Below are 138,461 nucleotides of genomic sequence, written 5' to 3' on the forward strand. Positions count from 1 at the left end.
CCATACACAAGTAATCTTTAAAATGCTTTCTAATGAAGTTAAAATGGGTTTACTAAGGGCTTGGTCGCTTGGCATTAGCGGCCTGGGGTTCGGTTCTGCACAATGTCGTCTCTGGTCAGGCTGCGAGCTATTTCTAGGGACTAAGTTAATTGCTCTACTCCGGGAGACACAAGACCAAGAACGCATGCGCGAAGATGAAACCACAGAGTCAGTCCTCTCGGGATAGAGAGACCGGAAGTTCTCCCGGAGCTACACGCCGTGTAGTGGAAGCCGGGCCGAGGCAGGAAAGGGGTTCGCTGGGTGCTTGGCTGGGTGAGTGAGCCAGAGGGTAGACGTTAGGAGCCTTGGTTCTGCACGATGGCGTCTCGGGCAGGCCCGCGAGCGGCCGGCACGGACGGCAGCGACTTTCAGCACCGGGAGCGCGTCGCTGTGCACTACCAGATGAGGTACGAGGTGAGCCAGGCGTACCGAGGCCTTTCCTGGCGGAGCCTGTAGGTCCTGGGAAGCGACGCCGGTGGTCCTCACGCTGTCGCTCCACCCCCGCCCCCAGTTGCCGTGCACCCGCCAGGTCCCTTGCTCCAGCGAACTCTGTTCTGTTTCCAGGCCGGGGAAGCCCCGTGGCCCGCTTTGGGCCACTTTGTGCTTTGAGGGGGATCCAGCCTGCCCAGGCACATGGTTCGGTGTTGGCCCCTCTGGGTGACGTTAGGAACGTCACTTTTCTTTTTCAAGTCGAGGTCCCACAGTAGAGTTCAGGCTGGCTTCGAACTCACAGCCTTCCCCTTAGCCTCCTGAGTGCTGCTGGGTTTTCAGGAATGCACTTGGCCCGAAAACTACTTAACATTTTTAAAGAAGATTTTTATTTTTAATTTCGTGCGCGCGCGCTTGCGTCTGTCTCTGTCTCTGTCTCTGTCTCTCTCTCTCTCTCTCTCTCTCTCTCTCTCTCTCTCTCTCTCTCTCTCCACATGAGAGCAACTGCTCACAGAATCCAGTAGAGGGTGTTGGAGCTGGAGTTACACATAGAATTTTGAGTCCACCAGATGTTGGTGCTGAGAACCAAACCCAGAAGGATGACAAGCCATCTTTCTAACCCAGCTCCGAAGTGAGTTTGTAAGCTAGAGTCTTGGTATGTGGTCCAAACCCGCCTTCACAGCAGCAAGTCCTCTTTAATCACCGAGCCTTCTCTTCAGCCCCCCACTCAGGTCACTGGAGTCTCAGTTTTCACATCTTCAGAGGGAGAAAATCTCATATCTTTTAGGTTTTGGTGAGGAATTAGCAAGTCATTTGTGTAAACGCACACCATGGAGATTACCACACGGTAGCTGCTAAACATTGGACTGTCTGAATGTGGATGGTAAGAGGTGGCCTTGGCCAACCTGAGGTTTAGGAATATGTCCATATAAGGAGGTTTTTCTACGTTCCTTTATATGTTTGATAAATCCTTATTGGCTATCTATCCATCCTGAGGCAAAAACAGACCTGATATTGGTTTCATGTTATACTTTCAATAAAGTTTTTTTTTTTAAAAAGAAAAAAAGCACTAGAAGAACCAGGAATGTTAGTCACACACATTGTCTCTTCAGAGGGAGAGATGTATAATCTGTTTCCTGGTAACTTTTGCACTGTGTGGAGCAGACCATACCAGATTCTCCCCTAGACCCTTATCGGGAGTTTGTCGATCTATAGACTCCTTCTTTCTTTCCCTCACCTTCCTCCCTCCCTCCTTCCTTCTTTTCTTTATTGGTTTTTCAAGATGGGGTTTCTCTTTGTAGCCCCTGGCTTTTTTGGAACTCAGTCTATAGACCAGGCTGGCATCAAACTCAGAGACATACCTGCCTCCGCCTCCTAAGTGATAGGATTAAAGTCATGTGACACCACTGCCTGTAGACCTCGTCTTTATGGAAGATGTCACATGAAGTTTATAGAGAGTTTCATGTAGTCATGTCTTATTTTGCACATGGGATTGAATTAACTGTCTGTTGAAGGCCAGCTCTGACAGTTGTGTTCAGTGATCCAAGGTGGGGACGTGGGGTTGGCAGTGATGCAGTGCAGGCCCACACACTCACACACTTGGTGGATGAAGCAATCTCCAACAACTTTACATATATACGTGCACATACATACATTTGGTAGATGAAGCAAAGCTCCAACAACTCTCACTCACAGCTATATATCCTTATATATCCCAGCAGATCTCTCAAGCAGCACAAGAGTCACAATATGGTTCCATTCTGTTTTTCTTTAAGTGAACGATTACAATGAGTATACATTTTTTTTTTTTTAAAAAGTTCCCCAATACTCTCACATGATCAAATCTTTTACATATTATGGGTGAAAAAAAACCCAAATTATTTCCAATAATCCATGTGTATTAGTAACTAAGCAATTTGTTATAGATTAACAAAAGTGCAAGCCAGCAATTTTCTCAGCCAGCTTCTCTTACTGGCAGGTGGCAGTTTGTGTTTACAAAGAAAGGATCAATTATTTTATTATTTATATTAAAAAATAATCTTATAAAAATCTTAAAAGAATCATAAATCTAAAATCTATATAGGAAACAATCAGTCATTTCTACTTTAAATCCTCAGAGTGTATATCTATTCATTAACAAATTTTTTATTAAATAATATCAGGAAGCTGAGGGCAAAAATGAGTATAAAAAATTAATCATCTTGATCACCAACCCAGCTTCAGCAGTAGAGGCAGGACAGCCAGAGCTGGCCAGGCTGTCATTGTTCTAGTTTCCTGACCTTAAAAAACAACCCTCGCTCAAGATTTAAAAGTGTAACTTTCTAAGTTATTCCCAGAGATTTTCTACATCACAGCCACTAACCTAACTGTCCTAACAATCTGTATCTCCACATTCTTTCTAAGGGTGGTGGACGTTACTCGCGTCTCCATCTCCTTTCTGAGGGTGGTGGATGGATCATTAATTTGCTCCAGTAGCAAATTAAAATGCCTGCTTGGAAAAGATCAGTCACTGTTTGTAAGAGCCAAGGACACTCACTGCCCAGTGGGGGGCTGGAACCTCCTTTGAGTTTCTAAACAATTTATACATTAGGGTGACATGGTGACTCTGAGGACAAGCAGAGAGATGCTCCATAACAGCATGAGGTCCTCAGGACACACAGTCCCAGGGCTCTTCCTCTCTGAGGCACACATCGTGGGTGTGCTCACCAGTGGGCCATATTCTGTTAGTTCTAAAGCCGTTTGCTGTTCATCTTTGCACAGGCCTCATAGTTATCACCAGGAACATTTTCACCAAATCATGCTGTGCCTAAATATGCCTAAAAGCCTGCTTAGGGTCAGACTCCTGAAGTTTGAGATACCACCAGATACTGAGTTGTTAGCTCATGAAGATTATTAACTGTACTGGGGGTGGGGATTGAAGAGATAACTCCCTCCCCTGCAATGGCTCAACTATAGGAGTAATTGCTGTTCTGTCAGAGGGCCTAAATTCAGTTCCTAGCACTCAGATCAGAAGGCTCACAATCACAAACATCTGTAACTCCGATTCCAGGGTTTCTGATGGCTCCTACTGACCTCCAACAGCATAGGCATGGATGTGGTGCACACATACACGTAAGATAAAATTTTTAAAAGAAAAAGCCAGACTGGATCCTACCTTGAAGGAGCTTGAATGCCAGAGTGATTTTTTATTTTTTTATCTTTTTGTCTTGCTTCCCACATTTCCTAAGATGAATTTATTTTTTCCTTAAATCCATTGAATTTTTCAGCTGGTTCTTCACCTCTCTGTACAGAAGGATGACAAGCTCTTTGGACCCTTCTCTCTCAACTTTAGGCCCCTTTCTACTTGGGACTTCGTAAGCCAAGGTCTCGTTTTCGTGCGTACCTAGAGGAGAAACCTTGCCCTTGAGACTGAAAAGGGTCCGATTGAGGCCTGAGGGAATTAAGACTAAGAGAGACATGCTTCCTTCACATGACAACTGTAGCTGGAGAAATATGGGGAGCCTTTGTTTCTGTGATGCAGAGCTATCATTTTACCCACAGCTCAGAATTCTTGTCATGGCTTGGTGAGATAGTGTCTTGTTTTGTGGTCCAGTCCAGCCTCGGCCTCCCAATTTGGACTCTCCAGCCTCGGCCTCCCAGGCGCTGCTCTTCAGTCTTGAAGAGTACTCAAATAGTGTTTGCCGTTACCGCCTCTCCCGTGTGTCTTGCCACTTGATTTCTTGATACACAAGTACATAAACCCTTATGCCTTTATGCCTGCATCTTTTTGCCTCTGCATAGAATGCTCACCTCCACTCATCTCGAACGTAGGCTGAAATAGCTTTCTCGTCTACACAGATAGCCTTCTCTGGTATTCCATCTTATGCTACATTGATTACTCCCTAGGATATCCTGGGCATATGTGTATTTACTTGAGCTTTACACTTCATTTTCTAATTACTTTCTTCTCCATCCCTTGTACCCCACCTGTCAGAGGCTGTGTCAGTCACATTGTATCCGTGTGTCCTATACTCATGCCTGGAATACAGTTGGTGGTCAGAGCACTTTGAATGAAAATTGCTTCTCCCTTTGCTCTGCCTTACAGTGTGACACTCAAGTATGAAATCAAGAAGCTGATCTACGTGCATCTTGTCATATGGCTGCTGTTGGTTGCCAAGATGAGCGTGGGGCACCTGAGGCTCTTGTCACATGATCAGGTGGCCATGCCCTATCAATGGGAATATCCATATTTGTTGAGCATTGTGCCCTCTGTCTTGGGCCTTCTCTCCTTCCCTCGAAACAACATTAGTTACCTGGTGCTCTCCATGATCAGCATGGGGCTCTTCTCCATTGCTCCCCTCATTTATGGCAGCATGGAGATGTTCCCCGCGGCACAGCAGCTCTACCGCCATGGCAAGGCCTATCGATTCCTGTTTGGTTTCTCTGCTGTCTCTGTCATGTACCTGGTGTTGATACTGGCAGTCCAAGTTCATGCCTGGCAACTGTACTACAGCAAGAAACTCTTAGACTCTTGGTTCACCAGCACACAGGAGAAGAAACGGAAATGAAGCCTGTTTGATGGACACTGAGCAGCATGAAGGGGCTGTTCAGAGTCTCCATTGACTATGGCATTTGTGATGTTGGCACCTAGTGCACACTAGGCTCAAAGTTTGGCCTAGAGTTCTCTGTTACCATCTGCTGAGGTGGCAAAGCTGTAGTATTTAATTTATTCTTGACTAGCTACAGCTTCGTGACCAATGGCTGTGACACACTTTACCTGGTTGAACTTGAGGCCCTCTAGAGTTTGGGTTTTCCAGACTGAGCCTTATCCTTGCCTTCTCTTGGTTGTACTCCCCACTTCCATCTGTCACCTCTTCACCACCAATACTAGAAAAGATCGGGAATAAATCAGTATGTGAAAGTCTACTTCAATCTTTGGGTCACAGGGCAGGCAACATTTGGGAAGTTGCTCCCCTATGGGCTGTTCTGTTTACTGCAAACCATTTTAAATCAAAAGAACCTCAATAAAGTTAATACTGTCCTGTGCCTTGTGTTGGAGATTTGATTGATTTTCAGAGTTGTATGGGACTGCCTGTGGAGAAGAGAGAAGGTAAGGATCTAAGTCAGCCCTCTAGCTTTTAGGTAAGAACTACCCTGGGTGAGGAGCACTGGAGGTATGGTTCAGGGGTTAAGAGCACTGGCTGCTCTTACAGAGGACCCAGGTTTGGTCCTCAACACCCAGATGGTGGCTCAAAACCATTTGTAACTACTATCTTTGATGCCCTCTTCCTGCCTCTGGAGATACTTGATGGACATGAACTATTAAGACAAACTTGCAGACAGAATGCTCATACACAGAAAATAAGGCAATTTAGCTCTGGCTGGCCTGGAACCCTCTAAGTAGAACAGATTGAGCATAAGCTCACAGACTCCTGCCTTTGCCTGCCTATTACAGGGATTGAAAGTTTAGTCCTTTATGTGTCTAAAACTGTATAGTAGTATCCAAAATGATTTTTAAGAATCTGCTTGTAGGGGCTATATTAGTTCCTACTAGCTGACAGATAACATGAGGCAAAGGGACTTGGGTTCTTTCTCTGTTAGCTTTCTGTTCATGGTTCATTGGCGTACTTGTTAGGGGCATGTGCACAAGAAGCTGCTTACCCTGTGGAAGCCAGAAAACAAAAGAGATGTGATCCCAATATCGCCACTAGGGGCATAACACCAGCGATAGAGCTTCCACTCAGCCCCGCCTCCAAAAATGCCACAGGCTGGCCACCAATATATGGGCTTTTGGGAAAAGGAGTTTCCAGTCTTGGGGGAATGTGCAGTGAACATAACAACCTAATTGTGTGAGAGATCTACAACTGAGATAAAAGTTAACAGCCACACCTAGAATTATAACAGTAAATAGTTAAGGCAGGAAAGCTGTATGTCCCTCTGCACTTAGATTTTGTTATGCCCAGATGATACATCTGTAACTGCAGAGATCTGGCCTCCACAGATGTAATTCCTTTGTTCTGGAAATGTGTTAGGTGTATGGTCTACAGAGCCTTCTCCAGATGTATATTTTGTGTGGGGGGGGGGGGGGGAGGGAGGCGGGGTGGATGTTCAAGATGGTTTCTTTGTAGCCCTGGCTGTCCTGGAACTCAGAGATCTGCTTGCCTCTGTCTCTCAAGTGTTATGACTATAGGCATGTGCCACCATGCTTGGATCCTACTGATCATTTCAAAGATAACTTCTGCCTCAAGCCTGCTGCTGGTCCTAAGTCCAGTATTAACAGGCACACAGCTCTGGATCATTCTCCACCCCTCAAGCTTTAAGTCCTTCCCATTTTTTCCTAAGGTTTCCGGAGGGGAGGCTTCTCAGTGGTACAGTGCTTGTCTAGCATGCACTTGGGCCCTAAGTTTGATTCCCAAGCACCAAGAAACAAAAACAAACCTCTACTCTTTAATTCCTTTATTCATCTTTAAGATACCATTTAGATGGAAATTCTGGACTCTCCCATTCCTCAGTTCCAACAACAGCTTCATTTGTCTGGCTGTTTTCACTCTACTCCTTTATTATGTTGTAAGGAGACAAGGACTGGCATGGCCCAGAATGGCCTTAAACTATACAGCTGAGGATGACTTTGAACCTCTGATCCTTTCCTTCCTAAGAGCTGGGATTACAGGCATGTCCACCACACCTGGCTTGTATTACTAGTTTGTATGTCTCCCATCCCCTTGCTCAGTACTCGGCACGTTAGTGTTCACACTGAGCTTAGTGAACAAATTCACTCGTCCTTTTATGGACCAAAGTCTGTGTGTCACAGAGAACACAGCTGGACTGAAGTAGGAAGCAGCACATGGAAGGCCATGGATGAGGGAGTTTGCCATGAACTCAGCCCAGGCATACACTGCTAGTTTTTAAACAACTGAGATGCTAAAACTGGGGTGCAAATTATTAGTCAAAGAGCTAAAAACTATTTTTGGTCATTAAAATGGTGTTTTATAGACAGTCCTTGAGTACCTTGAAAACTCATGATGAAACCTGTCAACAATTTAAAAGTAGGAGTCATGGAAACATCAGTTTATGTTAGTTTTGTGCCTAAAGTTATACTTTTCTAGCCTTTTTCTAGCAATCTTTTCCTGTCCCATGGTTGTGATGTTCACAAATGAGGCCTCCTCTTGATGTAGGAAAAAGAATGCTGTTTGGGTTAGAAAATTCATCTGGAGCTGGGCAGTGGTGGGGCACGCCTTTAATCCCAGCACTTGGGAGGCAGAGGCAGGCAGATTTCTGAGTTCGAGGCCAGCCTGGTCTACAGAGTGAGTTCCAGGACAGCCAGGGCTACACAGAGAAACCCTGTCTTGAAAAACCAAAAAAAGAAAAAAAAAAAAAAAAGAAAAAGAAAATTTATCTGGGCATGATGACACATGTCTGTAACCCCAACCTTTGAAAGGCTGAGGCAGGAGGAATACTGTAAGTTTGGAATTGAAACCTATCTCAAAAACTGGTTGGTTAAAGTATGAATTAAAATATCAGCCCCTGGGCTACAACCGGCCACCTGTCGCACAGGTTGCTCTAAAGCTCCATAGGCAAAGTATGAAGGCATTCTAAAAAGTTTTCAAATTTTTAAAATTTATTTTTCTATGCATAGGTGTTTTGCCAACATGTATGTTTTTGTACCACTTGGGTACCTGGTACCTGAAAAAGCCAGAAGAGGGCATTGAATTCCCCAAGGTTGGAGTTAGAGAACCACCATGTGGGTGCTGGAACTGAACCCATATCTTCTAGAAGGAAGCCAGTGCTCTTAGCCACTGCAGCATCCCTCCAGACCCTGTGAAGGCATTTTATGGACTCAGTAACACCATATGGCTGTCACAAGTGGTGGATGCCTGATCTTTACAAGCGAGACAGGAGAGTGAAGGAGTTAGAGAGACTCTTGAGAGATGGTCTAGACCCAAGGAAGGCTTGTGTGCCTCCAGGGATGATTATTAGGCTAAGATTCTAACTAGAGATTTTACAGTCTTTGTCGGGTTTTTTTTTTTTTTTTTTTCTTCAAGACAGGGTTTCTCTGTGTAGCCCTGGCTGTCCTGGAACTCACTCTGTAGACCAGGCTGGCCTCGAACTCAGAAATCTGCCTGCCTCTGCCTCCCAAGTGCTGGAATTAAAGGCGTGCTCTTTGTCGGTTTTATTATATTTTATTGCCATACTAGAAATCAAGTAGGGCCTCATACTCATGAGGCAAGTGCTCTATCAGCTGAGCCACAGCCTTACAGTCTACCCTCCCCTCCGTGTGACACACTGTAGCTCAGATTCTCCTTAAACTCAGCAGTCCTCCAGCTTCTGTAGTGTTGGGATTGTGGGTGTTTCCACTCCCAGCTGAGCCTGTTTTTGATGAGATGCGTGGGCATTGTGGACTTTCCCATGGCTGTGAGCTGAAAGAAGTGTGAATGAACTACCCAGGACGTAGAGGTTTACACATCAAGATGCCTTTCCTTGATGAACAGTGCTGTGCTTTCCTCTCAAATTGGGAGTGTCTACCTGTTTTAGGAGTGATTTCCCTTTCCTTCTTTCTTTCTCTTCCCTCTTTTTCCCTCCTTCCTTCTGGTGGTCTTTTTGTTGTTGTTGTTTTTTGTTTTTGTTTTTGTTTTGAGACAGGGTTTCTCTGTGTAGCCCTGGCTGTCCTGGAACTCACTGTGTAGACCAGGATGGCCTCGAACTCAGAAATCTGCCTGCCTCTGCCTCCCAAGTGCTGGGATTAAAGGCGTGCGTCACCACTGCCCGGCCTGATGGTCTTTTTATAGAATCCTCCTGCTTCTGTCTCTGAAATGCTGTTGTAGGTATTTATCACCATGTCCAGCTAAGAATGATTTCTCAGAATGCTGGAAGTTGATTCCTTCTAAAAGAACATAAGGGATACTTCACATTCTTGGTTCACATTATCCTAGCTGGTCCCTGACAGCGGGCACAGAGTCAGCAGACCTTAGGAAATGGCCAGTACCTGAAGATCCTGTAGCTGCTACCCGTCCCATCCAAGTCCATGCATAGGAAAGACTGACAAGAAAAATGGCTGCCAGATCCCCCTCCTCCCCAATAGTATACTCTCACCAAGCATGCATGCTTCAGGGCTTGCCAAAACTTCCCGAGCCCCTGGCTTGGTACCCAAATAAAGGTCATTAGAGCATAAAGTCTTGGCCAGCTGCTTCAGATACCTAAGAGCACAGGATTTTATGCTAACATCCCTGCTGCCTTCACCACTGTTGCCTCCTGTTCCAGCTACCTAAGTTCTAACTCTCCCTGCTGACAGTTGCCAATCTGTCCTAGAATTATGTCCACCCAATCACTCACTGTGATAAGATCCTTTTCCTTTTCTTTGTTCTTTCCTGGTCTGGCTGCTTGGCCCCCTCTCTTCTACCCCTCCCTTCCCATGGTCTTGTGAAAACCCAGGCTGGTCTCCAACTTACTGTGTAGCCAGGGACAACTCGAGCTCTTGACCCTCCTGCCTCCGTCTCCCGAATCCTGGGATTCCAAGCTTATGCCACCACACTCCGATTTCTGATTCCTTTCCTTACTGCCAACTGTATCACGTTGCTAAATCTGGAACTTTGTGCACCATGGGATCCAGAATCCCTCTGGATTCCCACAGTGGGTTCTGGCAGGAGAAACAGAAGACACTGTGGTGTGCTCTGCCTCTCCATTTCTTTGCTGTGTGTGTTTTGGGACGAGTCTTATATTCTTCCTGAGTGTTCCCTTTAGAAAACTGATCATTAGTCTGATCACAAGGTAAAGGGAGTAAGGGGCAGACGGAGATAGTTGAGCAGGAAAGGATCTCAGCCTTTCCCAGTTTGGAACAGGCTCCAACCACAGCAAATATGTAAACCAGCAAAACAATAAAATTCAGGCTTCCTTTTGCCACTTTTTTGCTACTTATTTATTAATTGATCGACTTAACAATGTCTTGCTATGTAGCCCTAGCTGTCCTGTGACTCTATGTAGACCAGACTGGCCTTAACGTCACACTCAGAGATCTGCCTGCTTCTGCCTCTGGAGTGCTAGGACTAAAGGCACATGTCACCACTCCTGGCCTCCCTAAGTCCTTCTCTGTGGACTTCTCTTCTTGACCTTTACTTCTTGCCCCCTCCCTCTCCCTTCCCTTCCCTTTGTCTTTATCTCTTTATTGTTTCCACTTCTTTTCTGCTTCTCCTAGCACACTATAGACACTACCAGGAAACAACTAATCAAATATTTTGATCTTGAAAGTCAGGTCAGGCTTCTGGACATATATACCCAAAGGACGCTCTATCCTTCCACAAGGACATATGCTGAACTATGTTCATAGAAGCTTGATTCATAATAACCAGAAACTGGAAACAACCTAGATGTCCCTCAACCAAAGAATGGATAAAGAAAATGTGGTAAATTTACACATTGGAGTACTACTGAGCTGTTAAAAAAGAATGGCCATGAAATTAGCAAGCAAATAGATGGAACTACAAAAGGCCATCCTGAGTGAGGTAGCCTAGACCCAGAAAGGCAAACATGGTATGGACTTACTTATAAATGGATGTTAGCTGTAAGGTAAAGGATAACCATGCTACAATCCACAGACCAGGGTGCTGAGTAACAAGGAAGGCTCAAGGGGGGAGGTGCATGGATCTCCCTGAGAGGGGGAAATAGAATATGTTTTGCCAGTGGACTGGGGGTGTGGGTGGGGATGGGAACAAGAGGAATCTGGCAGGGGGTAGAGATGGAGGGAGAGAACACTGGGAGAGATGCCTGGAATTGGGGGATATTTCGGGGGTGATGTGGAGCCTAGTGTAATAGAAATTCCCTGAAATCTACGAGAGTGACCCTAGCAAAGACTCCTAGTAATGGGAGCCTGACAATATCATCCTGAACTGACCATCTTTTATAACCAGGCAAAGCTTTACAGTAGTGGGACTGGGACATCAACCCAGCCACAAAACCTTGGACCTACAATCCGTCCTGCCTGCCAGGTGTGCTGGGGTAATGGTGGCACAGAACAAGTTGGTCCAATGACTGGTCTACCTTGAGGCCTATGCCATGAGAGGAAGTCCACACCTGACACTGCCTGGATGGCTATAAACCAGAGGCTGGGCAGCCCAGAGATCCAGGACTGGAAAAAAGTCAGTGAAATTATTCCTAATGATAGTCTACTACACTCATAGATCCATGTCTAGCCCAAGTGTCATTAGAGAGGTGTCACCCAGAAACTCATTGGTGCAGATGCAGAGACACTCAGCCAAACACTAGGTGGACCCAGGAGAACTCCACAGAAGAGGGGGAGGAAGGATCATGGGAGCCAGAGGGGTCGAGGACACCACAAGAATATGGTCCACATAATCAACTAAGCAGGGCTCATAGGGGGTCATAGAGACTGAAGTGACAGTCATGGACTCTGTGTGGGTCTTAGCTAGGTCCTCTGCATATACCTCATGGTTGTGTAGCTTGGTGTTCTTGTGGGATTCCTAACAGTGGGAGTAGAGGGTGTCTCTGACTCTTTTATCTGCTCTTGAGACCCTTTCCTTCCTGCTGGGTTGCCTTGTCCAGGCTTGATATGAGGTTTTGTACCTAGTCTTATATAACTTGTTATGCTGTAGAGGGAATCTTTTGTGCAATGTATCCTGTCAATAAAAGTGCTGCTGGCTTATTAGCTTAGGCAAGAAATAGGGAGGTGGAAGTTCTGGTACAGAGAGAATTGTGGGATAGAGAAAGGTTCAGGAGATTCGCCTCGGGACTCCAAGGAGGACAGTGCATGAAAGCTGAGCAGAGGTGACCAGCCACGTGGAAAAACTTAGATTAGAATAAACAGGATATTAAGTTATGAGCTAGTCAGAGAACAGGCAAAGTTTTGGTCTAGGCATTTGTAAATATATTTAAGTCTCAGAGTCCTTATTCCAGGAGCTTGAGGCTGGAAAGAAAAACACAGCTTATAGAAAACACCATACAAAATTATGCCATGTTGGTTTTTGAAGGGAAATGGCAGAGGAGTGAATTTGGGCAAGTGAGGAGGTGAGGGATGACTGGGAGGAGTAGAGGGAGGGGAAACTGTGGTCAGGTGTAATGTATGAGAGAAAACTAAAAAATAAATAAAGGAGCCAGGCAGTGGTGGTGCATGCCTTTAATCCCAGCCCTTGGGAGGCAGAGGCAGGCAGATTTCTGAGTTTGAGGCCAGCCTGGTCGACAGAGTGAGTTCTGGGACAGCCAGGGCTACACAGAGAAACCCTGTCTTGAAAAATCAAAAAAAAAAAAAAAAAAAAAAAAAACCCAAAAAACCACCCCCACCACCAAAAAAAAAAAAAAAACAAAAAAACAAAAACAAAAAATGAAGGCATGTACTTCTCAAACCAAAAAAGAAAGTCAGATCAGAAGCTATGGGGGTCAAGTAAGACAAGGGCTGTAGACTAGAGCTCACAGGGCAAGCGTTAGAAACCCATGGTAGGGCTGCAGAGATGGCCCAGTGCATAAGAGCATTTGTTTCTCTTGCAGAGGACCAGGGTTTGATTCCTAGCACCCACATGGTGGTTCATAACCATCTATAACTCCAGTTCCAGGCATTTTGATGTCTCTTTTTGATCTCTAAGGACACCAAACACGGACACGATGCACATACATACATGTAGGTAAAACATTCATATACATTTAAAAAAAAACAAAAAACAAAAAACAAAAAAACCCCTTGGAGCTGAAGAGATGGCTCAGCGGTTAAGAGCCCTGACTTGAAGAGGAATCACCCACATGGCAGTTCACAACTGCCTGTAACTCTGCTTCCAGAGGCTCTGATACCCTCACACAGACACATGTGCAGACAAAACACCAATGCACATGAAATAAAAATATTTTTTTTTAAAAAAATGAACCTTTAAAGTAAAAAAAAAAAGTTTCATGTTACAGGCACTTGTGTGAGGTGGGATTGGAGGGAAGCCCTTGGCACCATGCTTAGTTTGCAAGCCCCGCTTTTCTGCTCTCTAGCTCCCACTGACTGTAAGGCCACTCTGTCAGGAGACCCTGTTGGTTCAAAGAGGAAGGTGAGGCCTGGAGACTGCAGGCTGACAGTGGTTGGGAGGCCCCACACAAGTGCAGCTTCCTGGACTGCAGACTTTGACCGTGACCAAATTACTTTCCCTCCTGCTTCCTTATTTTCACCTTATGAAATTAAACAAATTATCCTCACTTATCAGCCTCACAGGTGTTCAGAGGGATCAAATACTGCTGTTTCTTTGTGAACTGGAAGCAGATAAGGGACTTATTTAAAATGTATCATAATTGATGTTCATTTAGCTGTGTCGCACCTACATCCTGACAGTCACTGCTAGGCACTGGGGAAGAACACATGAAAATCTCTCCTCTTATTTAAGCGTGAGGATTGACCCCAGGGCCTTGCATACACTAAGCAAGTGCTTTGCCACTGAGGTCATACCCAGCCCCTTTTTACTTCCTTTAAAAACTATTATTTTATAGTTGGGAGTAATGGCTCATACTTTTAATCCCAGCACTCGGGAAGCAGAAGCATGTAGATCTCTGTGAGTCTAAGGCCAGCCTGATCTACATAGTGAGTTCTAGAACAGCCAGACTGCATATGAAGACCTTGTCTTACAAAAACAAAAAAATACAAAATAATAATTTTTGAAATTATAATTGTCGTATCCTCTCCCACTTTCTTTTCTCTAACTCCTCCATTGCACCCCCTCACTTAAACTCATGGCCTCCTCGTTTGTTTGTTTGTTTGTTTGTTTGTTTGTTGAGATAGGATTTCTCTGTGTACCCCTGGCTGTCCTGAAACTCACACTATAGACCAGGCTGGCCTACAGAGTAAACTTAGAGATCTGCCTACTTTGGCCTCTCAAGTGTTGGGACTAAAAGCATGTGCTGCCGCCACCCATTTAATTGTCACACACACACACACACACACACACACACACACACACACACACTTACTTTGAGATAAGAGTCTCATTAAGTTGCCCAGACTGGTCTTGAACTCATTCTGGATCAGGCAAGCATTCAATATGTGATCCCTTTGCCTTAGCTTCTCAAGCACCTGGGATTACAGGCCAGAGTCATTGTCTGGAGAGTTGGACCTGTGGATAAGAGCATTCTTGCAATCAATTCAGGTTCTGTTCCAGCATCTACATGATGGCTTACAACGATCCATAAGTACAATGCCAATGGAGCTGACATCCTCTTCTGACCTCTGCAGGCACCAGACACACACAGCACCCATATGTATATGCAGATAAAATGCATGCATACACACACACACACACACACACACACACACACACACACACAATCTTTTTAATTAAATTGTTTAGTTAAAAACTCTGCTAGTCGTTAGCTATCCCTTCTTTTTTTATAGAGTTCCATGTATATAAGGCTAGTCTAATATGTTCTGTGTAGCTGAGAATGAACTTGAACTTCACCTCCCTGAAGAACAAATCAAGGACTCCAGTGCATGCTAGTCAAACGGCCTACCAGCTGGACCACATGCCCCAGCCCCTAGTAAATGCAATTTTAAAAATTATACTTATCTGTTTGCATGCCATGACATGCGTGTAGAGGTCAGAGGACAACTCATAGGAGTTAGTTCTCTCCTACCTTGTGAGTCCTGGGGCTCCAGCTCGGTATAAAGTGCTGCCATCTTATCTTTACGTGCCTTCTCATCTTGCTACCCTCCCCACAATCTTTACATTTCAGTGAATGCAAAAGCAAGAGGAGACTTTTAGGATAATAGGTAAACTGGAGACTGCAGATATGAGTCAATAGATTTAGGACTGCCTCTGCTGTCAGCCTCTGACCTACACATGAGCCTTCATGGACAAGCAACCTGCCCACCCATGCATAAAATACTACCCCCCCCCTCTCTCTCTCTCTCTCTCACACACACACACCTAATTTTTTTAAATTTTAATTTTAAAACAGAGACAAGCAGGGCAATGGTGGTGTGTGCCTTTAGACCTAACACTGCACTTGGGAGGCAGAGGTGGATCTCTGAGTTCAAGGCCAGCCTGGTCTATAGAGTTATAGTGAGTTCCAGAACAGAGAGAGAGAGAGAGAGAGAGAGAGAGAGAGAGAGAGAGAGAGAGAGAGACAGAGACAGAGACAGAGACAGAGAGACACACAGAGAGAGACAGAGAGAGAGAGAGACAGAGAGAGAGACAGAGAGAGAGAGAGAGAGAGAGAGAGAGAGAGAGAGAGAGAGAGAGAGAGAGAGACAGACCAGTGGACATGCCCTAAACTGAACTTTCCTTCCATCACGGGCATTGCCAAGGAGAGGGCTGATGCAGTTCAATTGCTCCATGAGTGAGAGGAAGCCGTAAGATGGGGAGGGTCCCCACAAAGCTTGGAGCCTTGTCAGCCTTTTTCCTGCACCGGAAACCACAGGAAACCAGGTCAGTGCGTGGGGCTGCTCCCTCTGCTCCAGAGCTCAGCTGTCAGCTCTGGGACTTCCTGAACAATCATTTAGTTGGTGCTTGAAGATAGAGACCAGTCTGACAGCTGGAAAGAGCTAGTGGGCACAGACAGAAAGCTGGGCTTTAGTGGAAAGTCAGCCTGGTGGGGAGCCCGAGTGCACGTGGGGGACGCAGGAGGCTTATTGTTTTATAACGTTTACTCATTTTTGACTTCAACAAGTGATACACTGATCACTTCTCTGTCTTCAGCATTCAGTGTAGACGAATGGAGAGTAGTTGTTCATTTCTCAGAGTGAAGGATGTGGAACTGTCTGTGGCAGAGTATACTAATATGTGTGTCAGATCTGCAGTATTGGGGTGTAGGAGGGGTTAAGAAATGGGTACACCTCCACAACAAGGTGCAGGTCCCTTTCCTGTTAACTGTGCCACACCAAGAGCCTCCTGTGACTCGAGGGCAGTAAGGCTTTCTACAGAACAAGCAAGTGTTCCTCAGTACCCTGGCTCAGGAGAAGGAATGTGACCAAGCCTGCTGGTTAGGATCAAGGAGGAGCTTTGGGGCAGGGTGGATCCAAGGCAGGGTCAGGTGAGAGCGCCTGCTGGTACAGTGTGTTCCTCACAGCTCCAGGGCCAGGCCCTGCTGCTCTCTTGCAGACAGGAAAGGCATGGTCTCTGTGTCCTGATCCTATAGAAGCTCATGGGGAGCCTCAGACTGGCAGCCTTGCTCCTGTCTCTCCCCCTACTGCTCAGCCTCGTTGTGTCTGCTCAGATTGCCTGCTCCTGCCTGCCACGTTGGACCAGCCACTGTCTACTGGCCTGCCGTGTGGTAAGGTCCTGGTGCTAAGTGAAGGGGCACTCGCTTGGCACAGACTAGAACCCTTCTTTCCTGCCCTTTCCTACCTCTGAAATCCTGTGCTCTAGTGGCAGCCTCCGTGTGTGTCCTCTATGTGGTCTTGAAAGGGTTGCTAAGGTTCTGGTGAACTGAGGTCCTTGGCAGGGTGGGACTGAGAGAAAAACAGCTGGCTGGACAGACTGTGAGCTGAGGGTCTCAGAACCGGATGATTTGATGCAGAGATCAGGGAGAATGCACCTTACTCGGCTCCCTTCTAATGATGCCTCTCTCCGTTCTTTTCCCTTCTGGGCCCCGTATCTTCAGGATAAACGTTATGCTGGTAAGTCTTATTTCCTGTCCTGTTCTTCCCGGACCCAGTGAGCCATCCTTGGCAGTTTTGGTTCACAACCCAGGGAGTAGTCTGATATCAGTGAGAAAGTACGGACTAGTCTAGATTCCTCAGATTCTATAAATGCGTAGGCAGAGTTCTCCACTCTTCCATCTTCTGACCTTGGCTTCTGAGCACCAGAGTGGAAGAGAAATGACTGGAGGATGAGGGCAGTGTTGCTTCCAGCCAATGGGGAGGATGAAATGAGCGACATGGCTAATCTCCAGGCACTCCACACAAGTGGCTCTTCCTATCACTGGCCTCCACTCTATTAGGAACTATATACTCTTTTATACTTTATGGTACATTCAACTCTGCCAAGCTTTCCCTGATGCATTCTATTGCTCAAGACAAACCCTCTTGATGGATGAGCAGTCTGGCACCTGGGTCTAATAACGTTCTCAAGATCATGCTTGAAAGACATGTCACAGCTCAGCCCTAAGTCCATTGGGAGGAGGTAGGAGGGACCTCCTTAGACCCTACTGTTTCTTTTTGGTTTTGTCTTGAGACAGGGTCTTACTATGTAATACCAAAGCCTCCATCCTTTAATCCTCCTGTCTCAGCTTCCTAAGCAGTGGGCTTACAACCATGTGTCTCTGTGCTGACTTTCCTTTCTCTGACACAGGATGTTCTGCTCAAAGCCCCTGCCCTACCGTCCTAGCCACAAAGCCTTGGCACTGGTCTTACTGTTTGTGGCTGTGTCTGGTGTCACGTTCTTCAGGTAGGAAAAGCAGCTTTGAGCCACTCAAAGTGGAGGTGTGGATTGGGGACAGTTGAAGGGTCAGTACATGGGCTGACACAGTGCCAGTTGTTATATTGGAACGGGTTTTTGTCTTGTTAACCTCAACAGGGACTTAGAACATCCTAAAACAGCACATCACAACAAGCACTTATGTGACAACTGTATCATTGTGGAGGTGCCATCTCCACAAAGGGTACCGATCCTAACAGTGTGTTCTATGGACCTGCTGTTGTTACTTTGCATCTGTAAAGTGGGATCATTTTACTCTGCTGTTCCATCGACTCACTTAGTACACACTGAACACACACTTTAAAAGTTGCAGTTATAAGGGGATAGAGAGATGGCTCAGTGATTAAGAAGACTTGATGTTCTTGCAGAAAACTTGAGTTCACTTCCCAGCACCCAGGCACACAGCTCCAGCTCCAGGGAACCTGATGTTTTTGACCTCTTGGTGCTCCTGTGTTCATTCGCACATACCTATACACAGGTACACAGGCACACACACATGTGCATAATTAAACATAGAATCACAAAATGTTTAGGGGTAACAAATTTTATCATTAGAAATGATGTTTCCATGCCTTTAATCCCAGCACTCAGGAGAGAGAGGTAAGCGAATTTGCATGAGTTTGAGGCTAGCCTAGTCTACAAAGTGAGTCCACAACAGCCAAGGCTGGTCACACTGAGAAACCGTGTCTCAAAAGAAAAAGGGGGGGGGGAGGGACAGAAATCATGCTACAGCTAGGCAATGGTGGCACAGGCCAGCACTTGGGATGCAGAGGCAGGAGGATATCTGTGTTCAATGTTAACCTGATCTATAGAGTTAGTTCCAGGACAGCCAAAGGTACACAGAGAAACTGTGTCTCAAAAAACCAAAAAACCAAAAAAACAAAACAAAGTTATGCTACAGTGAATACCTACCTTTGTGGAAGGTGTGTATATATATATTTTTCTCTACTTAAGAATTTTTAAATTGTTTTACTTATGTTTAAATGTCTTATTGGGGCTGGAGAGATGGCTCAATTGTTATAAACACTTGTGCTCTTCCAGAGGTTCTAGATTCAATTCCCTGCACCTACATGGTGGCTTATCTCTAACTCTGTTGTTCCAGGGAGTCCAATGTCTTCTTCTGATCTCAGGAGACACCAGGCATGCACATGGTACACATACATATGTGCAGACAAAACATACATACATGTAAAATAAAATAAATCAACCTAATTTTTTTTAAAGGTTTTTTCAAGACAGGGTTTCTCTGTGTAGCCCTGGCTATCCTGGAACTCACTCTATAGACCAGGCTGGCCTCGAACTCAGAAATCTGCCTGCCTCTGCCTCCCAAGTGCTGGGATTAAAGGCATGCACCACCACTGCCTGGCTATAAACCTAAATTTTAAAAAAGAAACAAAACACCTTTTACTTATTGTTTAGAAATATCATACATGCATACAACCTATCTTGATCAAACCCACCTACAATTCCTCCCTCCCACTTCCCCTGAATAACTCCCAAGCATCCCTGTCCCACACTCATATCTTTAAAAAGAAGCAGTTATATTTTGTGTAAGAATATTTTCCTGTGTGTGTGTATATATATATATATATATATATATATATATATATATATATATATATGTTACATGTAGTGCCCATGGAAGCATCAGATTCCCCTGGCACTGGAGTTATAGATAGTTGTGAGCCACCATGTGGGTGCTGGGAACCAATTCTGGATCCTCTAAGAACAGCAAGTGTTCTGACCTGCTCACTCATCTCTCCACACACACACGTATCCCTCCACTTTTTGAGACAGAGGCTTACTGTATAGTCCTGACTCACCTGGAACTTGCAAAGTAGACCAGGCTGGCCTCAAAGTCAAGAGCTCTGCCTGTCTCTGCTTCTTGATACAAGTATAAAATCATGCCTTGCTCTGTTGTTTCATAACTCACTGAGTCCAATCAGTGGGGCTGCCTACTGGGTATTGACTGATCTTGCTGGCTCAATCTTGCACAGATCTTGTGCACAAACGCCACTGCGTGTCTAGAAGACTTCAGAGTCCTCCTCCTCCTCTTCTGGTTCTTACATTCTTTCCACCCTTTCTTCTGTGTTCTCTGAGCCTTAATACTTTTTTACTGAATCATAATTTTTGCCACCAAAGAAGCTGGATATCATTGCTTTCCTTGATTTATAATGATCCAATATTGGATCAAGTCTCAGCAAGGACAGAGGCCATGAATACCCAGATAAGAAGTGTATCTCCCTCCTACAGGCCTTCAGTGGGGCTGGTTCCCTCTCTTGGTGAGGAAATCTAAAAGTCTTCATAAATTTGAAGTCTACTGGAGGCACAAGACACCAGCATCCTTCCAGGTACCCTGTAATTTATGGCTCTACCCTATGGTTCCAACCCCTTTCTTTTTTGCCCCTTACTTTGTTCTTCAGCTACAAAAGAGAGTTTGAAAATGTAAACATTACACAGCAAGGAAAACTGAGGCCAAAAGAACTTGAGCAATTTGCCTGTGGTCTCTCAAGTTCCAAGGCAGAACTAAAAGGCAGACTTCCTGACTCCTGGCTTAATACCACTTTGTTCTCTGCTTGCAGAGGAAGCTGCTAGACAGTTCTTCCCCCTCTCAGGAAAGCCACCACATTTCCATCCTCTTCCCAGCCATCTCCCACAGAGGCCTGCGCACCAAAAGGACCCAGCCTTCAGCTGCAAAAGGAATAGAACATCTCCCTGAAGCAGGGTCACAAAAGCATGGAGGTAGGCATGATGGGTGACCGGAGATGGTTTCAGCCTTACCTGAGCCAGGGTCAACAAGTCTTCCTTCTTCCTAGGACTTGAATTCTCCTTTGATTTGCTGCCCGAGGTACAGGCTATTCGGGTGACTATTCCTCCAGGCCCAGAGGCCAGTGTGCGCCTTTGTTACCAGTGGGCACTGGAATGTGAAGATATGAGTAGTCCTTTTGATACCCAGGTATGTAGTGCCTTGCCCTATAAAGAAACAGATCACACAATTCCTGAGCAAATGGAGGAGTCTAAGGCCTGGAGAGAGAAAGTAATTGCTCAAAACTTATAACATGAGGTATATAGTATTAAGACTTTAATTTGACTAGACAGAAAAGGTGTGGGCTATGTTATTTGAGAGGAGAGACCAGAAAGAAATGAGCATGGTATAAAGAGACCATGCATGATTGCTGGCATTGTACAAATGGAGTGGGAGGTAGAGGTAGGAGGATCAGGAGTTTAAGGTTAGGCTTGGAGATAAAGTGAGTCTGGGGTCAGCTTGGGATACATGAGCCCCTGTCTTAAGAAAAACAATAACAAAAGCTTTGTTATTTCCTCAAGAGGTGGTTCCCCTGGTAATCTGACAAAATGGTCATTTGTGTCTTGGCACTCTTCTCTCGTACCTTTTGTCTAGCCCTCAGAAAATTATGTCCCCTAATCTCCCAGGCCAGGTCCTAGCAGCCCACGTCAAACTCCAGTCATCACAGATGCCGCTGAGCATAACTGAGCATCACAAGCAAAGACTGAAACCATATTCTGGAGTCCTTCATTCTCTTCTTGTCCTCAGTGGCTATGCCTTCTAACTTCATGGTGATGCTAGCCTTTGGTAGAGCTGATGCTTCTACCACTCGACATGGCATATAACTGGAACTCAAGAGCTGTGTATTCCTTCCCCTACCCCCACTCCTCATAAAATACCTCAAGCAAATGGCCAGAGTATAGAATCAAGATCTTATGAGAAAAAGAAGTAAGTTTTATATAGTAGGAAAAATAAAGCATATTGTCCAAGGTCTTAGCTTCCTCCTACTTTGCCTACAATGCACATGCTTTGTCTTAGGCATCTCTTTCTCTCTTCCTTTGTGGTTTTATCAACAGAAAATTGTGTCTGGGGGCCACACTGTAGACCTGCCTTATGAATTCCTTCTTCCCTGTATGTGCATAGAGGTGAGAAAATGGGGATTTGGGCTAACCATGGCTCTTTGCTTAGCCACATCTTCAGTAAATCAATTTGTAAAGGACTAGAGATGGATGGAGAGATATCACAAGCCCTACAGCACTAAAGAGAAACTCCAAAAAGACCAGGGATGCTTAGGAAACTGCTGCTGGGCTGTGAGCCACAGACTCTCAGAGGTAGAAGGGTCCTAGGCAGTTCCACCTCAGCCCCGCCTGGATGTTCTTGAGAGCCAAGGTTGCATATTCCTCTCAAAGCCACGCTTTCTCTAGCCCTCCATTGTAATCCTCCATGTCTCCTTGTAAGTCTTAAGATAAAGATGTTTTGGGCACCATTAGGGGAAGAGGAGACCTGAAAGAAGGATAGAGACCCAGGGAGACAAGAAACTGCCAGAGATGACAGCAGGTAGACGCTCAGGGAGTCCAGGATGAGGAATAATAGGGCACTGGGTATGGTGGGAAAGCCCAGAATGTGGGTAGGGAAAGCCTAAAATTGCCAGGCAGTGGTGGCCTTTAATCCCAGTACTTGGGAGGCAGAGGCAGGTGGATTTCTGAGTTCCAGGCCAGCCTGGTCTACAGAGTGAGTTCCAGGACAGTCAGGGTTACACAGAGAAACCCTGTCTCAAAAAAAAAAAAAAACAAAAAGCAAAAAACAAAGCCTAAAATTGAGGAATGTGGTCTGCAAGAGTTCTTTGTTGCTGGGTACAGTTCTCTTTGGAGAGCAGAGGAGACTGCCTTATTCACTGCTCTCTCCTATGCTCTAGAGCCCTAACCCTTCCCCTTACTCCACAGGGCTCCCTGGCTATTGTCCTAAGGCTCAGGGTACATTACAGTTGTGAGCTAGAGCCAGAACTGACGATGTTCGAGAAGCCATTTCCTTGACGTTGTCTATGCTTCATCTCCCCAGGCCTTCTACCTGCAAGAGGACACTGTGAGGCACAAAAAGTGTCCCTTCCAGAGCTGGCCTGAAGCTTGTGAGTGTTGCATTAATCCGGATTCTCTTCTCTTCTCTTCTCTTCTCTCTCTCTCTCTCTCTCTCTCTCTCTCTCTCTCTCTCTCTCTGTGTGTGTGTGACACACACACACACACACACACACAGAGAGAGAGAGAGAGAGAGAGAGAGAACAGCATGAGCACATTTCTTACATTTCTTTGGGGTGGGCAGTGTCTTGACATCAACCTGAGATGAGCTCCCTAAGTGCTGAGCGTTATGAATGGAGGAGGGCCACCCAGAGAGTGATGTGGGAGAGGACCAACTAGAGACCCAGGCTCACTTCCCAGCTCTGCCATGGATTATCCCCAGACCCCCGCTTTCCTTCATCAGTAAAATCCCAAACTGTTGATGAGGCTTGAAGAAACTATTTCATGGGGAAGTGGCTGGTATTATCTAGAGTGCTGTGTGCACAGCACCAACCTTGAGATAAAGAGCACTCAGATACAGGTAATGCAAAGCCTAGTACCCAGGCAGGGTTATCTTCAAGGGCTGTCTACAGGGCATTGGCTCAGGAAAAAAGCCCAAGACACTATTGTGAGCAGAGAGGGTCTCGGAGGTGCCCACACCTGAGCTGAGCTCAGGAAATGGATAGGTGTTATTAGAAAGAAGAGTCAGGGAAGATGTTTAGATTCTGGGAGGAGCCTGCACAGATTCTGAGTCCAGGGTGTTTTGAATACAGTGTGGAGACCCAGGATGGAAAGGTAAACGCAAGAAGTCTGGGTAGAAAGGTGGGTAGGGAGAGTGGAGGCATGCTTGGCTGCTGAGCACCTGTGAGCAGGAGTTGTGCTGCAACTTTGGGATTTTCTCCTGGTGCCCTGGAGTGGGGGTGGGGAGGCGGAGCCTCAGCTAGCCTATAGCCTCAGCCTTGGACCTGCCACCTCCCAGATGGCTTGGACTTCTGGAAGTCAATCCGCTTCACTGACTACAGCCAGCACAATCAGATGGTCATGGCTCTGACACTCCGCTGCCCACTGAAACTGGAGGCCTCCCTCTGCTGGAGGCAGGACCCACTCACACCCTGCGAAACCCTTCCCAATGCCACAGCACAGGAGTCAGAAGGAGTAAGGGCAGCCACCTCCCTCCAAGACTGAGGTGGGGAGGGTCAGGGCCCAGGGACCTTCTCCCTGACTAACTCCCCTCTCCCAACAGTGGTATATCCTGGAGAATGTGGACTTGCACCCCCAGCTCTGCTTTAAGGTACAACACTGGGCAGGGGGCTGGCAGTGGGGGGAGGGATGGAACTGAATTCTGCTGACCTGCCATGCCTGTGTTTCTCAGTTTTCTTTTGAAAACAGCAGCCATGTTGAATGTCCCCGCCAGAGTGGTGAGTCAATAAGGAATCCCTTCTCCCACATCTCATCCCTGCTCACCTGTGACCTCCAGGTCCAGAACAATCCAGCTGTGATCACTTCCCACAAACAGGCTCTCTCCCATCCTGGACTGTGAGCATGGATACCCAGGCCCAACAGCTGACTCTTCACTTTTCTTTGAGGACGTATGCTACCTTCAGTGCTGCCTGGAGTAACCCAGGTTTGGGGATGGGTACCTCCATGCCTCCTGTGTACAGCATCAGCCAGGTATGGCCTACCTAAGGTTTGCTTCCCACCAGGTTTTCTTGGCCAATGCCAATGCATATTCTTGTTTGTTTGTTTGTTTTTCAAGACAGGGTTTCTCTGTGTAGCCCTGGCTGTCCTGAAACTCACTCTGTAGATCAGGCTGGCCCAAACTCAGAAATCTACCTGCCTCTGCCTCCCAAGTGCTGGGATTAAAGGCGTGCGCCACTGTCTGGCTGGCCATGCATATTCTTAACCTCCCTGTTACTTCAGTGAGGCAGACCCTGCGTGGGTGGAGGCCAAAAGGCCCTCAATCTGTCATCTGTCATAGATATTGATCAGCCTTGGCTTACTGGCCCTCTGTCAATCTGTGGGGTTTTTCACAAGAGAGTTTCTGAGCCTTTCAGTGCCTCAGTTTAGAGAGAGAATAGTTTCCAGATGCTGGCACTTCCTTCTTCAGCTACTCTCCAGTCCATTGAAGCCACTGCCATACTGTGTATATGGTGTATGCATATACATGTGTAGGTGCGAACCTGTGGGTGTAAACAAAGAGACCAGGGGTCTTCTATTCATCTCTACCTTATCCCTTTGAGACAAGGTCTCTCACTGAACTTGGAGTTTGCTGTTTTCAGCTACATTGGCAGCCCAGTGAAGTCCTGGGATTCACCCATCTCTGACCCCCAATGCTGGGGTTGCATGAATATATAGCCATGCCTGGATGCCCACCCCCTCACCCTCAGGCAGGTTTCTCTTTGTAGCCCCGGGCGTCTTGGAACTCAATCTGTAGACTCAGAGATCTGCCTGCCTCTGCTTCCCAAGTGCTGGATTAAAGGTGTGCACCATTGCCACCGAGCTCTTTCTTTTTTAAAACTATGGGTGCTTAGAGTTTAAATTCAAGTGCTCTTGTTTGCATAGTCAGTGCACCCACTGGGTCATTTTCTCAGCTCTGCACTGTATATTGACCCCTTACCCCAGCTGTCTTCTCCCAGGACTCATGCCTCTACAAGGCACTGGTGCAGCTCCATCATGTAGGTTAAGGATAGGTTGACTAGATGACTTTGTTCTGTGTGTCTGTGTCTGATTTTAAAACCACAGTCAGATTTACTCACAAAAGCACAGCAATAAGCTGGCCAAGCATGCCGCGTCTCTACGCACAGTTCTCTCTTGAAGGCCCCCTTGCAGCCTGGTTATCGCTTTGAGCCTTATGGGCTCCCAAACAGACAGAGGGTAGCAAACACTTACGATCGGAGTATCTACCGGCCTGACAGTTGCCTTGAGACGAGTCAAGCATGTGAGGGGTGCAGAGTAGAAGGGAGGTGGTGCTCCTAAAGGGTGGGGTTGGCTGATCAGCCTTGTAACTAACTTGGGGGACACAGAGTGGAGCCACACTTATCTGCAGACAGACGGCAATCTGCTCACCCTGCATTATGCACCAGGAGGTATAAGAAGAACACACAGCTGGGCAGTGGTGGTGCACACCTTTAATCCCAGCACTTGGGAGGCAGAGGCAGGTGGATTTCTGAGTTTGAGGCCAGCCTGGTCTACAGAGTGAGTTCCAGGACAGCCAGGGCTACACAGAGAAACCCTGTCTCAAAAAAACAAAACAAAACAACAACAACAAAAAAGAACACACAGAACAGGCTTTGGCCTCTTCTTAGCCATGTATATAAATACATACATATATCTTAGCTTAATATATATTCGTGTGTATATATCTATATACGTATGTTATATACATAACAATTATATATCCGTTTATTAAAGTTTCCATATGCAGATTCCCATTTGATGCTCCCAGTAACCCAGTAAAGATTATTGCCCCTCCCATCTGCAAACACAGAATCTGAGGCTGGGGAGGGAGGAGATATCATCCAAGTCCACAGAAAGGTCACAAACCTAGAACTAGAAAGGCAGCAGTCAAGCCTCCACAGCTCATTTTTCTCAGTGGACAAGACGCCTCTTCAGTTGTGTAGGGGTGAAGTGATGCGTACATGCTGCAGGACACAGACAACGGCTGTGTCTCCCTTCTTCCTCAGGATGGTACTCTGTGTGCGCGTGTGTGTGCGTGTGCGTGTGCGCGTGTACGTGTGCGTGTGTGTGTGTTAGCTCAGCCACAGCAACTGATATCTGGGGGAAATCAGTGGTAGTTGGGGTGGTTGGGGAAGCTGTCTGGAGGTGTCACTGGCCTTTAAGAAGGCAGGATGGAGGCGGGAGAGACACCATCAGATTTGATGTATGGGGACAGCCATTCTACTCTTTGTCCCTACAGACCCAGGGCTCAGTCCCAGTGACTCTAGTCCTCATCATTCCCTTCTTGAGACAGGGGAGCTGCATCCTGGTAAGAAATCCTACCCTTACTCCTCACAGACCCCCTAGCACAGAGTCCACGAAAGTGTTTGGTTTGCTCAGTGTTTTAAACTGGAATTAGCCGTCACTAGTTATATGCTATGTTAGAAACAAAGCAAACAAACAAATCACTTATATTTTGCCTTCCCATAAAAAAGAGAGAGAACCTGGTCTTGCATGTCCACAGTGAGGTGTGGTGACAAGGCCCAGCCCTCATTGCTGGCCGACTATTTCAGCTGGTCTGTGCTTTCCAGCCCAGGCCAGATGTGGGAGCACCTATGGTCTCACTGGCAATTGTACTAGACACAAAACTAGAGCTGCAGGAATTCCCAAGCCGGTGGGGACTCCCTCCCTGGGAGGGAGGGGTAATCTGGCTCACATGAGTCGGGGCCCTGTGTCCTCAGGTGTGGAGGTCAGATGTCCAGTTTGCCTGGAAGCACCTCTTGTGTCCTGATGGTGAGTTCTTAGGGGAGAGGACGGAGGGAGCATGGGCACTCAGGAGATAGATGGCTTGCCTTCACCTGCTTGATTCAGTCTCCCATAGACACCTCGGGCTCGTGATCCTGGCACTACTGGGTCTCACCACTCTACTGGGTGTAGTTCTGGTCCTCCTCTGCCGGCGCCTACTGCCAGGTAAACTCACCTTTGGTCGTAGGAGATTCAGATGGTCCCAGCACCTTTTGACCAAGCGAGGGCCAAAGCACAGGCTGCTATTCTTAGGCCCCCTAGTGGAAAGGAATGGTTAAGGCAGGGCAAAGGGCTGTGGGTGCAGTTTGTATGTGTACCACCACCCATCCAGCTGCAAGAGGCGGTGTTGGGGGCGAGGGGATTGTTTACTATCCAGCCTGTTGTGCATTAGAACCTTCTCGTTTTCCTCAGTAGTTTGGGGGATTGACTTCCAAACGGATAAAGGACACATTGTGCATACAGGGCACCCTAGAGTATAGGCCAGAGGCCCCAAGGGCAGGGCTGGGCTGACTGTCATCACCATCCCCCCCCCCTTTGGCCCCCAGGCGCCCCTTACCCTACTCAGCTGTTGCTCGGGTCCCCAGGCTCAGGTCGAACAAGGCCAGTTTTACTCCTACACGCAGCGGACTCAGAGGCACAGCGCCGCCTGGTGGGAGCTCTGGCCGAACTGCTGCGGACCGCGCTGGGTGGTGGACGCGACGTGATCGTGGATCTTTGGGAAGGGACGCACGTAGCACGCATTGGACCACTGCCATGGCTCTGGGCAGCGCGGGAGCGCGTGGCACGGGAGCAGGGCACGGTGCTGCTCCTGTGGAACTGTGCGGGCCCCAGCACCGCCTGCAGCGGCGACCCGCAGGCTGCCTCCCTTCGCACCCTGCTGTGCGCTGCTCCAAGCCGGCTGCTGCTTGCCTACTTCAGTCGCCTCTGCCCCAAAGGTGACATCCCCCGGCCGCTGCGCTCTCTGCCGCGCTACCGCCTGCTTCGTGACCTGCCGCGCCTGCTTCGAGCGCTGGATGCTCGGCCTGCCACCCTAGCCACCAGTTGGAGTCACCTTGGGGCTAAGCGGTGTTTGAAGAGCCGCCTGGAGCTGTGTCACCTGCTGGAACTCGAGGCCGCCAAAGATGACTATCAAGGCCCAACCAATAGTCCCTGTAGTTTCAGTTGTCTGTAGACTATGAAGCAACAGCAGCAACTCCAGAACGAGGCCTCAAACATGTACTCCTTGGGGGTGCTTCTTGCCCTCCAAACCGTGTAAGACTCAACTCAGGTCCCACGTTTGACAAGCCTCCCTCCCGCATTTGCTCCTCTCATAGTCCCTGAGAGGAAGTTGGGCTTTCCTGGTAGGTCCTCAGCCCTTTCTGAGAAGGAGGGGCGATTTTTCCATTTCTTCTCAAAACTGCAAAAAGACAGCCATCTGCACCATATGCGCTAGTCCAGGCTGGACAGCTAGGCCACGGTTGCAAAGCAGGGCCCATGTGTCAAGCTCTTGAAAGGAGTTCTGCTCCACAGAGTTGAGAGAAACCGCCCTGTAAGCCAGGGGTCCCTTGCCCTTTCCCAGAGGGAGGCCCCCTCAAGAGATAGTTTGATTTTTTTGTTTGTTTCTTTGAGACTGAATCCCACTGTGTAGCCCTTCATGGCCTGGAACAAAGAGATCCACCTGCCTCTGGCTCCTGAGTGCTGGGATTAGAGGCCTACATCACCACAATTGGTGAGAGAGAGGGTTTCTATCGTCTAGAAAGATGAATAAAAGCAAACATCATAGACACACTAAGGACCAGTGTGCTGCTCTTGTGTGCCCGGGCCTGTCAGGAAGCCTGCCCTGGGCTTGTTCTAGAACAGCTCACCAGCTCAAGTCCTTTCATTCATACTGTCATCTGTGGTTTCATTCCCACTAGCACTGCCTTGAAAGGCAAGGAGGACCCAATGCATCCTGGATCCTCTCCTCGCTATTCTTCCAAGAGCCGAAGGTCAGCTAGGCTGCATGCCCATCCCCACCCCTCTAGTCCCAGCAGTACAGAACCTCTGCGGAGTACTGGCTCTCCCAGGCCTGACTGCCCCTCCGGCTCCCTTGAACCCTGGCCAGGCAGTGGGGAGCTCACTTTCTGGTGTCCTTTGGCACAGCTCACTGTCTTCAGAGCTCCTGTTTCACGAGGGTCACTGTCACTGAGGGAAGTACTTGAAGAACCTAAGTATAGAGGAGACCCAGTGGACCTCAGGATCCTAGGGTCATACAGGAAGTGGAAACACCAGGAAGTGGAAACACCCAGGATGCCACAAGCCTGGGGTCTTCCCGATCAGATCGATCAGAACCTTTGTTTTGGGTGAGATCCAGGGTAAGGAATGCCTTTACTCGGTAGTGACTCCAGCTGTGCTGCCTTCCCAGTGCTCCTCCCAGCCAGGTGCCAGCCGAAGTAGAGGAGGAGAAGGAAGAGAGGCCACCACCCAAGTCCAAAGCTGCTGGCTCCTGAGCCTGGAGTTGGTGGGAGGGACGGGACAGGGCGGGGCGGGAACAGCTACTGCCTGCTGGGAGTCAAATCGAAAGCACTCCAGCTGAAACTGGGCCGGGAGTCCAGGCCCACTGGAGTGGGAAAGCATGGCTTGAGAGGAATTCTAGCCCTTGCTCTCTCCCAGGGACACGGGGCTGATTGTCAGCAGGGGCAAGGGGTCTGCCCCCCCTTGGGGGGGCAGGACGGGGCCTCAGGCCTGGGTGCCGTGTGGCACCTGGAAGATGCCTGTGTCCTGGTTCCTCCTGTCCTTGGCACTGGGTCGAAGCCCTGTGGTCGTTTCTCTGGAGAAACTCATGGAGCCTCAGGACACTGCACGCTGCTCTCTAGTGAGTCTGGGACTTTGGGAGGCTGGGAAAGGCTCAGAGTTCAGTCTCTGCCTCATCACAACCCTAGTCTGGCTCCCTGTCACTGCCTCTATCAGAACTGCCCTGTCTGGTCTGTCTGGTGCTGATGGGGGAAGAGAAGATGGAAAGGGGACAAGAATTAGTCTTTCCTTCAGGGCGAGCTTAGGATAGGGAGCTCCCGGAAGGAGATAGGCAGGGGAGAGGGGCTATCAAGCAAGGAAAGGTGCTTGCATACATTTAAGGGTGTGAACTGACTTTTCCTTCCTTCCCAGGGCCTCTCCTGCCACCTCTGGGGTAAGTATTGCTACGTTAGAAGAATGGCTTCCAGGCTGAAAGGAAGCAACTGTTCACTCTCAGTCTGAAAGGCCAAGCTCCCCTGCCCTCTGGAGGTGTCAGAAACCAAACCAGCTTCAGCTCCCACTCCACCCTTCACACCCAGATGGTGACGTGCTCTGCCTGCCAGGAAGCATCGAGTCTGCCCCAGGCCCTGTGCTGGTGCCTACCCGCCTGCAGACGGAGCTGGTACTGAGGTGTCCACAGGAGACAGACTGCGCCCTCTGTGTCCGTGTGGTTGTGCAGTTGTCTGTGCATGGTGAGTGAGGAAGCCCGTGACTGAGTGCACACATGAGCCTGCCTGGGGAAGGCATGAGGATTGCAGGCTCTGGGGGCATCTTCAATGTTTAAGATACTGGTCCAGGTACCCCCAGGCCAGCCTCTCTCCCCAGGCCTCTGCTTATCAGCCGTGGCATCTCTGCAAGGGAATCTAAGCCTGAACCAGCCCAGAGCAGGTGGCTGACTTGGGCTTTGCTCTCTTCTCTGCTTCTTGCAGGGCACTGGGAAGAGCCTGAAGAAGCTGGAAAGTCTGATTCCGAACTCCAGGAATCTAGGAATGGTGAGGAGCCAGCTTCTAGTCAGGGTCCGACTGCTACTACTGCTTCTAGTCAGGGTATTGCCCGTGGCCCATGGCCTGGCTGACCCCTGCTTGTTGCTCACAGCCTCTCTCCAGGCCCAGGTGGTGCTCTCCTTCCAGGCCTACCCCATTGCCCGCTGTGCCCTGCTGGAGGTCCAGGTGCCTGCTGACCTGGTGCAGCCTGGTCATTCCGTGGTATGTCAAGTACTCCCCCTGATGAGAACAGCCACCTCCGGAATCCCAGATTCCCAAAACAATCTTGTTCGCTGTCTCTTTAAGTCTTGGGTCTGATCTGAACAGTGAGCTCTCTCAGCTTTTTGTGGTGCTTTTTTTCTGTCTATAAAATGAGGGTAAGGACACTCCTGACTCACGTGTGACTTGGTGAGAAATCACTAAGCAGTTTTCTGGGGCAATCTTATTTCATACTCTCAAAAAAGGCTTCCAGTTACTTCTATCTCTGCCAACACTTGGCATTTAAAGTTTTAAATTTTAACCATTCTGCTATGTATGTCATGTTTATACCTGGGGATTTGTGTGTGCGTGTATGTGGTGGTGGTATTTATATTTCTAAATTACATTTTTTCTCTCTCTCTCTTTCTGTGTGTGTGTGTGTGTGTACTAGGGGGTTCGTATGGAGGGCAGAGACAAGTTACGGAGTCAGTTTCCCCTTTTTACCGTCAGGGTCCTGGGGATTGAACTCAGGTTGTCAGACTTGGTGGCAGCACTTTATCTACTAAGCATCTAGGCAGCTCAGTGCTAGTGTTTCTGTTGTTGGTTTGTGTGTATGAGTGTGGGGGAGGGGCATGCTGGGGATGAAGCACGGGTTTTATATATGCTAAGCAATAGTTTGCTGCCGAGCTAATTGTTTTTATTAGACAGAATCTTGCTGGATAGTCTAGGTAATCTTGCTAGGTAGTCCTACCTCATCCTCCTAAATGCTAACACTGCAGGTCTATGCCACTATGTTTGGTGTTTATTACAGCTTTAATTTGTATACCCCTGGTGACTGACAGACACTTTTTACATACTGTCTTAGTTTGGGTTTTACTGCTGTGAACGGACATGATGACCAAGGCAGGTCTTATAAGGACATTTAATTGGAGCTGGCTTACAGGTTCAGAGGTTCAGTCCATTATCATCAAGGCAGGAAAATGGCAGCATCCAGGCAGGCATGGTGCAGGCACAGCTGAGAGTTCTACATCTTCACTTCCTGGCAGCTAGGATGAGGGTCTTGAAGCCCACGCCCACAGTGACACACCTACTCCAGCAAGGCCACACCCACTCCAACAGGGCCACACCTTCTAATAGTGCCACTCCCTGGCGTATACAAACCATCATACATGCTTATTGGCTATTTATAATGACACTTCACGAAGTGTCCTTTGAAACTTTTGATGACTCTAAGAACAAAGACCTGGGAGTGTAGGGTAGTGGTAGAGTTCTTGCCTAACATTCTCAATGCCTTAGGTTTGATTCCTGGCAACCCCCTCCCTGCCCCCCCCCCACACACAAACACACAGAGGCATGTGTGTAAGCAACACATGTACATAATTTTTCTTAATCTGCCTAGTTTACGACACAAAGCAGCCATGAGCACCACTGAAGTGTGCCTGCCGGGGACGCTCCAGGTTCACACTGGAGTATCTATCTGATCTGCTTCCCTCTGGTCAAGTGGTCTATGACAGCAGGTGGAGGCAGCAACTCAGATAGCCTGGTTAACCCCAGGCCTGCCAATACAGCTATAGGAGATACTTGCTTTAGAACTGGGGACCTGTTCAAAAGAAGGAAACTGTAGTGACAGATTTCAAGCTAGATAGAATAAGTGCAGTCATTGGCTGGAAATGGGGCCAGTGAGTGAGCAGAGTGATGTCTATTCACATGAACCCACGATCTTGGCCTGGATACTGAACCCCCCCACCCCCCACCTCCAGCCATCTACCACCCTCTCCTCATAGGGTTCTGCAGTATTTGACTGTTTCAAGGCTGGTCTTGGGGCTGAGGTACAAATCTGGTCCTACACAAAGCCCAGGTACCAGAAAGAGCTCAACCTCACACAGCAGCTGCCTGGTAAGTCACCCCAAAGTCCTGGTTCCCCAGTCTGTGGTCCCTTTGGCCAGTCCCCATCTTTCTGGTCCCATCATTTTCAGGCAGGGTTCTAAGTTGGCACCCTCCTTAGTCAGTTTCTTGTGCTTCTAGCCCCTGGGATAGGTGCTCTGTGCCCTGTGTAAACATGGGTGGTCTTCAGGGGACAGGCAGCCCCTCTCAGTATCTCCCCATGGGTTGGATTGTTTCCCTTCTTCCCTTGGTCCTCATCCCCACTGGAGGTTTTTCTGTGATTTCTCCCCAGACTGCAGGGGTCTTGAAGTCCGGGACAGCATCCAGAGCTGCTGGGGTAGGGAGGGCTAGGGACAGTGGGCTGGATGGAGGGAGGAGCGGGTCTGGAGTTACACAACCGGATGCTTGGGGTTGTCATCAGCTCAGAGATGCCGGGTTCCAAAAGTCACAGGACATATTCTATTGTTCACTCATTCGCTTGTTCCACACGAACTGTGGTAATTACTTCATGTATGCCAGGCACTGGAGCTATAACAAGTGTTCATCAATACCAGGGACACCTAGTGGCTCAAAGCACTGTTAAGATTCTGGTACCTTTCCTGATAGTCCAGAGTGGAAATGTTATTAAACCTGAAATAGGAACCAAAAAAGAAAAGATTCTGATGTTACTTTTGTTTTCTATTTTCTTTTAAAGAAAATTTCTCATGCATGTATAGCATATATCTTAAAAAGTTATAAGTGCAATATTATTTATTTATTTATTTATTTATTTATTTATTTATTTATTTATTTAGACAGGGTCTCACTGTGTAGCTCTGGCACTATAAAGACCAGGTTAGTCTCATACTCACTTAAACCACCTGCCTCTGCCTTCTAAGGGCTGGAATTGAGTGTGCACCATCATGTCCAGCAATGCGCACTGGTTTTAATGTCTAGTTTGGTGAAGTGATTGTGTAGTTACGCTGTTTTTGTCTTGTTTTGCTGTTTTGGTTTTGACAGGTCCTTGCTACGTTGTCCACGCTGGGCTCGAGCTGGCTATCTTCCTGCCTCAGCTTCCTTCCCAAGCAGCCCGGGTTGCAGGTGTGCTTTGCCACATCTGGCTCCATTGTGTTAGTGTTTAATGACTTCTACAGCTAGCACACAGTGAAGGCGGAAAATGTGCAGCAGGTTTTAAACTATTAAATAGTCTCCTTTCTTCTCTTTTCAACTCCATTTTCTTTTTAGCATCCCTCTCTGGCCTCTGTATACAGATCACTAGACACCAGAGCTTTGAAAACACACACCAAGCATCTCATCTTATCACTCAGTGGTGACCACCTTCCTTATTCAACAAGGGCTGACTGAGTAATTACTCCATACCAGACAGAGTTCTAGACTAGAAGTAAATTGATAAGCAGACCTGATAAAGCTTCCTGTCTTTATGAAATGGGAGTTGGGATTAGAAAAGGGTTGAGGGAAGACTGAGTAACCCCTGGGGATGTAGAATCTACAGTATATTAGATGGTGACGAGTTTTGGAGAAAATTCAAGAGGGAGGGATGGGAAGGCTGGGAGTTCCAGCAGCGAGACAGCCTCACTGTAATGAAAGATATGAAGAAAGAGCCCTGCATTTGAGAGACAGAGTTCCATAGGAAGAGAACAGCCTGTGCAAAGGCCCTGGGGCAGGAGCAAGGCCAACTGTGCTTAAGGAATGTGAAGGCAACTCGTGTGTTTGCAGCAAAGTATTCAAGACAGAGATACTAACATATTAAGTTTGATAGGTCTCAGAAGCTAGCCTGGTTAAGGTCATGCAAGCTGTTGTAAAGACTAGCTTATACTAGGATTACTATGTGGGGGCATAGGGGAGTCTAGGGAAAGTGATTTGCATTAAGGCGGTAGCAGGATTCTACTGGCTGCAGAAGAAGAGGAGCTGTCCCCAAGGTGCAAGTTGGAGCCTCTGTGGGCTTGTGGCTGAGATGGCAAAAAGCCCAGTCTGAGATGGGGATACAGGGGATACAGTCTGTCCTCCAAGGGCTTCCTGGTCCAAATCCTTCCAGGGGGTTGATGGAATCTCTAATGGGGCAGTTGGTGAGTATGGCCCAGGCTTATTGTGCAGAGGGGGTGAAGGGAGTCTGAACTTCCCTGTCTCTCTCTGCTTTTTCCACTAGCCCTGCCCTGGCTCAATGTGTCTGCAGATGGTGACAATGTTCTTCTGATACTGGACGTCTCTGAGGAGCAGGACTTCGGCCTCTTAGTGTACTTGGATCGGGTCCAGGGTCTCAAACACCTGTGGTACAAAAACCTGGTGAGGCTTCTTTTATTTTGTTTTTTGTTTTGTTTTTTTTGAGACAGGGTTTCTCTGTGTAGCCCTGGCTGTCCTGGAACTCACTCGGTAGACCAGACTGGCCTCGAACTCAGAAATCCGCCTGCCTCTGCCTCCCAAGTTCTGGGATTAAAGGCATGCGCCACCACCGCCCGGCGAGGCTTCTTTTCTAGGTCCATGTTCACCCTGAACATGGACCATACCATGCCCATGCTAAGGATGTAGGCAAACTGTCAAAGGGGACACGCCCAAAGCAGAGGACCCTGTCAGGGGGAGGTTCTGTCTGCCTGGTTCCTTGGATTGGGGCATCCCCACTTCCCCTCCTTAGCTTCTCTTGATTCACTTCGGTCTGCTCATCCCACAGACTGGACCTCAGAACATTACTTTAAACCACACAGACCTGGTTCCCTGCCTCTGCATTCAGGTAGGAGCAGAATTCAACTGTACATGGGAGATGGGCTAGGGAGGCATGGAGGGATGGCCTCCAATCTCCTGGGACCACTGTCCTCCATACTCTGAGATGGAGAGCACGGTCCGTTTAGGTGGCTGTCTGTGTTGTTGCTCTTGCTGTCCTGTGCCTTCTGCTTGTTATGTGTCCAGAATCCTCCTCCTGATACTCCATCCACAGGACTGTTCCCTATGGCTCATGGCCTACCCAGATGTCACTTCTTCCTTGAAGCCTTCCCCTGATCCTCTGTTTCCCCTTTGTGGTCCTAGGAAGGATAGGACACATGCTATGTACTTAAAGGAGTGTCAGTCCATCTTGCCTTTACTAGCTGTGTGACCTGGGACAAGACACTACTCTCCGAGCCGGCTTCTTATCTGTAACCTGGATAAACTGTCCCACTGTAGGGCCGCTGTAAAGAAGGCTGCCACATCTAGATTGAGTATGTTATCAGCGACCTCGCCCTCTGATTGCACATCAGTCATCACTCGACCTCTGGCATTCGAGCCCCTCATCCTTTCTGTTCTCTCCATCTTCAGTTCCTTTTGGGCCTCTCTAATCCCTTTTGAGCTGTCAATAACCTCCACCTCCTCCCTCCCTTCCCATTGCCTTCCTGTCTTCCCCCACCACCCATGGAACCTTTACCAGTAGACTTTCTCCTAAGTTCTCCTTTATGAGAAGTTTGTTATATCCAGCCCAGCTGTTCACCAAGCCTCATCCAACCTGCCTTTGCTCAGCCCGTTCCCTCACCTCTTCCACGTAGCCAAATCTTCCCAGCTCACATCACCTCATTACCAAAGCTTCTCCAGTATCCTGGCCTTCCCTTGTTCTGAATCCCCCTTGTCTTTCTGCCTTTTTTTCCCCATGTGCCACTGCCTCTAACCTTTGGATTCTGTCTAATTTCGTTTTTGTGTACATAAGATGCTCCATGAATAGGAAGTGGATAACTGACTAACATTTACATGTTTCATCCCTACTGAGCCTGTGACTTCTTTGAAGGAAAGCAAAGCATATCTCATTCAAATATAGTAACTTTGCCAGAGCCCTGGACAGAGCCTGGTATACAGTGGGTGCTCAGACAGAGCCCTGGACAGAGCCTGGTAAACAGTAGGTACGCATTGCTGACTGCAGAGATGAACAAATCCCCAGTGCCAAACAGTGGTGAGACACAGGGCACATGTTCAGGAAGTGTTGGCTGCAACTTAACTCTCTGTATCACCATGTCCCATGCCCACTACTCTCAAACGTTTGATGAATAAATTAATATGTTTTCTCATGGCATAAGTTTAAGCACATAGTAGGTTCTCTAAAAAAATCCAGCACAGTATTTGATACATAGTACATATTCACAAAATGCTTGTGAAATGAATCAAAGTTAATAATCTAAGGCTCCTTGTGTATCTCATACTGATAACACACATAGTAGGCACTCATTAAAAGTTGAGCAAAAAGCCAGGTGTCATAGTGCATGCTTTTAATCCCAGCACTCAGGAAGCAGAGGCAAGTGAATCTCTGTGAGTTCCAACCAGACAGGGCTATATAGTGAGACTTTGTCTCCAAAACAACCACAAAGAGCAACCAAAAACAATGTCCCAATAGTTGAGAGAAGATGTATATTGCAGTGTTTGCAGAGAAAATCTGTAAGGAGTGAGAAGCCTGGTGAGTGCTTATGAAACCTGCCTCAGTAACCATGTCCTAGTACCCAGCAGAGGGTCTGGCAAATGCTCATGGACAGTTGGCCCAGTAGAGCCCCTTTTTTGTTTCCTAGGTGTGGGCCCTGGAGCCAGATGATGCTGAGCGGACCAGCTTCTGCCCCTTCCGGAAAGGTGAGCAAATCTCCTAAGGCAGGGGGTATGGGAAGGTGGATGATTAGTGACCCTGGCCCTCTGCTGCAGATCCCCGTGCACACAGGAACCTTTGGCACATAGCCAGGCTGCGGGTGCTGTCCCCAGGGAGATGGCAACTAGATGCGCCTTGCTCTCTGCTGGCCAAAGTGGCACTGTGCTGGCAGGCACCAGACCAGAGTCCCTGCCAGCCACTTGTGCCACCAATGCTCCAGGAGAACGTCACTGTGAATGTAAGTGAGCTCAAATGTTGGAGAGAGTGTGTGGGACCCCAGAGCCTCCCTTCATGACCTCACTGGGACCCCAGAGCCTCCCTTCATGACCTCACTCATCCTCTGCTTCTCTCAGGAGCCACAAGAGTTCCTGTCGGTGAAAGACCACCCCAACCTCTGTGTCCAGGTCAGAACAGTGATGACAAAGCACTGAGCTGAGGGTGGGGCCCTGCACTGATTCTCCTCCCTAATCTACAGCCTCCATACATACACGTTCCTTGGAACTATGTGCCCAAACACACTCACCATACACGGACACATTAATCATAAAAATTAGAATATTTTTAAATTAAAAAACAAAAACATTCATTCAAGATTTAGCTGGATACGAAGGTTCATGCCTATATTCCTAGCACTTGGGACGCTGAGGCAGGAGGATATGTGTGCTCCCCTGAGTTTGAGGCCACTTGGCCTGACCTATGCAGTGAGTACCACGCCAGCCTAGGCTACAGCCTGATACTGTTTCAAAAACAAATGTTGAGTATCTACTATGTGCTAGCCACTTTGAGCTTGATCTGTCAGTGACCAGAGCCAGTAAATGTCCCTACCCTCACAGAACCTACTTCTCCTCTAGGAAAGTGAACAGAGTGCCTTAAGGATACGCGTTAAAGTGAAGTCACATGCTATGGTAGGAGGTGAAGGAATGGAGGCTGTGATTTTCAGTGGGTGACTGGGTGAGGGTGAGAGTCTCCTCTCTGAGGTGTCAGATGTGGAGGAAATAGCCATTTTAAGTGCCTAAGACAGCTGTAAGGTGGTAAGTTCTGTCAGCACAGGCATCCTCCCAAAGCCTGGTCTGAGAGATGGGTGACTCTTAAATCCTGCAGCCTGAACTCAGCTCTGCCTAACCCCAGGTCCAGAGGGCAGAGTCGGCCTGATGGGCCTCCTCTTGCCTGCACCCTCCCTATTGGACTTCCTGGCCCTTGCTTTTCCTAGTGCTCCTAACTCTGGCTCCTTCTAAGCAGGTGAGCACCTGGGAGAAGGTTCAGCTGCAAGAGTGCTTGTGGGCTGGTGAGTGGGGCTTGAGGGTGGCCGGGACAGGGCCACCGCAATGGGACAAACCGTGGAGGAGCTGGCTCCTGGGGGTAAAGGGCAGGGAATGGGAGGAAGGCAAGTGGCAACTCCCAAGTAGGTCTTACTAGAGTGGCCTCTCCCTCCTCCCAGACTCCTTGGGGCCCTTCAAGGATGATATGCTGTTAGTGGAGATGAAAAGTGGCCTAAACAACACATCAGTCTGTGCCTTGGAACCCAGTGGCTGTACACCACTGCCCAGTATGGCCTCCACGGTGAGGACCAAGGAACCGTTTTTCCAGATGCTTCCAGCTTCATCTGAAGCATGGCCTTGTATTCTTACTTTCATTCTCAGTTGCTATATCCCACCTTACCTTATTCTGTCATTCTCTGCCAGGGCCAGTACTGCTCTCTGAGAATACAGTGTGTGTGTGTGTGTGTGTGTGTGTGTGTGTGTGTGTGTGTGTGTGCGCGCGCGCGCGCGCGCATGCACATATCCACATATCCCTTCTCAGTGTCTGGCTTCATAAGTCTCTTAGCTCCTCTTGACAAACAGCTCTGCTCTACTGCAGCACCTTACATGCTGCCCCACGTGACAGTCCCCCCCCCCCAAACCCCCCTTTGATTTGACAGAGAGCTGCTCGCCTCGGAGAGCAGTTGCTGCAAGACTTCCGGTCACACCAGTGTATGCAGGTGAGTTGGTGACAGAACTTGCCCTGGTGCCTACATATGCTGCTTGCTCTTTGTCTAGCCTGGGTAGGTAAAGGGTAAGATATATCATTCCTGCCCTCAGGTGCTCACTCTGACTAGAGCCCAGTTAAACGATACACACCCTCAGTCAGTGTTAGGTTCTAGAAAGAGCTTCGAGGAAGAGTTTGGGCAAAAGCAGAGGTATTTGCAGCAGCCTGCTCTGGGCAAGGAAATATGCATAGCTGAGGCTAGGAATTTGAATAAGCTGGCCAGAAATGATTAGCTGTTGAACATCAAGCAGGGGACTGTGTTTGTGTCTTACAGCTGTGGAATGAGAGTGACCTGGGATCACTATGGGCCTGCCCAATGGACAAGTGTGAGTATGAGAGGAACTGTTCTTCCTGTGTGCCAGCAGCTGACTCTGACAGGGACCACATATGTGATGCTTTGCCAGGCTCAAATAAGTCATAGCAGGATTCCTTTATCCATTCAAAAACCACAGAGGGGGAGAAAGATGGTTCAGCTGGTAAAGGCATTTGCCACCAAATCTGAAAAACGAGAGCTCCCTGGGACCCACATGAATGGACTCTCTTGAGTTGTCCTCTGACCTTCATACAAGCTCTATGGCATGTGTGCTCCTCTAGGGTGGGAAGTGGGGAGGGGGAGGGACAAGGATGAAAACACACTTTCAGGGATCCCAGCATCCCTAAAAAGACAGAACCTGCTCACACCAACAGAAATCTAGCCATATATGAGCTGTTGAATGTTTGTAAGTGGGATGGATCTTACAGTAATAGTTACAGGCTAGGTGGAAGCACTGAGCCGACGTAAGGGGTTCCGTGCAGTGAATGAGCCCTGGGACCTGGTCTAGATGGAAGGGTTCAGGGAAAGGTCCTAGATGCACTGTGAAGTCTGAGCTAGTTGAAAGGAGTCAAACTGCATTTTTTTAAAAAAAAGACTGTGGAGTACATTTCTGAGAGTTTCCAAAGCTGTCAGTGTGGCTAGAGGGAAGATGGGAGGCCCAATAGGGATGCAGGATTCTATGTCCCCAGCAACACCTGTTTCCTCAATGGCCAGAATAAACCGATTTTAAACAGATCTTTGCGGCTCCCCATAGAGTGGACTGAAGGCAGAAAGATGGGGGCTATTGCAGTCATACAAGGCAGCAAAATTAAGGGCCTGCAACCCTAGGCTTAAGGGGCAATATCAGCTGACATCTGCATACTTACAAGGCCTGGCACTGTTAAGTGTTTTATATGCAACCCTATGCACTTGTTGCCGTTATCCCTATTTACAGGCATGAGAACTGAGGCAGGTCAGACACGTGGAGTTCTTTCAGTGCGCCTGCTCTGACACTTGTGACTTTGGGGCAGATCACTTCATGTCTATAGACTCATTTTTTTTTTTTCTCCTCCGTAAGGTGGAGTGAAAGATACAAGGTTTCTAACTAGCCCATTATTTTTCCCTGTCTATTTCAGACATCCACAAGCGCTGGGTCCTAGTGTGGCTGGCCTGCCTACTCTTGGCTGCGGCGCTTTTCTTCTTCCTCCTTCTAAAAAAGGACCGCAGGAAAGGTGAGTGCTTCCCTGGGACATCCTTAAACGGTGGCGCTGGGTTCTACTGGGTGGAGGGAAGGCAGGTCTGGGCTCACCCTCACGGGCTCCGCTATCCCTGTAGTGGCCCCTGGCGCCCGCAGGGCCCTGCTCCTCCACTCTGCCGACGGAGCGGGCTACGAGCGTCTGGTGGGTGCGCTGGCGTCTGCGTTGAGCCAGATGCCACTGAGCGTGGCCGTGGACCTGTGGAGCCGCCGCGAGGTGAGCGCGCACGGAGCCCTGGCCTGGTTCCACCAGCAGCGGCGCCGGACCCTGCAGGAGGATGGCGTGGTAATTCTTCTCTTCTCGCCCGCGGCCGTGGAGCAGTGTCAGCAGTGGCTGCAGCTCCAGACGGTGGGGTTCGGGCCGCATGACGCCCTTGCTGCCTGGCTCAGCTGCGTGCTGCCCGATTTTCTGCAAGGCCGGGTGACCGGCCGCTACGTCGGTGTCTACTTCGACGGGCTGCTGCACCCAGACTCTGTGCCCGCCCTGTTCCGCGTCGCGCCGCTCTTCTCCCTGCCTTCGCAGCTGCCGGCCTTCCTGGATGCACTGCAAAGAGGCCGCTCCCGATCCCCGGGGCGACCCGCCGACAGGGTGGAACGAGTGGCCCAGGCGCTGCTGTCCGCCTTGGACAACTGTACTTCCAGCTCGGAAGCCCCGGGTTACTGTGAGGAATGGGACCTGGGACCCGGACCTGAACGCGAATAAAGGCCGAAGCAGTATTCCTAACCCAGTAGCCCTCGTGTCTCTGTTCCGAGGTTCCGCGAGCAGAGCCTTTAACCCCGCGGCCCTTTAAAGCCCGGACAGGTGCAGCCCAGAGCCGCTTCTGGTTGGTTAGTGTAAGGTGACGCAATGGCACATGGCTTTCCATCATTGGCTGAGAGAAGGCCCCGCCCTCTGGACTGCGGCGTTGGAGAAGGGTGTACTTTTTACGAAGGCAGTGGCGTTGAGTAGGCTCGGCCCACAGCGCCCGGGGCGGGGGCGGGGATTTTTTCCTCCTCTTCCTCCTCTAAGGTCTAGCTGGGTTTAGATCCTCCTGTTCCAGGCCGTACCTCCGTCTCCCAAAGAGGCTCTGAACTTGACCCCTTCTCTTCATATCCGGATCCGGGCTCCTCCCCCAGGACCGCCCATCCGCCTTTCTCTCGAAATATTTTGGGATCTAACCCTCTCTTTCTATTTCTGGCCCCTAATAACTTACTGAGACCCTAAAACAATGGGCTGACGCCTATTCTTTTGCCAGCGATCCCGGCCACTTCCCCCTACGGTAACGGAGAAATAATTTCTCTGCTGGAATTGTAGATTAGGCTCTTTCCCCCCTTCCAGCGCCTCTGCTTCCAGTACCCCAATTCATCCTCGTTTTGTAATTACGTAGGTCTGGGGCTCTGAGCCCCAAGGCACCTCAGAACCAAGTCCTCGCTTTTCTCCTTACAGCCTGTCTTCTCCAGTGAACCCTGCCCTCTATCTGCACGTCCCCAGCCTGGGAAAAGATGGCTCCACAGCCCTTAAGGGGCCTGGTCCCATCTCTGCTCTGGTGTTTGAGCCTGTTTCTGAGCCTCCCAGGACCTGTCTGGCTCCAACCCTCTCCTCCTCCCCATTCTTCTCCCCGAGCTGAGCCCCATCCATGTCATACCTGCCGGGCACTGGTGGACAGCTTCAACAAGGTGGGTGCACTAATAGCCTCGAGGGAGGGGCCCATTAGCAGGGAGCTCTCTGTGCAAATCTGCATGGTCTCTAGTCCCTGTATAGGTTGCTTGCTTTAACTGTATGGCCCTTGGGTAATGTGCTTCACAGTGCTTCAGTTTCCTGGTCAGTAACATAAAATAATGAAATGTTAGAATTTTAGGCCGGGTGTGGTGGCACACTCCTTTAGTCCAGCACTCGAGAGGCAAAGGCAGTTGGATTTCTGAGTTCAAGGCCAGCCTGATCTATAGAGCAAGTTCCAGGACAGCCAGGGCTGCACAGAGAAACCTTGTTTTGAAAACAACAACACAAAAAAAACCAAACAAACAAAAACCCTAAAATGAATGTGTCCTGCTCTGTACTTAGATATTCCTAATTTCCTCCATCTCCAGGGCCTGGAGAGAACTATCCGGGACAACTTTGGTGGTGGGAACACTGCCTGGGAGGAGGAGAAGTTGTCCAAGTACAAAGACAGGTAAGATGGGGGGGTGGGCATATACCCCAACTCTTGGTTCCTGCTGATGGTTGGAATAGATTCTCTGCAGAAGCATTTTACTCCCCAAATCCCGAACACTGGCAGAACAGCAAATAAGGAAACCAAGCCCCATCTTCGTGAAACTTGCTTTTTAGTAGAGTAGACACAGACAGTACACACTACCTACCAGGTGAAGAAGAAGAATGTGGGTGGGTGGGTGGGTGGGAGGTGTTCAGGATGGTTCATTTGGACAGTAGCAGGGCTGACCTTAGGTTTCTCCAGAAGGTGTCTGGAGTGGAGTGAGCAGAAGGCTCTGGAGAGTTTAGATGTCCTGAATGGGAGGCCAGAAGAGGGCACCGGATTTCCTGAACTGGAGTTATAGGCAGTTGGGAGCCATTATGTCCATGGTGGGAACTGAATAATTGCTGAGCCATCTCTCCAACCTCTGGTCTTAAGTGAAGAGATCACTCACACTCACAAAGTACAGGAAGCCAGGGCAGCATGGAGAGAGTGGGGAAAGCAGCTAGGGGATGCGGGAGGGGGGCTCCTTTAGTCTAAGTATAAAGGCAGCACAGACTAGCAAGACATCCAGTGGAGCATACAGTGAGCACTAGTTGAAATCGGAGCATACTTTGGAGATCATCAGCTGACATGATAGATTCCTTATGGGGCACGAGAGAGAGTACTACAGACACCCGGCGACCGGGTGAGGTGTGCAGGTGTTTTCTGACTGCAGAGAGGCCATGGCCAGGGGTGGGGTCAGGCCAGGCCTCGGAACATGGTAGACTTGGAGTCAACATACTTGGAGCTTGAGGGAGGGAGAGGTAGGCCTAGAGACAGGAATTGAAGAGGCCCCTCCAGCTTGTCAAGGTGACACCGAAGGAGGGGCGGTGAAGAGTCGGAGTCAGGCCACTGGTGGGGTCTTGCAGTTTTCTAGTTTGCTAGGGTTGTGCTACAGCTCCCGTACCTGATCCCTGGTACTGTGGTAAAGGGTTGGATGACGGTTCCCATGAGGGAGGAAAGCTTATTGTCCTGTAACTCCAGCCCTTCCTTTCCCTCGGACTGTAGTACCAAGAACACTTCTGCTGTATAATGGCTTCTGGGTTCTTCTGTCTTTCCCTTTAAAAGTTTTATTTTATTACATACATTTTCCACTTTTGATACTAGGTCTTACTAGATGTCATGGCTGGCCCTGAACTCACAGACATCTGCCTCTCTTTACCTCCACAGCGCTGGGACTACAAGTGTGTACCATCACACTTGGCTTCTTCTTAACTTCTTGTCATTTGTTTTTTCTGTGTGTGTGTGATTGTGGACACATGTGCACAGCTTTCAGGAGTCACTTCTTCTCCCCCGCTTGAGTCCTAGGGATCGAACTCAGGCTCTCGGGCTCAGTCTTGGTGTGAGTGCCTGGACCTCTTGAGCCATCTTAGTGATCCCCAATTTCGTCTTTCCTTTCTCCTCTTGTTTGGTTTGGCTAACTTAGCTCCTCTAGTATCCCACTGTGTCAGACCCTTTAGATACATAATATGATAAATCATGTTTATTTTTAATACTTTTAATTCTCTTATTTTTTGAGATTATAGTATAATTAAACTTATTTTTATGTTATATATGTGTGTGTGTACATGTTTGTGTGTGTCGAGGCGCACGTGCATATATTTGCTCAAAGTATGTTGACTCCAAGTCTCTTCCATTTATTTATTTTTCAGACAAGGTTTCTCTGTGTAGCCCTGGCTGTCCTGGAACTCAATCTGTAGACCAGACTGGCCTCGAACTCAGAGATCTTCCTGCCTCTGCCTCCTGAGTGTTGGAACTGTGTGCACCACCATGCCTGGCTGTTCCACCTTGGTTCTCTCCCTGAATCTGGAGCTCACTAACTTGGCTATTCTGCCAGACTGGAGACAGGGATCTGCCTGTCTTTGACACTCCCCACATCCCCGCACACATGGCTAGAGTTAAGGCAACTTGCCACACTTGGCTTTTACATGGGTACTGGAAGTCTGAGCTCAGATCTTCACACATGTTCCGGAGTCACTTTACAGAGTGGGTCATCTCCCTAGCCCCCACATCATATTTTATGTAATAAAAAAATTTCCGGTTTTGAGATATGATCTCATATAGACCAGGCAGCCATCCAGCTTGATATATAGTTGAGGATGACCTTGAACTCCTGATCTTCCTGCCTGTACTTCCCAAGTGATGAGATTACAAGGGTGAGCTACCTCACCTTGTTTATATATTAATTTCTTAAATTGTAAAATACACATAAAAGGGGGCTGGAGAGATGGCTTAGTGGTTAAGAGCACTGACTGCTCTTCCAGAGGACCTCAGTTCAATTCCCAGCAACCACATGGTGGCTCACAACCCTCTGTAATGGGATCTGATGCCCTCTCCTGGTGTGTCTGAAGACAGCTACAGTGTACTCATATAAATAAAATAAATCTTTAAAAAAGAAATACACATAAAAGAACATAAGAGGCTAGAAATTGAACTGTTAGATTGTTTTTCTCACATGCGCAGTGCTCTGGACTCCTTCCCTAGCACCTAATAAAACCAGGCACGGTGGTGCACGTCTGTAATTCTAGTACTTGGGAGGTGGAAGCAGGTTAAAGTTGTACACGGCTACATAGCACACTCAAGGCCTGTCTAGGCCACATGGCCAAAAAAAGAAAAAAGAAAAGGGAAAAAAAAAACCACCTATGGGACACTTAGTACATTCTCATTGCTATATAACTACCTCTGTCCACTTCCAGAACTTTCTCACTTTTAACTTTTTGTTTTGACCCACTTTTCTTATATAGTTCAGGCTGGCCTCTAACTCAGTGATCCTCCTGCCTCCGCCTCCAAAATGCTGGGATCACAGATATATGTCACCACTTTTGGCTTTAAAATATATTCATTACCCAAAAAGAAATCTTCTACCCATAAGCAGCTCATGCTCACCTTCCTGCAAGCTCCTGGCAACTCTAATATGCCCTCATCACGCAGAGACCTGTGTGGGTTATCTGATTCCTTTGACATCCTTCGTCATGCAGCCTTTTATGTCTGGCTTCTTTCACTCAGTGTAATGTGTCCACAGCTCAGTCCTATTGTGCGGTATGTGCAGCACATTGCTTCATTCCTTTTATGGCTGAATAATTTCCCCTTGAACGGACATGCTGCAGTTTCTTTCATTGGTTAGTGGACAGTTGAGTTGTTGTCTGCCTTTTGCTCGTTATGAACACTGCAGCTGTGAGCATTTGTGTACAAGGTTGGAACACCTGTTTTCCATTTGCTTTGTGTATGTGCCCAGGAGAGGAATTGCTGCGTCATGGTGGCTCCTTTTAGCTGATTGCGACATCTTGCATGCCCACTTGCAGTGCAGAAGGGATTCCGGTCTTTCTACATCCTTGCCAACACTTGATAGATCATATATTTGCATGAGGTGTGAGGATCCTCTTTCGACCTCTGAGCTACCCACTCCCAGCCCATGGTGTAATTTCAGTCCTGTCTTCCTGGCACAGCCATCTCTGCTATCCCAGGTCCGATTCAGGAACTGAGGACTCAGGATTCACCTGCAGAGGTGTTAACTGTTTCTATTTGACAGATTTAAACAAACAAACAAACAAACAAACAGAAGCGTGCCCAACATGGTGGTGCACAGTGGAATGTAGAGGCAGGAGAGTTCTAGGCCATCCCGGGTGACATAGTGGGAACCTGATTACAACCAAGGGCCAGAGGCGAGAAACAAAACCAAGAAGGCCTAATGACTTGCCCAAATCACACATCTAGCTTCTGACCTAGGTCTGTCTGATTCCCATTAATGCTCCATTGCCCCTTCCTTGATATTGTCACATACGGGGGGAGGTGGAGAGCAACCTGAGGACCTGGTGGGTGGACTATGTTCTTATCATCCCTGTCCTGTCTGCTCAGTGAGACCCGCCTGGTGGAGGTGCTGGAGGGCGTGTGCAGCAAGTCAGACTTCGAGTGCCACCGCCTGCTAGAGCTGAGCGAGGAGCTGGTGGAAACCTGGTGGTTCCACAGGTGAGGGGTGGGAGGGGGTTACAGACAGGCCCTTGGTTTTGACTTGGCCAAGAAACAGTTGCATGGCAGCTTAGTTTGGAGCCTTTCCAAATCTACATCTGAGGACTTGCTCCTGGGTACCAGGCCCACTCTCTGGGTCTGTTTACTCCTCTGTCCAGAGGGCCTTGGTCAAGGGGTTCCTGGGACATATGCCCAAGTTGAGCAGAATTCCAGATTCAGGGAGAATAGGAGTAGGCAGCCTCCCGAAGTGTCAGCAACCTCTCCCTTTCTGCCCCATTCCTCACAGGCAGCAAGAAGCCCCGGACCTATTCCAGTGGCTCTGTTCGGATTCCCTGAAGCTCTGCTGCCCCCCTGGCACCTTTGGACCCTCCTGCCTGCGTGAGTCTTTCTTGGTCCTCTTTGGGAGTGGGAGGAGACTGCTGAGGCCAGGAAGCTAGGCCTGGCTGGGTGAGTACAGCTTGTTCCCTTAACATCTCCAGACTTCTGCTCTGGCCTGGGTCAGGCTGGGGGAAAAAAAAAAAAAAGCAAAGCACAGGGAAAGCCTGAGCCAGGTGCAGTGTGGCTGTAATTGTTATTAAATAAATGTTACCCTCACCTCTGCCTCCTTCATTCACATGTCTGGTCAGGCTGGGAAGGGGCGGGCACATGCTCTGAAGCCCCCATTGTCCCCATCTCTCCACCTCCACAATACCTAGCCAAGAGCTGAACTTGGTACAGTCCTGTCCTAATTAATTTATGCCCAGGCTTTGAACTTGTAATAATCCTGAGTTAGCATTCTGAGTGCTGGGATTGCAGCCACGTGCCACCACGCCAAGCTCCTAGTCCTCACTAGAGCTCTTTCTCCTGTAAACAAGGTAAGGGTTAGTTGCTGGAATGATGGATTTAGTCTTAAGAAAAGATGTGGAGGTATGGGCCTATAATGCTAGCATTTAGGAGGCTGAGGCAGGAGGATTTTCAGTCTATTCACATAAATTCTCTGGACTTTCTAAAGATTATGTCTCAAGCACAAACACACAAACACTCTGTGTTTGTGTGCTTGTGTGCCTGTGTGTGCCTCTGTGTGTGTGTATGGAGAATAACTGAGTTTGAGGCCAGCCTGGTCTGTTTACCAAGTTCCAGACCAGCTGGAGCTACATATGTGAGACCCTCTCTCAAAAAAGAAAAAATTAGGCAAATAAAAACAGTTTACCCAGTTGTTTTACAATAGGCTATTTCATATAGCTTCTGTGTAAATAATAAAATTAAATTTTCTTTTAAAAAATATTTAGGACCACATAGAAAATAGTCTCTTGGATGACAAAGTTGTGTATAAGATCTCACCCAATTGATGTCTGCCCACAGCATGTCCTGGGGGCACAGAGAGGCCCTGCGGTGGCTACGGGCAGTGTGAAGGGGAAGGGACTCGAGGGGGCAGCGGGCACTGTGACTGCCAAGCCGGCTATGGGGGCGAGGCCTGTGGCCAGTGTGGCCTTGGCTACTTTGAGGCGGAGCGCAACAGCAGCCATCTGGTATGTTCCGGTAGGTAGCTAAAAGCTGTGGTGTGAGCTGGGAGAGCGGGAGAGCTGCCTGCCCATCCTCACACTGTCTGCTTTTTACCCAGCGTGTTTTGGTCCCTGTGCCCGCTGCACAGGACCTGAGGAATCCCACTGTCTGCAGTGCAAGAAAGGCTGGGCCCTGCATCACCTCAAGTGTGTAGGTAAGGGGGAAACATGCCGTGGAGGGGGGGAAAGGGGGTTGGGGGGGGAGGGAGGGGCAGGCTTTATTCCCTATATACACATATGTCTGCCTACACCAGCACAAGCACATTCACAGGGGACCCTCAGCCTGGCTGGAAGGCAGCAAGCTAGGCATTTACGGAGCAGAAAGACCTGCTCGCAGTGGAAGACTCCCGTCCACACCCAGCTCAGTGCAGGGCACTGATGGATCAGGAGTACCTTAGAGGAGGCGTTTCTTTGACCAAGTCTTTTGTTTTGGCTTGGTTTCTCTGTGTAGTCCTGGCTGTCCTGGAACTCACTCTGTAGACCAGGCTGGCCTCAAACTCAGGGATCCAGCTGCCTCTGCCTCCCGAGTGCTGGGATTAAAGGGTTTTGCCACCATGCATAGCAGAACAAATCTTAAAAAAAAACAAAGTACCAACAACAATCTAGAATGGGATTTAAAGTCTAGCAGTGGGATGACTCTGCAGTTAAAGGTGCTTGCTGCCAAGGCTGAAGGCTGGAGTTCAGTCCCTGGGACACACATGCTGAAAGGAGAAAACCAACCCCAGCAAGTTGTTCTCTGACTTCCAGATGTGTGCTGTGGCATGAGGGCACCCACACTGGGACACATACATACATGTAAATGATAAATAATTTTTTTTTCCTTAAAGAATGACAAGAATTTAAAGCCAGGTATAGTAATGCATGCCTAGGATTTAGCTCAGGGGTGGTATAGCCAGGAAGATTAGGAATTCAAGGTCATCCTTGGGGACAGTAGTTCCAGATCAGTCTGGGTTGCATGAGACCCTGTCTCATAAATTTAAAGAAAATGTTTTGAATATACACACACCCAGCAGGGTAAGTGGTAGCACACGCTTTTAATCCGAGCACTTGGGAGGCAGGTGGATCTGGGTGAGTTTGAGGCCAGCCTGGTCTACAGAGTGAGTTCTAGGGCAGCCAAGGTTACAAAGTGAAACATTGTCTCAAATAAACAAACAAAACAAAAACCCACCAAAACACACACACACACACACACACACACACACCACCACCACCACCACCCCACCACCCCACCCCCTGCTCCCCACAATTTTCTTCTCATAGTCTTGATGGTTCAGGTTAGCAGTGAAGCTGTCTTGTTGGGGACCCGGGTCCCCTCTGCCTGTGGCTGTCCCCTTGGATATGAGTTGAATGGCTGATGCTGAGTCATGGCCACCTCCTGCTTCAGGTCTCAGCACTCAGGAAGCGAGAAGGCGCTCATTTTACTTGAAAGTGACACTTCCAACCTTTGCCCTCTCCACAGACATCGATGAATGTGGCACGGAGCAGGCCACTTGTGGAGCCGACCAGTTCTGCGTGAACACGGAAGGAGCCTACGAGTGCCGGGGTCAGTGTCAGCTGCCGAAGGGAGAGGCTGGAATGGAAGAGAGGGACGGGAGATGGTGCTTTGTGCCTTTCCCTCCAAACTTCTTCCTTCTCAGGCTCCAGAGCCTGAGGCCAGAGCGACCCCTCACCTCTGCCCTCTCTTCTTCAGATTGTTCAAGGGCCTGCCTGGGCTGTATGGGAGCAGGGCCAGGGCGGTGCAAAAAATGCAGCCGTGGCTACCAGCAGGTGGGCTCCAAGTGCCTAGGTGAGTCTTCTGCCAAAAGGGGCTGGAATATGCATGAGGCCAGGGAAGGAAGGATGCACATTTTCATTGAGACCGTGGGAGTGAAAGGCAGTCTGGGGTGCTATGCGGGGGAGCCACAGCAGTCAGCACTCTGACCTGTTCCCCTCCCTCCACCCCCAGATGTGGATGAGTGTGAGACAGTGGTGTGTCCAGGAGAAAATGAGCAGTGTGAAAACACGGAGGGTAGCTACCGCTGTGTCTGTGCTGAAGGCTACAGACAGGAGGACGGCATCTGCGTGAAGGAGCAGGTCCCAGGTAAGCAGAGTGGGAGGCTGGGCTGGTCCTGGGGGAGAGCAGACAAGCTCCTCCTCTAGGCCCCACCCCACTGCTACCTAGCCCCCCAGAGAGGCTGCCCTGAGACTCAGTTTCTGTGCGTTCTCAAGGGTGGCTTTTGGTGGCCTCACCTCCAGGTTGAAAGAGAATTAGATTTAACACTCAAACTCCACCTATCTAAGCCCATTTTCTGATGTTCACTGGGACCATCCTCTTCAAAGCTTTGAGCAGCCTCTTTATCTCCCAGCTTCCTTCAAGCATAGGGAGGTAGCCCCTGTAGAGGCTTTCTCAGCAGTGAATGCTACTTGTGCTTGCTGAGCTAGGTGGGCCTGGCAGCAATGATCTGGTGTATGGTAGTTGTGGGCAGCCCAGGGGAACTGCTGGGAACCAGGCAGTGACAGTCTTGCCTCCTCTGCAGAGTCGGCGGGCTTCTTCGCGGAGATGACGGAGGATGAAATGGTGGTCCTGCAGCAGATGTTCTTTGGTGTGATCATCTGTGCACTGGCCACGCTTGCTGCTAAGGGTGACTTGGTGTTCACTGCCATTTTCATTGGAGCTGTGGCAGCCATGACTGGGTACTGGTTGTCAGAGCGAAGTGACCGTGTGCTGGAGGGCTTCATCAAGGGTAGATAATCTCTGCCGCCACTTACAGGATTTCCTCCCACCCAGGTTGCCCCTAGAGGTTATTTCTTTCTCCCGATGGACACCTGGGGCAGCACGGTTTCTCTTTTGAGACTGGGGTAAACACCCTTTTACCTGCCTTACTGAGCAGCCCAGGACCCCAGTGGTCCCGGGGGTGAAAAAGAGTTCCTGAAGCTGATGCCATGAGATCCTTGCTAGGGGACTGGCAGGCCTCACAGTGTGTGAATTCCAAGACTGTTTCTCCCTAGGGAGGTTGCAGGTGGGCTTTGGCCCCTGCCCAGGATGAGAGGCGTCCCCTCAGGGGTGGACCCCCATAACCCCCCTGCCAGGCGCATGCTGCCAGCTCCTGTTGTGTATTCACCGCCCACGCCCCAGCCATTGACTTATTTATTCATCTCAGGAAATAAAGGACGGTCTTAGAAACTGGAAAAGCTTCAGTCTTAATAACCACCCCAGCCACTTGAGGGAAGTTTTCTACAACCTAGGAAATCATGGGCTGCCATGATAGAGAAGTGTTGGGAAGGGGCTGGAGAGACAGGCTGGCTGTTAAGAGCAGTTGCTGCCCTTGCAGAGAATCCAGGTTCAATTCCCAGCACCCATGCAGTGCCTCACAGTCATCCAACCTCCAGTCCCGAGGGACTGGACTCATCCTCTGACCTTGGGTACCAGGCACACACATACATGCAGGCAAAACGTTCATACACATAAAATAAATCTACAAAACAATGTTTTTTTTAAAAAAAAAAAAAACAAAACCAGGAAGAAGTGGAGGAAGGAGGAAGATGACAGAGAAACCAGCTTTAGGAATTGCTTTCTGGGTTGACTACCAGCTGTTCTCAAATGGTGTCCTCAAAAGCTGTTCAGAAACTAAGTGGGCGGGGTGCTTTCCCATTAGGCCTAATGTGGGGATTACAGGAGGTGGGGACTCACCATAGACAGGTTTTTTAGTGAGCTAGTAGTGTCTGTTCCATAGGCAACATTCCTCTGGAAGGCTCTTGATTTCTGTGGGCAAGAGTCTCCTGTCTCTCCTATTAGGAGACATCCTGACTTGACCAGAGGGAGGCATGAGCCTAAACGGAAGGGTTTATTTCTTTGGCACAAAGGGGACAGTCAATCTGGACAAGTGAGGTGCATCTCTCCACACTGGGGGGCGGGGTACCTGGTACCTGTCCCCCTTGATCAAATCCATGCACGTCCACCCTGTGTTCCGTGTAACTCACGGCCTCTGTGCAAAATATCTGCTGAAAAAAAAAATAGAGATATTTAAAAAAAAAAATGAAAACGAGTCGGGTAAATTCAAGTCCGGCTGTACCCGGGAGCTGCAGTCAGGTGGAGACCCCGGAGGGCCAATTTTTCAAATGCTCAACTGTGTTGGTGAGCTTAGCCACTTCATGTAGACATTGAGGAGAGGGTGCAGGTTCTCCCCAGAGCTACTTAGAGCTCTATAGTGTCACTGGAGGCGCTGTGAGACTCGCTGGACTTGCAGCGCGGTTGGGCTTCGCCCTGAGGCTCCGCGGCCCGGGCAGGAGCAGGGGCTGGGGTAGGTGGTGGCAGCAGCTGCACGGTGCTGGGCAGTTCATCTAGGGGCAGGCTGTCCACAGACGACAGCCCGTGACGCCACGGGTTCCAGCTGATCTTCAGCGAGCCCTTAGAGAAGCTGTCCAGGGAGCTGCCCGAAGTCCCCGCGGCCGCCGCACCGACCGGCGGGTCCACCACGTGCTGCGGGATCGACGTGCGCAAGCACACCTCGCTGAGCGAGCGGCAGCGGCCTCGGAGCAATGATGTGTCCGTGCCGTCGAGCTCGGCGTCGGGCTGGCTGCCGCGGCGAGGCCGCAGGGCGCCCCCTGGCGGCGGGGAGGCTAAGCCACGGAGACCGCAGCGGTGGAACACACTGTCTCGAACCAAATGCTCCCGGAAGAGCGCGGCGTCGATGCTGCGGCTCAAATTGATAGGCGATGGTGGCCTCAGATCCAGCTCGCTCAGCGACGGTGCGGGCCCCACACTGCCGCGGGACATCCCCGGGCCAGCTGGACGACCGCGACCCAGCGATGCAGCCGAACCCCAGGGTCCAGAACCAGGCGTGGCAGGAAGCCCACCTTCCCCAGCAGCGTTGCGGATGAGACTTTTGCTGATGTCCAGGCCGCCTGTGCCCAGGCCACTGGGCCCCGCATAGCAGTTATTGGGTCTCTCGGGAACTTCGCTCTTGCCGGTGGGCGTGGGGCACGCCAGGCGCAGCAGCTTAGCCCAGCAAGCGTGCTCCGTGGGTGGCCTGGGACGAGTGGCGGCCAGGGCAGCTAGCGCTAGGGCCAGTGCCCAGGTCAACTCCAGCAGGCGCAGCCAAAAGTGCACGCCCCACCAAGCCCAGGAGAAACGACCCTCCCGGCCAGGCCCTGGGTACAGCCAGAGCGAGGCCGCCAACTGCAGACCACTGGCCAACAGCCCCAGTGAGCCCGCCACAGCCAACAGCCGGGGGCCCGGACTGGCATCCCAGCCCCGAGGGCCTTCCAACAGGCGGCGACGGCACAGGCAGAGTGTGCCCAGAGCCACTGACGCGCCCCAGGCGCAAGATAAGCCTTGTGTCAGCAGGTTGAGCACAGGGCTGGTGGAGAACAGGTCTGTAGCCAGCAAACCTGCGCCATGCACCGGTGCCACGATTCCCAGCAGGAGCGGCTTCTGCAGAGGCTGTGGCAGACCAGCACCCAAGCCCAGCAGGGTGAGTGCTGCCAGTGCAGTGAGTAGCAAGGGGAAGGGCAAGTTGTACAACACCAGACCTGCACGTACTCCCAGCCGTGCCTGAGAGCCGTAAGGATCGGTGAGCATGTAGGCAGACCGCAGCCCTGAAGCCACCAACACCAGCACGGCAGCCACTAGTGCCAATCGGGGCCCCGCTAGGGCGGCTGCCAGTGTGACCAATGCCAATAACGCTGGAAGCAGGAAAAGCACCCCCACCCCATAAACATGAAGCTCCCAGGAAAAACTCAGCACCCGCCGCAGGGGTCCCCAACGCAGGGGAGGTGCCGTGGCATTGGCTGGGGGGCTGGAAGCTGGAATGGGGACCATGGAACTGGCTGAGGGCTCCAGAGGGGGTGGCTGGCCCAGAGCTCTCTGTGTGGTGACTCTAATGAGACCACGCCGAGATGTCGAGGGGGCCTGGACAGGGGGTGCTGGAGGGTGGCTTTGTGGGCGACCCGGCCATTCCTCGGCTTCATCTGCAATAATAACAATATTAAAAGGGTTCCTTGGGAAGTGCTGTTGAGAGTGGGTTGTGGAGGCGGGGCAGGAGGATCAGGACTTCAAAGCTATCTTCAGCAACCATAATGAGTTCAACGTCAGTCTAGGCTACCTGAGACCCCCATCTCAAACAAACAAGAAACAACACAACAGAACCCCAAACAAACACAGAGTGCTTTTGATTTTTCCATATTCAAAAGTATAGTTGGTAAATTAACTTTCCAAGGTTGTCTGTCAAATGGAGATAATAGCACCTGCCACAGTCCCTGGGTCATGGCAAGGGCACATGTCTAGCTTGGTTCCCATCAAAGACAAGACAGATGTAAATATGTAAATTTCCTTTCTTTTTTCTTTCTTTCTTTCTTTTTTTAACTGGGAATTGAACCCAGGATCTTTCATATGCCAGGCAATAATTCACTAAGTTGTGTCTCCGGCCCTTTGTATTTTTGATTTTGAAACGGGGTCTTAATGAGCTACTCACACCAGCCTTGAACTCAGTATGTAGTTCAGGCAGGCCTCAAACTTGTGATCCTCTTGTCTCAGCATCCAGAGAGCTGGGGTTCCGGGTGGGCTGGAGAATGACTGCACAAGATACATCTATGTTTCACAGAACATTCGAGCTCAAAAGAGCCGATGTCTTGTCCTGGGGTCTCCAGTGAGCACTGGTTTGTTTCTCTCGGCGACTCAGAAGTCCTAGCCTAGTCCTTTCATGGGTGCCTTTCTCCATTTAGCCCTGGCCCCCTGCCCCATCACTAAAACGAAGGTTCGTGGTTACTCTCCCCTCACCCCTAACCATAGCCTCACCTGGCTGCAGGGCCCTTGCAGGGCTTTCTGTTCCATTTGCAGCTTGAGCAGAGTTTGGGAGATCGGGGATGAAGGACTTGGGGGTTCCTGGGGCCTCCATTGCTCCTCTCACTCGCTGTGGGGAGATGGGGTCTACTCCATTCATTGCAGCTATTGCTGAAATGACGAGAATAGTCACTACCTTGTCTGATCCTCCTGTACTCCCTCAGGAGGGAGGCACCATCACCCTAATTTCTCCAAAGGAGGTAAATGACAATCAGAATTACATCCATCTGCCTTGGACCACTGGTCCTCACATTCCCACTCAGCCCCTTCATGCTGATACCTACCTGGTCTTAGGTGCCCATCAGAAGTGTCTGAGGCTGAAGGTGGTATAGGCTGGGGTGCTGGGAAATCCTGTCCTCCAAGAAGGTCAGTCTGTTCGGGTTGGGGACCCAGAGAGCTGACTTCCCAGGTATCCCCAGCTCCGGCTTTTTTGGGGGGCTCAGCTGGCAGTCCCTCAGGAAGAGGTAGGCTTCTGACCAATGCCAGGTCTAGCTGGGCTCCAGGCTCTGGAGTGGATTCCACCTCAGCTGGGGATGTTGATCCGACCTCAGGGGCTACTGGATCCTGCTGGGTGAGTAGGGGTCCCTGGACAGCCTCCTGGAAGCTCCGTTCATGTCCACCCTGCTTCCCTAACACTAGCGTCCTCACACCACCTGTCTCAGGTATCAGAGTGTGGGGAGAGCCTTGGTAGTCCCAGGGGGAAGCCTGTGTGATGTGGGTCTCAGCTTTGGCCACCAGCCCCTCATCCCTAGCTGGCTGCTGACCCGCGGGGCCTCCAGGCTTCGGTGAGGCAGTGGCAAGTGTGGCTACCGTGAGTTGAGAGCTGGGAGTTGTAGGGACAAGAATGAGATGGGGTGCTTCCACGGGGGTTGCTTCTGACTCCAGAAGCTCCTGTGAATCAGAAGGTCCTGTCCAGCCTTGGGAGGTGAGTGCTCCGGCCAGCTGGAGGCCATCAGCTCTTAGGAGTCTTTCACCTTGGCCCTCAGGGGCTGCTTTGGGCCCATGCAGGGCTGGTCCTAGAGGAGAGACTGCGGGCCTCTTGGGCCCGTCAGCATGGGCCTGGGGGGCGCCAGTGTGCCAAGTACTCTCATTTCTCAGCCTCTCCCAGAAGAGGTCAAAGGTCTGTGGCTCTGACGGGATCACGTGAGGTTCTGAGTTCTCAAGTGACCTGGGAAGGCCTCTGCTCCAGGCAGGGCCAGCCCCCAGGCATGGCAGCAGCAACAGCAGAAGAAATGCACAGGCCCGTGGGCGGGGGGCCATGGTCTAACTCAATGCCTGAGCAGCTGAGCCCTTGACTCTTAGACTTCACTGGAAGTCTACAGAAGCAGAGAAAGGAAAGATAAACCAGAGAGAGATGGCGTGAGGGCTGAAGGGTCCCATGGCTTCCTCAGGGGGCTGGTGGGAAAGAAAAGATGCATTAAACAACAGTGTCACCCCAGCTTTTAAAGTTTTTTAAAAACTGGGTCTCTGCTCACACCACTTCCTTTGCTTTCAAAACTTTCTGACCCCCCATTGCTCTTGGGAGAGAATACAGGTTCTATTCCTGGCCTTCCAAGGCTTCGGCCAGGTCAGGTGACTCAGCCTCTGCCCTGACACCAGGTTCTGTTCCCTCAGGATGGAATGCCTTCTTTACCTCATGATTTTATTTATTAAATATTTAATTTATCTTACATGCATTGGTTGGTGTAAGGGTGTCAGATCTCCTGGAACTGGAGTTACAGACAGTTGTCAGTTGCCTTGTAGGTGCTAGAAATTGAATCACTGAGCCATCTCTCCAGACTCAAGATTTTATTTTTTTTTAAATAGGGTCTATGTAGCCCTGGCTGACCTGGTTCTCACTATTTAGACCAAGCTGACATAGAACTAACAGAGATCTACTTGTCTCTGCCTTCTGAGTGCTGTGATTAAAGGTGTGTGTGTAAACCAGACCCAGCCTTTTAAGTATTAAAAAATATCTATCTTTCTATCTCTATCTATCCATCTATCTATCTATCTATCTATCTATCTATCTATCTATCTATCTATCTATCTACACACACACAGGAGTAGTTGTATATATGAAGTACAGTGTCTGTGATTGCCAGGGGAGAGTGTTGGCTTGCCCAGGCACTGTGTTAGAGGCATCTGGGATCCACCCAACCTCAGTGCTGGATACTCTACAAGAGCAGGAAGTACTACTTGCTCTGGCTGGCTAAGCCATCTCTCCAGTCCCTGAAAACAGATTTTAACTTTTTAAATTTACATTTATGCATTTAATTAAGGGGGGATGTCTGCCACAGCAAGGGTTTGGAGGGCGGGACAACCTGTGGGAGTCAGCTCTCTCCGTCCATGTTTCCCAGGGATCAAACTCAGGTCATCAGGCTTTGTGGCAAACTTCTTTATCTGCTAAGCCTTCTTGCTGCCCTCAAATTAGATAATCAACACCCAGCTCTCAAAAAAGAGACAGAGGAACATGCCCCTGCGTTTGAGGAGGGCCCTAAGATTCCTCACATCTTGTCTCCTGGGTGAGTCACTTTGCTTCTCAGCATCATGGTTTTTTAGCTCTTATCTCTAAAATGAAGCTAACAAGTGTGTCCACCTCAAGGGGATTCATATGAAGCATAATTAGTGAGACACACGAAGGTCAGACCACAGGAGGAACTTGATAGCAGTTCTTAGCCTTCGCCTGGGAAGCATTCTTCCCCCATAACCCTGCACTAGTTCAACAAATAAACTGAACAGACCTTGGGATACAGCACTGAACAAGATTGAGAAGGCTGCCCCCTCCCCACTGTGGAGACACCATTCGAAATAAGATGGACAATAAATGATTTTAACTAAGGGCCAATGAGATGGCTCAGTGGATAAAGGGGCTTGCTGCCAAGCCTGATGATCTGAGAGTTCCATCCTTGATTAGGACCCACATGATGGAAAGAGAAAACTGACTCCCTTGGGTTGTTTTCTGATCTCCACACATGCATGGATGCACACGCGTGCACACACACACACACACACACAGACACACATTCCTACACACACGATACATATAATTGTTTTTTAAATGTTAAAGTTCAGATCCTTAGCAGAATCAGGAGGATCGCTGTGAGTTCAAAGTCAGCCTGGTCTATGAAAGTTGCCGGCCGGCCTGAGAACTATGAAGTGAGGCTCTCTAAAATGATAGTTTAGCTTTGAAGAAAACGAGACATGGTTAGATGGTAACAGACAAGAGTCTCCACAGGAGCGCCAGGAGAGCTTCTCTGAGGAGACACTTAAGCAAAGGCAGAATGGTAAGAGAGGGCCCAACATTTGAAACTCTGAGGGGAAAGCATTTGGCAGAGGAAACAGCCTCTCAGTGAGTTCAGAACATCTCCTCCCGGGTGGTCGGTGGTCAGCAGGCAGGGCCTTAACAGCAAGGGTTCCTGTGAATCATCCCGAGGATTGGAAAGCATAGAAGTGATGAGGTCTGAGAAGTAGTGTTTTTTAAAGGGAAGAGGTCAGCATCATGTCCAGGGATGACTGGAGGGGAGCTTGTATTGGCCCAGACACTCCTCCCTAGGGACGCCTTCTGTTCCTGGCTCTCCCTACCCCGAGCAGTGCCCCCCTTGTATATCATCTCCTGTCTGCCGCTGGCCTGGGGCTCCTGTCTCTTTCCTTTACACCTCCAGCCCCTGTACAGTTTTGGCCAGGGTGGATATTCCCACAAGGTCCGTGTTCCTAAGTCCATCCTTAAGTAGGCCGGGGAGGTAGGAGAGACCAGCAGTGGCCAGCCAGCTGAAAGCCAGCTATGTTAGGGGCAGGTGCTGTGTCCTTTTGCTCTTGGATACAGCCACCTTTGGTGGCTCAGACACTAGGAGAAGCTTGAGGTAACCCCAGGTACCCTTCCTAAGAGTACCCTAGGCTCATCAGAGGTTGTGGGAAGTTTCAGGGGATTCAAAGACCTCTTGGGTCCAGTTGCATCTTTAATTCAGACTGCCTTTAAGTCTTGGTAAGGCCTCTCTCAAACGTCTACTAAGCCCCAGGTCCTTCTCATAGGCCAGGCTGGGGTCTGGGGACCCATAAAGTCCTCAGTTCTGAGGCTAGGGATGAGGTATGCTAGGGAAGGGCTTGGGGCCCCTGATATGGATATAGGTTGATAATAATACTCTGTTGAGCTGTTTGCTCAGCTAGGTTTCTGTTCTAAACCTTCCCATACAAGCAGGTGCAAGTACCCATCACACAGGAAAGGAAAGTGGGCAACCAAGAGTCAGAGAGGTTGAGCAACTTGCCCAAGGTCGCACAGCCAGCTGAGAACACATACTAGAGATACTGAAGCCGGTAGGACTCATCTTGCACAGCTCTGTAAGCTTTGCAGAGGAGGAGATGGCTGAGCTGGGCCTTTAGTGAATAACATGCCATCTGCCTACCACCCCCGATGAAAGAGATGTGGGCACCAGCAGTCCAGGCAGGAGCTTGCCCAGCATTGGGGTCCCATGGCTGGACAGTTTTGAATGGGAGATGAGATCAATCAGCCGCAGAGACTAGGTGAGAAAGGAGGGGGGAGGAGAAGCAGGGTAAGGGCCTCCCGTAGGACAGCCTGCAGAAGCTGGTCCATCTCGGGTTACCTCTCTTCCTCCTCCTCTAGCTAGCTCCTCTCTCCCTGGCTCCATGCCTTCCCGCAGTGTCCCGGGTGGGGTTTGGCACCATGCAGGCCTGGCGGCCCATGCCGGTGAAGGGGGCTGTAGGCCTTGCTCCTTGCCTTCCTGGGTCCCGCAATCTCCCCTTCCCTCCACCAGCTCCTCACCTGCGCGCTGCATCCGCAGCCATGCGTTCACCTTGCGCGCGTCCCTGCAGCCTCTCCCGGAGGCGCGTCCTCGGAGATGCTCAGGCTTGGCCAGCAGAGCCCGGCTCCGCCGATCTCGTCGTCAAGCCCGCCCACAGGAGCTCGGGATACTTAACCCTTTCCTTTGAGAATGGACTCTGTTCGCTGCTCCTCACCGCCCCTCTCTCCCCACGCCGCACAACCCAGACGGTGTCAGAGCCCTATGGGGCTCTGCAGTGTCCCTTCCAGCTAGAACCCGCATTATTTGCATACCTGCGGGGACTGGGAGCTCACTTTCTCTGGATTCATACAGGCATAGGTAGATCATACTTACAGCCTGGCATATCTTCCAAGTCTTTCCCAGGGAATATTAAATAAAAATGAGCCCACGCTTTATTAATTGCTCTTATAACTTGGTTTTCTCCTCATTATTTTATAATATATTCTGACACATTTTCCAAGATGATTCTTCTTCTTCTTCTTCTTCTTCTTCTTCTTCTTCTTCTTCTTCTTCTTCTTCTTCTTCTTCTTCTTCTTCTTCTTCTTCTCCTTCTCCTTCTCCTTCTCCTTCTCCTTCTCCTTCTCCTTCTCCTCTTCCTCTTCCTCTTCTTCTTCTTCCTCCTCCTCCCCTATTTACTATTATTATTACTATTATTTTGGCGTGTATGTTTGTATTTGTGTGGCCTCCAGCATACCACATCATGTCTGTGGAGTCAGTTTTCTCCTTCTGCCATGTGGATCTGGGGCTCAAACTCAGACGTTCTTTACCTGCTGAACCAGCTTGTCAGCCCTACATCTACTTCATTCTTGTCATTGCTGTGGTGATTTCCAGCATGTGGTCAGCCGATCATGTAAATCTCTTCTGGCCCTTGTGATTGGATACTATACTGTCTTAGTCACTGGTCTATTGCTATGAAGAGACAACACGACCAAGGCAACTATTATTAGAGAAAAGCATTTAATTGGGTGCTTGCTTACAATTTCAGTGGTTTAGTCTGTTATTATCATGGTGGCAGGCAGGCACTGGAGCAGTAGCTGAGAGCTACATACTGATCAGTAGAAACACACACACACACACACACACAGAGAGAGAGAGAGAGAGAGAGAGAGAGAGAGAGAGAGAGAGAGAGAGAGAGAGAGAGAGAGAGAGGCCTGGCATGGGCTTTTGAAACCTCAAAGCCCTCCCCAACTGATACACAATTACACAGTTTCTATCAAGGGCACACTTCCTAATCCTTCTAATCCTTTCAATAGGGCCACTCCCTGATAGCTAAGCATTCAACTATAAGAGCCTATAGGAGCCGTTGGTATTCAAGCCACCACAGTTACCTTCTTTATCTTCAGCCTCTCTCACTAGCAGGAGAAGCAGCAGGGCTGAACTGTAGCTGGCCTTTGCTACTTTGTGGGTTCTCTTTCCCACCCTTGATCCCTCCACCCCCAGTTTTACCCCCATCACTAGATAAGATGGAAAAATGGAGAAGAGAAAGAGATCCCAAAATCTAATTTCTTTTCTTTTGTTCCTTCTTTGAGCACAGCTACTAACAAACCACAACCCCCACCAACAACCAACAACCACCCACCCCTGCCCCCCCCCGTTTCTCTCTCTCTCTCTCTCTCTCTCTCTCTCTCTCTCTCTCTCTCTCTCTCTCTTTGGTTTTTCGAGACAGGGTTTCTCTGTGTAACCCTGGCTGTCCTGGAACTCACTCTGTAAACCAGGCTGGCCTCAAACTAAGAAATCCACCTGCCTCTGCCTCCCAAGTGCTGGGATTAAAGGCGTGTGCCACCACCGCCCAGCCACCCTTGTCTCTCTATAGAATTTATACGCACTCTGAAAAGTCCCTAGAATTCAAAATGTCACACAATCACAGAAACTATGTGCAGCTGGCAAAACGACCTCTCTGCTATAGCAGGAGGCAAATCATAGTCAGCTGGGGCAGACAGGCCAAAGCACCCCCATATCAGCACACCTGGGATTAAAACGAAAGCACATTCTTATTATATTTGTGTTTTCTAATGAAACCACAATTCCAGAATTCTTACTATACCCAAAATAAAACTGATGTGGTAATCTAACAGAGGCATGGTTAGAGCTGGAGATCTGCACTGAGACACTCTCAAGCCCTTCAGATCCCTCTGTGCACAATTCCTAATAGTCATGGATGTTTTCTTTTTTCTTTCATCCATGCTGGGAATTGGACTCAGTCCTTCAGATGGCCATCATTACACTGACTTCCCCAAGGAACGCCATACAAAGAATGCCTGTGCCCACCAGAAAAGGCGAGGAGATTTTCCTGTAGATTGTTAGTCACTAAGATGTTGGTCATGTGAACTGTAAAAACATGATTGTCTTCATTCAAACAAAGAAACATTCCAGAACTGGTCATCTTACCTGTGAGTTCTCTCCCCGACTCATTCACAGTTATTACCATACTGTTTCCATTGCTTGTAAAGGCATAAGTTCCCAGCATTTAGGAGACTGAGGCAGGAGGATCAGGAATTCAACTTCAATCTTGCTACACTGCATGTTCAGAGCCAGCCTGAGCCAGCACACACACACACACACACACACACACACACACACACACACACACACACATACACACATGGGGGGTTGGAAGGAGACACAGAGAGAGAGAGAGAAACAGAGAGCTCATATACGGCCAGGAGTAGTGGTGTACATTTGTGGGTTTGTTTGTTTTTTGAGACAGGGTTTCTCTGTGTAGCCCTGGCTGTCCTGGAACTCACTCTGTGCCTGCCTCTGCCTCCCAAGTGCTGGGATTAAAGGCGTGCGCCACCACTGCCTGGCAGGTGGTGTACATTTGTAATATCAGCACTTAGGAAAAAGAAGCAGGAACACAATCAGTTTAAGTTACCCTGGGCACATAGCAAGTTCAAGGCCAGCCTAGTCTACATAGTTAGTTCCAAGACAATCAGGGCTACATAGTGAGACACTGTCTCAAACAAACAAACCAAAACTATCTATTGGTCTATCCATCCATCTATCCATCCATCCATCCATCCATCTATCCATCCATCCATCCATCATCTTTCTAAGAATACATTTTAAATGAACGAAATCACTCTGTACACTATTCTGCAGTACTGTTTGTCCCGCAGTAGCTGTGCAGACATTTTCAGCACACTCCCCATGCACCCTGTTCTCCTCTTCCCACTTGTTGCCCAGCATTGCATGGTCTGGGCACACTGATATTTATTCATCCTCCATATTCCCCTGATGACTGACAGGTAATCAGGTGGCTTAATAGCCATTTCCACTTCTGTAAACAGTAGTGCAATGAACATTCCAACTCATGGAGGCTCAAAGATAGATCCTGCCGAGCAGTGGTGGCGCACGCCTTTAATCCTAGCACTTGGGAGGCAGAGGCAGGCGGATTTCTGAGTTCGAGGCCAGCCTGGTCTACAGAGTGAGTTCCAGGACAGCCAGGGCTACACAGAGAAACCCTGTCTCGAAAAACCAAAGATAGATCCTGAATTTGGGTCAGTGTCCATCCATCAGTCCTGAAGATACTGAGCAGCAATGGGTGGGGCTCTTCACTTCATTTTACTTTTCTGTTTACCAATATTCCACACACTATGTACTCTTTTTTTGCAATCAGAAAAATAACAGATATCACTTTTAAAAAAAGAAAAAGAAGCCGGGCGGTGGTGGCACACACCTTTAATCCCAGCACTTGGGATTAAAGTGCTGAGGCAGAGGCAGGTGGATTTCTGAGTTCGAGGTCAGCCTGGTCTACAGAGTGAGTTCCAGGACAGCCAGGGCTACACAGAGAAACCCTGTCTCGGGGGGGGGGGGGGGGGGAAGAAGCCACAGCCCTGGGGTCTACACTCAGCTCTCAGTGCCTGGAGGATCCATACTGGGTGACAGACAGTTCTTCCATATGAGTTAAGGTCTCCTTTTATGCTCTCTGACCTCTGGCCATGACAGAGAAGGCTAGCCCCTTGTCATGCCTGATCCATAGCTTTTTAAAACGTTAAGTGCTGATAGCTGGTTAATACTTTTGCACATAGTGTGTGACAAATGTCTTGTTGAGAGGCTGTCCCTCTTTACCTGGGCTGCCTCCTGAGCATCTGGGGCTGCAGGCTGATGCATCTTGCACACCTGGCCTTACAGCTCCTTGGGATGTGAAGGACAGTGCCCCACTTTACCCCAAGCTCTGAGCTGCCCTGCCCTTGCTGTGTGAGGCTCTTCAGAGAGGATGGACAGATAGCCCTCTTTCCTCTCTCTCCATTTTTTTCTATTATTTCCTAGAGAAGAGGATTCTGGGCTTTTGTTACAGCAATTGCTCTCTTCTGTTACCATCTTATGGCTGACAATATGTCCTTCGCAGGATGACTCTTGGAAATGAGCCTGGTGAGAAGCAAGCTGAATTTTGCCTTCTATCTCCTAGGCGCCACTTCTCTATGAATATGGCCTCGTATGAGTTAGATCTGAATATTTCTAAAGGCCTGTGCTAGAGGCTTGTTCATCAGCCTGGGGCGCTGTGGGGGAGATGGCCAAACCTTTTAGAAGTGAGGCTTAATTGAAGGAAGGTATGTCACTGAGTGGTGTCCTTGAAGGGGATATTAAGGCCCCAGCTAGTTCCTCTCTTTCCACAGTACTTATACACACAGACACATAGACACACAAACACACACAGACACACACACACACACATACACACACACACACACACACAGATGCACACACACAAACACACACAGATGCACACACACAGACACACACAGATGCACACACACACACTCACAGACACACACATACACACACACACACACACACACACACATACACACTGAATCATCCTGCCTGCTTGCTGTTAGATGAAGCCAGTTACTCTACTTGCAGAACACTGTCTAGATCTTGGTTCTCTATATAGCAGGTAGTTGGTATTTGGGGGACCATGCAGAATCTATCTCCCCCCCTCTTTGCCTCCTGCTAGTTTCCTTTGAGAGAACCCTATGAACAGTCCTAAGGGTGTCAGTGTAGCTGAGGGCTCCTGGCTCTTCTCTCACTGCCCAGTGAATCTCTGATGGGCAGTGTGTCCTGTGCACATGTGCATACACATGTACACATAAACGCCAGAGGTCAACCTCAGGTATTCACTTGCTCTGTAGACCAGGCTGGCCTTGAACTCATAGATCTGCCTGCCTCTGCCTCTGCTTCCCGAGTTATGGGATTAAAGATGTACACCACCACGGCCCAACTCTCTTTGTTTTTATTTAATTTATGTGTATGAGTGTTTTGCCTTTGTGCGTTTGTGTGCCATATGCATGCCCTCTGAGGCCAGAAGAAAACATCATATCCCCTGGAACTGGAGTTACAGATGACTGTGAACTGCCTTGTGAGCGCTGGGAGCTGAACCCAGGTTCTCTGCAGGGGCAGCCAATGCATTAACTGCTGAGCCATCTCTCTAGTCCCGATGTCTCCCTTATTTGAGACAGAATCTCTCAGTGCTGTGAGACTTGCTGACAAAACAGGACTGTGTAGACCACAAACCCCAGGAATCTACCTGTCTCTGCCTTCCCAGTGCTGGACTCACAGGCAAACTGCTATCATGCCCGCTAAGATCCAACTCGGGTCCGTGTGCTTATGTGGAATGCACTTAACAGACAGAATTATCTCCTCAACTCTCCGGTGGGGGTGGAGGGCTGTTAAAATGTTAGCACCCCTCGAGCAGACACAGCACTCAGCGCTGGTCTGCCTCCCCTCCTCAGGGCGAGCTCACCCTGCCCCCTCCACAGCATTGTTCACTGGCTGCCCTCTTTGGAGAGGGAGTTTGGTCCCATGAGGTTTCTAAGCTTGAGACTCCAGACAAAGACAGGACGTTTTGATCCCTTTGGCCCGAGGCCAGGATGAAAGCTGACCACTGGAGGGAAAGAGGAGACCAGGGGCACAGAAGTGCTGTCAGTAGGGAACACTGCATGCCAGGTGCACACTGGAATGGTCTCAGTCCAGAAACTGTCCTCATCACCCTGGTGATCTTGTGGTGGGGGACTCTGCCGTCACCCGGCACTTGGTTTGTGACAAGTGTGCCTGCCACACACCTGCCTGTGCCATTCTTTCAAAGTCTCTCAGCAGCTCCCTGTATTGCTGTGGTCTTAGTCTGGAAGCTGGTAAGCAGACGCTCAGAAAGGCAAAGGAACTTGTTAAAGGTCACACAGCAACTCCCAAGTCACAAGACTGAGTTCAGGGCCAGGCTCTTGAGTGGGGATAACAACATCCTGCCTTCCATAGTGGGTAGGAGAAAAGAACACAGCAGGCCTTCCATGTGAGCCCTGCTGGGAAGAGATAGTCCCTCCAACTGTGGAAAGGGCTTCAGGCTGTCACCTATGGGAGCTGTGCACTGGAAACTTCCAGAGAGAGAACGAGAAGGCACAGGAGGTGTGGCTGTCAGGGATGAGGCTTCCCAGAATAGACAATGCCGGGAACCATGGGCCGACATCTTGACTCTGGCTGGCCGCTTTGGCAGGGCAACACAAATGAAAAGCAGAGCAGGTGGGAGCTGGGGCAGGCTGGAGAGCCTGCTCGGGGCCCTGCCAGCTGTCCTCAGCTCTGAGGCCATGCTGCTCATCCACCAACCTGGCTACAGCCTGAACCCCTTCTCAGCTTTCAACCTCCCGGGTGGACCAACCAAACAACTCTGATCCTGTAAGACAGCCAGTTGTTAAGTCTGGCTTTTAAAACCCAAGGTTTCCCATCCCCACTCTTTCTCCAATTGCCATTCCTCAGGCCCAACCATTCCCAACCGTCTGCTATCCCTGACTCTTTCTTCTGGCATTTATATCTATTTATATCTATTTTTACAAGTATTAGACTTTGGTTGCTTATGTGAGTTCTTTCGGTTTTAGATATTACTCATTTTTGTTGTGGTTTGGTTGGTTTTTCCGAGATAGGGTTTCTCTGTATAGCCTCAGCCTTCCTGGAACTCACTCTGTAGACCAGGCTGGCCTCAAACTCAGAGATCCGCCTGCCTCTGCCTCCTGAGTGCTTGGCACTAACGGCAAGGGCCAGTACCGCCTAGTCTGGTACTCATTTTTCCACTTTGATTTATTTCTCTTCTGTTTGGACAGAGTCTCTTATGAGGCCCAGGCTGGTTTTGACCTTGTCTCTGTGCCTCTACTTCCCAATTGTTGCTATGGTAGGCATGTCCCACCACACTCCAATATGATTCACTTCACATTTATATTATTCTTTGAGTCTCCTATAACTCAGGCTGGCCTTAAACTTGCCTTGTAGTAGAAGCTGGCCTCGAGCTCCTCATCCTCCTGCCTCCACCTCCTGAGTGTTAAGATTAAAAACATTTGTTAGGCATTGCCCATTGATTGTGTTGGGAACCATGAGAATGGAGCTTTTCCATTGTTGCCACATTTTCTTGATGTTGTGGTGGTGAAAGTTCTCCCAACTGAGTCAGAAGTGACCAGTGGTTATAATCTCTTCTCTGGACATTTGGGTTCTCGTGGGGAATCATGACTTGGTTTTTTTGTTGTTTGTTTGTTTGTTTTTGTTTTGTTTTTTTGTTTTTTCCCTTTGCTTAATCATCTCCGCAGCTCTCAATACTTCATTCCAGTAAAAAGCAATTTCAAGATTTATTTCCTACTGGCCTCAGTGGCTCACATCTATAACCCCAGCTCTTTAACTCAGGAGGCTAAGGCAGGATAGTTGTGAGGGCCAGCCTGGGCTGCAGAGTGAGTCTCTCCTTGTTTCCAGAAACCAAAACAGCACCCCAACAATTAAAAGAAAGAAGAAGGGGTGTGGACTGTATGTGTAATTTTGAAAGAACCACAGGATTCTACAGGGTACAAACATCACGGTTCATTTACCAAGCGACTGATGTGAAAACAGCATGGAGGGTGCAGGGGAGAGAAAGCTGTCACAGAAGGGATCCTGACATCCTGTCTGCAGGCACCAGATCCACATGTCACACACATACATATATTCAGGCAAACGTACATATCAAACAATCCTGGAACAAAGATGGAGAGGAAACATCTGAACATGTTCGTGGATAGGCATGCAGAGCCAAGGTATGCAGACACTCTCCGGCAACCCTAGAACTTGGAAGTAGAGAGAGAAAGATAGACAATTCCAGGGAAGTTGTGGCTATGTAAGCCTGTCTCAAAAAAACATGAACAAACAAAGCTTTACCTGTAAGAGATGCTCACAAGAATGTGTGTGAAATGGTCCACCAGGATCTATTTACTTGGTACTACAGATTGAATCTAGAGCCTTGCACATAGACACATGTTCCACAACTGAGCTATTTCTTATGTCTTCAGCAACACCCCTACCACCCTTTTAAAGACAGGTTCTCATGTAGCTCTTGGCTGGTCTCAACCTCACTTCATGACAGAGTCTGCCTTTGAAGTTCCAGCCCTCCTGCTTCAGCTTCCCAAGTGCTGGATTACAGGTGCGTGTCCCCCAGCCAGCTGTCCCCACCACCCACCCTCCTCTTTTTGTATCTTTATTTATTTTTGAGACACTGTCTCACTAAATTGCCCAGGCTGACTTTGAGTTTGCAATCCTGCTTCACCCATCTTTCTGGTGGGGTTTACTTTTAAAACAGTCCAGTCCCAACTCCCTCACAAAGGTGTGTGTGTGTGTGGGGGGGAGGTTGGAGATACATGTGCAATTGGCAAAATATTTATAGTTATCAAGACACATTAGGTACATGGGAATTCATTGTATGAGGCCTTTCACTGTGTGCTTCAGATTATATTAAAGATGAAAAAGATTTAAAGGCAGGAGGCAAAATAAAACAACAAAAAAACCAAAAACCAAAAAACTGGCTCAGCCCTCATTTGACTTGAGCAGGTTGAAGACACACAGGGGACGTAGCAGTGGTAGCTAAACATGTACTTACTGTGTTTGAGGCCTTAGGTTCAGTTCACAGCATGTATGTGTGTGCACACAGAATGAAACCATGAAATATTTTATTAAGGACTAGCCACAGCTTTTGTCAATCTGACACAATCCTAGGTATACCTGAGAAGAGGAGATTTCAGTTGAGAAGTTGCCTCTATTGTTGTGCTCTGTGGGGACAGTTTGATTGCTGTTTTATGTGGGAGGGCCCAGCCCACTATGGGTGGTGCAGTCTCTGGGCAAGAGAGCCTAGGTTCTATAAGAAAGCAAGCCAATGGAAGCAAGCCAGTAAGCAGCATTCCTTCATGGTCTCTGCTCCAGAACCTGTCTTAGCATTCCCCTATGATATATCCTGCAAACCAAATAATCCCTTCCTTCCTTGTATTAGTCAGGGTTCTCTAAAGGAACATCCATTCTATGGATAGAATGAAAAAAATACACATAGGGGATATGTTCTCTCTCTCTCTCTCTCTCTCTCTCTCTCTCTCTCTCTCTTTCTCTCTCTCATACACACACACACACACACACACACACACACACACACACACACACACACTATACAACAGAAAGTTCAAGAACAACTACTACTGGTAGTTGTTCAGTCCAGGAGGCTGGGTGTCTCAGTTGGTCTTCAGTATATGCCTGAATCCTGAAGAAGGAGGCTCTAAATTCAGTGAAGGAGTGGACTTGCCAGCCAAAGTGAGAGCAAGCAGGTAGAGAGAGCTTCCTTCTTCCATGTCCTTTATATAGGCTGTCAGGAGATGGTGTGGCCTAGATGGATCTTCCCTCCTCAAAAGCTCTGGATTGAATGTATGGCTTTCGCCCTCAAAGACCCTGATTAAGAAGTGGGTCTTTCCCACTTCAAATGATTTAGGGAAAAGAAAAGACTCTCACAAATGAATACAGATTCTTGGGTTTTAGTTAATTGCTTCTGTAGTCCAATTGACAACCAAGAATAGCCACCACAAGCCCCAAGTTGCTTTTGGTCAATGCGGCCATGGATGAACTGGGTCTACCTGAAAGAGGGGCTGGGAATGAAAAAGGATAGAAAGGCGAGAGAAGCATGAAGCCAAGACAAAGTTTTCTGATCAAGGCTCAACGTTTAATATTTAGCTCTTGTAATACATAAGGAAAGCCCCACGGAACCCATCCTTTGTTCCAGCTGCAAAGCAGGCTCAGCAGTCTCTTCAAAGTTCTTGCTGGAAGTTGCAAGTGTAAACAAAGCAACAGGACTCACCTAGGTGTTAAGGTCCTGTGTAGCAGACAAGGTCTGTTCAGACTGCTCAAGGCTGGGGAGGGCAGTTTTATCCCGGTAATATAAACCAAAGAACAATACCCATTCTTGGAGGCTTGTTGATCTTCTGGTTCTGACTCTGAGAATTGGTGGAGCTAAGGGCTGGGAGGGTGCAGGGAAGCAGGGCTAGGTAGAACAGAGCTAAAGCACAGATGCTCAGGAACATTCTAGCTTACTCCCGAGGCCTCTCTGTATGTAGGGGTCACAAATGTCTCCCTGATATTCTTTATCTGGAATACCCAAAGATCCTCTCCTGGTCACAATGGTAGACCTTGATGCCAACTGCTGGGGGCTTGTGGTCCTTTCTCCCCTCTCCCTGTTTTTTTTTTTTTTTTTTTTTTTTGTTGTTGTTGTTGGTTTGTTTTGTTTTTACCCTGAGACAGGGGTTTCTCTGTGTAGCCCTGGCTGTCCTGGAACTCACCTATAGACCAGGCTGGCCTCAAACTCAGAAATCCGCCTGCCTCTGCCTCCCAAGTGCTGAGATTAAAGGCGTGCGCCACCACCGCCCGGCTCCTTCCTGTGTTTTTGACAGGTGTTTTAGTTAGGGCGATTATGGCTGTGGTGAAATACCATGACCAAAAGCAACTTAGGGAGAAAAGGGGGGTTCATTTGTCTTAAATACCCTGAGTCAGTCCACTGAAGGAAGCCAAGGCAGGAACTCAAACTGGGCAGGAGCTGATGCAGAGGAAATGGAGAAATGCTACTTATAGCTTGCTCAGCCTGCTTACAGAACCTAGCCAGTTCAGTCCATAATGGCTCTACCAGCCCAGGAGTGGCCCCATCTACAATGGACTGGGCCCTCCCGCATTCAATCATTAATTTAAAGAATGCTCTACAGGCTTGCTACAGCCTGACCTTATGGAGGCATTTTCTCAATGAGGTTCCCTTCTCATAGAGGATATAGCTTGTGTCAAGTTGCCATAAAACTAGTCAGCACAGCAGGGTCGAGATCTAATTCATACAAGTCATTTACTCAGCTTACATAAGAGAGAGTCTTATATAGTCTAGGCTGGCTTTGAACTCAGAATGTAGCTAAGGATGACCTTGAACTTCTGATCACATTTCATTGTCCTTGACTGCTATTACAGGAGTACCCCATCATGCCTGACTTAGGGAGTGCTAGGATTGAACCCAAGGCCCTCCTGTATGCCAGGCAAGCACTTTATAAACTGAGCTACACTTGTAGCCCTAAGTTACCTAAGCATGCCATGAACCCTGAAAGTGTGCTGTGCATAACCCACTTTCAGACATCCCTGCTATAGGGAGCCATTCTTCCTGAAGGGGATAAAGCCATACACATCCTAGACAAGTCCGCAGGGTGTACTCCTAGCTTCTGCACATCCAGCTTTAGAACATTCTATCACTCTTAGTTTGGATCTGGCGTTTCCCTAAAGGTTCATGTGTGGAAGGCTTGGTCCCAGTGTGTGCAGATACTGTGGGGTGATGTAACTTTTTAGATGAAAGGCCTCATTGCAGAAAACTAGGCCAGCTGGGCGTGCCCCTCAAAATGTCAAAACCCTGTCATTCCAGGCTCCTCCCCATAGGTCTAGAAACCAGAGGTAACCAACCACCGAGTGAAACATCTGAAACTGTGAGCCCAGATAAACCTTTTCTGTCTCACTGATTACTGTTAGATATTTTATCACAGTGATGACAAGTCATCTATCACATTACCCTGTGAACAAAACTGGACCCGGTAGGAATCATTTCCCATTCTCCTCCCCAAGCCCTGGCAACCACTAATCTACCTTTATCTCTATGGAATTGCTAATTCTGGAGGCTGCACTAAAACATGGGATGGGATGGGAGTTGAGTGTGGTAGTGCCATCTTTGATCCTGGTACTCAGGAGGCAGAGGCAGGTGGATCTCTGAATCCAAGGCCAGATTGGATTACCCAGTGAGTTCTAAGCCAGGTAGGGCCATATAATAAGGTCCCCAAATAAGGAGAGGAAAAGAAAAAAAAACCCTGGAAGGGCTGGGCCTGCAGCTTAGTGGTAGAACACTTGATTAGTGTCCAAAGGTCCTGTGTTCTGTCTTCAGCACACACAGCACCGGGGAAGGCACTGACTCACTGGCACTGGGCTCCTTGTTTGAGGTCAGCTCATGCAGTACTTTGTTCCTTTTATTGCTTAGTAGTCTATCACATGAATACGTCAGTTATTCAGTTGATAGACAGCTGTGTGGCCTCCCACTGTTACTAAATGCTGCTGCTGTGACTGTGTCTAAGTTCTGCATGTATCATTTTTCTTTCCTAAATCTCCTGATAAGTAATTACCTCTTTCTCTGCCATTCTGCAAAAGCATTTAACCTTCTGAGGACTGCAGACCTTTTCAGAACAGCTGCTCATCCCCCTTGGACCTAAGGAGACGGAAGCCCCGGAAGGGGAAATGTCTTCTTCAGAGGCAGGCATGAGAGCACAGGACAGGAAGGGACCATGAACTCCTCACTGCCCCTCCCACCCTCACCCAGCAATCCACACGGCAGTTACGTACTCCACTCTTACCCCAGCAGCAAGTACTGTCCCTTAGTCCCTCCCACCACTGTCAGATCAAGTTTGCTTCTGAGACGGCTCACAAGTCAGATTCACAGAGGTTCTATAACCTCAAAATAGACCTCTCTTGGGGATGCAGAGATGGTTCAGTACTTAAGAGCACTGGATGCTATTATGGAGGACCTGGGTTTGGTTGCTGGCACCCTCATGGTAACTCACAACCAATGAAAACTCCAGTTCCAGGGAACTCACCACTCTCTCTAGCCTCAGCAGGTGCTGCACACATGTGGTGCACAGACCTTGATACAAGCCAAACACTCATACCGATAAAAGAAGATACACACTTTCTCTCATAGGAAGTCTTTTTTTGTGTGCATTCTGGGGAGAAGGTACACTAACCAACTTACACCACAAGCTACACCCACAGACCTCCCCTAGAGTTCTTTGAGGGTAAAAGTTCCTATCTCTGTCCCCTTGAGCACTCCAGCCCTGCTCTAAGACAGGCACTCCCATCGGCAGAAAGCTCTCAGAACCCACAGAGGCAACACTTTCACAGGCAAAGAGAAAACAGGGCTGTTTAATTAAGAGTCAAGAGTCGCTTCTTCTTGGCTACAGTGCTTAACATGCAATCACACCCACCTCTTGGTACAGAAATGGCAACCTGTCACTTCCCTGGTCAGAGGACTCCTGGGCACCTTGATCTTTATATCCATCAGAAACTGCCCTCTCGCCCCAACAGTGGTAAGTTCTCTCCTGCCCAGAGGAGCTGGGATGAGGTCATTCATTCAAGTGAGTAGCCATTTGCAGTACAGCACCATTGACTGGCCAATAGAGTTGATATTTTCTCAAGTTCCAATCAAGAACTTGTATATGTAACCTGTCTCTGATGAGCCCAAAGGCACTTGAGAGTCTGGCTGTGCCTCAGGGTCACCTGTTTTCACTGGACTAAATATGAAGAGATATGAAAAGTTTGCTGAATCTGCCCCAGTCCTGGGGATCCACTCTACAAAGAGTTTATTTCAGCAATGTTGGGCCACACCAGCTCTCTGCGTCATTCTGTAGGCTCAAGTGAACAGTGCAGGGAGCTCTATGCTGCTCAGCCATAGTGTCAAAATTGTGGTAGAGAAAATGTATATTATATGTGTAAAGAAAGTTTAAAAATACAAACAAGAAATTAAAGGTAAAATGCAGGGTGTTTGGATCCTAAGAAAATAGGAGTTTACTGTGGCTGGAAGTCAGACTGACCCAACATAGTAACTGCTATAACTGACAATGCTCTTTCCAAGCACAGAGTTTTTGCTAAGGGTTGAGCTATTCTCAGTAGCATGGGGTCTCCCCTTTCTCTGACATCCTCACTAGAGTCACCTGAAGGACCAATCACAAACTTTAAGACAGCAGTTACCCACAACTCCTTTTCCTCTAGTTTCCAATACAAAGGGGAACCCAGCTCAGATAAGAACGAGCCTCACTGTGCACCCGCCAGCCCCTGCACCCTCCTTTTTATTCTCAGAGGCTCCAGCTCCACGGAAGTTACAAGGTTAAGTGCTACTGCAAGTTCCGGACACAGCTGACCCCGCATGTGGTTAGAATATGGACGTCTGCAGTTCCTTTTTGAACATGCCTTCAAAGTGGAGGTCCCTGGCCATGAGTTCTTCTTCCACATCATCGAGCGCCCACTGGTGATCTGTCAGTTCCAAAGCTTCCCACTCTGTCTGCACAGGAAGAGAACATAGGGCTGAGAGGGACGCTTGCCACTAAGCTGACAGCTGGGGACAGCATGGAGTGACTACCTCTCCGAGCAGCAGCTAAACAAGGCTGTTCTGTGTCTTGAGCTCACAGCGTCATGTGAGGCAGAGAGATGTCCACATGCCTCCCAGATATATGGACACTCATAAACAATATTTAAAAGCTCACTAAGGCCAGGCATTGTGGAATATGCCTACAATCCCAGCACTTGAAAAGCAGAGGCAGGAGACTGTCTCAATAAGCCAAAAACCATAGAGAGGGCTCAGCAGTTAAGACATACACACAGACATATATAAAATACCCACATATATAAATAAAAAAAAAAAAAAAAAACAACAACAAACAAACAAAAAACCCAACCCTCAAACTAAACCAAAACTGTCCAAGAAAAGGTCACAAAGACATGTTTGAATTTTATGTCCATGTTTTAAAATTTTGTTGTTTTGTCCTGTTTTTTGAGGTAAGGTCTCATGTAGTACAGGCTGGCCTCAAACTCAGAGTCCTCAAGCCTCAGCCTCTTAAGGGCAGGGATTATGGGCATGCACCACCACAGCCGGTCCATCAGATAATGATGGTGATGATTTTAAGACAGGGTCTTACTATGTAGGGCTGGCTGGTCTGAAACCTGCTCTGTACACCAGGCTGGCCTTGAATACACAGACAATCGCCTGTTTCTGTCTCCTGAGTGCTGGATTAATGGTGTGCACTGCAGACTTAGCTGACTTCTAAGAGATCTTTCTATATTCCTATGAACCAGAATGAGGAACTTCCTTTTTATTTTTACTTTTATTTTTATTTTAATCATAAAAAAAAAATCAAGTGAGATTTTGCTGTATAAGCATTATACAGAGGTGCTGGAGGGGTGGCTCTGCAGCTAAGAGCACTTTTGCTCTTGTAGAGGACCTGGGTTCAGCTCCTAGCACCTACGTGGCAGCTCAAAGCCACCTATAACTCAAGTCTCAGAGTGTGCAATACCTCTTCTGACTTCTCCAAGCACCTGCATGCATGTGGTCCACATATATACATAATTTCAGGCACAAAAACATGCGGCAAAATTAAAAACATATTTTCAAAACTAGAACAAGAGTATACTGTAATGGAAGTACTGGGATATGGTTTCTCTCTCTCAACTGCCATGAGGTGCAGATCACACACAGTGTGGACACAATGGACAAGGGGATCATTTATGTCCTGGGGCAGGACAGCATATCTCATCAGACTGCTGTAAGTCCGAGATACCCCTGCAGTCCTGAATGGTCTCGGGCATGTACCTTGAAAGCTTTGTTGGTGTCCGCAGGCATGGCCATCGCTGCTCCTGTCATCTGCTCCTGCATCATTCGTGACTGGTCAGCGGCTGCAGCAGAAGACAGGCCCAGTGAGTACCAAGGCTCCACACCACCCAGCACCCTTATGGGAGAGCACGCATGACTTATAGCTGCTTGGTGGTGGGTTTGAGAATTGGACATCTGACTGGCCTGGTCAGCCCCATATGTGATTCTGGGAAAGTCCAGGAAAATGGGAGTGATTATAGGGGGGACACAGACAAAACTAAAGTGCTCCAAACTTTATTTTGAATATCAATATAACACTAGACACTAATTACTGAACAAGGCTATGCGCCCAGGTATTATTTCACTGCTTTATCCTTTATCTGCTCTTAACCCCATGAGGTACCTATTAAGACCCTACTGTATAGAAGAGCAATCGTAGTGAAGAGTAGCCAAGGTCCTCATCGGTGAACAAGAGCCAAGTCTAGCACTGGTGAGGAGTCCGCTGGATACAGCGACTGATCTAGCCAGGGCCTTCCTTAGGCTTCAGGTTCACAGGCCTAATGGATGCTGGGTCCTCACACAAAAGTGTCAGACACTGAGCAACCAGGTGCTGCTCCATGACTGCCGGGAGAAATGCCCATGTTCAGTCTGAGCTTTGCAACTGTTAAGACCATTCTCAGAGACTCCTGGACCAAAGCACTATGTGGGGCCATGCTAACCAACAACAGGAAGCAGCTGCCCACCCCACCCTAACAGGAAGTGGCTGCTCACCAGCCCACCCTGCTTCTTACCATTATCTTGGCCCAGGATTAGAGAGTAAATGCTCCGGAGCCCAAACACATTGAGGAAGTACCAGGATGCAGAACTCACCCTAGCAAAGCAACGGGAGAGTGGGGTGGGTTATCAGGGAGATGAACAGTGCTCACATCTGCACCACCCACAGCTGCTCACTGTATGTGAGAATCAAGGCACAACCACAGAGGACATGAACACAGTAACACAGGACGGCTGTCTTCTGACACATGCCACAGTGGGTGGACACTGGAAGAGGCTGTCCACTCTGAACCCCATTCTCTAGGAGTGTTGGTGTGTTCCCTACTGAGCGGAGAGACCGGGCATGACTTTTGGGAAGCATTTGCAATGCTGAGGGTGACATCTACCGAACAGATTTGAAACTTGATCGTGTAGCCTTTATCTCACCGCCTAACCTGGGAAGCCATAAATGTGCTTACGTGTATAGAAACCAAAGGGTGGGTGAAGAATGCTACCCACTCGGGAAGAGCCACACTTGACTAGGTCTGCTCTGGCTTCTGTAGAAGACTGTAAGTAGGTACACTGGTCCCACACTGCCGATGATCTGTCCACACCAGTTATTCTGATGTGTGCTGCTGAAGCAAGCACCGCAGCTCCACTGGAATGTTGCCTGTTTCCCCTCTGTTCGCCCACATATGTGGGATACATACCTGTCCAAATGCTGAGAAAAGATAAGCTTTTCTCCAACTCTGGCCTTTATGCTTAGCCCAGTGAGCCTGGCAGGGACAGTTTTTATGGAGTCCCATAGCTCATGTGTAGCTTTCCTTCTCACACAGAGTGGGCTGAGGCATTTTCTCTGCCCCGGGCTCACACAGCCAGATGGCTCTGCTTAAACCAGAGGAGTCCAAATTGCCACTAGGCCCTCCTCTTCTTGTCTGAGTTTGTTTCAGGCCAGTCCTTGAGAAGCCACAGACAGAACAGTCTGGAAGGACCACAGGAGTCAATGTTATGTACTGTGGGTATCAGACCAGTGTTTCCAGAGAGGGTTTTTAGATTCTGACTTTGTACTCTGCTAAAAGTCATTGGAGTGGAAACAGGTGTGTGTACTTATGGAAAACAGGTGGTTATGGAAAAGCCGTGTGTGGACCACCAGTTACTTTTGCAGTCTTCACAGGGTTGCTGGGGGGATAAGGCAACACATGGAAAATACCGGAACTAAGGAAAATGATAGTACAAACATTTCTATAATTTGAATCTGGAATGTTCTTTTAAAAAGCCCATGTGTTAGCCTAACATGGTGGCATATGCCTTTAATTCCATCATTCGGAAGGCAGAGCAGAGGCAGTTAGACTGCTGTGATTTCCAGACCAGCCTGGTCCACATAATGAGTTCCAAGACAGCCAGGACTATGTAGAGAGACCCTGTCTCACAAAAAGCAAAAGAAGCAAATAAGCAAGCTCATGTATTAAAGGCCTGGGCCCCAGTCTGTGGTACTAATGGAAGGGGGGAGCCTTTAGGAGATTAGTGGGCAGTTTGAGGTCACGGGGTGGCAGATGGGATATTCTTGGAGGAGATTGTAGGAGTCTGGACACTTCATCTTTCTCTTTTGTGTTCCGATCCTAAGGTGAGCACTCACCTTCATTACATGCCACTGTGACACTCTCCTGCATCACAGATCCACAACAATGAGGTTACAGGGTCATGACCTGAGCCTCCAAAATGGCGAGCCAAAATACATCTCTCTTCTTTACAAGGCGATGCTCTCAGTGTCTCAGTAACTGAGAGCTGACAAACACTCCATTCTCATAAGCTTCAGGGCATTACTAAGCTCTGCTTTGCCAGGCTACTTGACCTTTCCATTTTCCCGGGGCAGGCTGATGCTCAATACCTTCACTCCCGCATTCTAAGATCTAGGGAGAGGCTGACAGACCTTTTGGCAAGACTCCCATAAAACCGTTTAAGTCTAGCAGTGGCATTTCAAACAGAGCTTTCATTTAAGAAAGGAAGAAAGCAAGAAGAAAGAGGAAAATTTTCTTAAACTCAAACAACCTCATTCTAGTGAAACAAAAACTAGAGCTCTGTGAGGCCAGTGGTCTCTTTAGACAACACGCTTACCAGGACGCATCTAGTGTGAGCAGCTCTATTCCTTGCTGAAGCATAGGCTTGAAGCGAAGCGTCAACGGAAACGGGACCTTAGCTGTAGGCAAGGAGAAAACACCATGTTTTTGCTTCAAGAAAGTTCCTAGCAGGTATCTGAGCCAGCTGAAGTGTGAACACACACACTCTTTCCCAGAGGAGGTGGGAACTCTGTACCACTGGCTTCTGGAAAATGATTTTCAAAAGGAAATTTGTGGCAGCCTCTAGAGAACAGAATAGCCAAAATGTCACTCTGCTTTGATTTTCCTGAGGGGTTTCAGTGTCTCAACTATGGGGGAAGCAGGTACTCAGGATGAACCATGACCTGACGTTTGGGAGAAGCGTGCATTAAAGCCTCAGCTACTCCTGTATCACTGTTAGTTACAAAGCATCTACACTGGGAACTGAATCAGACTGGAACTCAAGGTTTTTGTTCAAAAAATGTTATTTCGCCGGACAGTGGTGGCGCACGCCTTTAATCCCAGCACTTGGGAGGCAGAGGCAGGTGGATTTCTGAGTCTGAGGCCAGCCTGGTCTACAGAGTGAGTTCCAGGACAGCCAGGGCTACACAGAGAAACTCTGTCTCAGAAGAAAAAAAAATGTTATTTCATAAGAAAACATACCTGTAAGGTGACATTAGGTTCTCAGTAGCACTGGGAAAAGGACCTGGGTGAAGGAAGTGGGAGGTCTCCTAGACCTGAAACTTACTTGTGACAAAGCCTGAGAACGTCATGTTGATCCATCCGCCGATAAGAATCATTGGGAGGACATTCGTGACATTCCCTTTCATCATGTCTGTGAGCATGGTGGGGTCTGAGACAAACACAGAAGAAAACGCCAGGTTTCCTTTTGTTAGCAGAGACCCTTCACAAATTTAAGTCAGACAGTTGTTTTTAGAGCTAGAGGCTTATTGTGTAGCTCAGCTGGTCTTGGCTAACAGAGGTCTGCCTGTCACTGCTTTCTGACTGCGGGGTGAAAGGCATGTGCCAGCATAGCGGGCCAGCCATCAGGTTTACTGTACGAGTTCAAATGATCTCAGAATGTAAGATGCAGACAATTCCTCTCCACCCTCTCCCGAAATCCTTTGAATTCTCTGTTGCATATCTTTCTACCTCTCAATCTGTTTTTGGAAATTAATAATTTTATGAAGAAAGACTGACAATGTAGCTCAGGGGCAGCGCACTGCTTACCATGGAGGAGGCTGTAGAGCAGTTCTCAGTATCAAAAAAGAAAAAATAACTTTTGATGACATTTTCACATTGTCATGGTACCATTCTCTCAATATATGTATAATGTATTTTTTAAATATTAAAAAAAGCATGTGGTTGTTTTGCCTGTGTGTGTGTGTGTATGTATATATACATACTCCTGTATATGTATATATACATACACACACACACACACACACACACACACACACATACACATATATACATCAGAGTCCCTGGAACTGGAATTATAGACAGTTGTGATCTGTCATGTGGGAGCTGAGATCTGAACCTGGGTCCTCTGCAAGTGCTTTTAAGAGTGAGTCACCTTTCCAGTCCTATATCTCTCAATATTTTCATTCTCAACCATTTCTACCAGGGAGTGTTGCTGCTAACTACCTTGTAATAGGTAACAGACCAATCTCTTATTTATGTGTCTCTAAAGAGTAATTCTTTTGGGGGAGGTGGGGTGGAGGTAGAGTTTCAAGACATAACAAGGCCTTAACAATCATGGCTTTGGACACCTTTAATCTTTGCTTTAACAGACTAAGGACATTTTCCTTTGATTGCATCCCCTGGACTAGTGTAGTGAGGTGATTATCTCTTTCACATGTACACTGACATTTTGTTGCTCCTAAGTATAAACACTAGAACCTTCTGTATGGATCAGAAAGATTGACTATCTCACCTAGAAGGAAGAGACTGGAAAGAGAAGTCAACACAGAACAACACACTGCTTTGGTCCACTTTACATAGTCACTTTTCACAAAACAGGAATGACAGGAATCAAACATCAGTTAGGTCACGAACTGTATGCTGGTGTGGGCAAGCAAAGGGTAACTGCCCTTCATTCGGGGACAAGACGTAAGGCACTCTCTTCCAGCAATGATCTAGCACGAACAAAGAGTTCAATAAACTAGGATTTGTGCATTTATTGGAAAAAGAGGGCCCCACTTCCAAGCACTCCTATATTAGGGGATGGGGAAGCACCTAAGTGGGGAGGACTCACCTAGCATGTATGAGGCCTTGGCTTCCATCCTGGACACTGCGAGAGGCCTCAAAAAAGCAACACTCCCCCATACCCCAGAGATTTAGATAGTTTCTAAATCTTCTACATGACTATCTCCTGGAACTTAATGCTTAACCACCTATGTTGAATAAACATACCTGTCATAGGGGAAGGTGGCACAACCTTCCTTTTTGTTTTTTTGAAAAATCCATCCTCTGGGTTGTTGAAGTAATATTTTCGTGTTAAGAAAGACTAGTAGAAAAAAGAAAACCTTTTTTAAAATACAAGTGCTGTGACATAGTAAATTGCCAAATCATCCCCCAGGGAACTGACTAAAGGCCCTTGGAATACACTTCTACCCTCTGAGCTGTCAGGCTCCTTGGCAGCCCATCTGACACTTTAGCTGAGTCACATTTAAAAACAATTTCCTACAAAGGGTGAGGGCAAGTGACTGCAATCACCACCAGGCTGCAGCTTAATAACTGGATGGCCACCTCCAGTTTTCTCTGGCGTCCTCTTGTAAAAAACATTTAGGTTTTTACTGCCCTTACAGGTGAATGGTGGAGCTTTTAAATAAAAGATCAGTGAGTACCTGCTTGGGAATGTATTTTCCATTTTCCCTGAGGACTCTGCTTCGAATTAGGACCTGACTGAAAAACACAAGACAAAGAGATGTTAAAATGTGAAACAAGAAGAAAACGAGTAAAGTAGAAGGCCCATTTAGACATAAGAGAGGAACTGTTTGGTAATAGCTTGGCATGGGAACTTTCCAAAACCCCTAAAAGTCAATGAAACATATTCAACTTGGCACTCAGGTTCTCACAAGGGTAGTCTTCCAGAGTGACTGGGCTCTGAACAAATAAAGGTTTCTGAGGAAGGCAATCGGGGACATTGCACTTGGCCTTTCTGGATTCGACGTGAGACACAAAGGAACTCTCCTTGCAAGGAAAGAGTAGCTGGATGGTGTTCTGAGATTTGGAGGCAGGAGTGGGAGGAAGTTGAGGGCAAAAGAGGAACTTCTTCATTCACTCAGAGAAATGAGGACAGGCCTCAGGACGGCTGTTACCTGACAGATAACAGAGAGAAATTCCATCCAGGGCCCAGACCAACTTCCTTCTAACTCTTCAACAGTTACTGAATACATTATTGGTGATTTTTAGAGCAAATAATAGGCAACAGAGTTAAAAATACCATACTTTTCCCTAGGTTTTCAAAAGTTGTTTAATGGAGGGAGAGGGGAATCTCGAGAAGTGAGAAAACTGTAGGCAGAAATGATACAAGAAAGCCACGCTCAGCTTTCTCATTTCTGCTCAGCCAAAGCCACATGCTGCAAGCAGTCAGAGCCAGCGGGGTCGGCTGGCCACCTTCCACACGCCCAGCTGCCAGCCTCTTCTGCCAGTTCTACCCCACCCGCCTCAGTTCCTTCCTTGAGCTCATCTTCCACATAAACTCTTCCCAAGAACTCCACCTGCTTTCCCTCCTCTCAGCTCCGTGATAGTTCACAGCTGTCTGCTTTACACAGGTCTACAGAAGAGATGTGTGATATGTTCTGTTCTCTGGGTGCTGGCTACAGACACTCTATGAATGGACTCTGTACCAAGACTATTCCGTGAAAAGCAAGTTCAGACAGAGAGTAAGAACTTGGAGGCTTGGGGCTGCAGAGATGGCTCATTGCTAAGCACTCTGACTGCTCTTCCAGAGGTCCTGAGTTGAAATCCTAGCACCCACGTGGCAGCTCACAACTCTAACTCTAGTTCCAGGGAATCCAGTGTTCTTTTATGGACTCCTCGGGCACTGCATGTACACAGTACACAGACATACAGGCAAGCAAAACACCTATACACATAAACTAGTAATAAAAATGTTAAAAATTTGGAGAGTTGCATAATCATTTGTCCTTCAGATCCTGTCTCTGCTTTTATACAGTCTCACTATGAAGCCCTGGCTGGCCTCGAACTCACAGAAATCTGCCTGCTTCTACCTTCCAAATACTGGGAGTAAAGTGTCCCAATGTGCCTGGGCTTCTATGAGTTATAAACTGTGATTGTAGGCAAGTCATGTTAATTCCTTAAACTGCCATTCACAATCTGTCCAAGCACAGATTCAGGCTTTTACTGCACACATATTTCTTAAACTTCTAACTGCCAGACATCATGTTAGTGCCAAAAACAATGATGAAAATGTAAATTTCCCATGTTGTTTAAAGAAAGAAATTCAACAAATAAACACAGTCTGATAGATAGCACACCACTCTAGTCCCGGCCCTGTGGAGGTGGCAGCATCCTTCAGGATATAGCAAGTTTGAGGACAGCCTGAGCTACATGACATATTACCTTAAAAAGATAATCCTAACTACAGGAACAAATGTGAAACTGAAGCATCACATCCGAGAGAACTAGGTGGCATTATGGGAGTGTATGACAGAGGATGCTGTCCAAGAGGAATCTCTACTAAGAATGGAGGTCAAGTAGGAATCTTTCATTGTTTTATTTTATGCGTATGCATGTTTTGCCTGAATGTATATCTGTATACCACCTGTGTGCCTGGTGTCCTTGGAAGCCAGCTGTAACAAAAATCAACACGCTGGCTAAGGACAGGCCATACACGAGAAGAAATAGCAAGGAGAGGTGGGCAAGACACAGAGTAAGTGCTGGAGAGATGAAGGGCTCTGTGGTTAGAGAACTTTGGGCTCTTGTAGAGGACTTGGGTGTGGCTGCCAGCACCCACATGTTGGCTTACAACCATCTGTAACTCCAGTTCTAGTTCCAACCTCCTCTTCTGAACTCTGAGGGCACTAGGCACACAGGTAGTACACATTACATACATGCAGGCAAAACACTCATACACATTAAAGACAAACAAACAAACAAACAGACAAAAACAGACTATTCAAGGCAATGCGAGACCCACTATTTAAGGCCATGATCTTATAAGAAGTAAAATATTGAAGGGATTTAAGCCAAGCCTGTCTACATCTCAATGAATTTATTTTTAACATTTATTTAATGTGTGTGTGTGCATGTGCACATGCCATCTTACATGTGTGGAGGTCAGAAGACAACTAGCAAGAGTCAGGTCTCTCTTGCTACCATGTGAATACTCAGGATAAAGCTCAGGTCATTGGTCAGGCTTGGTAACCACAGCCTTTAACCACTGAGCCACCTCACTGGCATTCTCATCTCATTTGAAGTGTTCACTGCTAGACCTGGCACATCCTAGGTGCAGAGTTGGTGGCGTCTATTAGTCTTCTTTTTGCCTGTTTTATCACTTGGACTGAAACTGTATTAGAGCGGAAGCTTGCCACTGTCATGTTTTGTACCTCCACGGAGTGTGGGGCACAGCGCTGCCACCTGTAGGCTTCTTCACTATGTGGTAAGTCAGGGCTTTCCCAGACACTCAGATAACAAAACCCCAGCTAAGCTCTACTACTACTAGGAAGTCTGTGGAGTTGAGGCTGAGGATGGTGATCAAGGCCAGGGTGACTCAGCCTGTGTACTCCTGATGTTCAAGTTCTAAAGCCAAGTTCCTGAGTGTGAAAATTCCACACAAGAGCCTGGAGAGACGGCTCAGCAGTTAAAAGCACTGTCTGCTCTTCCAGAGGTCCTGAGTTCAATTCCCAGCAGCCACATGGTGGCTCTCAACCATGTGTAATGGGATCCAATGCCCTCTTCTGGTGTGTCTGAAGACAGCATCAGTGTACTCACATACATCAAATAAATAAATCTTTAAAAAAAAAAGTACACACGAAAACACTAGTTTTGCATTTTAATTCCTACAAATATCTAAGAGTAAGTCCTTGTATTGGGTAGCCTTGGTAATTTGAAATTAAAAGACATTTTTTTGAGAATAGGAAAAAATCCACTATGTAGTGCTGGCTTTTTTTTTCCCCCTTAATTTTATAGGCTGCTTGTCTTAGAGTTTTATCACTGTGAAGAGGTACCATGATGAAGGCAACACTTATAAAGGAAAATATTTACTTAGGGCTGGCTTAGAGTTTGAGGTTTAGCCTATTACCATCATAACCATGGCAACGTCCAGGCAGACATGGTGCTGGAGGAGCGAACAGTTCTACATCTTGATCCACAGGCAGAAGGAGACTGTGTGCCACACTGGGTCACTGGGTGTAGCTTGAGATTAGCAGACCTTAAAGCCCAACTACCTAGTGATAAACTTCTTCCTCCAAGAAGGCCATACCTACTCTAACAGGCTACTCCTCCTAATAGTGCCGCTCTCTATGGGCCAAGCATTCATATTCGAGTCTACGGAGGGCCTCACCTATTCGAGCCACCACACTGCTCTTGAATATATGATCTTTATGGCTCAGCTTTCTGAATACTGGAATTAATGGTGCATACCATTATATGTAGCAAAACTTTAGTTTTTAAAAAAACATATATACATTTAGGATAGGGTGCTACACACATCATGGGGCACATTTGGAGGTCAGAGGACAGCCTGCAGAAGTTGTTTTCTCATTCTACCACATAGGTTCTAGGTATTAAATTCAGTGTTGGGCCTGGTACCAGCTGAGCTTCTCACTGCCCATGACTTTAGTTTTTAGTCAGTGTATTTCACCCAATCCTCAAGAATCTGTTTTCGTTTTCTTTTCTAACGAGTCAATATATTCTCTGAGTTTGATACACACACACACACACACACACACACACACACACACACACACACGCATGTTTTGTGTGCCCTTGAAATTGGGCATCAGATCCTCTGGAGTTGAGATTATTGGCAGTTGTCAACTGCCTAACACAGGTGCTGGGAACTGAACTCAGATCCTCTGAAAGAGCAGTATGTACTTAGCAGCCCCAAGAACAGTTGTTTTTGGTAGGGTAAAGTCACACCATGTCAGAGCGGGCATGATCCAAACACCTCACTTAGGGATGGAACAATTATGACTAGACATGTTCCCTAGAGCAGTGACTCTCTATAGGGACAGTGCCATCCTCTAGAGGCCTTATGGAAATCTGGGCAACTTTTTGTTTCTTTTGAAACAGTGCTTCACTTAGCCCAGGTTGGCCATGAAGTCTCAATTCTCCTGCCTCATCCTCTCATGTACTGGGATTATAGGTGTGTACCACTATCCCTGACTATTTCAAGGGAGAGGATTGGTCTTACTCTATAGCCCAGGTTGACCTCAAACTCATGGTGATCCTACCTAAGCTTCCCACCCTCTTGGATTCTAGGTATAAGACACCCTGTTTGACATATTTGGAACATTTTTGATTGTTATAATGACAGTGTGGAAGAGAAATGGCATATTACTTGTCATAGATTCAGAGACGTTATGATACTCTCGGAGCTAGGTACAGTTATGTAACACGGATTTGTCCTACGTCCTATACTACTTCTGTATACCTCATTAAACTGTTCTAGTTATCTAAGGCACAAACCTGACTTCAGTGTGGAAGGAGCACAGGCTTTATATTTACTAAGTTTATAAACAGGCAGCACCCAGGGTGGGGAAAAAAAAAATCAAACTTGGTTCTGTGTAGATTTAGTATACCATTCACAGACAGTACTGCCTCATCTGCTTTAGACCACAACTGACCTGTCCTAGTTGTGATTTTATAGCTAGAGGAATGCGTATGACATCTTGTAAGACAGCTGTGCACAAATATGAAATGCAAATCATCTTACTAAAAATCTCCTTTATTTCTGATTATTACAACTCGAACACTGTGTTGCCTTGTAAAAGTTAAACACAAACAAACCTGCTTATATATATACTGCACCAAGTGTGAATTCATCTGTGGAACACAAAGAGCTGAGGGTCTGATGACATTTAGAAACATTACTCTAAAACTGTAAGGTGAGTGAACCAGGGCAGAAAACTGCACCATATAGTTACGATCAATCTGGGTTAGTATAAATATACAATGTTCCACTACCCTGATTACTTTGGGAATGCTGTTTAATTTCTCTGATTTTCCTTTTAGTTATAAAAGTGGGTTTCGGATAACATGCTTCATTGTGAGGATAAAATGAGAATGATTTTATAGGAATCAGAAACTGAATGAGGGTGGAGCGATGTCTGAGGAACTAACCCACTGGCTGTTCTTGCAGAGAACCCTGTTTCAGTCCCTAGCTCCCACATGGCAGCTCACAACTAGTTATCTGTAACTCCAACTCCAGTGGATCATCACCCTCTTCTGGCCTCCACAGTCACTACACACACAGTGCATACACATACATACGTGCAGGCAAACACTCAATCACAAAGAACAAAACAAAAATACATTTTCTTTGAGACAGGGTCTCTCTTATTATGTAGCTCTAGTTGTCCTGGAACTCTTACATATCTACCTGCTTCTGCTTCCTGAGTGCTGGGATAAAAGGCATGCACCACCATGCTGGCAAAAAATAGATATTTTTAAAAACTAAATAAAATTTAGTTTTGAGTTTTCTCCACTCCCAGTCTTTTATAGTTTTCAAGTCTGTACTTCCTAACTTCCTAAGGTTTGCTTCAGGAAGCTGTCTCTAGTCAGCTCTGAAACTAATGCCACACAAAAATAGTCATAGTGGCCACTGTTGGAGACTAGAAAGAACCTAGGCTTGGGAACCACAAGACTTAGCTTAAAGTCCTGAACTATCATCATCTATTAGTATTATGGAACTTGTTAAAGCCTCAGTCTCTATAAAATGAGGACAATATTTACCACATTGAGTTGCTTTGGGTTTTAAATGAATTAATGAATGTAAGTCTTTACCACACCTGCTTAGAGCTGGCTGATTATTATTATTATTATTATTATTATTATTATTATTAATTATTATTATTATCAACAGCATAATAAGGAAGGACAAAAAAAAAATAAGAAAAGGCAATTGAAAATGACAAAGTTGGGCTGGAGAGATGGCTCAGCAGTTAAGAGCACTGACTGCTCTTTCAGAGGTTCTGAGTTCAATTCCCAGCAACCTCACAACCATCTGTAATGGGACCTGATGCCCTCTTCTGGTGTGTCTTAAGACAGCTAGCTACAGTGTACTCATATACATAAAATAAATAAATCATTAAAAAGAAAAAAGAAAATGACAAAGCTGTGTATTTTGGGGACAGGTCCTCATGTACACCAGCCTGACCTCTGGACTACAGGTAGCTTGCTTGAGCTTCTGATCTTCCCACCTCCAGATTATAGGCTTGTACTGCCACATCCCACATCTGGCTTATGCCAGGGTAAGGAACTGAACCCAGGGCTTCAAAGCTAGTTGTGCAAGCACTGTACCCAACTGAGTTACATCACAATCTCACTGCTGAAGAAGTGTTTTAGAGCTGGAGAGATGGCTCAGCCATTAAGAGCACTATCTGCTCTTCCAGAGGTCCTGAGTTCAATTCCCTGCAACCTGTATGGTGGCTCACAACCATCTGAAATGGGATCTAATGTCCTCTTCTGGTGTGTCTGAAGACAGCTACAGTGTACTCACATACATCAAATAAATACATATTTTTTTTTAAAAGTATTTTTAATTTAAGGCAATCTTTAAATCACCAGCAAATGGAAATCCAGTATTATTTGCCACAAAAAGAAAGTTTTTTTTTTTTTTTTTTTTTTTTTTTTGGTTTTTTGAGACAAGGTTTCTCTGTGTAGCCCTGGCTGTCCTGGAACTCACTCTGTAGACCAGGCTGGCCTTGAACTCAGAAATCCACCTGCCTCTGCCTCCCAAGTGCTGGGATTAAAGGCCTGTGCCACCACTGCCCTGCGAAAGTAACTTTTAAATATGATAAAATGAATTTTTTTAAACTGTTCTCTGCAGAAACCTTTAAAACTGACACTCTTGTTAAAGTAAGTGATTCCTATGTGATCTGGATATGTCAAGGAAATCAAAGCACTTTTTTCAGATAGTCTCTGAAAATTATTAGAATAAGTGACTGAAAACTGTTACTGATTTTAATGTGAAGTGGCATGTGTTTGTATTGGCTGAAGTTATGTCAAAGTTCTGTCTCCATAGAAAAACACTGTAAGAAGGCAAGTGAGGAGAGGAGGCCTCCAGTTTAGGCAGGTGAAATGATCCATTACATTTCCTCGAAAGACTCTGTGGCAGTCTCGAGGCTTTGGAGGCACTTTATACCTTAGCATCTCAACAGATCATTACAGTTGTTTGGTAGAATTTAGATTGTGAAACTCACTTGACTGGATGTTAGCAGGACTAAAGGTAATAATGCATCTACCTCTCAGTGGGTACTCTTAATTAAGGAATGGAGCAGGATAGTTTATAGATAACGGTTAGACACTAGCCTAACAATATTAAGAACGTTTTCTTAAACAGTACATGCCAGGCCCTGGGCTAAAGGCTTTTAGATACCATCTAATCTACATGCCTGTTCTCTCTGCTAGGTAGGTACTGATATTATTCCCATTTTACAGACAAAAGTGAAACACAGCTAACCGCCAAGGTCAACCTACCATACCAGTAGGGGCGCGATGAAAACTCAGTTAAAGTGATATAATCCCTGCACTTTCTTGACCAAGGTCACCCGGGAGTGAGGTCGGCAGGATAGGGTGAGGGTACTGACCTGTCAGACACTTGTTCCTGGGTGAGCTTCTTATCGCTCTGCAGTAGGATTGACACGTAGTGGCGGATCATGCCCACGAAGAAAGTGATGATAACGATGGGCAAGACCACCCAGAGGCGGATGTTGGAGTCAAGCAGTAGCTCGGGCCCCGCCATCTTCGCTGAGAGTTGGCTGCGGATTGGGAGGAGTTGGGTTCCTCCCGGATTTCGGCTCGGGGCCTTCACCCGCCCCTCAGTCTGGCTGGTGTGGAATCTGGGACAGCCTAGCTTTCTCCGCGCACTCTTTCCAGCTGGGCCGCCAGGTCGCCAACTTCCGGCGCCGAAGACTGACGTCACGCCACGGCGTGGCTTCGATGGCGTCAGAGCGTCCTAGGTCAAGCGGGAAAGTCGAAAACCAAGGGAAGCAACTGGCGGCCCCCAGGTTAGTAGCTTTTTAGGCTTTCCTAGGAGTGAGATGGTATCTCTCCGAAGTCAGACGGTCCTGACTTGCTCGAGTGTTTCCTCTGAACAGTGGCTGTCAGTGATTACATATTGTAGGTAACGCATAATAAGAAAGTTTAACCTGTTTTTAGTTTTTGAGGCTTTTTCTTGGTAAGACTTATTTAATGTGTATGTATGATTTGACCTCCTGTGTTTATGTGCACCACATGCACACAGGAACCCGAAGGGGCGCAGAATCCCCTAGACCTGGAGTTACAGGAAGTTTTGAGCCGCTTGTTTGAGTGGGAACTGAACCTGATCCCTCTCCAAGAGCAGTAAGCGCTCTTAATCCCGGAGCTGTCTCTCCAGGCCTGGAACGTTAGCTCTTAATAGAAACCGTTGCCATAATCTGGAGAGATGGGTCGGAGGTTAAGAACACTGGCTGCTATTCCTAAGGACCTGAGTTTAATTCCCCTTAACCACATGGTGACTCATAACCACCTATAATGAGATCTGGTGTCCTCTTCTGATGTGCAGATAGAACATTGTATACATAGTAAAAAAAAAAATACACACATACACACACACATATGTATGTATATATACATATATATGTATATATATATATATATATATATATATATAGAGAGAGAGAGAGAGAGAGAGAGAGAGAGAGAGAGGAGCTGGTTGCCTTTACTTGAGAGGCAGAGGCAGGTGGCTTTCGAGGTCAGTCAGGTCTTCAGAGTGAGAAACCCTGTCTCAAACAAGCAAGCAAAAGACCAGTAATAATAACAATAATAATAGCAATAGCCCATAGTCCTAGCTTTCAGGAGGTGGAGGCAGGAGGGCCAGGTGATAGTCGCCATTGGCTATGTTTGAGTTCCAGACCAGATGGCTACACAAGACCCTAGAAGTTAAAAATAAGACAAAAAGCACAGATTCTGGCATACATGAGGCCCTGTCTAAGAACCAAGAATAAAACAAAGAGTGTAGATTCTGGAACCAGACTTCTTAGAGTTAGAACCTCAACCCTTCCCCTGATTAGGAGAGTAATAATGGTATCTTTCTCAAGTTAGCATGTGAGAGATATATGAATTATAATTTAAGCACTTAAGACAAGGTTGTTTCTTTCTTTGTTATTGAGATAGGGTCTCACTGTATATCTGTAGCTGGCCTGGAATGTAACTGGTAACTATGTAGACCAGCCAGTCCAATTTACATGGTGAGACCCTGTCTTAAAAATAAATAGGTACAAGAAAAATAACTCAGTGGTTAAGAACACTTGCTCTGCAAAGGACCTTGGTTTGTTCCCCAGCACCCACACAGTGGCTCACAACCATCTGTAACTTCACTTCTGGGGGTGTCTAATACTCTCTTCTGGCCTATGTGGGCATTGGGTGTGCACATGGTCCACAATTATATGCACAGACAAATACGCATACACATAAAATTTAGATATTTTAAAAATAAAAATGACTATCTCTGGCAGGAGAACTCTTGCTTAGCATACACAAGGCTATGGTGTTGAAAAGGAAAACATGTTCAGGGAAATTGTCCCCGCTTTTCTTCATCACTTCACCTACGATGGACTAACTGTGCTCCTAAGCTCTCACTGGATCCCTGAGCTTTTCTTAGATTGCAGTCACACAAATGTAGTTCAATACACTAAGTCCTTGTAATGCTGTATCCTCCCTGAGAGCCAGAGTGATGTCTGTCTTGTTTGCAGTGTTTGATGATTGCCTTGTTTTATAACTTAGTCCTTAGTACCATCCTTGACACGGTGCTGAAGTAACCAGTTAGAGAGCAGGTGGGTGAGGTTAGGTGATGGTCTTGAGTCTAAGATGAAGAGCTATGGGCTTTCTTGTTTAGCAACAGAGAAGTAGCCTGGTGAAAGGAGCAGCTTGGCCAGTGGTAGGAGTAGAAATGTGTTCAGCACTTAGGTTTAGAAAGTGCTAATGTGAAGACTCAACCCTCTGCCTGTACACAGAACAGTTTTGGAAGGACTTCTAGTCTCCAATTATGCTAGTTCATTTAGTGTTTGAGGTAAGCAGTGTATCACCGAGCTAAATTTCCAATTCCTGGATGTTCTTTTAGGTAATATAAGTGTAGAAGACATTGGTCAAAATGGTTTCCAAAAGAAGTCGGTTAGATTCTGGGGACAAAGAAACCCTGACAGAAGATGCCTCCAGTAAGTATCTAACCTTTCATTGTTATATGTGAATCACAGATGCGTGAGACAGGAAAAGATCCAAAACTCCGACTTTTCAAGTGCTGACATCTGTTAAGGATTCGTGGAGAGAACACAGAGATCCTAGGACATTAAGGATTGAGTGTCTACCTCAAATGCCTCTTAGGGCTTTTGAACAACTTCTGAACTTCACTTTCCACATTCATAAAAATAATTATTATAGAGCTATGTGGATGAGGCAGTGGTTAAGAGTACTTTCTGCTCTTGCAGGGGACCCAGGTTTGATTTTCAATTCCCACATGGCACCCCACAATCATCTTTAACTTCAGTTTCAGGGAATTCAATGCCCTCTTCTGACCTCAGAAGACACTGTACATTCATGTGGTACAGTTAGGTTCTGAAAGACCCCCAAACGAGGACCCTCACCCAAGTCCGGACCTGCACGAACCCAAAGACACAGGAGAAACCATCTTGATGCAATTGCAGAGGAGGTTTAATGACCCTCGGGCCGGAACATATCTCACGCAGGAGATAGAGATTCCGACCCCGGACCCAGGAAACTTGGGATATTTATCGGTAGGGGTTGGGGAGAGTGGGAAAATTTGGCGCGGTTACATATGATTGGTTGCACTTTCGTGTGGCTACACATGATTGGATATTTCAAACATCAGCAACTTGCAGAACTGGCAGAACTTGCAGCACCTAGGACCTTCCAGAAAGGGAGGGAGAGAGAGGTAAACACCAGATAGCCCATTACTCACTTGGGCTTGTTTGGACTTGTCTGGGCACGCCCTTGCATGCCTTTATTTTTGGTCACCCTGCCCCTGTAGGGACTTAATATTTTATTATGACTAAATTTAACAAATTGTTGGTGGTCTTTGCTGACCATGAATGTTTCAACGCTGCTTTCAAATTTTATTTTCACAGTTCAGGCAGGAAAACACTTATACACATAAAATAGAAATAAGTCTTTATAAAATTTATTATACATTATCAATATTATCTAGAACGTAGAACACAAAAATAAGAAATCCTTTTGAAAAGCAAGTGGTCTGGGCATAGTGAGACACACCTATAATCCTAGCACTTGGGAAGCAGAAGGAGGAGGATTGCTGTGGGTTTGAGGCCAGCCTGGTCTATATAGTGAGCTCTAGGATAATCAGAGCTACGTAGAGAGAGCCTGTCTCAAAAACAAAAAACAGAAAAGAAAAAAAAAATAGTAACTTGTTTCCTTTTATTCCTAAAAAGTTACATGTAAATGCTATGGTAGTGATATATAAAGAAAAGTTATATCAAAACAAGCAAGCCACAAGTAAAGAAATAGTGAGAATTTAGTTAACAAAGATCCCAAGAGTTCAGAAAAGGGGGCTGTGAGATGGCTCAGCCAGGGAAGGGTAAGGACTTGAGTGTCATCCCTAGAACTGCTGTAAAAATGGCGATTTGAGTTCCAGTGGCTGAAGACCCCCAAATTAGGGAGACCCTTACTCAAGCCTCGGGATATCGTGGCCACCCAAGAACTCTCGCAAGACACTGTACCTGGATGCAAACGGCAGAGGTTTATTAGGGAAATAGGCCGGCGGTCAAACCCCAAGCTCTCTCGCAAGAGCAAGCAAGGTTTGGTCCTGAGTGATGGGTACCGGGGTCTTTTAAAGAGCAAAACCACAAACCAGGGGAGTGGGGAGGGGGTAAGAGGTTGCCAAGGATACATAACATGAGAATAGTGATACATTCCAAAGAAACCCACCCTAAAAGGTTAATGGCCATGGAAATTACCCAGTACAATCATTTTCTCAAAAATGTGGTTTCACCAAGTCACTACCCTACCTTGTCATTTATCAACTATTTATTCTCACTAGCTGTAAAGCCACAGTCCTGTCATTGTGTTTTTACCACCTGAATGACTTTCACTCCTTACAGCCAGTTCCTGGAACTGGCCTGGCTTGTTTCAGAGAAAATTTTCCATGTCCCTAAAGGAACTTAAAAGGCATCTATATATGTATATATTCTATAAAAATGATTTTTATAATTTTTCATTCTTCAGGCGAGTAGGTGGTGTCAGCAGGATTTCTATGATTTGCTGGTCAGTCAGTGTACTCAGTGAGCCCCAGCTAAAGACTTTGTTTCAGAAATCAAGGTGAGGATGTTGTGCTTGCTCACCTTGGTAAAGGCACTTGCTAGGCAGGCCTGGCAGCCTGAGTTCAGGTATGAAAGAACTGTGGTGTCCACAGTTGCCCTCTGGCCTCATTCTCATGCCATAGCATATGTGTCTACATATGTTTTAGAAATACATGGATATCTAAGTAAAGAATACAATTTTTAAAAAAAAATCTAGTTGGATTTCTCTAGAGGAACACTTGATGTTGACCTCTGGTCTACTTGCAGGAACCCACGCATGCATACCAGCACAGGTCTAAATTGCATTTTGCATTTGTTTGGGAGCCTTCTTGGTAGGTTTTGTTTTTCAAAAAGGTCTCATTTAGCCCGTGGCCTCAAACTTACTTCCTGAGTACTGGGATTACAGGCTACCATGCCATTGCTGTCCTGTTAGTTTCCATCTTCAGTACTAGGGCTTGACCCTAAGGCCTCAGACATGCTAGGTGAGTGCTCTACCACCTAGCTGCTACCCTAGTCCCCTTTTTGGCTTTATATTTTTGCCACTAAGTTGTCTACTCTGACCTTGAACTGAATCTTACAGCCCAAACACCTTGAAATTTCTCTGCTTTTGTGTTATCCTCCATAGTAGCTGGGATACAGGCCTACACCAGCAACCAAGCAGGAAAAGCTTGATTTAGAAGAAGAAATTTTAGTCTCTTAGTAAAGTTAGTGAGGAATTCCAAAAATTGGTAGAAAAATTTGAAACTGAAAACAGTAATTTAGAAAATGGGTAAACAAGTCAAGCACGGTGCACACATTTTTTTTTTTTTTTTTTTTTTTTTGGTTTTCCGAGACAGGGTTTCTCTGTGTAGCCCTGGCTGTCCTGGAACTCACTCTGTAGACCAGGCTGGCCTGGAACTCAGAAATCCACCTGCCTCTGCCTCCCAAGTGCTGGGATTAAAGGCGTGCGCCACCACCGCCCGGAGGTGCACACACTTTTAATCAGAACATGCAGGAAGCAAGGGAAGGCCTATCTGTGCTCCAGGCCAGTGTGCTCTGTGTAGTGAGCTCCTGGTTGGCAGGGCTGCAGAGCAAAACCTTGTCTCAAAACAAAAGCAAAACTAGCAGAAAATGGGTAAATAGAAAGCTCATCCTTTGGACATACCATCATCAAAAGAAAAACAACTTCTGATGCATGTTGAGGGGCTGGGGATCTGGCTTGGCTGGTAAAGTGCTTGCCTGGCATACCTAGGCTCAACCTACAGTACAAGGAAAGGGGAGAGAAAAGTTTATGCGGAGGGACTTGGGCCTTGTGCTCTTAATGAGTAATGAGCAAACTGAGTTTCTCATTCTGATTTAGATTAAGTAGAAACAGTCAGAATTATATCATGAAAGGAGAAAAGTAGGTTTCTTCTTCAGATTCAGGTCCCTGTTCTGTTTGTTTTGTTGTTGTTCATTATGCATTGATGAAACCTGCCTGAGCTGTTTACTGAAAGATGTGGTGCAGAGGAGCCTGTTCTGTTTCTGAGCTTAGTCTTGAAGGACGTGGTGCAGAGCCTGCTCTGTTCTGTCTGGTCTGTGGATAGATCATCTGTTCTCAAATTTGGTATAAGTCAGGATTGTTACCAGAAAAATTTGTCAGAACTTGAGAATCTAGCGAGTGTTCTCAGATTTTGCCTGTAGCTTTGGTGTGCAGTCCAGATTGTGCATTGTAATAAGCTTCTCAGTGATTGCAGTGAACGCTTGAGAGGCAGGCACTACTTTAGACTTTAGGTGGAAATGGTTATTTCCATGGTTATTTTTGCTCAAGAGGCACATTTTATATTCTCTACTGAAACCTCACTCAATGAATGTTATTTTATTTGGTGGCTGTTTTGTTTGTGGGGAAGCCACTGTTGCTGACTACCACTGAAGACAGTTCATTTTACTACAGAGTCAGCATAATTCTTCAGGAACACATCAGATTGCCTCTCGGAACATTTAGTTTGCGCTTTAACCTTTGCACTCTTCTAATTATTTTTGTGGTCATATTCTTAAAATTTTTGTGTTTGTTTGTTTTTCCAGAAATCATGAAACAACCCCTTTCCAAGATGGCAAAGAAGTCTCATGATTCTCATGAAGCTGAAGACAATGGCAGTGTCTTTGTAAGGCTTCTTAAGGCATCAGGTCTTACTCTTAAAACCGGAGAGAACCAAAATCAGCTAGGTAAAATTCAAAATATGTTTTTGAGTTTAGTGAAAGTGCTCAGGACCAGATCATGGATCCAGAAGAGAGAGCTTTGCTCTGTAGAGAGTGCACTTATGATCATAATCTTATTATTTTAAGGCTTGGTAAGAAACATGTCATGGTAGTAACCTCTAATTCTTTTCCTAGAAAAAGTAATACACTATTAGTAGTCCTGTGTGTGTGTGTGTGTGTGTGTGTGTGTGTGTGTGTGTGTGTAGACACCCAGGAAGCAAGTAGGTCTGTATCAGAAGAAAATATGGCAAGCCATATAAGGCTAGAGACATGTTTCTAGGGCACAGATACTTTTTTGTTTAACTGAGTAAGATAAGTTGTCTTTCTATCAACAAGTAACATGGGTGATTTTTATAACACTTGGTATCTTAACATCTATCAGTTTAAGTGTTTTACTCTAGATTTAGAAGTTTTGGCTGAAAATATTCTTAGTAGGGATGTAGAGATGGCTCAGTGGTTAAGAGTATATACTGTTCCTTCAGAAGAACAGAGTTTGATTCTCAGAGGCCACACCATGTGTCTGTAACTTTAGTTCCTGGACAGAGCCTCTGCACAAACTTTCACATGAAAATAGTATATATAAATAATGAATAGATAGATAAATGAATAGACTTTTAAGAAAAGAAGAAGAAAGAATATTAGTGGCATTGTCAGATGTGAAGCCTGTCTTTAAGGAAGGAGGCTGTAGTAGAGATTACACATCATGTAGAAAAGAAGCTGTTCTTCCTTCCTCATAGGTGTGGATCAGATAATCTTCCAAAGGAAGCTCTTTCAGGCCTTGAGGAAACATCCTTCTTATCCCAAAGTACGTACTCTCTCTGTGGTGCTTCTGCTTCCCTGGCACAGAGCTGAGGGGCTGGTATCGAATGTTTATCTGCTTCCCTGGCACAGAGCTGAGGGGCTGGTAACGAATGTTTATCTGCTTCCCCGGCACAGAGCTGAGGGCTGGTGACGAATGTTTAACCTCAGAGCTTACCTTCCTTCGTCTTGGTTGTACAATCTCCTTATTTAGGTAATAGAAGAGTTTGTTAATGGCCTGGAGTCCTACACTGAGGACAGTGACAGTCTCAGGAACTGCCTGCTGCCTTGTGAGCGCCTGCAGGATGAGGAAGCCAGGTGTGGAGAAGAAGCTGCCTTCCAGAAGTTCAGTCTGCCAGTGGCTGGACTGGACACAGGAAATGCAGTTTTCCTTGTTTTACAATTTTGCTTATAGTTTCTAACTCTTATTTACTCAGAGTTTAAGTGCAACTTTAAAACTAATTAATTTAATTTGAGGCTAGATGGCAAAAATTGGAATGTTTTATGAAACATGTCTTACCTGTACTGATAAGAATTCACATCTCTGTGTCTTCCTTACCAAGAGCTGTCTTGTCATGTTCAGATTTTTTTCTAATAAGACTATGCTTTTGTCTGTCTGTCTATTTAGAAGTATGGTCTCAATTTTGCAGCCCTGCCTATACTAGAATTCGCTGTGCAAGCTAGGCTATCCTTAAACGCATAGAGGTCTGCCTACTTTTTTCTCCTCTGAGTGCAGGGACTAAAGGCCTCTGCTTTCTAGCCTGGCTTTGAGATGATCTTGAAGGATTGTATATTGAATCAATTTTATGTAGAAAAGATCATCAGACAAAATGAACAAAATAGGAGCCAACTGCCTCTCTGTTTTACAGCATGGGCACGTTTTACTCCAAGAGTCTGATCAAGCTACTTCTGGGGATTGACGTTTTACAGGTGAGACTGCAGCATTTCCCAGAGGGCGTGATGGTTGTGAATGGGGTAACTAGCAGAGCGGGGTGAGTTTTAGCTGGCAACAATTCTGTACAGCACTTGAGGAGGTCATTCTCTAAGTCATGTCTGTGTCTTTGACTTGTTATTAGGCTGGTTGATCTGGCACTCCTATTAATTTCTTCAGCATATGATTCTGGTTTATTTAAAAACATATTGTAAATTGTTTTTACACGAGTATGCTGGTGCCTACAGAGACCAGATGCATCAGATCCCTTGGAACTGGAGTCACAGTTTTCAGCTACCAGATATGAATTCTGAAAATCAGACTTGGGTTCTCTGTAAGAACAGTATACATTCCGAACAGCTGAGCCATCCTGCCAGTCCTGGTTCCTCTTCCTTACAGCTCTGTCTGCATGCTCTGAGAAGTGTGTACTTACTGTTAAATTTTCATCTGCTCCATCACTTAGTGACTTGAGTCTCTTTACTGCTTTCTCTTCTAGCTCACTTTTTTAAAAAAATTGGCAGGAGTAGGGGTGTGTGTGCTGGCGGAGAAGGTGCCTGCAGAGACCAGAGGTGTTGGAGCACTAGATCTGAAGCTAAAGGCAGTTGTGAACTGGAGGATGTGACTCTGGGACTCAGACTTGAGTCCTCTGGAAGATTGTGACATAACCACTGAGCCTTCTCTCCAGCCAGTACCTTGACATGTCTTAATGTGTAGAGTTGAGCTGTAGCGTGAAAAGTGTCTTTCCCACAGATCCTCCCTTTTCCTCTTCCTTAGCTTCTTCATGTAATTTTAATCTCTTATTTTTCTATAATGCCTATAATTTAGTTAACTCATATCAGAGAGCTCCATTTTTATCCGAAGAGTAGACCTCCTTTGAGAACATAATCTTTTAAAATTTGCATTTCAGACTAAGAGTTACCATATTTAATAGTATTTTTAGTATCTGATTCATTTTCCTTAATATTTGGGAATGCAAATTATTGATGTATTTATATTCAAGCATTTATATTAAAATACAGACTATCTGTGTGAACATTTTTTTTCTTTCTTTTTTACTTTTTTTGTTTTATTTGTGTGAACATTCTTAGAGCATATCAGTTAAGATGTTTCCTCCAAAGCTCTGGTGGGAGAAACGTATGACTAATTCACATCTTCATTTAATGATTATTATAATAGGTACTAAAGCCACCTACTGATCAAATAATTCTCGGGTTTAGCTAGTTTCATAAAAATACATTGAGAAGAGGTATATCCACAAATCACAGCTCCATGATGACCACCTCTTTGCTCACTCTGCTTTCTTTTTTCCCAGAGGTAATTGACAGTGGAATTTGCTGACTTGTATTTTGTTCAGTCCTCTCAGTCACAGTCTAATGCTTCATGGTTAGGTGCAGTGCTGTCTTAATTAGAGGCAACTGTTGTTATAAACCTCTCAGGAAGCCTTCTGTGAAATCATCTCCGTTACACCCAGTGTACTGAGCTCTTCAGCACTGCGGTACCTATAGGGAGTACCACGCAGCTACTGGCCTGATGCTGCAGCAACAGCCTGCTTGCCATTTTGATCTGGTAACTAATGTATTTCTCTTGTATATTTCGATACCATCTCCTGACTGTGCACGTTTTCTCTTTTAGCCTGCCATTATCAAAATGTTATTTGAAAAAGTGCCTCAGTTTCTTTTTGAAAGGTAAGTGGAATTGTTCTGAAACCTTGAGTTTCAGTGCTTTTGGACTCTGGAAAGTCTCTGCTGAGATGTCCTATGGTCATGTTTAACAGGTCCCGAATAAGGGGTAACATTTCTTTTGTCACTTTGTAAATACTAAATCATTGTTAAAATAAATATCACAGGTGCTTGTATGTAGGATGGTTCTTCTAGAAGAGTACATAACACTCTGGCAGTAGCAGCTGTTTTCTAGGAGGGAGCCAGTTGTTAGTCTTTGCCTCTTATTTTGAAGTGTGTTTCTACTGCTTATATTTTGAAATTACTGTGCCAGGAGCTGGAGAGATGGCTCAGTGGTGAAGAGCACTGGCTGCTCCTGCAGAGTACTGGAGTTGAATTCTCAGACACCAATGCAGATAAAACACCCATACACATAAAATAATAAATAAATATTAAAAGAAAACCCAACTGTGTCAGGAAGGAAAAAGACCAGCCTGATTAAAAATGACGTATAAGATCTCAAGTATAGGAACATCAAATATTTAAGTGTTCAATTTCAGTAGCAAAGGCAGAAACTAAAAAAAAAAAAAAAAAAAGGTCTTGGCGTGTTAGCATTTGCTTTTAATCCCAGCATAAGAGAGGCCAAAGCATGTGGATCTCTGAGTTCGAGGCCAGCCTGGTCTACAGAGTGAGTTCCAGGACAGCCAGGGCTACACAGAGAAACCCTGTCTTGAAAAACAAAACAAATAAATAGATTGATTTAATTTAATTAAACAAAAACTTCAAGGCAAATAAATCTTTTTAAAAAACCAACCAAACAAACAAACAAAAAAACCAGGCTGGGGGTGGGGCTAGAGAGAAGGCTCAGTGGATAAGAGCACCATCTGTTCTTCCAGAGGCCCTGAGTTCAATCCTCAGCACCCACATGGGGGCTCCCAACCATCCACAATGGGATCTGATGCCCTCTTCTAGCATGCAGGTGTACACGTAGATAGAGCACTCATATAAATAAGTAAGTAAGTAAATAAATAAATAAATAAATTTTAAAAATGCAGTGCCAGCTGGGTGTATAGCCCAGTTGGTAGAATCCTTACCTAACCTGAAGACCTGAGTTCGATTCCCATGACAATATACATTTCAACACTCCAGTGAAAAAGGCAGGAGGAACAGAAACTCAAAGTCACCCCCAGTTACATAGAAAGTTTGAGTTCAGCACAAGACAGAAGAAGACCCTGCCTCCAAAAAGACAAAAAGAAGGAAAAATAAAAGGATAAATTATTGAGTGTGTTTTCCCCACACCCAAAGAGCCTTTGTTAAGTAGAATGAGTGGTTGCTGGCTTTGTTGTAACTGAGCGTAAATCAGTCATTGTAAGGAGCAGTGGAGTTGTATGTCTCAAAACCTTAGATAAATCAGTCATTGTGAGAAGCAGTGAAGTTGTGGAGGCCAGAAGAGGTTGCCAGGTCCTCTGGGACTTCAGTTATAGATGGTTGTGAGTCACCATATGGATTGCTAGGAATTGAATCTGGATCATTTGAAAGAGCAGCCAGTGCTCTTAGCTGCCAAGCTTTCTTTCCAGCCCTTCTGCTTTTAATAATCATATTTGTGTTTAGCATTGTGCCCATAACTAGGAAGTTAGTAGTTCTAACTAACTGGCTGGAGTATTCTATACCATATTAAAGTTTTCTGTTTTGTAGTCAGGAGTTGATGATACAGCTTATAGTAGAGTACCTGTTCATCATGTGAGTCTCCTAGAACCAAAAAGGGGAAAAAAATGACATTGGGAGAGGAGCAGAGGGCGGAGAGGAGAGATGAACAACTAAAGCCCTTTTCATTCTGACGTTTCAGCGAGAGCAAAGATGGAATCAGCATGCCCCGACTCATCATTAGTCAACTAAAGTGGCTGGATAGAATTGTGGATAGCAAGGTAGGTGTGGGGCTTTATTTATTTAAAAAGTGTTTTATAGCCGGGCAGAGTTGTGCATTCCATAATCCCAGCACTTGGGAGACAGAGGCAGGCTGATCTCTGAGAGTTTGAGGCCAGCCTGGTCTACAGAGTGAGTTCTAGGATAGCCAAGACTACATAGTGAGATCCTATCTCTAAAGGAAACAGAAGTTTCTAGTCAGGGATGGTGGTTCATGCCAGTAATCTGAACATTTAGAGGGCAGAGGCAGAAAGATGGAAGTCAACATGAGTCAGCCTGGGCTGCACTGACCAAACCTTTTTTATTTGAGAATCCTGAATATTTGTCTCTTTAAAAAATTTATTTCCAAAAAAGCTTAGGGTGCATGAAGTGGTGTGTGCCTGTAATTCTGGCACTTGGGGATGAAGCACGAAAATGTGAAGTCTGAAGCCAGAAGAGGGGCCATATAGAGAGACCCTCTCCTGATTTATAAAAAGACTGGTGAATTAGCTCGGTGGTTAAAGTGCTTGCTGTGCAAGCCTGAAGACCTGATTTAATCCCTGGAACCCACATCAAAGTCAAAGCAAAGAGCCAGCTCCACAAAGCTGTCCTCTGGCGGTCACATGCCTCATTTACACAGAATACATGTATTAATAAATAATTTTAAAAGACATATCTTCCTTAAGTATAAAAATTGAGTATAGTTTATTGTTTGTTAAATATTTGGGAAGGGGTGAAAGCAGTGGTTTTTAACCTGTGGCTGCGAACGAACCTTTTGGGAGTTGAATGACCCTTTCACAGGGGTCACCTAAGACCATTGGAAATATCAGATATTTACATTACAAATCATATCAGTAGCAAAATTACAGTTATGAAGTAGCAATGAAAATAATTTATGGTTAAGGATTGAGGAAGGTTGAGAACCACTGGACTGGAGAGATGACTTGGAAGTTACAAGTACTTGTTGCTTTTGTAGAAGACCCTAATTCAGTTCCCAGCACCTACATGGTGGTTTACAACTATCTGTAACCTGAGTTCCAGGGGATCCAGCAAACATACACATGATACATACATGCATGCATGTAGACAGAACATACCCCACAAAATGTAAAAAAAAAATAATCTTTTTTAAACCATTGGTAAGAGCTGGGCATGGTGGCACAGGCTTTTAATCTCAGCACTTGGGGGGAAGAGGCAGCTGGGTCTCTGAGGTCCAGACCTCTGAGACCTCGGAGCTGGGCTACAGAGCAAGTTCTAGGACAGCCAGGCCTAAATGTAGAAACCCTGTCTTCAAGAACAACAACAAAACAAAAAGGTAAGGGTGTTTATTTGTGTTTCACAATCTCTAGATTACTTTTATTTCTGAAAGTTGGTTAGATCCCAGGCCATCTTATTTCACTCTAAATGATTTAGTTTGTAGGTTTTGCTAGTATGTGATTTATGTAAGTGCATTGGTAAAGCTGAACACTTAAATAAATAGAAGTTCAAGTTTTCTTATATGTTGGTTTTGGGCAAGAAATTGAATATGTTGTACCTCACTGAATTTTAATAATACAAGGAGTGAACATTTCTTGCTATGATGACAAGAAAGCTGTTCTCATAATTTGTTAGCCAAGACCCTGTTTTAGTGGTGAACAGTCTGCTGGAGGCACTGCCTGCAGTCTTACTTTTTTTCCAGAAGCCTTGTTTGTTTATTTGGTTGGTTGGTTGGTTTGGTTTGGTTTTAACAGGGTCTTACTATCTAGCTCTGGCAGGCCTGAAACTTGCTGTATAGCTCAGGCCTTTGATCCTCCTGCCTCTGCCTCTCAAGTGCTCAGATTGTCAGTGACCTCTACCATGCTTGTCTTTATTGCAGAGGTTCTTAGAACCATTCTTTTAGGTTTTGATAGACACTTCATACTTTTTTGTTTTTTATTTGAAAAACGTGTTTTTAGAGTCTCATCTGGGCTGGAATTTGGGGTTTGGACTAAACTTTAATATATCTAATGTCCTATGTTATGTGAATTTAGGCGAGAGGTATTTGCCTCTTTTATGGGTATACATTCTGGGTAGGTGCAAGTGTGTGTGCGTGTGTGTGTGTGTGTGTGTGTGTGTGTGTGTGTGTGTGTGTGTGTGCTCACACTCACATGAATGCATGTGTGCTGGTATCTGAAGATCAGAGAACAACCTTGGCTGTTACTCCTCAGGCAACATTCACTATTCACTTTTTTTTTTTTGAAACAGTCTTTCAGTGGTTTGGGACTTGCCAAGTACCTGATATAGGCTGGCTGTCCAGCGTTCCCCAGGATTCTCTCTGTCTTTGCTTCCTCAGACCAGGGATCACAAGTACATGCCAGTGTGCCTGGCTTCTTTTATCTGGGTTCTGGAGATTGAACTCAGGTCCTCATGCTTATACGGAAAGCGCTTTCTTGTTGAGTGTACTCTCCCCAGCTCCACGGAAAGTGCTTTCTTGTTGTGTGTACTCTCCCCAGCTCCACAGAAAGCTCTTTCTTGTTGAGTGTACTCTCCCCAGCTCCTATTTGCCTCTTACTTTAAATCCTGAGGTTGAGTCGGTCATGGTCATGATGTATCCATGGTAATTTCAGGCCTGTATTTTCATGAATAAGGAGTGCTTATTTTGAGTAATATGCTACAATTCTAATAATGTTCTCCCTGCAGGACCTCACAGCCCAGATGATGCAGCTGATCAGTGTTGCTCCAGTGAACTTACAGCATGACTTCATCACCAGCCTTCCTGAGATCCTAGGGGATTCCCAGCATGCTAATGTGGGGAAAGAGCTCAGGTGGGCAAACACTGAGAGACTGTCACATAGAGTCTCCACCAGGAGAACTTGGTCATTGCAGTGTAGAAAGTGATAAGTTTAGGGCTGATGTGGTAACTCTGGCTAAGGGTGCTTGCCTTTCCTCTCTGATGATGTAAGCTTTATATGGAACCCATATAGTAGAACTGATTTGCCAAATTATTCTCTGACTTCCATATATGCACTGTGGCACACAATGGTATGTATGGGTATGTATGTGTGTGTGTGTGTGTGTGTGTGTGTGTGTGTGTGTGTGCGCACGCCTTTAATCCCAGCACTTGGGAGGCAGAGGCAGGCAGGATTTCTGAGTTCGAAGCCAGCCTGGTCTACAGAGTGAGTTCCAGGACAGCCAGAGCTATACAGAGAAACCCTGTCTCCAAACACCAAAAAAAAAAAAAAAAAAAAAAAAAAAAAAAAAAAAAAAAAAAGTTCTCTTCAGTTTTGTAGGCAGTTCATAGCCAGTCTGGGCTACACGAGGCTCAAAATCACACACAAAAAGTGGTTGTGTGTATGACTCAGTTGATAAGAGTATTTGTCTGACATGTACCAAGTATGTTCCTTCCCTAACATTACATAAACCAAGTGCGATGGCAGAAGGTGGAAACAGGAAGATCAGGAGTTCATGGTCATTCTTGACTACATTGTGAGTTCGAGGCCAGCCTGGGATACACTAAATCCTGCATCAAATGTAAAAATTATTTGGGCCGTAGTTGACAATGCCATTAATCTCAGCACTTGGGAGTAAAGGTAGGAGAATCAGGAACTCAAGGTCAACTTCAAGCAGATCTCTGTGAGTTGGAGGCCAGCCTGGTCTATAGAGTTGAGTTCCAGGACAGCCAGAGCTAACACAGAGGTGCACATGCACTAACATACAGACTTTTTCTGGTCACTTTTCCCCAAACAATCTAGCAGGACAACTATTTGCATAGCTTTTACATTGCCTCAGGTATTGTAAATGCCCTAGCAGTAACTGACAGTATGTGGGAGGATGGCTAAGCCATGTGCTGAGATCTGTGCCATTTCCTGGAAGGGACTTAAGCATCCACTGCAGGTCCACGGGATCACTGCATAGCCTTCCTGGCCACGCTAGGGAGTAGCTTGTCAGATTGCTTCTTGCCAGGTTCTGTTCAAACCATTACTCAACTTTTCCTTCTTTGTTAACAGCGAGCTGCTGGTGCAGAATACTTCATTGACTGTTCCGATTTTGGATGTCTTTTCCAGTCTCCGACTTGACCCAAACTTCCTGTCTGAGGTAGGGAAATACCTGCTTTCCAGAAACAGGAAGAAATCATATTCAATAAAAGAAAATACCACTTTGAAACTGTGCTCACAATTATTAAAGTATTATGGTGCACACATACACGCGTGTACACACAGACACATGGTATCATCACGAAGATCACTAATGAAGGCCTTATAAATACTATAATACTAAGCCAAAACCTAGCCTTGTCCTTCCTTCTCTCTCTTTCTTTCTTTCTTTCTTTCTTTCTTTCTTTCTTTCTTTCTTTCTTTCTTTCTTTCTTTCTTTCTTTTCCTTTTCTTTCTTTCAATTCACCTGGTCTGACCATGTGGCCCTGGCTGGCCCAAACTCATGATCTTCCTGCCTTAGTCTCCCCAATACTGGGATAACACATGTGCACCCCCAGGCCTGGCTTAAGCAATGCAATTTAGTTGGGTTTCGTTTTGTTTTTCACTATGCTAGTGATCAAATCCAGGGTCCCACAAACACTAGGCAGATGTTTCACCACTGAATCACACTCTCATCTCTCAAGTGGTAAGCTTGTGTATATTCATGCATGTGTGCACGTGGAACCCAAAAGACAACCTCAAGTGTTCTTTAGGTCTGTCCACTTTAAAAACTTTTAATTTTTTTTGAGACAGGGTGTCTCACTGCATGGAGCTTACTAGCAGGCTTCAGAGATATTTGTCTCCAAAGCACCCATGCTGGGATTACAAGCCATGCTTGGCTATTTTATGTGAGCTTGGGGTTCAAACTCAGGTCTCATGTGATGACTGTCAATATGGTTTTTGATAAAATGTTCTTCTAGAGTGTAGAAGGCTTTGATACCCAGCATCATGTAAGCTTTGGATCATGGCATGCTCATAAACAAATGGTAGAGGCTGGAGGAACAGAAGTTCAAGGCCATCCTAAGCCACAAAGGGAGCTCAAGTCCAGCCTGGGATGCTAAACCCTCAAGGAAAACAACATGGTTTTACTTCTTTTGTAACTTTTAAAATATCAGCATTCTGGTTTTAGCTGGTTTTCATTTGGCAGTAATTTCATTTGGCTTTGGTTTCCTTCTAAATAACATACTTTTAATCTGGACGAGAGCTAGCTTTTTATCATTCTTTGAAAATTCACAGTAAGTTCCCTGGGGTCGGTGCTGAAGGAAGCAGGACTGAGCTCTCCTATTGTCGGTTGTGATGTCAGGCTCTGAATGAAATGTAAGACTGAAGATGTTTGACATTTATCACTTGTCTATGTTAGAAAAGTCTTTGACATTTAAAATTGTAAAAGTTTGTAATTTGTGGGAAAAGGGTTTTTTTTTCCCCCCTAAACTACCATTAGGAAAATCAAATGAGCAAAATGAATTTTCTAATTCTGCTGGTAAGTCTATATTGGGTTTGAGTGGTGAAGTTTTGTGGTTTTGGTATTTAGATCCGCCATTTGGTGATGGGCAAGCTGTCGTCTGTCCGTCTAGAGGATTTACCTGTGATAGTAAAGTTCATTCTTCACTCTGTAACAGACACCACTTCACTTGAGGTATGCTATTACTTCCTACCACGCCTGCTTACATTAAGATACCTGGGTAAATGATTTAAATAAGTACTTCAAGTTGCTCTTTTCTGGCCCTAGATTCATTGATAATGCTGATTTCTCTAGATAGCTGTTGGGAGAGAACACAGCTCAGTTGGTTGAGCACTCAGCTTAAGCTGCTGCAGGCTGGCACTTTCCGTGTCTCTGTGGTTGTGCCTCAAGCGCATCCAAGGTTAGGGGGTGGCATTCGAAATGACTTGAACTGTTCTTATCCAGGCTCTGACATGCCTTCTGTCGCAGGCCAGGTGCTGTCCTCAGTAGTTTGGGGTTAAGGTTCCAGTGAGCGTAGACTGTGTCTGTCCACAGGTGAGCAGAGTGCATGACTGATAGTGGTTTGTCATAGGTGATTGCTGAGCTTCGGGAGAGGTTAAACGTCCAGCATTTTATTCTGCCATCAAGAGTTCAGGCTTCCCAAAGCAAGTTGAAAAGTAAAGGACTAGCAAGGTATGGAGCCATTTGCAATTGCCATTCCTTTCCTTGCATAATTATAGTCTACCTTTATCTTGAAAGCAGGGTAGTTCTAAAGTCAGGATAAATCACAAGTTCTGGTAACAAGGCTACAGGGGTTTTCCGAGTGCACAGGCACACACACACACATATACTTTCTTAGATATTCAAATCCACATAGTCTATAGTGCAAGTTTTTCAGTATTTTGCATAAGTTGGGACATGCTCCAGAACTTTTGATTAATACCCAGAAACTTGGATCTTACAAGATCTTTTCTGGTAAGTAGAAAAAATAACCTTTCCTGCTTTGCTGTTTGTAGCTCCTCAGGAAATCAAGAAAACAGTGATAAAGACTGTATTGTTCTCCTCTTTGATGTAATAAAGTCAGCCATTAGATATGAGAAAACCATTTCAGAAGCCTGGATTAAGGTAAGATCCTTGCATTTTCGACCGTCAAGGTGGTTCATGAGTATCAGTCAGTGACATTTGTGTGAGGTGAGATGAAGGAAGTCTTCAAATTGTCATTCAAGTATAAATGATCATAATGGGGGGTGAGCAGGACATGTGGAATGAAGCAGCTGTCAGATGCTCCACTGATACGTTATCACACCTTGTTTTTGGCCCTTGTTTTCCTAGGCAATTGAACGCATTAAGTCGGCAGCTGAGCATAAGGTAAGGCTCTTGTGCATTACTGTTGTGCCCCCTGCCTTCTCCCTGTGCATCTGCTGCTAGCCTGTAGCTGCTCTGATACTGTTGGGTGTGTGGAGAAGGCAACCCAAGATGGGTGACTTGCCTTGTGACTGTCTTACTTATTAGTCCTGGAAACGACTTTAGTCTACAGTGTTCAGTAGGGACTAGGAGGTTGTTTCACCCACATGAAGTTATAGTCTAAGGAGCAGTACCCCACCGTGGTCATGAGTTCAGGTAGTTCAGGTCCTGAGTCTAAGGCTGGGCTTCCTTCCACCAGGTGGAGTTGCCTTTTTGATTTTACTTTGCCCATGCAGTCCTGACCTGAGTAGGTTAGTCTTTCCATTGTAAGACAAGCCACAGTACTGGGTCTATCCCACATTCTCTCTCTATGGATGTGTGTACGCTGTCACTGTCTTCAGACACACTAGAAGAGGGCATCAGATCCCATTACAGATGGTTGTGAGCCACCATGTGGTTTCTGGGAATTGAACTCAGGGCCTCTGGAAGAGCAGACAGTGCTCTTAACCACTGAGCCATCTCTCCAGCCCCATCCCCCACTCTCTATGTTTTTCTCTGTCTCTCTTTGACTCTGGGGTGTGTGTGTGTGTGTGTGTGTGTGTGTGTATCTGTCTGTCTGTCTGTGTATATGTGTGTGTGTGTATCTGTCTGTCTGTGTCTGTGGGTGTATGTTAGGACACTCTGCAATCCAGCATAGCTTAGTACTCACTGTTAGACTGAAGATGATTCTCCTGCCTCAAATTCCGTTTGTTGGAGTCACCATGTCTGACTTCTGTGAAGAAGCTAGATGTCTGCTTCTGTGTACTGGTAGTTTCTTCTGAAGGTTTTGCTTTGGTTGGAATCTTTTGTCTTATAGGATTTTTGTTAGTTGAGTGTCCACTTATTAGATGACAGTCTTAAAAGTTTCTATGATATAGACTAAACAGTGGAAATAATGAAATTTTTTGAGACCAGGTCTCATCTAACTGCCTTCAAACTCACTGTATAGCTGTGAAATTGACCTAGAACCCTTGATCCACCTACCTCTACTTCCAAGTGCTACAGTGACAGGCATTTGTTACAATGATTACTTGACTATAGTGTTGGGGCTGGTAATAACCCAATTATTTATTTGTTTGTTTTGTTTTTATACAATAAGTAAATTCACACTCTTTGATGCCTTTATACCTAATTTTTATAGACTTGTAAGCAAGAACATGGTATAAACATAAGTTACATAAACTTTGAACTTTGCTTGTTTGTTTTTGTTTTTTTACAAGATGGTTTTCTCTGAGTAACAGCCCTGGTTGTCCTGGAACTTGTTTATAGATCAGGCTTGCCTCAGACTCATAGAGATCACCCATCTGCCTCTGCCTCCACAGTGCTGGGATTTAAGGAAGGCATGGTGTAGTGGGTCTCCTTGGAGATGGTATTATAGGTGTTGTGAGCCATCCCACATAGTGCTGAGAACTGAGAGCCCTTGTCCCCTAGAGAAGCAGCAAGTACTGTTAACCACTGAGCTGTCTCCATATCCCCTTTGTAAATGTTTGTCTTTTTGTGAAAGCTGTATGTGTGTATAAGCACACACATAAGAAAAGATGTGTACGCCGGGCAGTAGTGGCACATGCCTTTAATCCCAGCACTTGGGAGGCAGAGGCAGGAGGATTTCTGAGTTCGAGGCCAGCCTGGTCTACTGAGTGAGTTCCAGGACAGCCAGGGCTACACAGAGAAACCCTGTTTCGAAAAGAAAAAAGAAGGGAAGGAAGGGAGGGAGGAAGGGAGGGAGGGAGGGAGGGAGGGAGGGAGGGAGGGAGGGAGGGAGGAAGGAAAAGAAAAGAAAAGATGTGTGTGTATATAGTTTTCACAGTCTGTCTTTAGGAAGTAGAATCTTCACCAGCATCACCATGTATCAGAAATGACTGACTGTTTAAAAGCGGGTTAGCTGAGCCACATATGGTGGCACGTTTCTTAATCCCAGCACTTGGGAGGTAGAGACAGGCAGATCTCTGAATTCAAGACCAGCCTGGTCTACAGAGTGAGTTCCAGTGCAGCCATGGGTACATAGAGAAACCTTGTGTCAACAAACAAAAAAGATGGGTTGGCCTATACTGGTTTTGCAGAGCTGTTATATTTAAAAAACAATTATCATAAATTATTTAACCTTATACTGATGAACTTTTATAGTCTTTGTAACTTTTCATAAAGCACTTTTCCTAATTATGAAAGTATATAAGTTAGTTATCAAGTGATTTCATCTATTTCTTTTTTACAAATGTAAAAATGGTTAACATTTCTATTTTAATATCACTATTCTCAGTATTCTGACTTTTTTTTTTTTTTCAGGAACTACCAGAGGATAATAGTTTTTGCACTGTATTTCTCTGAAACATGTTTCTGGGTTTTGTAATGGTGTGTGAGCTTCGTGGGTGTGGAGTGAGCAGGCGAGTGTCGGTCGTCATTGTTTAGTGGAGTGGTTGAGCTCTGGTGTGTGCTCTCTGACAGGCTTTGGACGTGGCAATGCTGCTCATCATTTACAGCACCAGCACGCAGACAAAGAAGAGCGCTGAGAAGCTGCTGAGAAACAAGATTCAGTCGGGCTGCATTCAGGAGCAGCTGCTTGACAGTACGTTCTCCACACATGACTTGGTAAGTGTGAGAGGAACCGGAAGTGGCAGATGCAGGTGGAGGCATGCTGAGAGGAACCGGAAGTGGCAGATGCAGGTGGAGGCATGCTGAGAGGAACAGGAAGTGGCAGATGCAGGTGGAGGCATGCTGAGAGGAACAGGAAGTGGTAGCTGCAGGTGGAAGCATGCTGAGAGGAACAGGAAGTGGTAGCTGCAGGTAGAAGCATGCTGAGAGGATAATAAATTAGTACTTTCTGTACCCTGTGGAAATCTCACAACACTTTCGTCTACTGTTGATCTTTAACAGGGATCTCAGCATGTTTAGAGCCATAGAGTAATGGCTTTGTTGGGTTGAGGTGATGACAGTAATGAGCTGGCCTAAGATGGCCTTGCGTCCTTTTAGGAAGCTGTTACCAAAGTTAGTTTATCTTGAAATCTCTAACTCAAGTTCTTTTGCCTTTTGGATTTTTTTTTAAAAAGATTGCTTTTTGCGTATGTGTTTATGTCATGTGCCTATCTGTATATGCCACATGTGTGTACGTGCTCTTGAAGGCTGAAAGAGGACATTGGATCTTCTAGAACTGGAGTTACAGGTGACTGTGAGTCACCTGACATGGGTGCTGGGAGCCCAGCTTGGGTTGTTAGAAGAACAGCAAATATGCTTAACTGCTGTGGTATCTCTCTAGCCTCAATGTCATTTTTTTTTTTAGTGTTTTTTTATTTTATTTATTTATTTATTTTTGAGAGTCTCACTATGTTGTCTTGGCTGGCCTGAAACTAGTTGTGTAGACTAGGCTCGTCTTAAACTTATAGAAATCCACCTGCTGTGTTTTTTGTTTATTTATTGTTGTTTTTGTTTTGTTTTGAAAATGAGAGTATCAGTAAGGAAGATGGAATTACTAACATTATTTACATTGGATCCCTCATTGTCTGTCTGTATTACATTATTGATGGACCTTCTCTTATAACAATTATTTAAAGAACTTAGTTTGGAAGACTGGAGAGGTAGCTCAGTTGATAAAGTGCTTGCTCCACAGTCATGAAGCCCTAAATTTTATTCCCAGCACCCATAAAAATGCTGAGCATGGTGACACACGTTTGTAATCACAGTATTAGGGAGGTAGGAATAGGCAGGTCCCTGGAGCTTGCTGCTCAGCCATGAGGGGACCTGACTCAAAAGAAGAAAAAGAAAAGAATATGAATATGCCTCCTGAAAATAACTCCTGAGTGTTACCTCTGCCCTCCACATACACTGTCACAAATGGTTACCAGCACACACACACACACACACACACACACACACACACACACACACTCAACTGGATAGCATTGAATGTTATAGACTGAACTTCAGTCATAACTGGAACTGAGCAGCCTACCTAGGGAGGCATATGATTGAGTGAAGAAACTGGAATCTATTCAGTTTAGTTTGTAGTTCCAAATTGAACAAGTAAAACTATGTAGTAAGCTTATTTAAGTTTTTTGAACTCCAAGGTTAGTTCTTAGTCTGTTTATGGAATCTGATCCTTATAGAAAAAGTCAGATGGCCTCAGACTTTGTAGTTAAAAGATGGACTTGAGCTCTGATCCTTGTGAAGGATTATTTTGGATATAATTAAGCCTCCTTTTATAAAACAGCAGTATGTTGGGCACGCACTAGCATCAGGACGTGGAAGCACAAGGATCAGAGCTCAAGTCCATATTTTAACTACAAAGTCTGAGGCCATCTAGAGTACTCACCAGAAAAAAAAAAAAACAAAAGCAAAACGTGTTTTGTTCTTTTCAGTTAAGTGAGAGCAAGGGTTGGAGCTGTAACTCAGTGGTCAAGTGTCTGTCAAACATGGAGCAGGCTCTGGGCTTGGTGCTTAGTGTGAGAGCTAGAGGGCAGCATCTGAGAGCAGGATGCTGTGTCAGCGAGATGACACAAAGCCCGACAGGCTGTTTTCTATGGTGGTAGTGGTGGATATTAGCACATTTCTTCTATGACATCGTTTTCCTTGTCTTTTTCTTTCTTTTCCAGGTTCTGAAGGATATTTGCCCATCTATTCTTTTGCTGGCTCAGACTTTGTTTCACTCTCAAGACCAGAGGATAATTTTATTTGGCAGTCTTCTATACAAATATGCTTTTAAGTTTTTTGATGCTTACTGCCAGCAGGTATGTTAACATATATTTGGATAAGGAAGAAACAGGATATGGAAAGGTATACTTTCAAATAAATTGGATGTATTCCAAGGTATATTCTGGGTGGTTAGATGACACTGAAGGGGAAACAACTTTGGAAAACTCAGTCAGTTCTAAGCTAGCCATAGAGATGCATATCTCTAATCACTTCTCAGGAAACAGGCATGGGGATAAACAAAAGCTTGAAGCCAAACTGGCCAGCAGTGCAACATCTTGCTTCATAAACAAAGAAAATACTCATTTCTAGTCTCTGTCCTGAAGTGATAAGATTCCTTAGAAAGTCCAACTGTGAGAGCTGATATTTGGTTTAAAATCATTAAGGTCTTGCTCATATGTAGCACTTCAAACAACTGGACTTAGATTTTATCTTATCTTATTTTTTTTTATTATGTGCATGGGTGCAGGGTTTTGTACCTGAATGAAGTTCCCGAGGAGGCCATATATTTTTTGAATCCTCTAGTCTGACCTGTTCTCAATTTCCAAAACCTGTAAAGCCTTCAGCTCCTTAAATATAGTCTTTTCAAGAAATCTCAGTGGACACTAAGTCCAATCACAGCTGGAGTAAAATTTAACTCATGGATAAATATTCAGATGACCACACCAAGGAACACAATCAGGAGGTTTTGATAGTGTCCACTGAGACGTTTCGGAAAGAAGATCAAGACTGAGTGGTCATCCCTATCGTCCTAGTACTTGAGAGACAAGATGTTCACAGATTTGAGGCCAGCATGGGATAATGAGGTCCAGGGAGCCAGAATAACTACGAGGTAATGCGGTTATGCTGTCTGTGTAGTTACAGGTTTCCTGAAGCCAGTGCTCACGGCAGTTAGACAATGAACAGTAGGGAGAGGCTAGAGAGGCCACGGCATGAACCCTTTAGGAGGGGCCTGTCTTCACTTCACCCTGTCCTGTTGACTCTCTGTATAGGAAGTGGTTGGCGCCCTAGTCACCCATGTCTGCAGTGGGAACGAGGCTGAGGTGGAGACTGCATTGGATGTCCTCCTTGAGCTGATTGTACTAAACGCCTCTGCTATGAGGCTCAATGCTGCTTTCATTAAGGTATTGTCTGTCCTGATAAATACCAACTCCTTTTTCTGTTGCATGTATCTCAGTGTTACTATTCTCTGTAAGTTAGCAAAAACATTTTGTATTCTTTAGATACTGAGCGCTGTAAGTGTGGGAGGGTATAGAAAGATGGATAACAGGTAAGTCTTAAATAAAAGTGTGTGGATGTAAAGACGCATCATCTCTTGAGTGTTGATTTACTCAGAAACACTTCTCTATACTTACGTGCCAAGCAGTGTTAGAGTACTGGGTAGGAAGAATGGTCTTTGCTTTTGATGTTAAGAGAGTAAGAAGCATAAGCAAGTCGTCTGTACATTCATGGTTTTATATAGCTGTGTAAAATCTAGAAATCACAAATGAAAGAGAACTTGCAGTATTTGTCTCAACTGACTTAACCCACTGTAATAGCTTTTACATGTATATTCATTTTTCTGCAAACAGCATAGCTTTGTTCTTCCTTATGGCTGAGAAAATGTCATTCCATGTGAACCTCATTCTTCACTGATGAGCATCTAGACTGTTTATAAACTTAGCTATTGTGTATGGGCTGCAGTAAATTCGCAGTGCGGGTATCTACGTCAGTGATGTGCTGACTTGGAAATGCCAGGCTTGAAGTAGCTGAGTAATTGCTCTGTCTAAACTGGGGGGGAGGAGAAAATGAGACTGGAGAGATAGTTCAGCAGTTATAAATATTTGTTACATTTGCAAAGGTCTGGTTTGAGTCCCAGCACCCACATACTGGTTCACAACAATCCCTAACTCTAGTTCCAGGGACTCTGCTGCCCTTCTCTAACCTCCCTGGGCACCAACCCTGCATGTAGTGCAAAACATTTATGAATAAGATGAATATGTCTAATTTTAAAAATATGAAAAAATGTTTTTAAATTTAAATAGAGAAAAATTTAAATTTAAACAGAGAAGTATTTTAATTTAAATAGAGAAAAATGTTAGCTAATTACCTCATTTTGGACATTTTTCCCTCTTCATAGGGCATTTTAGATTATTTGGAAAATATGTCCCCTCAGCAAATACGAAAAATCTTCTGTATTCTCAGCACTCTAGCATTTAGCCAACGGCCCGGAACCAGCAACCATATCCAGGTAAGAGAACATGTGTTGAGAAAGAATATTTTAAACCTCTTCGTTTGAAATTTGCCAGACTAAGCCTGTAGAGTCGTAGAAACAACCTAGTCAACATAGCAAGTTCCAGGACAGCCACAGCTACAAAATAGAAAACCCCTGTCTCAAAATCTAAAACAGGTAAAATGATTGTGAGTGCCAAGCCAGTCTGGGCTACGTAGCAGCATTCATAGTTCCAGGTCAGTTCCTAACAGACCCTGACAGAAACCATCTAGGAAAGGCTATGGCAAGCAGATGAGTTTCCTGGAGATGGCCCACTGTTTGCATACCTGCAAATGGGTGCACTCTCGAGAGGCACAGCCCCAGAGAGTGCATCCCAGGATTGCTTCTCAATGCTGGTATGCCTTTCCTACCACTGTTATATAGCCTAATTTGCCATCAGCCCACCCTATAGGGAAAATTTTCTATAGATCAATATGAAGAGACTAAGCCATGGTTTTTCAGATTCTGTATGGAGTACTGTGGAGACACCAGATATCTAAGCTGAAATTCACCTAGTCTTGCTTTCTTCCCGAGTCACTAATCACTGAAGAAAGCTAGCAAAGGGTGTAAAATATGAGCAAAGTTTATTGGGTTGGGATCATAACTCACATCTCTTGGGGCTGTAGGACCACCTTGTAGCACTAATTCATACTGGCCTGTGGCTTTGGAAATCCAGCACCTTGTTTAATTTAAATGTTGTCTTGGCCAGGTGGTGCACACACATGTACAGAATTCAGTGTAAAGAGAGGTGTGCAATGAACAGTACCCACTCTCTAGGCATCTGGCTGGCCTTCTCTGAGGCTGTCAGTGCCCCAGTCCTGAGCATTTACAAGTTTATTGTTACTTCTCTTGGGCTTTCCCTTTCTGGTGCTGCTTTCTCTTTTAGCAGAGTATTTGCCAATTGTTTCATATCAATAATACAAAATTACTTTATTATTTTGTTTTGAAATATATATATATATATATATATATATATATATATATATATATTATAACTACTTTCATTATTTTTAAGTATATCAGTGGCATAGAGAATATTCAGAAAGTGCAAGTATAATTACTATTCATTTTCAGAACAGTGTTCATTCTGAACAGAAAGGTACTGAATGTGGCAGTAGTTGCTTGCCACCCACTCTCCTGGAGCCGAGATAAAGATATGTAGGATCACATAGTGCTTGCTTTTTGTCTTTATTCCGTCAGTATTGTCAATGTTACAGGCCTGTCAGATCTTCTTTTTCACTGTAGCTGAATGTCCATGTCATGTCCATCTCTCTTTCTTTCATTGTCCAAGGATGGCTGTGGATTGTTCTTACCGTCAGCTGTTTGGACACTGCTGTTTGGGCATTCATGCGCAGGTCCTAGCTGAGCCTCGGTCCCACCTCTAGAGTGTATACCTAGAGATAGTGTTGCCGAAGTATTTGGGCTTCTCAATTTATCAATTTGAGGAACCACCAACATTGTTCATAGCGCCTGCACCATTTCTCATTCTTACTCAGAAGGCATGACATTTCCTATTTCTGCAAAACTTGGTGCTGCAGTTTTAATAAGGATTGCTTTCAACCCTTGAACAATGTTGTCATCTTTCAATATTAAATTTCCAACCCAAGAACATAGGATGTCTTCTTATTACTTAGTTCTTTAAAGCAGTATTTTTCAGTATCTAACTGAGGCTGGCCGCAAACTTAAGTTCTATTTATAGAGTTATGCCCCATACCCAGTTAGCAGTGTATTATAGATCTTAACATGGAAATCTTTTGCTTCCTTGGTTAAATTTCTTTCTATCTTCTTTCTTTCTTTCTTCCTTCCTTCCTTCCTTCCTTCCTTCCTTCCTTCCTTCCTTCCTTCCTTCCTTTCTTCCTTCCTTCCTCCCTTCCTTTCTTCCTTCCTTTCTTCCTTTCTTCCTTTCTTTTTTGGGTTTCTTTCTTTTTGGTTTTTCAAGACAAGGTTTCTCTGTGTAGCCTTGGCTGTCCTCAAACTTGCTCTGTAGATGAGGCTGGCCTCAAACTTAGGGAGATCTGCTTGCCTCTGCCTCTCAAGTGCTGAGATTAAAAGTGTAAACCACCACTGACCAACTTAAACTTATTTCCAAATGGTTTATTGTGGTCTGCCAAAATTGCATGTAATTTGCGGTCAGTTGTGAAAAGCTAAGTTTGGTCAGCATATCCTCATTTTGAAATGAGAACATCTACTCCAAAAAATTGCCCTCTGTGCCTCTGCCCTGCACATAAGATACATCCCCAAAGGCAATATATCTAAAAATGGTTTATTGTATCTGATTATTCTAGCTGCACAGCCATTTTACAGTAATTCTTGTGTCCTGAGCAGCAGCCATGACAACACTAAGAGCTGCTGTAGAATGTGTGCCTTGTTCTAGGAGCATCGTATAATTGGATTCTAGGAGTGTTGGATTTTAAAACAACTTTCCATGTTCTGCGTGAGACTTAGAGATTGGAATTTAGCTCCAACAGTGATTTGTTGTTTTGTTCTGTCACTCCAGAACAGTCTCTCTCTGTCCTCACCTCATTATCACATTGCAGGATGACATGCACCTGGTGATCCGAAAGCAGCTCTCTAGCACTGTGTTCAAGTACAAACTCATCGGGATCATTGGTGCGGTCACCATGGCTGGTATCATGGCAGAAGACAGGTACTCATGCAGGGTCTTTTTTCTGTGTCTCCATATCAGCTAGTCAAGGGGCTGTTGTACACACTTTATATTTTGTAACCATTATTTTAATAAAGACATTAAAACCGTAAGAGCAGTAAGCATGTCTTGCTTCTTTTCCATATTCTCTTCTAACCTTTTTTAGGATTTATTTTTGTTATTTTCAATTGTGTTTTTGTAAACTGGTATATGCACATGAGTGCTAGCACCTATGGAAGCCAGAGGTGTCAGTTACAGAGTTCAGAGGAGCTAGAGTTACAAGCAGATTCGAGCTGCCTGATGTGGGTCCTGGGAATTGAACTCAGGTCCTCTGCAAGAGCATATGCTTAACTGCTGGGTTCTTTCTCCAACCCATTCTTTTCTAATCTTACTGTATACACCATGTACAATTTGTATAGAGTTACATTATAGTTACTAATCATAATGTTGCCCGGAGGTACAGTGCTGGAAATCTTTCCACAGAGGGTAACCTTGGTCCTCCTGAAGTTAAGTTTTTAGAATCTGCTTCTGACCTTAAGCTCTCTATAGCTGCGTTAATTCTCTCTGGAGCTTCGTGTTTAGTAGAAATAAATTTTCTGTGTGGATTCCTCACTTGCTCTTAGATGTCTCAGTTATAGCATCTGAAAAAGTGTCAGCCCTGGGGTTCAATGAGAAGCCATTGTGAACCACAGTACAATCTATGCTTCTTGGAAATCATTTGTCAGGAATTCTAAGAGCTCAGGAAACGTTCTTAGAGTCAGCATAATAGCTAGAAGAAAGGAAGGAGGAAAATCTGAAGAGGCTTTTGTGTGCTGGTTAAGGGTTTATTTGCTGACCTATCCCGTTTGTCTGGAGTCCAGTCCTAGCCCTGTTCTTACCTAATTACCTTGAGTGAGTGAGTTACTCTGCCTGCCTTTGTCCTTTTGCAGCTGTGAAATGCTAATTACACTTACTTCGTGAACTTATTAAGAGTATTCAGTGGCTAGGACAATGCCCAGAATACTCTACATATTGAAGAAATGTTTTCTTTAGCTGGGTACATGGAAAGAGATTCACTCACCTGATGCTAGGAGTTCAAGGCTGGCTTGGGTAGCATGGTCAGACTACTGTCTCAGAAAAACAAAAGAGATTCTCTTATCATTACTAATTTAGTGGGCCCTTCAAAATACATATCAGTTGGTCTTACTAATTTGCAAAAGCCTCAGAATTCTAGGGACTAAGGCATAATGATCACATGCACACAGGACTTCGACATAAGTCCATTAACCTGGTGTGACTCTGTCTCACAAAAAGAGGGAGCAATCATGCTTCACTGTAATGAACAAAATAAACACTCTCCCATGCCTTCATGAAACTTTGCCTCTATTTCTATCTAAAAGAAGACAAGACTGTTAAACTTATTATAAAATATTACAAAATTAAACTAAAATTCCTTGTTCCTAGAAGTGTATCGTCTAATTCAACCCAGAAGAGTGCCAGTGTGAGCAGTGAACAGCACACACAGGTATGTTTCTTTTAAGTTTCTGTAACACAGTAAGATGTGGCCAGTGCGCAGGGCTTGTGGCCCCTCTCTGTTGTTTTACCAGGAAGTGGTGTGAGTTCTCTTTTTTCCACAATGCTGGGATGGAACAGGGGCCTTGTGACTGGAGTATTTTGTGTATTTTGTTTCAAAAACATCTTCAACTATTCTTGTTTAAAGATATCGTCTTGCTATATAGCTCCAGGCCTGGAACAAACTATGTAGACCAGGCTGGCCTTGAACTTTCTGGGATCCTCCTGTCTCTGCCTCCCAAGTGCCAGGATTACAGGCATGAGATCCATGCCCATCTTGTCTTAGTAACTCCTCAGAAGCTCATTCTCGGACACATATCAGTGTTCCTCATCTTGCTTGTCCGCCTTTTCCTCTCTTAATGTTGGTACCTAAGGGTGTCACTCCTGCTTTGGTTCTGGCTTTGGATATGATATATGCTTAGAAAGAGACAGAGTAGAGAAGAGGCTCAAGAGTGCCTCACTTGACTCCTGTCAGTGAGATGGGAGAAAGAACTTAGTCCTGAGTGTGGAAATGAATTTAGAGTTGGCAGTCCAAAGGGTATGGCTCTTTCTCTCCATCTCTTTCAGGTGACTTCTTTGCTACAACTGGTTCATTCTTGCACCGAGCACTCTCCTTGGGCCTCTTCTCTTTATTATGATGAGTTTGCCAACCTGATCCAAGAAAGAAAGTTGGCTCCAAAAACTTTGGTAAGGTTAATGTCTTGTTTCAGGGTAGCAGGTGGGAACCGGTTCTTGAGACTGATCTCACTGTGTAGCTCCATCTGACTAGAACTTTTATAAAGGCTAGTCTGTCCTTGAAATAGCTGTAGTCCTCCTGCCTGTCTGTCCCCAGTTTTGGGATGACTGCTGTGAGCTGCCAAAACCTCATTCCAAGTGCCTTTTCTTAAAGTGACAAGGTATCAGAGGTTCTTTGGGACACATTAAGTATTTCTCTGTTGTGTACAAACAGACCATCCTGGGAGTCCCTGAGTTCTAGCTGGGAGGGCTGTCCTACCCTCCCCAGTGTCTGGGCTCTCCTGAGGCTGGGAAGGCTGTCACACCCTCCCCAGTGTCTGGGCTCTCCTGAGGCTCCTCCACATCATGATGATTGTAAGAGTGAAGGTGAGAAGGTTGTGCTGTTAGGCACCATTTGTTCAATGGCCCCATTCTGTGCCAGGCACCGAGTGAGGCACTTTTTGTGAGTTATCTCCTTTTTTCATAGTATTGGAGGTCTGTGTTACTATTTCTGTCTTAGAGATGAGAAGCCTGTGAATTAGAGGTTAGTGGCAGTTTATTTAGGGCTATTTAGCAAATATACCCCTCACTACACCATTCTTGTTTACACCCGGAAGGAATGGGTTGGGCAGACCATCTTTAATGATTTCCAAGATGCCTTTGTGGTGGACTTCTGTGCCGTTCCGGAAGGGTAAGTGCTGTTAACCTTCTTGGTTGGCTCTACTAGTGAGGAAATTGTATCAGTTCAGTAGCTGATACAAACTTCACATTACTTTCATCCTCAAGTCTTTCCATCATAACTCACCCCGCAACCCCAGCCCCAACATCCTGTATCCCAGCCTTAGAATTGCTAAAAAGGTCTCCACCTGCTCTCTCTGTTTATAGCTTCTTCCTAAAATCGTTTTGCTTAAAGTTGGTTTGTTCTAACGATTTCCTGCATGGCCTTGTTTTTCTCCCAGTGGGGACATCAGAGTTTGGGTTCTCTTCACAGTGACTTTCCATTTCCTGTGAAACCGCTCTATGGACTGGAAGAATACAGCACTCAAGATGGCATTGTCATCAACCTCCTGCCACTGTTCTATCAGGAATTTGCAAAAGATGTCAGTCAAGTGACTTCACAAGAATCAAGCCAGAGGTTGGTTGCTTTCTATCTGTTGGTATTCTGAATGTTCATGTGGAATTTTTTTAATCTCTTAATGAATGAATGAATAAACTTACTTACTTAATGTGTGTGTGTACCCAATTGCATGTATCCACACGACATGCATTCTGGAGGCCATGAGGGATGTGTTGGCTCCCTGGAACTAGAGTTATAGGTGGTTGTGAGCTACAATATAGGCTCTAGAAACTGAACCTGGGTTCTCCTTTAGAGCGGTAAGCACTCTTAACTCCTGAGCCATCTCTCCAGCCCCATTTCATAGTTCTTCTAATGTGTGGGGTCCTTGCATCAAAGCCATTCTTTTAGGAAAGGCTGTATCCAGAGCTGTTAGAAGGATGAAGTCAGATTCCCCCTTTTCTCTTGCTCGTGAGAGTCAGCACACACTACACTAGCCTATTTGTCCTTGTCTTTTCATGAGCATCCCTGGACGCCTCTGCCTCTCTCGCCCTCTCCTTCCCACTGGAGCCTCACACCTGCTGCACACACCTCACACCTGCTGCACACCTGCTGCACACACCTCACACCTGCTGCACATACCTCACACCTGCTGCACACACCTCACACCTGCTGCACACACCTCATACCTGCTGCACACCTGCTGCACACACCCTTTGCCTTCCTGAGCTTCAGCTCCTTATCTACTGGGTATCACTGAGCTACTTGCTGCTTTTCTTTAATTATAAGAGTGAGCGCCTGTAGTTTTGGGGTTAATATGACTGTGGTACTGTGTGGTTCCTGAGGTGGATTCTTCCTTCCCAGATCAATGTCTTCTTTGTGCCTGGCTTCCCATTTCCGGCTGCTGAGACTTTGTGTGGCAAGACAACATAACGGAAACTTGGATGAGATCGATGGCCTCTTAGGTATGCACACAGTTCTCAGAGCCTTTTTTGTTCATGCTCTTTGGTAAAAGTAGGCAAGAGCCAGGCCTGTACCTCGGATGTTTGAGATGGAATTTCTCACCTCAGGTGAGAATTGCAGCAATAATGGAGTGTCAGTCAAGTGAGCTTGGGTGGAACCAGCATCCTCTTTGTAATTGTTGCTGAATGCTGGTTGGTGCACAAATTCTTTTATTATTTTTCCCCACTTGTACTTATTTGTTATTACTATAAATCTGGGAAGGGTATAGCATCATGACACAAATTTTGTGATCAATGGCCTTTGCAGGAAAACTGCTTAGAAATTTGGCATGAACTGTGCCTCTGTTTCCATGGACCTGAGACTCTGTTCCCTGAATTACTCTGGTTTCGTTTGGTTTGCCTCCAGGAGTCACTGTGCTGTTTTTTAATTTTTATACATAAGATCATAGTAGAATTCAGTATATCTCAGGCATAAACACCTTTAGTCTTAAGAAGAGCTGTGTCCCCTCTTTGGTTCCAGGGACCCCAGTTATAGCCAGCAAAAAGGGCCTTGAACCATAGCCTTCCAGACATAGTGGCCTTTAGAAGTCCTGTTTCCAGAAGGCTTCCATAGGTGCCAAGATGGGGTAAAGAGTGTGGCTGTATTCTTTTGACACTAAAATGGAAGGATTTTTTTTTTTTTTTTTTTTTTTAAATAAAACAAAGCTTGGCTCTAAATTAAGGGCTCAAGGGATGAGTAGGTATCTGGGAGCTAGGACCCGTGTTCTTCTGCCTTGAGCTACGATTTGGTGGGACATTTGTTCTTTCTCAGATTGTCCCCTGTTCCTCCCTCACCTGGAACCTGGAGAGAAACTGGAGTCCATGTCTGCCAAAGACCGTACCCTTATGTGTTCACTCACATTTCTAACTTTCAACTGGTTCAGAGAGGTAAGCAGAGTTACTGGAATGTTTCACTTACATCTGTAGTTTCTCTCAAAAGAAAACTATTTTCTTGGCTTCCGAAAACTCCCTGAACATCTCCCTGCAGCACCAATGCCTGTGCTTCTCTGGCTGAAGCATCCCCACTGCTGACCATCTGACCATCAGTACCTGCTGCTGTCCCCCGTCAGAGTACTTAGACTCTCCCTGTGTGGCCGGCTCGTCGGGCCCCTGGACTCCCACTTGTCCATACAGCAGCCTCACTTCTGTGCTGGAAGTCCTGTTCTGTTGTCAGGCCTCTGCTTGCTTTTGGTCTCAGGGAGAAATGGGTAGTTTCTTTCCTTCAGAATGTGCTTGAGGACATTGGTCATGGCCATGGCTCATGGCTGCCTCACTGGGCTTTGACTGTGTTGTACTTCACATTTATACAACTCTCGCTTTATAGGTAAAGATGCAAAAGCCTAGAAAGGCTGCAGACCATGCCAAAGCATCATGAGAAATAAGTAGTAGAATAAAACTGCTAACATATGTGCTCTCTGATATTCTGCCTAAGTGCAAAGTGAGTAGTGAGGAGTAGTGGGTAAAACTCAGGTGCCTTGTGTTTGGCCAGGGTCACACTGCTACATGGCACACTACGTTAGCTTTCCATCACTCAGGCATAGTTTCCACCAGGATTGTAGCAGAAGTTTCTTGTCATTTTATCCTTTAAACTTTATAGGACTAGAGTGGTGGCCCAGCGGCTGAGGTTGCTGTGCTGCTCTTCTGGACCAGAGTTTGGTTCCTAGTGTTGGCAGTGGAGGCTCAGCTGACAGTCACTTCAACACCATGCTCTCCTGGTCTAAGAGGTCTCCCATGTACATGTGCACATGCAAACACACACATACACACACACACACACATTCAGATTTTTCTTCTAAACTTTGTCTTTCTGAATTCAGATGAATTTTTAAATAGTTTATAAATGAGTTCTCTGTCTGTAACTTTTATTTTACAAAGAATGCTAGAACATAGAAAGCTGTGAATTGTCAGCTACACAGTAATGCACGAAGCCTTAGCCCCTGTCCGCAGCACCACATAACTGTGTGTGGTGACTCACGCCTGTCTCTAGCTCCAACACCTTGGGAGGTTGAGGCAGATTGATCAGAAGTCATCCTCAGCCTCATACTGAGTTTAAAACCAGCCTGGTCTATGAGACTTTTTTTCTTTTCCTGAAGATTAGCACAGTTTATGATACATTATTTCATATACAGATGTAGCTGCTTCATTGTATGTTTGTTTCTTTGAGAGAGTCTCACTGGTTGACCTTTATCTCCTTATGTAGACCAGATTGGCCTCAAACTCATGGTAATACTCCTGTCTCAGCATCCTAGCTACTGGAATTTTATAGACATAAACCACCATACCAGGCTCATATGCTTTAAAAAAAAAATGTAGTAAAAGAACCTTTCATCTATGGGGAAGTAAAGCAAATGAGGTTAATGTCCACACATGAAGAGAATTTGTGCTTTGCAGGTTGTGAATGCCTTCTGCCAACAGACATCTCCCGAGATGAAGGGCAAGGTTCTTAGTCGGCTAAAGGATCTTGTGGAACTTCAGGAAATCCTAGAAAAGTACTTGGCAGGTAAGAAGGGCCATGCTGCAAGCCTGTGTCCTGCTGAGGAGATGAGTGGTCACCTGTATGTATGTATGTATGTATGTATATATATATATATATATATATATATATATATATATATATATATATATATATGAATGAATGAATATATGTATGTATGTATTTTCTTTTGAGATAGAGTGTCTCCATAGCCCTGGTTGTCTAGAACTCACTTTGTAGACCTTGCTGGTCTCTAAGTCACAGAGATCTGCCTGCTTTTGCCTCCATGACCAGGTAGCCTTTTCTTCTTAAATATAGTCATGAACCAGCAGTAAGATGGATGAAGGCCTTTTCATTCCTTCTGACCATTAACATAACTGTTTTTTTGTTGTTGTTGTTGTTGTTGTTTTTTGTTTTTTGTTTTTTTTGTTTTGGTTTTTTTTTTTTTTGGTTTTTCCAGATAGGGTTTCTCTATGTAGCCCTGGCTGTCCTGGAACTCACTCTGTAGACCAGGCTGGCCTCGAACTCAGAAATCTGCCTGCCTCTGCCTCCCAAGTGCCGGGATTAAAGGCATGCGCTACCACTGCCCGGAATATCTTTGGATTTTTAAGTGGTGTTTTCAGTTTCTTTTTGCTTGGTTGGTTATTTCATGTCATTATTGAAAATGGCTTGGTATTAATTAATCATAATCAGTCACTATAATATAGTATTTCTCTAAGCTCTGCATTTTGCTGTACCCAAATTACATCAGCTGAATGACTGGAGCATGTATGTCACAGGCATTCACTGCTGCAGGCGGTGACTTGGAAACCTGTTTCTGGGTGTTTGGGTATTTGGATCGCTGTGGTTGGTGTTCAGTCCTACTCTGTTTTCAGTCATCCCAGACTATGTCCCGCCTTTCGCAAGCGTTGATTTGGACACTTTAGATATGATGCCTTGGAGCAGTTCTGCTGTTGCAGCAAAAAACAGAAACAAGGGAAAGACGGGTGAGTATATTCCTTTCTTGTCCCCATCTGTCCCACACCGAATTAACCTCACAGTTATACATATTGTGGCATTCGTATTTGAAGAGATCAGAGTGCTGGTGGCACAGTTGGTTAGTGAGTGCTGCTTCTATGGTGATAGCAAGATCTACCATCAAACCTTCCTTTAGAAAGTGCGAAATGTTGTGTAGCTGGAATCATAAACCTTCCTCCTCCTTTTGAAGGGCCCTACTAGGCAACATGTGCTTGTTAATAACTTAAGTCATTTTTCTTTTTGCCACATAGGGGGAAAGAAACAAAAAGCTGACAGCAGCAAAGCATCCTGCACGGACACACTTCTTACAGAAGATACTTCAGAATGTGACGTGGTGCCATCTGGGAGAAACCAAGTAGACAAGGTATTGGAGTCTGTGACAAAGATTTATGGCTGCTCAGTGAGACTGAGGCTGCCCTTATGCATGTTTTGAAGAGAGGCAAATGAAGTCTCCTGGGCCTCAGAATGACCTTCGGATAGCAGAGTTCTAACTGTTCTCTAAATTCTTGGTTGTTGTTTCCCACTAAAAACCAGTACAGTCCTTTAGGCAGAGGAAAGCTCGGTTGACAAATTGCTCAGATTAGATTGGCCTCCAGCTGTGCTGTGAGAAATTATCTTAATTATAGATTGATGGGTTCACTATGAGTACACCGTCCCTAGGCAAGTGGCCTGGCCCTTTAAGAAAGCTAGTTGAGCATGAGTAGGAAACAAGGTAGAGAGGGAGCCAGGCAGCTGTGCTCCTCTGGGGCTTCTGCTTCAACCTGGAGAACCACAGCCAAGTGAGCCCTTTTCTCTCCAAGGTAATTTGATCAGAGTGTTTTATCATAGCCACAGAAATGGAAGAACAGCCCTCATTGCTGCTGTACAGGTGGCTGCTTTTTCTCTTTACCTTCTGCATACTTTACCCCTGGGCTTTGCTCCCCTCTGACTCTTTGGATTCTGTTTTATAATGGTTATCTCATTGTATCTTAGAATACACCGTCCCCTGCCTTAGGTTTTTCAGGCAGGGTCTCACTGGGTAGTAGAGGCTGACCTCAAACTTATGATCCTTCTGTCTTGGTGTCTTTTGTGTTGGGACTGCAGTCATGAGCTTCCACGACCAGGGTGACATTCTTTTATATATACTACTTTTGACTTTTCTCCTTTTTACCCTAGACCATAAACTTAGTGACCTAGATGTTGTGCATACCTACAGTCTCAGCATTTGGGAGGCTGTGGCAGGAAGATGATCAGACATGTGAGACTTGCTAAGCGACATGCAAGACTTTGTCTCAAAAAAACAAAACCAAAATATAGTTAGCAAAATGGTTCAGCCAGCAAAAGCACCAGCTGCCACACCTGATGACTGAATTCAATCCTCAAAACTGCCATGGTGGAGAGAGAACCAGTTCCTACAGGTTGTTGTTCGACCTCCACACACGTGCTGGGACATGCACACAGGGAGAATAAATAAAATGTAACCAAAAATGTAAAGCCACAGAAGGCATAATGACTGACTGACTACACCGTGAATGGTTTTGAAATGCTTACTATGGCTTGTGGTAGTTGGTGAATAGTGGTGCCCTGTGGCATTCACAGAGAAAGGGTCGTGTTTAAGAAGTTTCCTGGACGCGTGGATGTAAGTTTGTTTTATAGCCACTATACATTCTTTTAATTTGTTGTGTCCTCCTAAAAGTCCAAGGTTGATGTTAATGTTCATATCTATATTAATTCATTAGGCAGTTTATAAGCAGAGAGGGTAAGTGAAAGACTTGCTCACAGACATACTACAAGGGCTTGAGCTAAGATTTGAAACCAGTTCATCCTAGCCTTGAAGCTCACAGCTTTCTGTACTATCCCACATGCTTTTATTTACCTAGTAGTTCATCCTTAAGTAGAAACAACCAAAGATGTTGTTGGTGTATACTGCTATACTTCATCAAGTGCTGTGCTTCTGGGTGGTTAGAGAATTCGATGAAAGGAATGTGATGACGTAAGGAAATTATATCATTTTAGAATGATGTAGAAAATAGAATTCTTTACCAAATATGAATGTGTATTGGATAATGCCTCTGCACTCACAAGTGTGCGTACGAATACACACACACACACACACCTTTAAAATAAAATCAGATTAAATTTTTTTTTTTTTTTAAATTAGGCTAATGTCTGATACTTTAGTTCTTTTGAGATGTTCTTTTGTCTGCTCCTCCTTTTCTTCCAGGAGTCCACGGGGAAGGAAGGAAAGACATTTGTGTCACTGCAGAATTACCGTGCTTTTTTCCGAGAGCTGGACATTGAGGTCTTCTCTATTCTACATTCTGGACTTGTGACCAAGTTCATCTTAGACACTGAAATGCACACTGAAGTAAGTGACAGTCTGGGATCCCAGAACATAACTTTTAGGAAGTTCCTCATGTCTGTTCATGTTTCAAGAAGAACACAGATATTTAAAAGTACTTGGGCCACGTGTTATGGCACATGATTTTAAGCCCGGCACTCGGGAGGCAGAGGTAGGCAGATACAAGACCAGCCTGGTCTGCATAGTAAGTTCCAGGACAGTCAGGGCTAACCTAGAGACACTTTGCCTCAACAGAACAACAAAGAATACACTTGAAAGCTGGGAATATCGTTCAGTGGGAGAGCACTGTGAGCCATCTGTGAGAGGGACGACAGATGGGATAAAGGGGAGACAACAAAGGGAAGACTGGTTTCTGACTTCAGAGGCCTTGGTATAAATTCTGAGTGAGCAGTCATCCTTGTCACTCTGGTTGTTCACAAGTTCAGTGTTTCAGTTTATATAAATCACAGTACTAGTGACATGACCCTTCCCTGCAGGTTACCAGTTACTGAGTGTACTTTGATAGTGGAGGACTCTTGGGGCATAGAGAAGTCAGTGTTGTCTTTCCATTTGTTCAGCACTAAATAGATAAATCTAGATGCCATTTTTATGTTGACTACTCACCTAAACACTGGTGGTACTGCTTTCCTTCAGTTGGTCAAGTGTACAGGAGGTAGAAATGCCTGCCCTACACTGTATTAATATCTGAACTTCAGTAAGAGTGTTCATCCTAATAAAGTTGAGAATAGAGAATATTTTCACAGAGAATGTAAGTTTTGATAAGGGTTTCCACTAGAGAATGGAATTTCCCCAGACTAAAATATTTAAAATGGCATGGGTTTTTACCTAATAGTTGGGAAAATGTAGGCACATGTAATGTAGGAAAATGTATTCTATTTTAAATAGAATCAGTAGTGTGTGTGTGTGTATGTGTGTGTTATGTGTTATGTGTGTGCTTTTAATTTTTTTGAAGTTTTTCTTCATCAATCTGCTCGTAGAAGATTCTCCATAAAAGTGTACTGAGTGAACAGTGCAGGTGGGACATTTCCCCATCCAGTCTCTTGCCGCGCACTTACTGAATGATTTGCCACAGTGAACAGGAGTGAAGGGGTGGAATAAAATATGCCCCTGAAGAAGCTGGGGAGATGACTGAGTAGGGAAAGTGCTTAAAGTGCCTGCCACCTTTTACCTGGGTCCTGGGGTCTATCCCCAGGCCTCCTGCCTGTGTGGCAAGTGCTGTGTCCACTGGGCCTGCTTTCTAGCTCACATTTCCTCTTTTTAAATTAAAAGTCAAATTCAGTTCTTCACCCAATGGGAGAGATGAGCATCAAATACATGGAAAATATTGTAAGTAAGACATGATTGAAGTCATTCTTCACATTCCACATTACAGGCTACAGAGGTTGTACAGCTTGGGCCTGCTGAGCTGCTTTTCTTGCTGGAAGATCTTTCCCAGAAGCTAGAGAATATGCTGACTCCTTCCTTTGCCAAGAGAATCTGCTTCTTTAAGGTTAGTAGCAGCACGAGCATAGGCCTAGGCTTCCAAGGAAACTCGGAAACAAGTAGGTATTAGCTGTGAGTAATCTGGTGCTGGGTTTAATTTACTGCTGTGTTTAATTTCCTGCATTGTCACCTCGCCCTGTACAGGCTGGGCTACAGTGTAGTCTAACATACTTAAAGCCCAGGCTGGATCCCTCACACTAAATGTGTGTGTGTGTGTGTGTGTCTCTGTGTTTTTCTCAAACAAAATTGAAAAGACTTCTTATACAATAAATTTATTTCTAAATGTCCTAAACATAGAAGCATAGAAAGTACAAAAGCACCTAGCATATGGGAAAGTACTTGGATGCTGCAGATGGTAAAGTGAGTGTGTGTGTGTGTGTGTGTCTGTGTCTGTGTCTGTGTCTGTGTGTGTCTGTGTGTGTCTGTGTGTGTCTGTGTGTGTGTGTCTGTGTGTCTGTGTGTGTCTGTGTGTGTGTGTCTGTGTGTCTGTGTTATTCTGTAGCATGTGCCCAAACTCATTACTTATGATGGTCTGTACTTTTGACTTTTTGAGATAGTCTCCTAGAACCCAGGCTAGACTTGAACTCACTGTGTATTGCCTTGAAGTCCTGATCATCCTGCCACCATCTCCCTTCTGAGATTAAAGGCATATATCACCAGGCCTGGTCAGAAGAAGGTGTCAGATCCCCTGGAACTAAAGTTACAAACAGTTGTGAGCCACCCTGCGGGTGCTAAGAATCAAACCAGGTCCTCTTCAAGAGTAACAAGCACTCTTAACTGCTGAGCCATCTCTCCAGCCCCTTAACTTTGAACTCTTAACTAATGATTAATTTAAATAATTTATCCAGTTTTTCTCTCATAACTCTGAGATTTATTGTAGAATAAAGGAAGCCGGAATATTGGATTCTCACATCTTCATCAGAGATCTGTTCAGGACATTGTACATTGTGTTGTTCAACTGCTAACCCCGATGTGTAACCATCTAGAGAACATTCACAACTTCTTCCAGGTGAGAAGACTGACTTACTTGTAAGATGAGAAACCATGTAAGCACAGACAGGCAAGCTGTGGTGTGGGCAGAATATGGGAGGAGGCCAGAGGAAGAGAGAATTAGACCTTGTGCATGAGAGGTCAGGAGAGCAGGCAGACTCAGCAGTACAATGTATGAACAACCTCAGAGCTTGAGCATGGTCTTCAGAGTCATTGGACAAGCAGACTTTGGAAATTTTAGGAAGAGAGAGATAAAAAAGTAAAGAAACATTAACTTACAGGCAGACTTAGGTTTGTGGGTCTGTCAGTAACTGCCAAGGGTTCCTTCTTAACTGAGGCAAGCTGAGGAGAACTGGGAAGAGCTGCCAAGGGCTGGATTAAACTTCTTTTTGTGTTAGTGCTTAGGTGCTGAGAATGTCAGTGTGGATGACAAGGAGAGAGTGACAGCTCAGGAGCAGCACACCATGGCCTCCTGCTACCAGAAGCTGCTGCAGGTCTTGCATGCACTCTTTGCGTGGTGAGTATGGGGAGGCAGTGCCACAGGAGTGTGTGCAGTGAGTATGTGCAAGCCTTTCACAGGAGTGTGTGCAATGAGTGGGTTCGAGCCTTCACTTCTGATTATTCCCTAAGAGAAGAAGGGAAAGAAGTGAATGCAGCTCTTCCTGGATGCTTTCTTCCTTTTTATTTGTTCTTGTAAAACCACTGAGTCTTCTACGGAGCCACTGTTACTAACCAGTTTGATAAATTAGGGGCTCACTGATCAGCTAACATAACAAATATGGATCTCTTCCTCCTTCTGTTTCTTGTAGCAAGCATTCTGTAATAACTGGGAAGCCAGCACTGTGGTGGTACATGTCTCTAAGCTACTAGTACCCAGCTACTAGGAAGCTGATGCACAAGGAAAATGAGTTCATGTGGGGATTTGAGACTAGACTGAATAAGGCAGAGACACTCCCCCATCTAAAAAAATTATTTTTATTATTTAATAAAAAGTTAAGTGGTTAATTAAATTTTAAGTAATTTGTAGGTTAGTCTCAAATTATGTGGTAAAAAGTGAACAGAGAGTGAACTGGAATATTGGGGTTACCATGGAAACTGTGGCATTGATGAGGCTTTTAAACAGGACCTCATAGCCACGGGCTTGAACATGCTTTACAAGTGAGGCTTCTTATCACCCTTCCCCTACTTCCTGAGTACTAGCAGTATAGACCTGTGCCACCGACCTGGTTTTACATGCTTCTGGGGATGAAACCTAGGACTTCATGCAGGATAGGCAAGCACTCTACCAACTGAGCTGCTTGCTACCAGTCCACACCCTTGATAGGCCTTTAAAGAATCAATGGTTTTTTTTATTTTACTTTTTACATTTCAAAAATTATGTGTATCTGTATCTGTGCCCTCAGTGTCCAAAAGTGGGTATTGGATCTCCTGGAGCTGGAGTTGCAGGTGGTTGTGACCAGGTTCCAGACTCAGGCTAAGAGTCCAGACTCAGGCTAAGGCAGTGCATGCTCTTAACTGCTGAGCCTTCTCTTCAATCTGGTTTTTAAAATAAGGATAGAAATGTATTATAACACAATGTGTTTTTACATTTTATTGTGTGTGTGTATATGTATACATTAACATCTTCTCCTTCCACCAAGTGGATCCAGGGGTCAGAGTCAAGTTGTGTCAGGCTCGGCAGCAAGAGCCTTTACCTGCCAAGTGTCCCATTGAGCTCCAGGAGTTGAGTTTTAGTGAGGTAGAGCTGGAGGCATAGCATGGGTAAAAGGAGAAATAAAGGCATGCCTGAGTATTTCTGTTCCTCAGCCATGCTTCATCCCATCTGTCCTTTTTGAACAGGGTTTCTGGAGAATCTTACCCAATCTTAAATTTATGCTAAATCTTCTCTTTTGAGCCCTGGGCAAGATTGTATCCAGCTGCCTACTCAACGCCCCCGTGGATGTGTCATTGACACCTTAGACTCATCACATCCAGTTCTGAGCATAATCTCACTGTTCCTCCTGCTTTGCCTCACTTGAAAATGCCATCATCACTCTTGTGTGCCAAAACCAGAAGTTATTCTTTTGACTCCTTCTTTCTACTCTTTCCACATGCAATTCTAAACTTTATTGATTGCATCATCTAAACAGACATCTCCATCTGCTTCCAGCCTTCCATCGTATCTGACCGAGTCTTACAGTTGGCCTCTTCTGTCCATCTCAGGACATCCAGTCTTCCTGGCCAAGTTGTGATTGCTGACAGCTGCTAGGCTTTCCTGACTAACCCTTTGGCCTGCCTTTCCCCATCTCCTGTTGTCTGCACATGCTCTTGTACCCAGTCTCACAGTATGCCTGCAGGTAGACTGAATTATTCAGCATCCTACTTAATTTTAACCCAAACCCTGCAGCTACACATATCCTTCTAACAGGACCCTGGCTACTTGATCTATACTTCTCTAACCTTACTAGGTAACCCTCTTTCCTGGCTTTCAGCTCCCTTTGAATGCTCTGCCATTCTCTTCTGTTCTAGATTCACACATTTTGTTAAAATTATATATTAAATTTTCTTTCTTGCTAGACTTAGCATACTCTCCACAAGAGCAGATGCTAGTCATTTTTATATTCTCAGTACTTAAAAAGAATGCCCAATTGCATTGACAGTTCATCAAGGAGTGGTTTTTTTATTGATAATCTCTCTCTCTCTCTCTCTCTCTCTCTCTCTCTCTCTCTCTCTCACACACACACACACACACAGAGGCATGCACAGGCACACAAAATGTATGAAAGGAAAAGAAAGCTGTTGCTAGAAAAGCTGCAGGGATAGATTATCTAGACTCTGGAAAGTCAGGCAGAAGATTTTAACTTTTTAAAAAAGAGATTTATTTATCTTATGCTTTATGAGTACACTGTAGCTGTCTTCAGACATACCAGAAGAGGGTATCAGATCCCATTAAAGATGATTGTGAGCTACCATGTGGTTGCTGGGAATTGAACTCAGGACCTCTGGAAGAGCAGTCAGTGCTCTTAACTACTTAGCTATTTCTTCAACCCACATTAACATTTTTAAATTATTTTTTTAGTTTTTAGTATTTGCTTTGTTGTCCTCAGTTATTACCCAAATAATCCTCCTGAAATAGACTGACCCACTCACTGTTTGCATCTAGGAAGGGATTTACTCACCAATCAAACCACCGACTCCTGCACTCAGCCCTTGAGGTCCTCACAGGCCGACTAAAGCCGATGGAACAGGAACAGCCCTTGGAGGAACTGGTCAGGTGGGTCAGAACATCCTACTAGGATGTTCTCAAGAAATCCTAGAACTGGATTGGCAGAATATTTTGGAGTGTTTTTTTTTTTTTTTCTTATTTGTTTGTTTTTTTGTTTTATATTTTTGAGATTGGGTCTCATTATGTAGCTGTGTTGGCCTGGGACTTATGATGTAGACTCAGCTGTCCTCAGTCCTAAAATTCACAGAGATCCACCTGCCTCTGTCTCCTGAGTGCTGGGATTAATGGCATACAATACCACACCCAGCCCTATTTTCCATATTTTGTTTTATTTGTGTGTGTGTGTGTGTGTGTGTGTGTGTGTGTGTTCATATTCAGCAAGTGGTCTTAGCTGCTCAGCCTTCTTTCCAGCTCCTCATTTTGACTTTTTGGGAACAGGTCATGGTATATATCCTAGTCTGGCCTCAAACACAGCTTTCTCCTGTCTCACCCTTCTTACTGTTGTGAGTCAGACATGTGCCTACCGCTCCCTCCTGTTGTGAGTCAGACATGTGCCTACCGCTCCCTCCTGTTGTGAATCAGACAGGTACCTACCGCTCCCCTCCCTGAACTCAGCCAACTCTAGATTAGCTGAGGACCTCTCAGTCTTCTCTCAGCATTGACTCTGTAGGGAGCAGCTAGTTGACACTAATTGCCAGTTCTATCCCATACTGTCGTGTCATTGTCGTGGAGAGTTCAAGGCCAGCCTAGTCTTTATGAGATCTCCTTCACAACTCCCTCCCCATAACATCCCAAAATAGCAAATAATTTTGTCCATGGAGCTTTTTTTCTACCCAGCTTTCTTTATAAGAGACAGCTTGGGCAACTTGTGTGTGTGTAAAGCATCTTTAATGCATGGGGTGCTATGTGCGTCCTTTTGTCTCTTGCTTCTTTACAGCCAGAGCTTCAATTACTTGCAGAATTTCCACCACAGCATTCCCAGTTTCCAGTGTGGTATTTATCTTCTCAGACTTTTGATGGCCCTTCTGGAGAAGTCCGCAGTACCTACCAAGAAGAAAGAAAAACTTGGTGATGAGCCTAGATCCCTTTTTCAGGGGGAGGGGGAAGATATTAATAGGATTGATGTCTTACATTTGCAAATTTGGTGTTTTCCTAGAATTTTTAGCATTTTTACATGTAAATCCCACAAAATCATAAGCATGCCCTCTTGCTCTATCAAAGAGACCATGCTTGCAGAATGGGCTATGACACTGCTTAGTGTAGCTTTGGTTAGATTAACTGATTGTACAGTTTTCTTTCTTTTTTTTTTTTTTAAGATATATTTTGTTTTTATTTTGTGTGTATAAGTGTTTTGCCTGCATGTATGTAATACATATTGGAGACCAGAAGTGGGCATTGGATCCACTATAACTGAAGTTACAGTTGTGAGTTCCCAATGAATGCTGGGGAAAAACCAAGGTTCTCTGGAAAACCAGCAAGTGTTCTTAACCACTGAGCCATCTCTCCAGCCCCAAGTTTTCTTCTTTTTTTGTACGAGGGATTAAACCCAGTTCTAGATTATTGATCTCTGCCCTTTATCCTTAGTCATTTACTGTTTGACTTTTGTTTATCTTTAGCCTTCTTTTTTTAAAAGACATGGTTTCACTATGTATTTCTGGCTGGCATGGAACTCTGTGTAGACCAGTCTAAGCTTGGCCTTGTAGCAGTCCTAGCTTTTCTTCTTGTTACTCCCAAGCACAAGAGTTATAGGCACGCGCCACCATCCCCTGCAGAAGTCTTACTAATCTGCTTCCTCCTTGTCTCAGATTCTTACATCCTTTTCTATTGTGGTGAGGGTTGCAGGACTGAGACAGCTTATAGAAGAGTTTATCAGGCTCACACTTTCAGAGGCTTGGAACCCAGACCATCGTAATGGGAAGCATGGCAGTGGGAAGACAGACATGACACTGGAGCAGTAGTTGAGAGCTTACACATTGATCCACAAACAGGACACAGAGAAATTAACTGGGAATATGGCGTGGGCTTTTGAAACCTCCATGCCCACAAATGACACATCTCTTTACTTACAACAAGACCACACTTTCTAATCCTTCCCAAACAGTTCACCAGCTGGGAACCAAGTATTTGAACATATATGAGCCTGTGGGGCCATTCTCATTGAAACCACACACTCTTCTGGCTTCATTTTATTATCTTTGTCATATGCGAAACACACACACACTATGAAGTAGATAAAAATGGAAGAAAAAGAAATCACAAGCATCAAGGAAATGAGTGCTGGCCTTGTCAAAGCATGTGTGCCCTGAGGCATTTTCATGCTTATATCATCCACTGATCTATCTCTATCTCTTTCCCCTTCTCTCTCCCTCTCTCTCCTTCTTTCCCTTTTCCTCTCTCCCCCTCTCCCTCTTCGATCTCTATCTCTTCCCCATCTTTGAGATCATCTTACTGTGTAACCAAGTTGGCTTTGAACTTCAGTTCTGTCTTGAGCTCTCCAGTTCTGAGAGTACAGGTCATGTGTCACCTGTCACCTCTCCCTAGGGGCCTGGAACTTGCGACCTTTCTAGTTAAGTATCTTTTAGCATAAGAGGTCATTTTGGTTTGTTTGGTTTGGTTTTGGTTTTTTGAGACAGGGTTTCTCTGTGTAGCCCTGGCTGTCCTGGAACTCACTCTGTAGACCAGGCTGGCCTCAAACTCAAGAGATCCACCTGCCTCTGCCTCCCAAGTGCTGGGATTAAAGGTGTGCGCCACCACTGCCCAGCAGCATAAGAGGTCTTAAAATTCAAACCACTATTTTTCCTAGTTTTGGCACAACAAAAACCAAGATTAATGTGTGAAGGAAATCTCTTTTCCCTATGTTTATATTGATAGAGTAGGGTTGTGGTCTTACACAGGAAGCCACATTTTTGTGCTTCAGGACGGGGTCAGTAAATGGGTATACTTAAGTCTTAGACACATGGTTTCATTTTTGGCAGTTGAGTAAATGGAACAAATTAGCTTTTAAAATGATCGATTGCTAGACCAGGGCAGGTGCTGTTTGCCTACAATCCTAGTACCCAGGAGGCTGAAGAGGTTGTGAGTTTAAGGCTAGCCTATGCTACACAGTGATTCTCTCATTTTTCTTTTTTGTAGAAACAGTCTCTTGAAGCCTGGTCTAGCTCAGATTTGCTATGTCCATGCTAAAGATGCCCCCAAACTTCTGGTCCTCCCTTTTCTAAGCTCCTTTGTTGTCTAAGTATTGGTATTGTAGGCATGTGTCACCATGCCTGGTTTTATATGATGCTGGACATAGAACCCAGAGTTTTCTGCAAACTGGACAAGCACCCACATAAAATACTTGTCCTAAAAACAAAATTGCTTGTTAGAGCAAAATCTTAAATTTAATAAAATAGTCTAGGGCTGAGGTGGCCTAATGGTTAAGAGTGTTTACTGCTCTCACTGGGGACTTGAATTCAATTCCCAACATTGCTTCAATCAGCTCACAACTGCATGTAGTTCCATCTTCAGAGGACCCAGGCCTCTTCTGGCCTCTGAAGTCGCCTGTGGTCAGATACATGAGCTCATACCCAGATACTTGCACGTACATGTAATTCTTCTTTAAAACCCTTTGAAAATATGCTTTAAAACTTCTAAAAAATAAAAGAACCCTTTTGATCACTACTCTTCCTCCAGCATCTCAAAGGTAAGAGTGTGCGCCTCTGATCACTCACTACCTGCTGACAGGTCATACTGTGCCCTCCTAACACATACAGTGATATCAGCGTCTGTAAAGCCCAGCTGACCCGGAACTCACTGTAGTCTTCCCTGCCTCAGTCTCCCAAGTGCTAGGGACGGACATGAACAACTACACTCAGTTAACAACTGTGTGCTTTAGCGTAGTTTATAAAAGAATGAGGTCAATTCAGTGTGAGTGAAATGGGTTTTGTTTTGTTTTCCAACAGCCTCTCTGGCCAAACAGCTGCTTTGTCGAGCATGGCCTCATGGGGAAAAAGAGAAGAACCCCACTTTTAATGACCACCTGCATGATTTGCTTTGGTGAGTTATTTACTTTAGAGAGCCAAATTGCACTTTTCCATCTTGCTGTTGTTGGGATCTCTCATCTAGTTAGGAACTGAGCTGTGACCTCTGTTAGGGGAACTTGAAAACAATCGATGGTTTAAAATAAGCATAGTCTGGAGTTTGGATTTTAAGAATGCTTTTCCTTCTGTTGGCTGTCAGCTAATTCCTTACTGAAAATCCAATTACGTCTACGATTGTGTCCTACCTTGCTAATAGTGAATCAAATACAC

The 138,461-nt window shown here is 45.9% G+C and overlaps 7 protein-coding genes and 1 long non-coding RNA gene across 20 annotated transcripts in view; 5 read left to right on the top strand and 3 right to left on the bottom strand.

Moving 5' to 3' along the window:
- Nucleotides 1–210: 210 nt before the first annotated feature.
- On the top strand, nt 211–5,493 carry Jagn1 (jagunal vesicle mediated transporter 1). Of its 3 annotated transcripts, none has more exons than XM_034511896.2 (2): nt 211–446; nt 4,553–5,493. In XM_034511896.2, the coding sequence occupies exons 1-2, from the start codon at nt 358–360 to the stop codon at nt 5,013–5,015; spliced, it is 552 nt and encodes a 183-aa protein (XP_034367787.1). In that variant the 5' UTR covers nt 211–357; the 3' UTR covers nt 5,016–5,493. The 3 variants fall into 3 exon arrangements, with proteins under 3 accessions (XP_034367787.1, XP_076796377.1, XP_034367788.1); XM_076940262.1 differs by having other exon boundaries at nt 232–312; XM_034511897.2 differs by having other exon boundaries at nt 247–453.
- A 7,842-nt stretch (nt 5,494–13,335) lies between these two features.
- Nucleotides 13,336–41,154, bottom strand: LOC143443502 (uncharacterized). Its single transcript, XR_013112562.1, has 4 exons — nt 41,021–41,154; nt 27,685–33,574; nt 20,613–20,804; nt 13,336–14,531 (listed from the first exon to the last, which is right to left on the bottom strand). It is a non-coding gene; the product is annotated as an uncharacterized LOC143443502 (long non-coding RNA).
- Nucleotides 16,220–28,899, top strand: Il17re (interleukin 17 receptor E). 2 transcript variants are annotated; one of them, XM_034511893.2, is made up of 16 exons: nt 16,220–16,686; nt 17,017–17,032; nt 17,706–17,801; nt 20,085–20,182; nt 20,414–20,573; nt 20,648–20,787; nt 21,693–21,761; nt 22,675–22,741; nt 23,647–23,822; nt 23,911–23,958; nt 24,040–24,085; nt 24,184–24,338; nt 26,584–26,652; nt 27,065–27,116; nt 27,195–27,293; nt 27,674–28,899. In XM_034511893.2, the coding sequence occupies exons 1-16, from the start codon at nt 16,558–16,560 to the stop codon at nt 28,297–28,299; spliced, it is 2,046 nt and encodes a 681-aa protein (XP_034367784.1). In that variant the 5' UTR covers nt 16,220–16,557; the 3' UTR covers nt 28,300–28,899. The 2 variants fall into 2 exon arrangements, with proteins under 2 accessions (XP_034367784.1, XP_034367785.1); XM_034511894.2 differs by having other exon boundaries at nt 16,222–16,686; nt 27,713–28,899.
- On the top strand, nt 29,824–41,825 carry Il17rc (interleukin 17 receptor C). Of its 7 annotated transcripts, XM_076940267.1 has the most exons (20): nt 29,824–29,961; nt 30,252–30,273; nt 30,419–30,571; nt 30,809–30,871; nt 30,975–31,084; nt 32,845–32,956; nt 33,237–33,281; nt 35,091–35,227; nt 35,610–35,669; nt 37,459–37,516; nt 37,586–37,767; nt 37,883–37,933; nt 38,381–38,434; nt 38,769–38,814; nt 38,968–39,089; nt 39,448–39,507; nt 39,829–39,880; nt 40,983–41,078; nt 41,182–41,318; nt 41,424–41,825. In XM_076940267.1, the coding sequence occupies exons 1-20, from the start codon at nt 29,857–29,859 to the stop codon at nt 41,802–41,804; spliced, it is 2,046 nt and encodes a 681-aa protein (XP_076796382.1). In that variant the 5' UTR covers nt 29,824–29,856; the 3' UTR covers nt 41,805–41,825. The 7 variants fall into 7 exon arrangements, with proteins under 7 accessions (XP_076796382.1, XP_076796379.1, XP_034367781.1 ...); XM_076940264.1 differs by having other exon boundaries at nt 41,182–41,825; XM_034511890.2 differs by lacking the exon at nt 38,381–38,434 and having other exon boundaries at nt 41,182–41,825.
- A 158-nt stretch (nt 41,826–41,983) lies between these two features.
- On the top strand, nt 41,984–51,989 carry Creld1 (CRELD disulfide isomerase 1). 2 transcript variants are annotated; one of them, XM_076940269.1, is made up of 11 exons: nt 41,984–42,046; nt 42,528–42,757; nt 43,169–43,251; nt 47,167–47,277; nt 47,564–47,655; nt 48,619–48,795; nt 48,878–48,973; nt 50,278–50,361; nt 50,509–50,604; nt 50,764–50,898; nt 51,335–51,989. In XM_076940269.1, exons 2-11 carry the CDS (start codon nt 42,584–42,586, stop codon nt 51,547–51,549), a joined length of 1,263 nt encoding a protein of 420 aa, XP_076796384.1. In that variant the 5' UTR covers nt 41,984–42,046; nt 42,528–42,583; the 3' UTR covers nt 51,550–51,989. The 2 variants fall into 2 exon arrangements, with proteins under 2 accessions (XP_076796384.1, XP_034367786.1); XM_034511895.1 differs by having other exon boundaries at nt 42,008–42,360.
- Nucleotides 51,990–52,623: 634 nt separating this feature from the next.
- Nucleotides 52,624–60,683, bottom strand: Prrt3 (proline rich transmembrane protein 3). 2 transcript variants are annotated; one of them, XM_034511256.2, is made up of 4 exons: nt 60,398–60,683; nt 55,923–57,033; nt 55,594–55,749; nt 52,624–54,767 (listed from the first exon to the last, which is right to left on the bottom strand). In XM_034511256.2, the coding sequence occupies exons 2-4, from the start codon at nt 56,896–56,898 to the stop codon at nt 52,993–52,995; spliced, it is 2,907 nt and encodes a 968-aa protein (XP_034367147.1). In that variant the 5' UTR covers nt 56,899–57,033; nt 60,398–60,683; the 3' UTR covers nt 52,624–52,992. The 2 variants fall into 2 exon arrangements, with proteins under 2 accessions (XP_034367147.1, XP_076796378.1); XM_076940263.1 differs by lacking the exon at nt 60,398–60,683 and having other exon boundaries at nt 55,923–60,388.
- A 12,954-nt stretch (nt 60,684–73,637) lies between these two features.
- On the bottom strand, nt 73,638–90,051 carry Emc3 (ER membrane protein complex subunit 3). The gene is made up of 8 exons (XM_034512011.3): nt 89,726–90,051; nt 81,794–81,851; nt 81,360–81,453; nt 79,693–79,797; nt 78,964–79,045; nt 76,887–76,966; nt 76,096–76,178; nt 73,638–74,790 (listed from the first exon to the last, which is right to left on the bottom strand). The coding sequence occupies exons 1-8, from the start codon at nt 89,878–89,880 to the stop codon at nt 74,662–74,664; spliced, it is 786 nt and encodes a 261-aa protein (XP_034367902.1). The 5' UTR covers nt 89,881–90,051; the 3' UTR covers nt 73,638–74,661.
- Fancd2 (FA complementation group D2) overlaps nt 90,010–138,461 on the top strand; it is a 62,968-nt gene continuing 14,516 nt past the window's right edge. Inside the window, exons 1-35 of one of the 2 annotated variants that reach the window (XM_076940270.1) lie at nt 90,010–90,145; nt 92,239–92,332; nt 96,491–96,631; nt 97,402–97,469; nt 97,677–97,780; nt 98,332–98,392; nt 100,026–100,078; nt 101,898–101,976; nt 104,612–104,736; nt 105,919–106,006; nt 107,417–107,521; nt 107,919–108,019; nt 108,343–108,451; nt 108,659–108,694; nt 111,212–111,355; nt 113,353–113,487; nt 114,442–114,573; nt 115,569–115,679; nt 118,238–118,347; nt 119,788–119,848; nt 120,463–120,582; nt 121,227–121,300; nt 121,601–121,744; nt 122,528–122,628; nt 123,437–123,552; nt 125,056–125,164; nt 126,013–126,123; nt 126,406–126,518; nt 128,358–128,501; nt 129,868–129,984; nt 130,858–130,986; nt 131,366–131,484; nt 134,110–134,220; nt 135,110–135,240; nt 138,114–138,207. In XM_076940270.1, coding sequence (XP_076796385.1) covers nt 92,269–92,332; nt 96,491–96,631; nt 97,402–97,469; nt 97,677–97,780; nt 98,332–98,392; nt 100,026–100,078; nt 101,898–101,976; nt 104,612–104,736; nt 105,919–106,006; nt 107,417–107,521; nt 107,919–108,019; nt 108,343–108,451; nt 108,659–108,694; nt 111,212–111,355; nt 113,353–113,487; nt 114,442–114,573; nt 115,569–115,679; nt 118,238–118,347; nt 119,788–119,848; nt 120,463–120,582; nt 121,227–121,300; nt 121,601–121,744; nt 122,528–122,628; nt 123,437–123,552; nt 125,056–125,164; nt 126,013–126,123; nt 126,406–126,518; nt 128,358–128,501; nt 129,868–129,984; nt 130,858–130,986; nt 131,366–131,484; nt 134,110–134,220; nt 135,110–135,240; nt 138,114–138,207 — 3,560 coding nt within the window. In that variant the 5' untranslated portion in view covers nt 90,010–90,145; nt 92,239–92,268. The remainder of the gene's footprint in view (nt 90,146–92,238; nt 92,333–96,490; nt 96,632–97,401; nt 97,470–97,676; nt 97,781–98,331; nt 98,393–100,025; nt 100,079–101,897; nt 101,977–104,611; nt 104,737–105,918; nt 106,007–107,416; nt 107,522–107,918; nt 108,020–108,342; nt 108,452–108,658; nt 108,695–111,211; nt 111,356–113,352; nt 113,488–114,441; nt 114,574–115,568; nt 115,680–118,237; nt 118,348–119,787; nt 119,849–120,462; nt 120,583–121,226; nt 121,301–121,600; nt 121,745–122,527; nt 122,629–123,436; nt 123,553–125,055; nt 125,165–126,012; nt 126,124–126,405; nt 126,519–128,357; nt 128,502–129,867; nt 129,985–130,857; nt 130,987–131,365; nt 131,485–134,109; nt 134,221–135,109; nt 135,241–138,113; nt 138,208–138,461) is intronic. The other variant, XM_076940271.1, reaches the window with a different exon arrangement.

This window comes from Arvicanthis niloticus, chromosome 9 (assembly GCF_011762505.2).
Source record: "Arvicanthis niloticus isolate mArvNil1 chromosome 9, mArvNil1.pat.X, whole genome shotgun sequence".
In the NCBI taxonomy this organism is placed as follows: Eukaryota; Metazoa; Chordata; class Mammalia; order Rodentia; family Muridae; genus Arvicanthis; species Arvicanthis niloticus.

Excerpts from the sequence above, each read along its gene's own strand:
- Prrt3 (XM_034511256.2), bottom strand. The coding sequence starts at position 56,898 with ATGGCCCCCCGCCCACGGGCCTGTGCATTTCTTCTGCTGTTGCTGCTG. Across the intron at positions 55,750-55,922 it reads TGATGGGCACCTAAGACCAG|CAATAGCTGCAATGAATGGA; the intron begins GTAGGTATCAGC and ends TCGTCATTTCAG. Across the intron at positions 54,768-55,593 it reads TGCAAGGGCCCTGCAGCCAG|ATGAAGCCGAGGAATGGCCG; the intron begins GTGAGGCTATGG and ends TTATTATTGCAG.
- Emc3 (XM_034512011.3), bottom strand. The coding sequence starts at position 89,880 with ATGGCGGGGCCCGAGCTACTGCTTGACTCCAACATCCGCCTCTGGGTG. Across the intron at positions 79,046-79,692 it reads GTTCTCAGGCTTTGTCACAA|CTAAGGTCCCGTTTCCGTTG; the intron begins GTAAGTTTCAGG and ends CCTTGCCTACAG. Across the intron at positions 74,791-76,095 it reads ACACCAACAAAGCTTTCAAG|ACAGAGTGGGAAGCTTTGGA; the intron begins GTACATGCCCGA and ends CTTCCTGTGCAG.
- Il17rc (XM_076940264.1), top strand. The coding sequence starts at position 29,857 with ATGCCTGTGTCCTGGTTCCTCCTGTCCTTGGCACTGGGTCGAAGCCCT. Across the intron at positions 35,228-35,609 it reads ACCTGTGGTACAAAAACCTG|ACTGGACCTCAGAACATTAC; the intron begins GTGAGGCTTCTT and ends CTCATCCCACAG. Across the intron at positions 37,768-37,882 it reads AGGAGAACGTCACTGTGAAT|GAGCCACAAGAGTTCCTGTC; the intron begins GTAAGTGAGCTC and ends TGCTTCTCTCAG.
- Creld1 (XM_076940269.1), top strand. The coding sequence starts at position 42,584 with ATGGCTCCACAGCCCTTAAGGGGCCTGGTCCCATCTCTGCTCTGGTGT. Across the intron at positions 43,252-47,166 it reads TTGTCCAAGTACAAAGACAG|TGAGACCCGCCTGGTGGAGG; the intron begins GTAAGATGGGGG and ends CTGTCTGCTCAG. Across the intron at positions 47,278-47,563 it reads GAAACCTGGTGGTTCCACAG|GCAGCAAGAAGCCCCGGACC; the intron begins GTGAGGGGTGGG and ends CATTCCTCACAG.
- Jagn1 (XM_034511896.2), top strand. The coding sequence starts at position 358 with ATGGCGTCTCGGGCAGGCCCGCGAGCGGCCGGCACGGACGGCAGCGAC. Across the intron at positions 447-4,552 it reads GCTGTGCACTACCAGATGAG|TGTGACACTCAAGTATGAAA; the intron begins GTACGAGGTGAG and ends TCTGCCTTACAG.
- Il17re (XM_034511893.2), top strand. The coding sequence starts at position 16,558 with ATGGGGAGCCTCAGACTGGCAGCCTTGCTCCTGTCTCTCCCCCTACTG. Across the intron at positions 21,762-22,674 it reads TTCCCTGTATGTGCATAGAG|GCCTTCTACCTGCAAGAGGA; the intron begins GTGAGAAAATGG and ends TCATCTCCCCAG. Across the intron at positions 22,742-23,646 it reads CCAGAGCTGGCCTGAAGCTT|ATGGCTTGGACTTCTGGAAG; the intron begins GTGAGTGTTGCA and ends GCCACCTCCCAG.